At 41.8% G+C, this 144179-nt stretch overlaps 1 protein-coding gene across 1 annotated transcript; it reads right to left on the reverse strand.

Moving 5' to 3' along the window:
• Window positions 1-412: 412 nt before the first annotated feature.
• On the reverse strand, window positions 413-88455 carry LOC124802762 (protein obstructor-E-like). Its single transcript, XM_047263757.1, has 5 exons — window positions 88337-88455; window positions 22833-23051; window positions 16603-16797; window positions 7865-8054; window positions 413-666 (listed from the first exon to the last, which is right to left on the reverse strand). The coding sequence occupies exons 1-5, from the start codon at window positions 88383-88385 to the stop codon at window positions 582-584; spliced, it is 738 nt and encodes a 245-aa protein (XP_047119713.1). The 5' UTR covers window positions 88386-88455; the 3' UTR covers window positions 413-581.
• Window positions 88456-144179: the final 55724 nt, after the last annotated feature.

Here is a 144179-nt window from a genome sequence, read left to right on the forward strand (position 1 = left end):
TGTATATAAATGCAGGACAGCAGTACAATAAATGTAGCAGTTAAAGGAGCATGCAAATCAAACACTGTTATAGAAAATGCCATATATAATGATGTACTTAGTTTATGTGAAGGAGATGTGTCCATTATCACTTGGAAAATGCTGTTTTATTGTGGACATCAAATAACATTTCTTATAGTACATAGTCTTAATATTGTGTGATACTATACAACCATAGAAATAATGTTTATATTCATCATTCAATAAATTATGATATCACCATACATGTTACAGTTTAATTTTGACATATGTACAGGATGTCCAGTTTTAGTTTGGGCCACAGATTTATGTTCAGTTGCTTTGCAGAACATACATGCTCATGAATTTCAAGATAAAAATCAGCACTAATTATATATAAAAAATTGAAATACCATTTATATTTTGTTAAATTTATTCAATATGTAGAGATCTTGATACACAATGTTTACATATTGATGATTAATCAGTAATGTTTGTACTGATGCCCAATTCAAGAGGATGTTTATAATGGCTCATTGTGCTATGTTGATGAATGCTTGATGGAAGATTTGTCACATAGAAATTTAGCCCTGCTTGTATTGATACTGTGTTGGCAGTCCTATTGGTTTTGCTGTCGTTGTTGCGAGACGAAGATTTTGCTGATTGTTGCTGTGGAAAAATGTACTGTTATTTTATTTTGTAGCTTTACAGAATCTAAGTTTTCTATAAATCTCTTATAACTGCAGATATTCGTAAGGATTGATGTTCAAAACACAGGAAACAAAAGTGCTTGAAATTCTATACAAATTCTTAATATGCATTTTGACTGCTGAGAAATGTGTTTCAGATTAATAATAAGAAATGGCAACTGATGACACTGACATAGGAGGAAGGGAATCATTCAGTCGACACAAAAGTCATCATTAAAAGTGACCAACAAGAGAAATAAGATGTAAAAATATTGGAGAAAATTATGTTTTGTGAAAGAAATAAAGAAAAATAAATTGTACAATGAGAGGCAGAAAGATTGCCCAGCCCAAATAATTAGAGAGTCCAAGAATAGAGCATTGCACATACGCAAGTTCAGAAGTGCCAGTGTTCACGACTAGCGGTCTGTGGAGCTTGAGCTTGGTGTTTACATCATCAAATACGAACAAAGTAATAGGATAAGTATATGTCAAGATTAATTGCAAATTAACTCTCATATCATATCTTTTGAAAATCTTATTTGAGCACATAGAAATGATTGAAATATAAGAACTCCACTTCAGTAGAATTACTACGATGATGAGCATTTCGCATCTTTTATGATGGCTCAGTGGGTAGGGGGGCATTTTACAAACGTAAAGGATGAGTGTTAGAATCTAACTGGAGTCAATTGCCATTTTTTTTAATTATTATTTATTTAGACCTGTGCAGGTAATATTTTAAACTTGAATTACTACAAATTGTGCATTCTTTCAAAAGATTTCATTTTATAATAGTCTAATCTTTAAACAAACATATAAATGATCACAGTAAAAATATTGAAAATGGATGTATTTATTTGTAATTACTTCAACAACCATCTGGTGGTGTGTGTAGTTTCAGCTAAGAGAATGTATCAGCTGATTGGCTTTTCTTTTTAAAAGTCATTATGCACAGTTTAAATGAGCGACACATGTGCGTTCCAGTATCTGTTATTTCCATTTTAATGTGTGTTCAACTACAGTATGCTTATTTGACTGTTACGCTAAAATGCAGAGCTTGGCAGCTATTTGGTAATGTGTCAGCTTACTGAACTGATAGCTACAGTATGTGTCAGATTGAATCTCATCACAGCCCTTTTTTTTGTATATATAATTGCATCGCAAATGTCTCATGCTTTATTTACTTTTTGTTATTAAATTATATTTTCTTTTTTCTTTACTTTTTTTATCATTCTCTTCAGTGAATAAATAGCTAGGTATGGTTTGTGAATTTGATATCTAAAAATAATCTTCCTAGGAATGTATTATTTATCTGACCTCCCATAAAAATACAAATATTGTAGTAGCAAGTAGATTTGTATTTTGAAATTAATATTGTAGGTCTAGTAACTATTTAGGCCTTTTACAGAAAAATGAAGTAAAATAAAATGAAGAGTAGGCTATGTACAGCTTCAGTATTTTGTCCACATGCCATTGGCATCAAGAACTGCTTGGATCCTTTGATTCATAGAATTGACAAGTCTAAGGGAAAAGTCCTCATCCCTAGCAATTCTCACACACGAAGAAGGAACCAAATGCCATAGGGCATTCACATTTACAGCTCCCAGAGGAGGGTCTGGCAATTGTCCCACAGAGTCTTCTTAAGCTGAGCCCATACGTGCTCTTTGGGATTGAGGTCAGATGACTTTGGAGGTATCAAATAATATTCTCCCTCCTTTGGAGCCGGCTCTGAATTCTAATGGTAGTGTGTGATGGATGATTGTCATGTTGGTAAGTGAGACATCATGCAAGGTACCAAAGTTGAGCTCCAGGGATGATTACATTTTTGAGGAAAGTTCATAGCATGCTGATTTGAACGTGCCAGATATGTTCTAAAGTTCCTACACCCATCACAAAGTGCACGTCATATCATTGCCCACATGTGTGATAAACGAGAGTAAGACCTCTGCATATGGACTCAGTTGTGCGCTCATAGGAGAAAATGACTTTCCTCCAATCGTCATCTTCCCAGAAAATCACAATTGCTCGTCAGTATAGGGCTTGTTCGTCAGACAATGGTTATTTGATGAGAGCATGACAGGACCTGATTCTGTGGTCCTTTAATCTTCTGAGAGCAGCTCTCGACAAGCTCTCCGCTTTGTTCTCGGATGAGTGACAAAGAAGCATTCTGGGCCACCTTGACCAATTTTCCATCATGTCCTCGTATGGGTATTGGATGTCTCACAACCTCACCTTTATCTCTAAATTGTGTAATAGTTTTCCTTGCTGTGGAAGCATCAACACCATAACGACGTCCTGCCCAACACTTGTTTTCAAAGAGAGCAATTGTTCACTCAAGAACATTCACATCAGTCCTTTTGAAGCAGACCTATGACATATAGCAATTGGCTGGTATGTTTCCCTTAACTGAAAACTATAGACACACTAGGCAGCAGTCAAAGCAGTTACAAATAAATACATCCATTTTCAATATTTTAATATGACCATTTGCCTGTCTGTTTAAAGATTAGACTATTATAAAATGGAATCGTTTGAAAGAAATGGAACCTAGAAAAGCCTGTAGCTGCACAATTTGTAGCAATTAAAGTTTAAAATACTACTTGCATAGATCTTAATTTAAAAAAAAAGACAATTAACTCCAGTTTGATTCAAATGCTCACCCTTGTTTGTAAAACTCACTCAGCCGTCGAAACAGATGTGAAGTCCTCTTCGTCGTAGCAATCTACTGACGTGTAGTTCTTATATTTCAGTAATTTCTATGTGCCTCAAATAAGATTTTCAAAAGAAATGATATACGAGTTAAATTGCAGTGAATCTCGACATATACTGACTGCATCATGACTATTATATTGTTTCTATTTGATGATGTAAACACCTCTAGAGTTGTGAACACTGGCACTTTTGAACTTGGGCATGTGCAATGCTCTGTTCTTGGACACTATATTATACAGGCTGGGCAATTTTTTTGCTTCTCATTGTACATAGTTAACTTCGTAAAGAGAGAAATGGGCTGGCCAGTGCTTAGGAGTTCAGTAGGTGCAACTCCAAACATAGCTGGTGGAAACATGAAACAATACTCATAGCTTTCAGCACCACTCATTCCTTCTTCATGGAGGAAAATTAGACCTGGAAGAGGGGGAGGTGCCAGAACCTCCCTTTTTAGCTACATTCAGGTGTTAGTATTCGCTGTTCTGGGATCTGTCCTTCCTGAAAGTTAAGTACTGGCTGGCCCATCTAAACATTCTGGAATTAAAAATTTACTGAAAGAAATTACCTTTCTTTCACAATTAAGTCATAAATTGAACAATGGGAAATCAAGGATGGAATGGCAATATGGAAAGTATAGATTGCTGCTCAGTACATAAAGGTGGTGTTGGGTAACAGACAAACACAATGAAAAAGAACTTTTGAAGTATTCAGTTATCAGACTAAGTCCTTCAAAGAATATAATTTGGGCAGTTAAAAAAAATCATCTCACCATGTGGCTGCAGGAGACAAGAGAAAACACATGAAAGATTTGGAAACGTGTGAGCTTTTAGAGACAGTGGCTCCTCTTCCTTGCAGAAGGGATGAAGGTAAAGGAAGAATGATGAAGGAAAAAGACTGGAACGGTTTGGGTACACGTAAGAGTTAACGAGAGCAGAAAACTAAATCCATTGTCCCTGAAAGACGGTTGAGGGGAACAATACACAGGTCAGAAAATAAAAATTAAAACAGAGTGCAGAAAAGGAATAATTACTGAGAAGAAATTCTCAAGCCACAGAAATTAATGTAAATTTAGGTGTGTGGTGAGAACCAAGCACATGAAGCCAGTTCCCACCTTTGAAGTTTGAAAACTGGTATTGGGAAGGAGACACCAAATGTCATGCGTGGTGAAAAAGACACCGAGATAAAGACTGTCATGTTGTAGACCATGCTTTCTAACAGATTAGTGTGTGTTGCCGATATAAACCCTCTGTCCTATGAGCATTCACCCATGGATAACTTGGTGGTAGCCATACCAATGTACTACTCAACCACATTGTTATTGCACTTGGCCATTATCAGAAACACTCAATGATGCTACAATAAACAAATACAGTGGTGAGTAAGGGAAAAGCGTGCTATTGTCAATGCTTTCAGATCAGTTGTGCATATGCTATCAGCCCTAATTATGCGCTGACTCATGATAAGGCGACCAAAACGTCCTGACTCCTAGGTACGACAATACGTGGTCTGGTAACGGAAGCCCGAATAGTGTTTACATAACAGTGACATGTACCAGCTGGTACATGACATTGTTATTTAAACACTGTTCAGCTGGTACATTACATCATTACCTCACCTGTCTTATCATGTATAATGCACTTAGCTTTCTGTTCTTATTAAAACCTGAATGCTGTTTTATCAGTAATACCTGTCTTTTTTGTTACTCTATGTTCCACCTTTAAGTTCTCTGGTTTTCAAATCTTGTCCATTGTGGGTATCAACAAGCAATATTTCTTTCTCATCCAGTCCAGGAAGTCCCCTGTCTCATGGTTCACACCAGTTGTTTTCCTTTATCCCTCTTCGTTTTCCTTCAATCCTTCTGCCAGAAGAAGGAGCCACTGCCTCCAAAATTGGACATTTCCTTTTCTGTTATGTATTTTCTCCTGCCGCTACTTGGTGAGTGGATTCTTTATCTGTCCATATTATATTTTTTTTCTTCATCTGATTAAGGATTTGGTTTTTATATTTTGAATATTTCTAGCATTCATTTTCATTGTGCCTGTCTGCAACCTGACACCTTCTCCATGGGGTGAGTAGCAATCTGTCCTTTCCATATTGTTGTTAAGTAATAAATCGATTAGATAAAAGGATGTGGAAAAGAAAGGAAGCAGTTGCAGTACGTATTTGAATGTAAACATCAGCTGATGAATGGTAAAAATTGGAAAGTAGCTGTTTTTTTTTTTCTCCTCCTCATAGTGGTATCCTGTTTTAGTAGTTTCCTGTATTTTGTGTAGAAACAGAATATATGTTTTTGATGTCTATTACAAGAACAAACTATCATTAATTATACATGGTAGCCAGCATAGTACACACAGGGTGAACCTGAACTTCATTGGCACAACTTCAGAAGTTGTGTAGGTATGTTTTCCAAGTATTTTGGTATAAGGAATCCATGGTCTCCAGTGGTCATTACTGAGTAATATAAATCACGATTTATTCGGTTTGTTAGTTACCTTTGTTCTTGTGAAAAGCACTTCACAGCGATGAAAATGCAATCCATTACAACATGGAAGCAACTGTTTTCTCATAGGCATAGGCATAGGCATAGAATATATGTTTTTGATGTCTATTACAAGAACAAACTATCATTAATTATACATGGTAGCCAGCATAGTACACACAGGGTGAACCTGAACTTCATTGGCACAACTTCAGAAGTTGTGTAGGTATGTTTTCCAAGTATTTTGGTATAAGGAATCCATGGTCTCCAGTGGTCATTACTGAGTAATATAAATCACGATTTATTCGGTTTGTTAGTTACCTTTGTTCTTGTGAAAAGCACTTCACAGCGATGAAAATGCAATCCATTACAACATGGAAGCAACTGTTTTCTCATAGGCACCTATGTATAGGTGCAAAATTATTGTGATGTAGATACTGCTGTGTATCACAGTTAATGTACACCTAACACCAGAAAAATAAACCATAAACAGAATTGAGCTGTGCAGGAAGCAAGCTTTAAAGTGATCTTTAATGTGCACATTACTCTTGTTAACAGCAATTACCATGAGTGAAAGGAACAAGTTTGTTTCCAAACAAGACACAGAGCATACCATCGCCATTTGCATAGTTGTGTGGATATTTTCAGTGCAATACAGATACAGAGATAAGGTAAGATATTAAATGAGATGAAAATACTCAGTAACAAGCCAATGGAGTCCACGGATTCCTTATATCAGAATACTCAGCAAATTTTCCCAAAAAACCTCTGAAATTTTGTTAATGGAGTTTGGGTACATCCTGTAGAACCAATTTAAAGTGGCCAGTCTTCTCCACTAATATAGTCCTTTGCACATATGCAATTTATGGGATTCTTTTTATGTGAATCTGTTTAACACAGTGCATTGATAAATGAATGTCGATACCGGGAAGCTGTGTGTTTATTGTGATTTGTTGTGCATCTATAAAACATATCATCTATATTTTTGACTGTAGGAGATGGCTGAAATATTTGACTGAATATTTGTTGTTCACTTCAGCAATGGCACAATATTTGAATTCTTAAATGCTTGAAGCTATTAAACTACTGTTACGTGAAATGTCTGCAAAGAGGAAAGGAATTCTGGATGTATTTCATTCATTTGGCCTTACTTAGATGAAATATGGAAGACTTGGACAGGATCCTTGAATGATCAGTTAAAAAGCTTACAGATAAGTATTGGACAGTCTTAACAAGTTGACTGTCTTGAGGCTGCTGGAGGTGCAACAGTCACCTGCTATGGCCACCAGAGACCACATGCTAGTCAATATGCTGCACGTAGCAGAGACTGCAATTCTGCAAGGGATAAGCATTTTGGAAGCTATTCAACAATAAACAATGAGTTTTAATGTAGGAACATTATGTGGATATTATGTTCTGTTGTGGGAGGTCAGCTGTGCGGCATGGGACTGAGCACTGCAGGTACATAGTATCTAATAGTATATGGGTCATCTAATATCTAATAATAATGCACAGTTGAGTTGGGCAAACAGGACTGATGCTCCACAGAAGGTATAGTGGTTCAGATGTCACTCTTAAACTCCTGTGTTTCTTCCAATAACAGATGTACATACCAGTTATGTAATAATAATTCCCAAGTTAAAACATCTTCTAATGCTAAAGGCAGTGATTAAAACAAAGATTAAATTTAATTTACCTGTTGATTAAAAAAATAGGAACATGATACTGTAATCAATAACTAAGGTATTCCTTTGTTGAAAATTAGTCAGTGGGAAGGAAATGACTGCAGAAAATAATAATAATAATAATAATAATAATAATAATAATCAAATTATATACTTATAAATCTATGAATGAATGAATGAACAAACTTAAATACATTCTTTGAAAATCATTGTAAAAAAGAGTGCACCTACTATGAAGAACTACCATCAAAAGAAGAATGTTTATTACAGTTAAATGTAAGATTTGAATAAAAACAGAAACATACCATGCTGTGACATTCTCTATACCATCACAGCCTCCAAACTCTTCATTAAATGCATCTCCGTCACCACAGCTGTACAGACGAGGTCGACCATTGACACATATGAAATACTTCTGGCAATCTGCTGGACTTCTAAAGAACTGGAAGTCATCATATCTCCCATTTGGTTCAGGACACCGAAAACCAAGGAAGGCTGTGAGGATCAATAAAAACTGTAGTTTTGTGCTTCTGTGCATGTCATCAATACAACAACATATAAATTATGTAAGCAGCAACAAAATTATTTCAGTCAGAGATGTACAGGGTGACCCAAAAGTCTTAACATTTGAAAATGCACTAATTCAAGGAGTAATGTAGGTAGAGAGGTAACCCTTGACACACATGCCTGAAATGACATGAAATTTTACTGAAATCAAAAATGGAGTGTAAAAACTAGCCAACAGATGGCACCGGACAGCAACATGTCAGTGATGCTACAAGATGCTGCAAAGTATGCCAAAACATTACAGAACCACATCATCTGTAGCCTGACTGATAAACACCTGCTGGCAGGTATAGGTATGACTTCCATGCTGGTCAGCACTCCACCCCATATGGCTACATGTGTGAGGTATCTTGCACACATTGTTTGATGACGATTGCTTGCCGAGCTATCACTTCCGTCGTGCTTGGCATCATACATCCCCATACCTCAATTTGTGTGATTACTGGTTGTGGGTGTTACCTGAAGTTGCAAGTCCAACTGTGTACATTAAAAACTCTTATGTTGCATGAATTCTCTGTGCTTGACACCAGATTCAGAACTGAGATGGAAAAAAGAGTTCAGATTCTTGTCCTATATCTTCTTAAGTTTCTGTCTTCATACTAACGCATTTCAGGTGATAATCCAGATTGTCCATTTAGTAGTGTCATGATAAATTCCTTCCTCTGTTTTAGCTAGAGTACTGTATGTAAAGGTCTCACTGTCAGTGAAAATGTTAAATTTTGTGAAAGAATACAGTTTTTGGGTTCCTGGAATATGCACCACTATAAATTATGCTATGTTTTGTTGAAAACAGCTTATTAGACACTGTTTCTGTGTAATATTTTTGAAGCTGAGGCACTGAGAACATAAGGGCCTGAAGCACACCATCATAAATTTTAGATTTTAGCATATATGCATGCTCTGACATCTGTTGAGCTGATGGTGAACCAGCTTTATATTTGTAAGCTCACATACTATGTATGACAATCATAAAAATGTATCTCATCACTTTCTTGGATATTCATTTCCATTTAGGTGCAAAGCATATTGTTGTTGCTCTACACAGCTCAGTTGTTATCTAGGTTGCCAACATAATTTAGTGTTTACATTACATTACATTACATACTTAGTAGTAGTACCTTGTAACTGAACTTCTAGCTACAGGGTGTGCTTAATGAAAATAATGTGTTGGAATAGGTCATAATATATGTGTGTGTGTGTGTGTGTGTGTGTGTGTGTGTTTATGGATCTATCTTTCCCAAAAATGTGTCTGTGCTTTGGGCCCCTGTGGTCCAGACTCTCAATTATAAAGTGTGCTATCATATGCTCATGTGTTGTCTTCATTGGTGCATATTTACTTGAACTAGTTGCATGACCAGTATTTCACATTCTGGAGTTAAAAGGTGTATCCGTCTTTTTGCTGATACTCTGTTCAGTAATGTATGCATCACATTCTCTCATGCCAATAACATACCCTCTTTCAGACTCCATTATTTGACTGTATGTTTCATGTGTACATCTACAAGGCATCCTGCATGTTTGTTCAAGTCACATTGATCCATTACCTTCGGTTTATAGTGACAACGAGAGCCGAAGGGCATTTTACCATTAGGTCGTGTTGCGCTGCAATATCGATGTTGACCTTGGACCAGCAGGCCGACGTGCTTCAAATGCTAATCATTTCTGCATATAATACTAATGTACGTGTCCTTTGAATACAAATGTCCTGTCTAGGCATTCAGGGTGTTCTGTTTTTTTCTGAACATGAGTGTAGTTTGCTGCTGGTGTTTGATGCATACACTTCTTGCATGGCATTTTCTTCATTGTAGATACTGTAAGGAAATTACTGGCAGAGTGTAAATAATTTTTGAGGAAAGGATACAACTTATATATAGCAGAAGGGTTGAGTCGTCGACACACACACAAAAAGTATAAAAACTTATTTCTGTGGAAAGTGATGTACTTCTGCCATGCCAAAGAGAGATTTTTCACTTTTACTAAGAACAACTGCTCTTTCTCTCTCATTTGTTCAAAATTTTATGATGATACGCGTCTTGTATAGTCATTAATATTTGAATCTGCTTATGAGTATGTTCATACTGGTAAGCCATAATGTTACATGCAGGGTGGTTTAAAATAACCCAAATTTGCAATTTTCATGTTACTGTCACTGTTTAATAGGTACCAAATAAACCAAGACATTTGGGGAATTTACAGCACTGTGACATATTGTATTCAAAATTGGAAGCATTTTGATTTAAATGCAATTCTAGTGTATAACTCCTGTAAATCATTCACTGAGGATCCAGTGCGGTACATTTAAAAAGGCCGTGACAACTTATTTCATAAAATGAAATGAAATAAACATTCATGTTACCGATCATAAGAGCAACTGAACAGTCATCTGCATAGTCAGTCAGATACATTTTCGCATACTACAATTTTGCCATTCCATAAGTTTTTCAAACTGTATATATCTTCTTCTCTTTTCCATCCGTATATTCTCTTGCCCCCCCCCCCCTTCTCACTCCCCCTTCCCCCCCCCCCCCCTCTCTCTCTCTCTCTTCAGCCCCCCCCCCTCTCTCTCTCTCTCTCTCTCTCTCTCTCCTCTCTCTCTCTCTCACACACACACACACACACATCCCTTCTCACTTCTGTCTTTATGTTTAGCATAATATGAGGAAGTACTGTAGGGATTTTGATCCAGATTTGACTAATGTATAAACTCATAAGGAAGATTTGTGTGTAATTTATAAATATTTTGTTGATATTGGTTGAACTATGATGAATTAAAGTCTGCTGCTACTGCTGCTGCTGTAAAAATGATGGCATTGCCAAATAGCAGTACAGCAACCAGAGAACTGTGTAGCTTGAGTGGAATCTAAGTCGATCCTTATATTGCATTGGTAAAGCAGCTGCCTGAAAACTGAAAGGTCACGGGATCAAATCACAGTCAGACCAAAAATTTTTCCCTCTGTAATTTATCCTAGTATTCATCTCGTAACCATCTAGACATTCGATAGAAGCGAGTCATGGTTCGGATTCCATGCTGAACTATAGTCTGTGTTGCCACAGATCCATATTGAAGTTGGATGTGGTAGTCTAACGGCAAAGTGCTTGCCAGGTAAGCCGAACCGCACAATAACCCTGGGTTCGGTGTGGGGTGGCGGAGGGGTGAAGTGGACTGCGGTAGTCGTCGTGGGGTTGTGGACCACTGTGGCTGCGGCGGGGACGGAGCCTCTCCGTCGTTTCTAGGTCCCCAGTTAACATACAATACATACAATAGTGCTAATCGTACAAAGCTGGAGTGGGTCACTGGTATTTAATATTTCTTAATCTCTCTTATGCCAAATCATTCATTATTGTATCTTTAAGAAATTCATACAATTAGCTTCGTATATCCTCCTCCTGCCACTGCTTCAGTTAGCTGTACCTTCAGCCTGCCATTATTCGGGCTTAAGCAGGTTTCTGTTATCTCCACATCTGTAGAATCTCTTCTAATTTCTGTTGTATATCTATCTTTCTGATCTTGAATAGTGGACTGTTTCATAATTTTTATTTCAGTCTGTCTCGCCAACGTTATCATCATTTTACATTTGATGTAAGAGATTATTATAGTTCATCCTTTAATTCATTAATTTTTTGGCTGCCTGCTGACAAAACACTAGAGAAATTTTATGGAAACTTGAAATTTGGATCTTTAGCACCTGTGGTGCTACAAACTACTGCATCTGGGAAATACATTATATTACTAATCTCTTGTATCTCAGTTTGTGTTACTCTTTACATAGAGTTTTTTGTTTTGTTTATAAATTCCATATGTTTGTCATACATAATTTTCCTAATCTTTCTAAAATTCAAGAGGAAATTGTAATGGGCCTTTAGTACACTACTGGCCATTAAAATTGCTACACCACAAAGATGACGCGAAATTTACCCAACAGGAAGAAGATACTGTGATATGCAAATGATTAGCTTTTCAGAGCATTCACACAAGGTTGGCGCCGGTGGCGACACCTACAACGTGCTGACATGAGGAAAGTTTCCAACCGATTTCTCATACACAAACAGCAGTTGACCAGCGTTGCCTGGTGATACGTTGTTGTGATGCGTCGTGTAAGGAGGAGAAAGGCGTACCATCCTGTTTCTGACTTTGATAAAAGGCGGATTGTAGCCTATTGCGATTGCGGTGTATTGTATCGCGACATTGCTGCTCGCGTTAGTAGAGATCCAAATTACTGTTGGCAGAATATGGAATCGGTGAGTTCAGGAGGATAATACAGAACGCCGTGCTGGATCCCAACGGCCTCGTATCACTAGCAGTTGAGATGACAGGCATCTTATCCCCATGGCTGTAACGGATCGTGCAGCCATGTCTCAATCCCTGAGTCAACAGATAGGGACATTTGCAAAACTACAACCATCTGCACGAACAGTTCGATGAAGTTTACAGCCGCATGGACTATCAGCTTTGAGACCATGGCTGCGGTTACCCTTGATGCTGCATCACAGACAGGAGCGCCTGCGATGGTGTACTCAACGACGAATGGCAAAACATAATTTTTTCGGATGAATCCAGGTTCTGTTTACAGCATTATGATGGTCACATCCGTGTTTGGCGACATCGCGGTGAACGCACATTGGAAGTGTGTATTTGTCATCGCCATACAGGCGTATCACATGGCGTGATGGTATGGGGTGCCATTCGTTACACGTCTCGGTCACCTCTTGTTCGCATTGACGGCACTTTGAACAGTGGACGTTACATTTCAGATGCGTTACGACCCGTGGCTCTACCATTCATTCGATCCCTGCGAAACCCTACATTTCAGCAGGATAATGCACGACCGCATGTTGCAAGTCCTGTACGGGCCTTTCTGGATACAGTGAATGTTCGACTGCTGCCCTGGCCAGCACATTCTCCAGATCTCTCACCAATTGAAAACCTCTGGTCAGTGGTGGCCGAGCAAATGACTCATCACAATACACCAGTCACTACTCTTGATGAACTGTGGTATTATGTTGAAGCTGCATGGGCAGCTGTACCTGTACACGCCGTCCTAGCTCTGTTTGACTCAATGCCCAGGCGTATCAAGGCCGATATTACGGCCAGAGGTGGTTGTTTTGGGTACTGATTTCTCAGGATCTGTGCACCCAAATTGCGTGAAAATGTAATCACATGTCAGTTCTAGAAAAATATATTTGTCCAATGAATACCCGTTATTATCTGCATTTCTTCTTGGTGTAGCAATTTTAATGGCCAGTAGTGTAATTTACATTCTTTCCCACCTTTTTTATAAATTGAAACTAAAGTTTTCAATACATCTGTCCCAGCTACACACAGGTAGAACTAAGTAGCTGCAGCTGGACAACTTGTCTGGTATAGCAGTACTAAGTCTTATAGCAAAACCTTCCTCCTGAATGGAGGTCTTTAATTGTGAAAACTGTATAAAATTCTCAAGGTAGTTCCTGAGATTTGGTTTCACGCACAGACATAAAACATGAGGGACTTCAGTTAATCATAGTTCAGCCAGTTTGCATATGATAAGTCTTATATGTTTACAACCAATGTAAATATTCTGTGTTAATTAGTGTGTGTGTGGGTGTTGTTTTTCTTTTAAAAAAAAAAGGCATATCATTTATCAGAGATGGCCTTAGTACTCCTGTTGTGAGAGGCACACTTGATCACTCATGACAGCACTCCTCGTGCATACCTTAGTATGCACTGATTCATTGTTGAGATTCATTGCTGCAATTTTATCTTACTGGCAAACTTTTTCACCCTGACAAAGATTCATGTTCACACCTTGGTCTGAATGAAGGAAAACAGAAAGCTGAAAGTTTAGTCACCTGCTGCTGCACTGCTGGAAAGAAACTGTCTATGTAAACAAATGAAAGTTGCATCCCTTGCTGATACAGTTCCTCAGAAAATGAGTTACTTTGTCAATAAAAAAGTAAAAACCACAGATGGTTTTTTTCCATGCAGTTGTTCTCGAAGGTTTTCCTTTGACATTTCACTGCCCTTTTTTTTTCTAAAAATAGTAGTCTTTTTTCAAAATGTGTCCCCAATCACATGTAGAAATCTTTCATAATGATCTGTAGTCATCTGCAATGAATTTCTGAATCCCATTCCATCCTACATATTTAAGGTGTCAAGAACACTGTGCCCAAGTTTATTTCCTTGTTGAATTTATTAATATTTATGAGCACGTAAAAGTGAAGTTTGTTAACCAGTCTTCATTATAATTTTGGTGTCCATAGACTTAATATGTGAATATGTTAAGTCTCATTGACACAGACCACACCAAGCCAAACAGATGCTACCTGTTATCGGTACATCAAAGGAAGCAGTGTGTTCTTGTGTAGTCAGTTTGGCCATGGCTGCATCATACTGCACAGAACTGTGGTTCCAAGTGCTGTCATTCCCCCTAGAAGCCAGTGGCATCATTTTCACAATGGTAGGAGTCTAATTTATTATAGTTCTGCAAATTTATGTGTAATATTTACAAATTACAAGCATGAACTCTCCTTGTGAATTAGTCTATCTATCAGTGGAAACCAGATCAAAAGCCCAACAGTAAGTCCTGAGATAGCCCAAAAATACAGACAGAAGAGAGCAGGCAACTTCAGTTTGCATACAGGGTGATCAGAAACAGTCTGAAAAGCTTGGAAGGTTGTTGCAGAGTAGGTTGTGCTGAGAAATAACTGTCAAGAAGAAAAATCGATGTTTGCATGATTTCAGAGATAATTAGCATTGAAGTTAGCCAATGAGCCTGCTGTGTGTGCAAATTCAAGCAGCTCGCTAGAGACCCCATTCAATTTCCTAAAACTGAACAAGAGAGCGATACAAATATTGGACATAGGACAGTAGTAAGAATCACACCTGTGCCAAATGCTGAGCAGTCTTATGGGCTATCATCTATGCCATGAGAACAAAGGACACTAATTGTATCTGGCAGGCACTTGAATTTGCGTGCACCACAGCCTGAATAGCTAACTTCAATGCTAATTGACTCTGAAATGGCACAATGTATCAAATTTTTTTCTTAACTAGTATTTCTCAGTACAACCTACCCTGGAACACCCTTACAAACTTTTCAGAGTGTTTCTGACTATCCTGTATAGAGAGAGGAGGAGAAGATTTATCATTACGCATTCTTTTTTCTACTCGTGTTACTTTATATTTGTAATAACATTGGTGTAATTCAGGTGAGTAAACTATGCAAGTCACACATTTTATAGAATAGTCTCTTCTCTAGGCATGAAACCCATATTCTCCTTATTATCCAGCTGTTTGTTCTAAAATTGCTCCTTATGGTTACAATTTTCTATAGAAATGCAGCGTGTGAAACTTATGGTTTAATACAGTTATGAAGGTGTAACATTTTCATTTAGGTCATTAATATTATAAATGTGTGACAATTTTTAGTTGTTTAGTAATCTGTTGAAGTAGTTTGTTTCCTTACTGTGTCATCTATGTGTGGTTCGTAGAGAAATGTTCGTTCCAGTACAGCAGTTTACTTATAGCATTGTCTTTGAGCTAGATGATCATTTAAGCCTGCAATGAAAATTTTTGCTGAAATATTGTTTAAACTCGTCTTGACTAGAAACTGATCTAATGTTGTTTTGCAAATATTTGTTATATTTGGTAGTGCATTTAAATTGCAGGATATAGCACGATCGAAAAGGCCCTCTTTGTTTATACTCTTTGTTAGGAAGTCAATGTTAAAGTCTCCACAAATTGTCAAATCATATTCTATTTATACATTTATTTGTAGCAGTGATCGTAGTTTATTTAAGATGATTATAGCCAACTGTAGCAGTACGTAAATTGAACTTGATAATTTTTATAGCTGAAGTATCACAGTTTTTTCATTCAAATTAAGTCAGATTAACAGTAAAATCTATATTTTCATTGAAATAAATTGCTATCATACCCTGTCTGTTACTTTTTTGGCAATAGTAGAAACAGAAAATGAAATACATTATTGTGTATGTTGAGTTAATTCAGGGTTAGAGCAGTGCTCTGAAATACTTGTTACTGATATATTCTTTATCTCAGCTCCTTCATTTGGGAAAACATATTTTTAAAGTACAAATATCACATTACTCAACCACACTACAAATAAAATATTCATAATTTAGAATGTTTATTAGTACTCCAGTGTGTATTACCAAATTTGGCTTTTTCCCTCTGATTCTTGAGGTGTCTAATCCAGCCAGTTATATGGAGATCTATGATTTAAATGTGCAGTTTGCAGCGCGAAACAAACACTATATTTCAGTAACAGCTTTCATAAACACAAATTCCATATAAACTTTGTTTTACATGGTACAGTTGCTTAAATGTAGTCACATAATCTAAAATCTGTCTTGGGAAAGTTCTTACTCAGAACTCAAACAAAGTGAAATTCTATTGCAGTGAGCAATATTCTGTCATATTTCTAATTTATTACTAAATATATCATTCAGCAGAAGTTTTATGTGCAATACTGACCTTCTGCATCACAGGTTGGCACTTGGTCGGGCCAATCACAAAGAAGGGTATCTGCATTAAATGCTAGGCCTTCCGGGCAGTCAAATTCATATCCAACACCAGCGGCACAGTTAACAAACTTGCCACAATTTGAAGTATCACCGCGAAGGAAGTAGCCGTACTGCCTTGGGCAGTCCTCAGTTGGTTGTGGTGGCTCTGTATGAGAACATTAGTTTAAAAACCTTGGAGATGATTATTGACATGAAACATGGTCTCTACAATAATTTTGTTAAAAATCAAACTATTCCTTAGTGTTTTATGAAGTCATTATTCTACAATAATTCCACATTGCATATTGATTTCATTTTTTTTATAAAAGTCAATGAAAATTGTATACTTTTGCTACTGAACAAAACTACAATGCTGAGAAAGCATTTAATTTATTCAGTGTAAACAGTATATTTTGCATATCATTAAGCAGGCCTACTGTCAGATGGGGTGCTTTGACTCCGTGTTTTACTTTGACCAAAAATTATGAAAAAGTTTCAGTAGCTCACTGAAATTTCTGAACGTAGTCAAGCACAGTCTTGTTGCTGTCTTTCTACATGTATTCACTTGATGGCAGCACAAAATACATCCACCAAAAGCATTCATGTCCAGTCTTAGCTGGCAGATTTATTGGATGTTACATTCTCTTTACTTTCGTTGTCTAGCTAAATCTAACTGTATCAATAACATAAGATGTGATTTCCCTGGCTGTTATAGTGGGTTAATATAACTAATGATAATATTTATGTAGTATTTTGTTTAAAAATTGATGCATAAAATGTTAAAATTACATTTTATTGAGCACTGCATGTTTGTTAGGTTTTGTGGATGACGCCTTGACTAGTAGTCAGTGTATCCCTGTCACACAAAAAGAACCATTTCAGTGGCATTTCTTGTGTTATGCAATATTTTTGTGCTCTCAAGGTGTACGCATTAAGAGCATACAAAAAGATTGTCTTCAGCAAGAAGATATAACAGTGCCTCTCCAGAAAACATTCAATTAGCAGTAAAAGAAGGTAAAACAGGTACCATATCAATAACTGCAGCTGCTAAAACACATAATAAAGTCAAAGGAGCATTAATTAATAGGCTTCCCAACAGACATGGAAAACATTTCGGCAAGCTCACTATATTTTCAACTAAGGGGAGATAGCTTTGGTGTGGCATGCTGTCGTTGTGGCATGCTGTCGTTGTTGGTGAATGGCATTTCCCTTTTGATAGCTTTGATTAAAGATATCTTGCAGTGGCTTAGTTAAACGGTTTGGTAAGAATAATTTGCTAGAAATTGATTGAGCACACACATTTCTAAGCAGACATGAAGAGCCTCTCACATTTCATAAAATGTCAGAATATCAGGCATGAAAAGCAGGAATTATGCTAGAGGTAATCTAGGAATATTTCATTAATCTAGAATAGCCCCTTCAAGATGAAAATGAAGACATTGTTGTTCCCACAGAGAGAATTATTAACTTTGAGGCAACCAACTTCTGTGATGATCTGATCTGAGTGTGAGGAAGTGAGTTTTCAAGTGAGAGGTGAAATACGCAGTACAGCCAAAAGACCAGTAAAATTAGTATTTTTTTTTTAATGTTTTGTGGCTCTGCAGCAGGAGAGGTTCTTCTTTCACTAGTAGTTTATAAGTCTCAACATTCGTGCCAAACCTGGATGTAAGGGAGTCTAGCATAACCGAGTACAATCAAGAGTCAGTTTGGCTGGTTTGATCACAACATTTTTGCTAATTGATTAATGAAATCATTTCTTCCACATGTTATAAAGCTTGAGGGCAAAATTGTGTTTATTGGAGATAATCTCTCATATGACATTACTCCTAAAGTGAGACAAGCAGCTGTCAACAATATCATTGCTTTGGGCACATCCCAGAATAATATATATATATATAACAGAGGGAAACATTCCACGTGGGAAAAATATATCTAAAAACAAAGATGATGAGACTTACCAAACAAAAGCGCTGGCAGGTCGATAGACACACAAACATACACACAAAATTCAAGCTTTCGCAACAAACAGTTGCTTCATCAGGAAAGAGGGAAAGAGAGGGAAAGACGAAAAGATATGGGTTTTAGGGGAGAGGGTAAGGAGTCATTCCAATCCCGGGAGTGGAAAGACTTACCTTAGGGGGAAAAAAAGGACAGGTATACACTCACACACACACACACATATCCATCCGCACATACACAGACACAAGCAGACATTTTCAAATGTCTGCTTGTGTCTGTGTATGTGTATGTGCGGATGGATATGTGTGTGTGTGCGAGTGTACACCTGTCCTTTTTTTCCCCCCAAGGTAAGTCTTTCCACTCCCGGGATTGGAATGACTCCTTACCCTCTCCCTTAAAACCCACATCCTTTCGTCTTTCCCTCTCCTTCCCTCTTTCCCGATGAAGCAACCATTTGTTGCGAAAGCTTGAATTTTGTGTGTATGTTTGTGTTTGTTTGTGTGTCTATCGACCTGCCAGCGCTTTTGTTTGGTAAGTCTCATCATCTTTGTTGTGTGTGTGTGTGTGTGTGTGTGTGTGTGTGTGTGTGTGAGCGCGCGCGCGCGCGTGCCAATCTTTGGATGTAGCATTTTATGGCATCATAAAGAAATATTAGAGACTGGTTTTGAATGACTGGAAAAGTGGCTTCATGAACAGCTCGCAAATTTTGCCAAAAGATGGCTGCCAAACATTATCATCAACCCTGTATGATAAAATCAAAAGTATACAATAAAATGAAACTGTAAGTCAGAATCTTATTCGAGGAAAATGTGATATCTGGACTTTTAAGCAAGATCAAGCACTGAGCCATCAACCTGGACAAAGCAACTTTGACATGGATGAAAGTAGTCCAACAGTATCCATTTTTAAAGCCATGAGAGATGGAGTGAAACACCCTGCCTCGCAAAGTAAATGTCACAGCAGGAAAGAGTTTGTGTGTGGAGGATCTTGCAGAGAATCCAGATTACCCTTCCAGTGAGAACAATATTCCAGGTTTTCATCCATTAACTACAGGTAAAATAGTGTATGATTGTGTAATATCTCATTCACATATTTTGTTCTTTTTCTCGGTTTTTACTATTGCTCTTTTGAACCAGTTAGGTTATTTTACTTTATTCTTTTCTCACAGCTGATAGTAATGTAGAAGGAACAGCTAAAGACACTGCTAAAGTTCTGGGGAATTCAAGAAAGACTCAATGAAGTGTAAAATCCAATGATGGTTATCGTTAATGTGTCAACAACACACAGTAGACACAAGTACTTTGTGGTTGAAATTCAAGAGACAAGTGGCTCACAATTTCTTTTTAGGTTTCTAAGGAAACAGCAAAATAAGATTGTGTGGCCAGAATTGAGCATATAACTTTTTTTCTTAGTAAACCAGATATTTTGGAGTGTGATTTACATTTCACAGAAAAAAAAACTTGAAGGCTTTTCTCTACATTAAATGATAGGGAGGTTATTGCTAGTTCAGGTTGCATTAAGTTCAAAGTTAGTTCAATACCTATGTGTTATATTTTTACCATAAATAGTACATGGCTAAGAATAACTGTGCTGTGGCTTTATTGTGGTTGGTTAAATTATTTTTTGAAATATAAATTCATATTTATATATCATAGTCTTGATTAATTTGCACTCCAGCTGGGGATATTTTGACCAGGTAAGTACTTTTCATTAACAGTGTGGATGCCGACAAAGCTACCCCAACCATGGGTTAACTTTGACTGGTGACAAAAAATTATTTTCCTGGAAGTATTTGCATTTAAATGAAGTTAGGGATATCTTTTAATAGGTAGATGGCTTACCCATAAACTACCTTATTCAGTTTGAGGGAATTGTATATTTTATGTTCTCTGTGAATTTGTGTAATTAGATTGTTGTATCATGTCCAGAACACATCTCATGAAGCTATCCTCTATATACATGGAAATTTACTTTCACCTTCTCATACTGGTGATGCTTGTAGCAAGGAACAGAAATCAGGAGTATCGTTGTTGTTGTTGTTGTTGTTGTTGTTGTGGTCTTCAGTTCTGAGACTGGTTTGATGCAGCTTTCCATGTTACTCTATCCTGTGCAAGTTTCATCATCTCCCAGTACCTACTGCAACCTACATCCTTCTGAATCTGCTTAGTGTCTTCATCTCTTGGTCTCCCTCTACGATTTTTACCCTCCACGCTGCCCTCCAATGCTAAATTTGTGATCCCTTGATGCTTCAGAACATGTCCTACCAACCGGTCCCTTCTTCTTGTCAAGTTGTGCCACAAACTCCGCCCCAATTCTATTCAATGCCTCCTCATTAGTTATGTGATCTACCCGTCTAATTTTCAGCATTCTTCTGTAGCACCACATTTCGAAAGCTTCTATTCTCTGCTTGCCCGAACTATTTATCATCCATGTTTCACTACCATACATGGCTACACTCTATACAAATACTTTCAGAAATGACTTCCTGACACTTAAATCTATACTCGATGTTAACAAATTTCTCTTCTTCAGAAACGCTTTCCTTGCCATTGCCAGTCTACATTTTATATCCTCTCTAGTTTGACCACCATCAGTTATTTTGCTCCCCAAATAGCAAAAGTGTCTCATTTCATAATCTAATTCCCTCAGCATCATCTGACTTAATTTGACTACATTCCATTATCCTTGTTTTGCTTTTGTTGATGTTCATCTTACATCCTCCTTTCAAGACACTGTCCATTCCGTTCAGCTGCTCTTCCAAGTCCTTTGCTGTCTCTGACATAATTACAATGTCATTGGTGAACCTCAAAGTTTTTATTTCTTCTCCATGGATTTTAATAACTACTCTGAATTTTTCTTTAGTTTTCTTTACTGCTTGCTCAAGATACAGATTGAAAAACATCAGGGAGAGGCTACAACCCTGTCTCACGCCCTTCCCAACCATCCAGTGTCATATGACATGCATAAATATAAGATGCCTGTAGTATACAGAACTGGAAATTGTTTTGCAAATATTATTTTAAAATATCGTGAAACTTTAGCAAGTTGTTCAAAATTACTTAGATCATTCTGCATTCTCTTGTCCCTTTGGTTCACCTATTTGTGCACATTTTACTTAGCCAGTGTAATGTAATTTATTCTTTTTTGAAAATTTTACTATGGTGTATTTTCTTTCCTCATAATTTAAGAGTAAACAATGTGACACAAAATTTAGTGCACTTATTCCATATTTCTGAAACTACATTTTCAGCTTAATATTTACATTTTGTTTGTGTAAGTGTTTTTGCACTAAGGAAATATATTTTAACAGCAAAAGTATGAAACAGTCAAACCCGAAAGCTTAAAACTAACAAAAAAAAAAAAAAAAAAAAAAAAAAATAGATATATCTAAAAACAAAGATGATGTGACTTACCAAACGAAAGCGGTGGCACGTCGATAGACACACAAACAAACACAAACATACACACAAAATTCAAGATTTCGCAACAAACTGTTGCCTCATCAGGCAAGAGGGAAGGAGAGGGAAAGACAAAAGGATGTGGGTTTTAAGGGAGAGGGTAAGGAGTCATTCCAATCCCGGGAGCGGAAAGACTTACCTTAGGGGGAAAAAAGGACGGGTATACACTCGCGCGCACACACACACACACACATCCATCCACACATATACAGACACAAGCAGACACATCCTTTCGTCTTTCCCTCTCCTTCCCTCTTTCCTGATGAGGCAACAGTTTGTTGCGAAAGCTTGAATTTTGTGTGTATGTTTGTGTTTGTTTGTGTGTCTATCGATGTGCCAACGCTTTCGTTTGGTAAGTCTCATCATGATATGTCTGCTTGTGTCTGTATATGTGTGGATGGATACGTGTGTGTGTGCAAGTGTATACCCGTCCTTTTTTCCCCCTAAGGTAAGTCTTTCCGCTCCCGGGATTGGAATGACTCCTTACCCTCTCCCATAAAACCCACATCCTTTCGTCTTTCCCTCTCCTTCCCTCTTTCCTGATGAGGCAACAGTTTGTTGCGAAAGCTTGAATTTTGTGTGTATGTTTGTGTTTGTTTGTGTGTCTATCGATGTGCCAGCACTTTCTTTTGGTAAGTCACATCATCTTTGTTTTTAGATATATTTTTCCCACGTTGAATGTTTCCCTCTATTAATTCATATAAAAAAAAATAGATAGATAGATAGATAGATAGATAGATAGAGAGAGAGAGAGAGAGAGAGAGAGAGAGAGAGAGATACTCACGTAGAGCTGATCTTCCTTCACAGTCAACATTTACAGGATACTGACAGGGATATGCGAAGAATCGTGCCTTTGGATTAAAAAGGAGTCCATCTGGACATAGTTTTTCTGTTGCAACACCTTCTTCACACTCAATATATGCATCACACTGTTGTGGACTTGGAAATCGTCCATTCTTTTCTGGGCACGTGAACCCACCACCTCCACGCAGTTGTCCTAAAACTGTGGAAGAGAGAGGAACTGAGATCAGTGAAAGATAATAACTAACATGTAAACTGTACAGGGTGGTTCACGAAGATACACAGGTAATTTAGTATGTTATTCTACAAGTAAAACTAAAGAAAGTAGTTCATATAAACATAGGTCCACAAATGTTTAGTTGTGGAGTTATCAACTTTGGTAATATGATGACATGATTTTTTATGTATGGGGATGGATGAAAGACATAGTTTATAAGGACAAAGTCAATACACGTGAGGCATTACTTGCTCGCATTATGAATGCAATACACGAAATTAAGAACAACCCTGTGAAACTGAAATGAGCAACAAAATCTGTTCACATGTGCAGCTAAATGCATTGAACTTGATGGAGACATGTTTGAACATTTATTGTGAATGTATCATAAAATTGTATGTACACTGTATAACTTCCATAACACTGAGCTTTGTTTTTACCTGTTTAACATGAATTCGTGTGTGCTATGGTATTAATAAAAGCAGATTATCTGACACATTCATACAGTTTCAGTTAACATTATTACCATCATTTTTCCAAAATTAAAATCTCTACAATTTCTCTTTCAAACTTTGTGCAGTTGTCTGTAATTAAAAAAAAAAAAAAAAAAAAAAAAACAAATTGGGCCAAGTAGTTAATAAATTAAAAATTTTATGAACTTACATCTGTGTTTCTCTGGATGTTCTGGCAAACTACTGCAGATACACTTCTGAGACATGTTTTATTAGATTATCCAGATCAATAACAACAAGATAAATGGAAATTGTGCCTTACTTTAATCTCGTACAGTTTTGCGATGGCTTCATATTAGTGAAGTTGCTAAATTTCAGGCAAAATCTTTTATTAGCCGTAACTCCGTAACTAAATATTGGTGGACCTATGTTTACATGAATTTTTCTCTTTACTTTTACTAATAGAATAACATAAAATATTTGCATATCTTCATGAATCACCCTGTATATCAAAACGAATATCTTTGTGAAATACATTTATAAACAATTTATAAATATACTCTTAGAAAAGAAATAAAAACATCTTATCAGGCACTGTAGCAATGAATTGAGATTTCTACTTAGCATGAGCTTCCCTACGATTTTTCCCATCATACCGTAAGGAAGAGTGCTACTGCATGCCATATTACATTTATTATACATTTCCAGGCAAAACTGAAGACTGTAGAGATACATGGAGGGGAATAAAGTCTACTTGTGTCCAAAGTAACATGCAGTATTGCATGCCTTCCTTGAAAATGGTGAAAACAGATTGTAAATTTTCCTGTACAATTCAATTTTGCCAGTCATAAATTGTTCCCAGGACAGAATGACTGGCCACTGTTGACCTCATCTTACTGGGTAGTTCTTTTTTAATGAACACAGTATTTGTAATTAAAACTTACAAGAGCTTCTAATATACTTTGAAACTATTCAGTTGCAGCTCATCCCGTCTTGAACAGTTGGAATCTTGGGCATGTATATGAGATTGTAATGTCAAAGGAATAGGGAAAATAGAACTTCAATATTGTGGGAAGCAAAAATGGAAGGAAAACAATTATAGGTTTTTGATTGGAAGCTGAAAGTTGATTTTGAAAAATTTCCAGCAAAAGTTGGAATTTCATTTAAATAATTCCACCTTGAAATTCAATTCGGATGAAGTATCTGAGATGTTTATTTTATGCTGAAGGCAGAATTAAAACTATTCGAATCAATGAATATATGAAAATCAAAAATAGTGTAATTGCATTTCAGTGGTGAAAATTGTTAATTGTAATATTTTCAGAAGTTGAGTTGTGTTGCATGAACTTGAGCCAAATAAGTAATGAGAATTTGATCTAGTTAACACTAAAACATTACTGAAGGTATCCACAGCATGGACAAATAAAGGTATGTGAGTGCCAAAGAAGTGGAACAAAATGACTGCCAGGTAAGATCGAACCATTACAAGGTTGCAGAATGTCTTGAGGTAGCTATGTACAACTGGGCATTGTCTAGCGAAAACCTCCTTGCAAGTAATGAGGCCAACAGTGTGGAAAGTGTCTGACCTAATTTATAAACACAGTATTCTTTTAAGGTATCTGGAATCATTGTTGACATAGTACCATCTCTTCAAGCCATGTGTGAAAAATTATACACAGTGGTAAGATTACCCAGGCATATAAATTTGCTGGTCATCTATCCCTAGACAGAAATGGATGATTTGGTATTTGTAGTAGGATAGACTGATGATGGTATCTATGCTGTGATACAGGGTGACAATTATTGAACTAAATGATATAAAATCATCACAACTTCTGAACAGTTTGCGTTAGGACATTCAAACTGCAGGGTTGGATATGGGGCATGATAGGAATTAGTGTGCGCATGCGCACGTGCCTTGTCGTCAGCCATTTCCACGTGAAAACATCACGGTACAGTGTGCTTTTGCCTCTAGCAGCTATGAAGGCCTACTATGCGAGCAATAACAGCCCAGCTACAGCTCAAAGGAGGTTTGCGACCAAGTTCAAGCTGAAGACAACCAGTCCAAGTGTGCTAACAATCAAGAATGTCAAGAAGAGGTGCCGTGTTTCAAACCAGTCCCAGAAAATCGATCAGATGAGCTGCAAAACAGGTGGGAATGAACCAGGAGACACTGCGACAGATTGTTTTGAAGACCTTCCCATACAAAAATTCAAACCCATCAGGCACTAAGCCCCAGGGCCATGGAATAGCAGTTGTGTTTCGCCAACACTATTGTCCAAAAATTGACAAACAGAACTTTGATGTGAATATGGTTTGGTTTAGTGCCAAAGCTCATTTTCAAATGGATGTGTTCATCAGTAAGTAAAATGAGCAAATCCGGAGGGGGGGCTGAGAATCCGCATTTCATGGTCAAGAAGTCTCTTCATCTTCAACAGATGACTGTGGTGTGCAATGTCCAGTCACAGAAGAATTGGTGCAATATTCCTTGATGGCACAATGACTACCAAACGTTACATGAAGGTTTTGGAAGATGATTTCATCCCCATTATCTAAAGTGACCCTGATTTGGACAAGCAGGAGAATGTTTGGTGTCCTGGAGGAACACTTTGTGGACCGCATTCTGGCTCTGGGGTATCCAGAGATCACTGACATGGGCCTCAGTTGGCTGCCATATTCTCCAGATCTGAACACATGTGACTCCTTTTTGTGGAGCTAAAGAAAAGATGTGCAGCAATAACCCCAAAACCATTGCTGAGCTGAAAAAAGCCAGTCATGAAGTCATCGACAGCACCTGTGTTTTGACACTTAAGCAAGTCATGCAGAATTTCGCTATTTGTCTGCACCATATCATCGTCAATGATGGCAGGCTCGAACATGTCAAAACCTAAATTCGAACATCCGTAGTGACATTTACATGTTGAATAAAGTGTGTGCATGCTGTAGTTTGTAACTAATTTACTTTTTTTCTGTATAGTTCAATAATTGTCACCCTGTACACTATCATCCAGTTTGACACTTCAGAAAGTAAAGAGAAGTATTGCTGCCATGTAAAAAAACATGACAATTTTTTTAAAACTCAAGATAGTGTCATAGTAACAAAAAAGTCCAGTTGTCATCACCCTACATGTGTCTGACATGTACATATATCTTTTACAGCAGGTTGTGTAAACTTTTCAACACACATTTTGGAAAAATGAACTCGCAAATTGTGATTATGTTCCTGCATGAGCTGCAGAATATTTCAGAAGAAATGAAGATTTGTGCTGGATTCGGACTGGATCCCAGATTTGCCAAGCGTCACGAGCTGTCCACTTCATCATTTTAGCTATCCAACACATACTTCCAGGAATGGCTCAAATCTCCAATTTTCTTGGTTCCTGCACAGGGTGACACTGTTTTCTGTTGTCATTGCTGTGCTAGGGCATGAAATGTTACAGCTGTTACAAAACCATGATTGCAGTTTGCGAGTTCATTCTCAGTGCAGCTGTTGATCGTTGATGCAGTGTCTCAGACACTGCACTGCAAAAGTTTTGAAGTTTTGGTGCTGGACAAACATCTGTGATGATGATGACCCAGTTGGGGTGTATTGCTATGACTTATGAGTTGTCTCAACAATCACCACTTGTTGGGGGAAGTTGTAAGTCCTAGTGTCAAATGTTAACTGATTCTTCCATTACTTCAGGGTGGAACAACTAATAAATGAAAAGCACTGAATTGAGGATGTTCTAATGTACTGATTTATTTTGTTAACTGGTTTTTTACTTACAAGACCATCCTCAGACTTTTAACAGTTGAAGTCTGATAACGGTCTTATAAGCCAAAACCGAATTAATGAAATAAATTAATACTGTAGAACACCAAAAATTAAGTGATTATTGTTTATAACTAATGTAAAATCCAATAGTGGAAAGTCCAGGTCAGAATATCAACAATTATGAAAAGGATAAATTGCTATTTACAGTAAAGCTGACACAATGAGCAGCAGACAGGCACTATGAAAAAGACTGTTACATGCTAATCTATTGGCCGATGTTTTCTTCAGCAGGGAAAGGAAAAGACACACACATTCATACCCTGCAGGCACACATATGCATCCATGGCCACTATCTCCAGACTGCAACTGTTGCATTGAAACAAAAAAAAAAAAAAAAAAAAAAAGGCAATCAGGAGTCGAGCAGGGAAGAGGGAGGAATAACAGAGGGCAGTTGGGGGAGAGAAAAGAGTTATCTGGCAGGGCATGCAAGGACTACTGTAGAAGGCTGTGGAAGAGAGGAGATGGGGGGGCGGGGGGGGGGGGGGGGATAGATAAGTAGGAAGGAAAAGATTGGTGGGCGCATTGGCAGAGAGGTGACGCAATGAAGATGAGGGGACATGAATTTGCAGGAGGTTACAGGACAGAGGGGGCAGAAGCTGTTGGGTGGAGGGTGTGGGGACAGTAGGTTGAGATTGTGATAATCTTGGGAGCACAGAATATATTGTAAGGGTAACTCCTGTCTGTGCAGTTCAGAAAAGCTGATGATGGAGGGGAGGATCTAGAGGATCCAGTATGTAAAGCAGCTATTACTCCTCGAGTGGGTGCTCCTATGTATAAAGTGTGCCAACCACAAATAACATTGTTTTGTACTATTGCATTGTTATTTTACAATTGCAAGCCCATACCTGTTGCTTCATCATTGCTTCAGCTAACACAGTGATAATTTGTTTTGCCATACGTCCAAGTGAGCAGCAATAATATGAAATAAAAAGCAAGCTGTCTGCCTACACACCCACCGGTCTTTTCCTCTTCTCTGCACCTTTCCTTTTCCGCTCCCCTTTCCTCCCCATCCCACCCTCACAGTCTCCTGATGTTGCGCTTGGCAACTTTGTCCTGCCACCATCAAGTGCCTGCACACTCTGCCAGGTAGTGCTAATTTCTCTCCCCCTGCTATCCATCGTACATCCCCACCCAACTTCATATTGCTGTTTGTGTTTGACATGACACAGTTGCATTCTAGCCGAAGTGGCTGGAGATAGTATAGCAGTCACGTATGCATGAGGTGTGCTTGCTTATGTGAACGTGAGTGAGGGTTTTTTTTTCCCCTCTCTCTCTGAAGAAGGCTTTGGCTGGAACCTCAATTGTGTAATGTTCTTTTCATCATTTCTGTGTGCTTCTCAACATGTCATCTTTATGATAAGTAGCAGTCTATCCTTTTCATAACCTTGTTGATATTCCAACCTGAACTTTCCATTGTTTCAATGTTATTTTTGATATTTACAACAGATTGGTGGATATGCTCACATGGTGTAGTTAATATCACCAGTGTTTTAAACATACCTTTACAATGAGCTCAGCTACTGTTTTTGGTTATGGCTCTTTTATGTTGTTTGGAAGCCATGTTAATATTTTGTGTATCTATTCCCCAAAAAAGAATTCCATAGCTAAGATTTAGTGTACATGTGAATAGTCTGGAACTGAAAGACACTGCTGTTGCACACTGATGAGAAAGGACTCTTAAGGGCATAACATGCTGTTAGCAAGTATCCTTGTGCCATTTCCGGATACTTTGAGTTTGTTATGCACTCTGTATAGGTGCCGTGTACATTTAATTTACCAGTGTTGTTCTTCCTTGTCAAACTAAAATTCATTTCATTTGTTTAATTTACTTTCAGTGTCATTTTATTGCATATTTACTAATTGTAAACTTCACTGAAGGTTTCATTTTCTTTTTCCGGAAGGAGTTCTCTTTTTTTCCTCAGTGGCTATAATACAGTATTACTGTCATCAGCAAAGAGAATATTTTCCCTGTGACTAGCACTATTGGGAAAGTCATTGATAGTTTAGATTTATTTAAGGTTTGTGTTATCTCTACTTACTGTACTCTGTCTGCTAGGTTTGATCACAGTCAGTCATTAGCTATGTGTATAATACAGTTGAAATTAAAATTAAATTTATTTTTCAGTATGAATAAAGGTTTTATTGGTATATAAAAACAGATCAGATTGATCATGTTCTCATACATAGCAAACACAGAAAAACAATTAGTGACGTATGATTCTTCTAAGGAGCTGAAATGGGGTCAGATCATAATCTAGTAATAAGAACAATGAAAGTCAAGCTGAAGGCAGCATCAAAAGTGAAATCCAGACCTGAAAACATGAACAGATTTGATTTGCAAAATGTGATAGGGACAGAAGGAATGATGAAGTACAAAACTGAAGTTTCAAACCGGTTTGAGGCCTTAAGTAATATGGAAGAAAGCCTTGAAATGACCATTGATGAATACTGGAACACTGTAAAAGAAGTCATCCTCACAGCTGCTAATAATAACCTGCAGAGAGCTAAGAAAGTCAGGAAGAAATGGTTTGATGATGAGTGTGAAGAAGCTGAAGACAAGGTTATGAAACAACAGAAAAAATGGTTGCAAACAAATAAGAATCCTGAAATAGAACTTGCTTATCGGCACTCTCAAATGCAGGCAAACAAAATTAACTGAAAGAAAAAGAAACAATTCCTAAAACAACAGACTGAATCTATTCATGAATATAATTGCTATAACATCATCTTGAAAATGTATGATACAATGAACAAAATTAGAAAAGGTTTTAATTACAAGGCCAATGGCCTCCTTAGGGCATCAAGATAGCCTATGTTCTTGGGTTGAGAAATAATCACTAAAGGCAGAAGATCCAAAGATGGACAACGGCATAGGAAACCAAGGGTAGGTGGGACACTTTGAGCCGTAGTGAAGGCAACTCACCTAGGAGAAAGCTACTCTGATCACATAGTGGGTGGCTCAGAACCATGGATGGCAGCACCATCATAGCTCAGGCTCGGAAAGCTGATAACCTGCCAGCCTTAAATTATGAGATCAAAGAAAAAGGAAAAAGAAAGTACCGGACTGATCAAAATGTTGTTGACAATGGAATGATTAATGGAATGCTTGGTTTGTGTGTTGGAACTTGAAATATTAGATCATGACAGGAGGAATGAAACAATTGGACACAGTACTAGACAACTATAAGTGCCTCATAACAACTAAATAAGACACAAGAATCCCCCAAGGAATCATGAAGGTTCGAGATCACTACACATTATTCAACAGCAATGAGGATTGGCAAGATTGGTCCTCTGGAGTGGGATTTGCTGTTCACAACAATATGTTCTCAGCAGTTAGTAAATGACCAACGATAATGGTATTAGGCTGATAAATTTTGCTGACCTTAGAAGAATGATCATTAGTAGCACCTACTGCCCACGGAAAGAGATGCATAAAGCTACATGGATATCACCAAATGGTAAGACGAAAAACCAGATTGATGATGTGTTGGTGGATGGAAGGATTGTGGATGCATTGAGCAAGTATGAACATACCACAGCACTGATATGAATTCAAACCACTTTTTAGTAGTTTTGAATATCTCTCTAAAACACTCTACAAAATGGCAAAGGAAAAGAGAAGGAATAGTTCATCATGATAAGGACAAACTTTCAAATGAGCAAGTAAGACAGCAATACTAAGATAGTCACTGGCTCGCTTTTGTCAACAGAGGCCCCGGATAATGTAGAAGGAATATGGACACAATTGATGGAAGTGGTTATTCAGAGTGCAAAAAGAAAGAACTGGGACGACAACCTAAACCTAAAAACAAACCATGGTTTGATGATGAATGCCAATTGGCTGTTAAAGATAGACTGGAGAAGAAATTAGAGTGGTTAAACCACCCATCAGAAGATACACAAGCAACATAGCCTACTCAGAAGTGAGCTGACTGACAGACAGGTTCATTAGAAGGAGGAAAAGAGAATATGAGAAGAAACTATTGGTGGCAGTTGAGGAATCGAAGGAAACACCGCACTCCTTTTTCAAGTTGACATGTTTTGTTTGAGGCAATTATAAACAGCAGACTTTAATCCTAACAGATGAAGGGAATGTGGTACCGTCTATGGATCAAGCAGATCAGTTTGGAAAGCATTTCAGAAAATTGCTAAATGTAGAAACTCCAGAAGGACATAAAGAACAAGATTGGAAGTTAAGTGCAGAAGAAGAGGAAGTACCTGAATCTGAACCTGGAAGAGATAAGAACAACTGTAGTCACTCAAAAACAATAAAGTGCCAGGTGGTAGTGGTATTAGTGCAGAACTGGTTAGAAACAGAGAGGAAGTTTTATTGGAGACACTAAGACAGCCTATTGTGAAAATCTGGTCATCAGAGGATATCCCAGTTGAATGGAAGAGAGCAATTGCATGCCCAATTTTTAAAAAAGGAGATGCCACCAAAGTAGACAATTATCGACGAATCTCGCTACTTGAGATAGGTTATAAAGTCTTAACCTCCCTGTTACTTAGTCACCTGAAACCTGTTGTACAAGAGGTCATAGGACCATATCAATGTGGACTCATGGCAAGATGCACAACCATAGATCACATCTTTACACTACGACAGCCAATGGAAAAGTACTATGAATTTTATAGAGAATTACACCTCATATTTGTAGATTTCTGACAGGCCTATGACAGCATTAATCGGACTGTATTACGGAGGATAATGCAGGAGCTGGGCATCATAAGAAAATACATCAAAGTGATTGAAGCATGTTATGCAGATACAAGCTGCCAAGTATGGTTTGGAAACAAAATGTCAGAGCCTTTCACTGTTTAACACAGTTTGAGGCAAGGAGATTCTTTGTCCCCACTAAAATATGGCGGAGATGCATTGCACAGACGTTCAACACTGCATTGGATGAGGTACGACGTGAAATTGGTAATGATAGGGAGATGGATATGATGGAACTGACACAACCTTGGCCTTTGCCAATGATGTGGTGATAATGGGAGACTTACTTAATCAGATAGTGTCTGACACCACCAGGTTCATGAAAGAGGCAAGCAAAGTCAGATTAGTTGTCAATGATGGGGAAACCCAATATATGATCATCTCCAACTGACAGGATTTCCCTACCACTATCAATATAGATGGACACTATTTTGAACAAGCAGAGAAATTTAAGTACCTGGGATTGATACTATCTAATAAAAGTGAGACTGAGAAAAAGATTCAACAGAGAATAATTAATGCTAATTGTGCCTTCTTTAGTCTCAATAACTTATTCGAGTCGTGCTTGGTCTCACAAAACAGCAAGATCAAACTTTACATGGCACTGGTAAAACCGGCTGTGTTAGTGAGACATGGGCGACTTCACAAACACTTGAAGAGCACATTTGCACATTTGAAAGGAGAGTGCTCAGAAAGATCTATAGCCCTACATTCAACAGAGAAAATGGAAGATTGGGAAGGAGGCAAAAAGAAGACTTGTACCAACGTTTTGGGAAAACTGGCGTTGGTAGGACAATCAATGGACGATGACTCCAGTGGTTTGGACATGTCATAAGAGCTTGAGAATCTATTCCCGGCTGACTGAAAGATGTCAAAGAGGTCATCCAAGGACTAGGTGAAAAGATAGGGTGACAAGGATGTTGCAGAAGGTAGGACCATCTCCGGAAGATGCAGTGAACAGAAGAAAGTGGACCAACATTTGCCGGAAATACCTGCAACTGTGATCATGACAATGCTCCTTCCTGTGTCACTGATTGTGTTATTGATCTTTGTATAGTGTATTATTCTGTTTTGTAATATTTATTTTGCTTTCTGTCATGGGCCTTTATGGCCTGTTATGTACAATAAATGATGATGATGATAATGATGATGAAACAAAAGTAATGAAGGCTTTAACTGGCAATATGATGATTGAAGCAACAAAAATTTTAGCAACAAGCAATGAGTATTTTGACAACATACTGAATTGTTCTGATCCAGAAGCACCAATTACTAGTTCCAGAAACAGTAACAATTGCGAGGAAATTCCAGAACCCAAATATGAGCAGGTAGTAGAGTGTATCAAATGCCTAAAAATGGTAAAGCAACTGGCAGTGACAGCATCCCAGCTGAGATACTAAAATATGGAGGAGATGCATTGCACAGACGTTTATTTCATCTTATACAGACAATCTGGAAAACATAGAACATTCCAACAGAGTGGAGAAGAGTCATTAATAGCCCCTATACATAAAAAAGGAGACAGGGAAGATCGTGAAACTGTAGAGGAATATTATTAGTCAATATAGGTTATAAGATCTTATCTTGTTTATTGCTATGCCGCTTAAAACCATATGCAGAAAATATAATTGGGGATTATCAAAATGTCTTCTGCAAAAACAGGTCCACCACTGACAATATATGTGCAACAAATCAGTATATGAAAAAGTTTGGGAATTTAAACAAAATATACATTATCTGTTCATCGATTTCATGAAAGCTTATGACTCCATCCATAGACAAATCTTGTGGAATGTAATGACTGAATTTGGTTTCCCAATTAAATTGATAAATCTCTGCAATGTATGCATGGATGAAAATACAAGCAGGGTTTTACTAAATGTATTAAAGTCTGGCCATTTTAAAAATAAAACTGGATTAAGCCAAGAAGACGCTTTGTCCCCTCTTCTCTTCAATATAGCTTTAGAAAGAGTTGTGTGGAAACTCAAACTGGTACCTGCTGCCAAGAAAGCAAAATTAACGTGTTAGCATATGCAGATGACATAGTGCTCATTGGAAGCAGTGAAATAGAGATTAGGCAATTATTTGTGGAGCTTGCAACAGAAGCATCAAGACTGAAAGTAAATGACAAGAAAACAAAATACATGATAGTTCAAAGATTTAGAGATCAATGGGATAACCAATTGCATCGTAATAGTTGGTGAACAAAAATTTGAGCATGTTGAACATTTCATATTTCTGGGATCAGTGATACATGAACAAAATCAGAGACAGGTAGAAGTAAAAACGAGACTGCAAAATGCTAACCGAGCCTATTATACAATACAGAATCTCTTAGGATCCAAACTGCTGACTAGGGAAACTAAAATAAAGTTATATGATACAGCCATCAGACCAGTTCTAATCTATGGGGCAGAAACATGGAGCCTAACGAAAACAGAACACCACCATTTACAAGTGTTTGAGAATAAAGTTTGTAGAAAAATCTTTGGTCCATATTATGACAATGAATCACAATGATGGAAGAGAAGACACAGTATAGAAATCAATGAGCTATCACAACAACCAATGATAGTAAACATAATAAATGCTAGAAGACTGCAATGGGCTGGACATCTCGTGAGAATGAAAGAAGATCAAATTGCATTAAGAATATTCAGGGAGAAGTCATATGGCAAAAGACCAAGGGGGAGACCAGGAGTACTTGGCGCAATGAAATTGATTGTATATGCGAGAGATTAGGAATAAATAACTGACAAGAGGCAGCACAAGACAGGAGCATCTGGAGGAATCATGTGAGTCCCTTAGAAGCCTACTACTACTACTACTACTACTACTACTATTACTACTACATAAAAATGACAACACTTTTCTATTATGTGGGAACTGTGTGTCCACTGGTTTATATTTCTTTTATCTCCTTAAAAGCAACTAATGTAGCTTTTTCTCTTATGAATTGCCTGTTGCATGTCTTGATGAGTGACCAACAGTGGTCCTGATGTTGTCTTTCTACCACACTGATATAAGAGCACAGTCCATGTTTCTCACCGAATTTACCAGCATTTTCTGGAAAAAATCATGGTGATCGTTCAAAAATTGAATCTCGAGACTCATCTAATAGCCAAGTTCTTGAACTTTTCCAGTGTATTGATTACAGCAGAAATATAATGCAGATCCTTTTTGTTACCTAAGAATTTAGTTACAACCTCTTTTAATTACTTCCAGATCTCCATCTCACTCAGTGAATCCAAATGTCCAAAATATGTAGAGCAGTAATATTACATATAGACTCAGTGGCATATTCTCTTGTGTGACAAGACATGTTAATATTATATGAATTTCAGCCAGTGATAAGCCAAAAGTTGAAACTGAAGTGTTAAATTAATTGTCAGTATGCATCCTTGCAATCAGAGGTGACAGGATGTTCATCTGAGTAAGTTTAAGCAGAGCATAGTGGTTAATCTCCTTAAAATAGGTTTATCATACCGTGGCATTTTAGTTTGCACAGGAAAGTGTCTATGGAACCACTGGATGGAAGCAGGTCACATGCAATGGTGAGTGGGTATAGCGTCATACAATGTGACTACAAGACAGAATGACCATCCTATTGCCCTCATGTCCCTGACAGATCAAACAAGCCTAATTCACAGAGGTAACTCTGTGTTGGAGCACTGTAACAGGTGTGGACCTATCTACAACAATAGTTCAACCTAATCTGACGCAAGTTCAACTGGTTACATGCACACATGTTCACCATTATTGAGAAGTCACAACAAACACCATAAAGTCATACTTTTGTGCTCCAGTCAATATAGTGTGTGATTTTGACTCATGCATTGAGGGTAATCAGAATAACTACATATTAGAAAATTTTAAAGTCCATGGTATTGATTGCTTTCAAGGCAATTCCATGTGGCATATTTCAGTACAATAATGCACAGTAACCAATGCAGAGAAATTCTGAACATGTTTAGCTGGCAACGTGTGTGTCATAGTCCTGCAGTAACCTTTGTTGATGCTGTGCAGATTCTCATGCTATGGAGAGAGATTCTGCAAGAATATGCTGGAACCCTCATTCTTTCCCCATTTAGAGACTTTAAATGTAGACTAGGTTTTCACACTATACCAGAATGTATTCTCAGAATTGTAGATCATATGCCTTTCAATAACCCTAGCGCTATCAATTTGTGCCACATTAATGTTTTGCTACGTAATATATGATGTGAAAGTTGAGTTCATTCACATGTAACCACCTTGGTTTTGCAGTTTTCACTACGTTAGTGTATTTCATAACTGCTTCTGTGGTAAAAGTCAATTGGTATAAAAGTGAACAGAATGAAAAGGACTGAGGTCCTAAAATATTGAAATGGGAATTGGAGAAAGCATTTCTGCAGCTCCAAGAGGAGACAGCATTGGGCTGTGACAGAATACCATCTGAGACAATGAAAGTGGTGGGTCCAAATTCAATAGCTAGAGTGTGACTGAGACAATGAATGGAATTTTTTACACTGGAATTTTTGCCTCAAGATCTACTTAAGACCATTCTAATCCTCTTAACCTAAAAAGTGAAACTCAAAAGAATGCAAAGACTGGAAGACAATTAGATTTATCAGTCATGTTACAAAGGCTGTAACAGGAGAAATGATGAAAATATTGGGGAAGACCAGTTTGGATTTAGAAAGGATCAAGTATGGTGCTAAAAATTTTATAAATATTATAATAGACTGGAAAGGTACAGGGTGTTTCAAAAATGACCGGTATATTTGAAACGGCAATAAAAACTAAACGAGCAGCGATAGAAATACACCGTTTGTTGCAATATGCTTGGGACAACAGTACATTTTCAGGCGGACAAACTTTCGAAATTACAGTAGTTACAATTTTCAACAACAGATGGCGCTGCAAGTGATGTGAAAGATATAGAAGACAACGCTGTCTGTGGGTGCGCCATTCTGTACGTCGTCTTTCTGCTGTAAGCGTGTGCTGTTCACAACGTGCAATTGTGCTGTAGACAACATGGTTTATTCCTTAGAACAGAGGATTTTTCTGGTGTTGGAATTCCACCGCCTAGAACACAGTGTTGTTGCAACAAGACGAAGTTTTCAACAGAGGTTTAATGTAACCAGAGGACTGAAAAGCGATACAATAAAGGATCTGTTTGAAAAATTTCAACGGACTGGGAACGTGACGGATGAACGTGCTGGAAAGGTAGGGCAACCGCGTACGGCAACCACAGAGGGCAACGCGCAGCTAGTGCAGCAGGTGATCCAACAGCGGCCTCGGGTTTCCATTCGCCGTGTTGCAGCTGCGGTCCAAATGACGCCAACGTCCACGTATCGTCTCATGCGCCAGAGTTTACACCTCTATCCATACAAAATTCAAATGCGGCAACCCCTCAGCGCCGCTACCATTGCTGCACGAGAGACATTCGCTAACGATATAGTGCACAGGATTGATGACGGCGATATGCATGTGGGCAGCATTTGGTTTACTGACGAAGCTTATTTTTACCTGGACGGCTTCGTCAATAAACAGAACTGGCGCATATGGGGAACGCAGATGAATTAATAAGACAAAATAAAACAAATGTAGTAAGTAAATTGTTAAACCCCCCACATGCAAATCATACTATGGTTTTCATACCTACAACAGATACAGAAGCGTCAGACCTAATAAAACAACTTAAAATTAAACCTTCATCTGACTTGGATGGTGTCACACCACATCTCATAAAGGAATGCAGAAAATGTATATTAAAACTATTGACACACATGCTGAATGCTGCGATAGAAGAAGGTATATTTCCAGAGTCACTGAAAGTAAGTAAAGTGAAGCCAATATTTAAGAAAGGGAACAGGGGTGAATTAGGAAATTATAGGCAAATATCATTGATGTCAACATTTGCTAAAATCTATGAAATGACAATAAAGAATAGAATTGTAAGTTTTATAATAAAGTACAGTATACTGCATTCATCACAACATGGTTTCAGAGAAGGGAAGTCAACAAAAACAGCATCAACAGATATAATTGAGCACATTCTTAATTTACTTGACAGGCAACAAAAGACTTGTGGGATTTTTATGGACCTATCTAAGGCATTTGATTGTGTGAACCACTCAAAATTAATGATGAAATTATATCAGTATGGAATTAGAGGAAAATGCTATGACATACTTAAATCATACATTACAAATAGTAAACAATGCACAGAAATCAGACATACTAGTGGGGGAAATATAACAAACTACAGATCAGAATTATAAACAGTTAAGCATGGTGTGCCGCAAGGGTCTGTGCTTGGGCCAATACTATTTATACTCTACGTAAATGACTGCCCTAGCTATATAAATCAGAAACTTATAATGTATGCTGATGACACAACATTCATTTACGCAGCTGACACAAAGGAGGAGCTTGAGAAGGAAGCACTCTTGACTATCGAAAATGCAAATAAATATTTAACACAAAACAACCTGTTTATGAATGAGTCTAAAACAATGAATGTAGTATTTCAGACCAGGCATAGTGAAAATTATTATATAAATGTTAATATAAATTGAAAGACTATTAAAGAAGTAACCAGCACAAATTTTCTAGGAACTATATTAGACAAACATTTGGCATGGGGCGAGCACATAGACGCACTGTGTAAAAAGACAAACAAACAGATCTTCATCATGCATAAACAGCTAAGACCGTGGATGATAAAGTCCTCAGATCAATATATTATGGACTTGTCTTCCCACATTTGTCTTATTCAGTTCATATATGGGGAAGTGCACAAGCTGGCTACCTAAAAAGAAATTTCACAATTCAGAAAAGGGCAGTGAGATGCATTGCAAAAATACCACCAAGACAGACCTGTAGGCAAGCTTTTGTACACTATAATATTATGACAGTATATTCACTGTACATATACCAAAGCATAATGGCGGTAAGGTCAAGCGATAAACACCTCCTAAATAAAGATGTACACAAACACGGTACAAGAGGAAATGAAAGTTACTACATGATAAACAGAAATCTAAAACTGTCTATGACTGCCCCAGAAGAAACTCCCCAAAATCATTAAAAAAGAAACAGACCTAAAATATTTTAAAAATCATTTGAAACTATACCTCACAGAGAAATGTATATACAGTTTGAATGAATACTAAGATGGTGTTTAAATATGTTATATCATTACTGAAATGTACCTTTAAAAATTATCATTTCTGTTTGTTGTTTGGATTTGTGTGTACATATAATGTGAAACATGAAATACCTTTGTATGATTATGGACTATTTCTGTTTAATTATTTGTTTCATTTATATATAATGAAACCAAGTTTGATGTTAATAGCCTATTGTATGACACACCGAATACTCTCAGCTGGAGTCCATGGTCAAAGAATAAATAAATAAATAAAAATAAATTGAACACAGCGTTCTTGCGCGGTTCGGTATATCTGCCCGATATGAGATTTCCCGCAGACGTGGGGGTCATATATATGCCACGTTTCCTAAGGCCAAGATCAGCTTCGTCTGAACACAACAAATTCCTCAGTTTTGCTAGTGGCCGAAAAACACACTTGATGTCGTGCCTCTTGGTGATTCTTTTTATTCTTGAACACATGCCGTCAAAATACGGCAAGAATGCAGTTGCAAAGCGTGACGCCGCATCTTCGTTTACATCTCTGCTCTCAAGTTGCTTAGAACGGAATGCGTGGCGTATCTGTCTATCACCTCCACCCCCTCCGGCAGGGATCGCTATGAGCGCCGCTTTCCTCCAACTGCAAGCGTTTTCCTGCTCAAGTGTATCAACAAAATATTGTGGGATTTGCGCAACTGATCCGGCGGAAAACTCGAGAACTGTAGTTCAAAATGGCTCTGAGCACTATAGGACTTAACATCTAAGGTCATCAGTCCCCTAGAACTTAGAACTACTTAAACCTAACTAACCTAAGGACGTCACACACATCCACGCCCGGGGCAGGATTCGAACCTGCAGTCGCGCGGTTCCTGACTGAAATGCCTAGAACCGCTCGGCCACACTGGCCGGCAACTGTAGTTAAATTTTACAAAAGACATTGGTTATAATTTTCTCACTTGAAGCTTCTTTGCTTGGTTTGAGAAAAGTACTTACATCATTTACAAATAAGGACCAATTGTGCCTCCTTATTTAAGTAAAACGATCGATCATTAAGATTAGTAAGAATAGTGGTCTCACACTGGAACGCTGTGGAATGCCCATTGCAGTTTCTCTCCCTGCAGATGATGTGCCATTCTTTTGTGAATTACTTGAACGGTCCATAGTTTTTCATCATCCTTTTCCTAAACAGTAACGAAGCCACGCATATGCTGAACCATGTATTATGTGAAAATGTAACTCCTCTAACACAGACTGTAATCATCGACACAATAAAATGCTTAAAGAAGGCAGGTGCCTTGATCATGATGCCTGCACCGCATATGGGAGTAAAATGAGTAGTCATGCACGGATTACGCCCACTTTCAGCGTGTGAAGCTCGAAAAATCGTGGGAGATCTGTTATATCTGAAGCCGCATCTTGGCGTTGTTTCCGACGGCTAGCATTGCTAGAGTCATGGTTGGGCTCTCCAATTTAATTTTTTTGGGTGCTTTCCCTGCTCATCATTCTTCGATTGTTCTATATACTGATTTTGTATTTATGAATTTTCTTTTACATTATCCCCGGTCAACCCTAAAAATTCCGTTGCACTATTGCATTATTCGAGAATCAGGTTCGGGCTTGGACTCTTTATCAGGCTTCATCTGCCATAACAAAATTTCCCACCTCTGCATAGACGACGTGAAACGATAGAGGACGAGAGATTTTTCCGCTGTCCATAAAAAAAAGCCTTCTCTGGGATTGGTTTCAACGGCTATTTCCGACGCAGTGGACAGGTCAAGGATTGCGGGTTCCTCTCACTTACTGGTCACGGATACAGCCACTCATCTGCCTCGGCAGCATTCTTACTTCCCAAGGACAGCGGACCTTCCGTTTCTGGAGACGTATTTAATTGTTACGTGCAGAAGCTCCAGCTACAGAAGACAGCAACAGTTAGGATTACCATTGTCTCTGTATGCACCTGTTATCCATGTACATCTCTATTCCCAACCTGATATTCGCCATTTCCCAGTATTCTTACCTGGTGCATTCTCTTTAAATTTCCTTATCCCAGGACTCGCTATATCAGAAAACGTCTGTTTTGCACATCTGCAAATTCTTCTATCTGCCACTATTATTATTGTTATTAATGTCACAATTATTGTCATTACTACTACTACTACTACTACTACTACTATCACTATTCCAGAATGAGATTTTCACTCTGCAGCGGAGTGTGCGCTGATATGAAACTTCCTGGCAGATTAAAACTGTGTGCCCGACCGAGACTCGAACTCGGGACCTTGGCCTACTATCACTATTAGTGGCAGAAGCTGTAGCAGTACAAGTAATGCCAGTATCAACTTCATCAGTTCATAGTATAATTTACTCACACTGCCACTTCAGACATTCAATTCATTTTCATACTAACTGTCATATTAAAATTGTTATTTATTAGGTAACTATGATGTAATAGATACTGTACGTGTGAAATCCTGGTCTGAAGGAAGAGAGATCCGGATGGCCCTAATCAGATCATTAAATAAAAAATAGAAGGAGCAGGCAGATGCTCATTATCTGCTGAATACTGAATTCAGCGGAAATCGAATGTTTTGTTACACTGAAAGGTATTTGGAATAAACGCCGTTATTTCGATTTGAAACTATAGTTTAGTATAACGAGGATCGCGGCTAGACTAACTTGAATGAAACTTACAATTTGAAACATATTGTCCTATCTATATGTTTCAGAACATTGTCGAAATATGATTTTGTGAAAACTGCCATTCCAAATACACACGTGACTAGAATGAACTTCGACTTGCAAATTAGGAACATGAGAGACTGTGGTCTCTACATCATCTGGACGTCGAACTTGTGCTGTATCAACGAGCCAGCCAAGGATCACCGGACTAGGTTGCCGCCATGTTGTAGCTAGGCAAAAACTGAAGTCGTCAGAATACGAAAGGAAATACTTTTCGAGTCCGCACTCTATTGAATCTATTAAATAAGATGTTCGAGATTTCTAGAGATAGCAAAAGAACTAAACAGTGACAGTTCTGCTATGTCATTTCAAGCATCCAATATGATATAAACATTAACAGGCTGGTCAGAAATTCTGCTTCATTTTCAATTATCATTTACCCTTTCATTCCATTGCTGAGCAAAAATTCCATGATACGCAGTAGAAATCGATAAATTGGATGTGATGTTAACTAAACCTTTGAATGCATGTAATTCCAAAATAAAGTGTGCCAAGAATGCAGTCACCTCTTGAACAAAGTTGACGTCGTTTGCTAAGACATGTCACTACTCGTGATAAAAGTTACGAATGAATATGCAGGTACTCTTTAAGTAGATGTCAGCCTGTGCAATGACATCTAATTCCCTCTCACAATGGATGGGCATAAAGGATAATCCTTTCTGCGACTGACAGAAAAAAAGAAAAAGGAGATGCAAATCACTTGCTATTTTCCTGCAGTTTCTTCGAAGTACAGCGAAATCTTGTAAAATTGAAGTTGTCCATTCCAACAAAATTAAAGGATCGCTTTTTCGGAACCCCGTAATTGTCTTTCATTACAATACTTAAGTTTGCAATTTGGCTCAAAGTTGCCTACATCCTTCTTCTGTAAAGGTGCACAAGTACAGCGCCGTGTGAAGTCACCCTCGGGCTCAGCGACTCCTTAAACTGTAAGGTATCGATCGATACATGCCACGAAAAGACTACAGCTCAGAAGTTCATGTGACGTATAAGGGCGGCCGGAGTGCCCGAGCGGTTCTAGGCGCTAGTCTGGAGCTGCGCGACCGCTACGGTCGCAGGTTCGAATCCTGCCTCGGGCATGGATGTGTGTGATGTCCTTAGGTTAGTTAGGTTTAAGTAGTTCTAAGTTCTAGGGGACTGCTGACCTCAGCAGTTAAGTCCCATAGTGCTCAGAGCCATTTGAACCATTTTTTTGACGTATAAGGGAGGTTGATGATGTCATATTGCCACAGAATTTCACCACTATTCTGCCCAAAGCCATCGTGGACGTGGGGAGTTCGTCAAACCCCCTCTTACCAACATTTCGTCCCTAACTTTGACGCCTCTGCGATGGAGGTCAGAGCCGCGACATACAGAATTGAAATCACACCGTTTTCTTGTAGGTGACCGGTTCAAATGGCTCTGAGCACTATGGGACTCAACTTCTGAAGTCATCAGTCCCCTAGAACTTAGAACTACTTACACCTAACTAACCTAGGGACATCTAACCTAGGGACATCACACACATCCATGCCCGAGGCAGGATTCGAACCTGCGACCGTAGCGGTCTCGCGGCTCCAGACTTTCGCACTCCGGCCGGCTTAGGTGACCGGGAAAGACATTTCAGACACACCGCCGCTCAAAGGTCGATACAAAAAGCCCTCAAGAGGTGGCATAAAAGGCGTCAATGCAAACTACCCCTTCCCTTGGGGTACTGATTCTCACACATATCGCGGTCGAAAACGACATTTTGCAGTGCGGTGAGCAACAGAACGACGTTCTTGATACCTTCATACACTGTTGCCACTCGTTGGAGTATTCAGCCCTACTCTAAGCATATCGCCGGCCGGAGTGGCCGAGCGGTTCTAGGCGCTACAGTCTGGAACCGCGCGACCGCTACGGTCGCAGGTTCGAATCCTGCCTCGGGCATGGATGTGTGTGATGTTCTTAGGTTAGTTAGGTTTACGTAGTTCTAAGTTCTGGGGGACTGATGACCTCAGATGTTAAGTCCCATAGTGCTCAGAGCCATCTGAACCATCTAAGGATATCGTTGTGTTGGAGCCCCATCGGACGTGGTCACGTCCCTTTGAAGTGTAGCACGATTCCAATTTTCGCTCCGGTATAGAGTGGAACCAATAGGGTGCAGTCAACGCCATTCGATGAAATTTGAACGTCATCCGATCAGCAAAGTATGTTTATGCTTTCTCAGCTGTCCCCGCACCCCCGTTTCGCGTTCTCCTGCTGCGTGATCGCGGTCTAGCGCCTGAAGGCAGGCAAACCCACCTAAGAGTGATAGAGGTGGTATGACAATCTTCCCATCGTGTTACACATTCACAATGGTGTTGGGGAGACTTGTGATGAAATTTGGTGCCAACGTGACATCATTAACCTACTTTACAACTCAGATGAACATTTGAGCTGTAGGCTTTTTTTTCGCGTATGTCGATACCTTGCAGTTTGAAGCGTCACCGAGCCCAAGGGTGATGTCGCAGGACGCCACAATTTTGCACTATTACGGAGGCAGGGCTCCTTCGAGACAACTTTCAAACTTATACGAGACAATTGTGGAGTTTCAAAAAAGTAATCCTTTAGTTTTGTTGTGAAGTGTATACTGAAGTTCCTCTCTTCAGATACAGTGGTATTACAGACATGGCCTGCGAGCAGGCATTGATTAAATCAATGAGGAAAGTTGAAAATCTGTGTCAGATCAGGATTCGAACCTGGGTCTCCTGCGTGCTGTGCATATGCTATGACCACTTCTTTTTTATTTATTTTTTTTATTTTGTTCGCTTTCGTTCGTTGAATCTGCTCGGGGTGGACGCCGTAAGACACCCGTTTAAGTTCGTTGTTGATCGATTAACTCAGTTTTTTTATTACAGAGGGCTGCTAACCCTCTGAACGAACACGCTGAGCTACCGTGCCGGCTGTACCACTAAGCTATCCGGACGCTGTGGTCACTGCACCTGCACGGGCTACTCTAGCGTAGTCCGTCAGACTCAAATTCTAAACTTATCCACACACTACTAATGTAGTTCCCCTTGCCCATTATCCTTGTTACTCGTGGCATTTCACAGATTCCCGTAACAACAGTTCGAGTCCGGTGTGTGTCGGCACTGAAGAGTTGTTCGGCCATCTCGCCTTAATTGTATATGTTCTTTCGAACATCCAGCAGCCAATCTCAATTTCTGGCATGATATACACAGCGTATACAACTTCACACTTTTAATTTTAAATTCAATTTTCTGTTGCTATTTATTTGAACAAAACCGCAACACAAACTGTAAAATTCGTAGCTTATGTGAAGAAGAGAATTATTTTGGTTATGTGTAGGTTATATAATGAAGTATTGCAGTTTTGTGTTGATCCAATAATTTTCATCTTCGGATACTGTTGTAGTCAATGAAGTAAAGTTTGCAACCAGAGATAGGTAAATAGTGCTTGATCACATACAGATTGATCGAAAATTTTTTGCTAACTACAGAAGAAGACGACAGCAATGTGCAGGCACGTCTGAGTTCTACGTTCCGAGGACAATGTTCTCAATCTTGATAGAATGAATATCAGTGATAACAGCACACACAAGATAAGAATGAAATTTTCACTCTGCATTGGAGTGTGCACTGATATGAAACTTCCTGGCAGGTTAAAACTGTGTGCCGGACCGAGACTCGAACTCGGGACCTTTGCCTTTCACGGGTACGACCTCTTTACACGCGAGATTGTCTTTGACTCTGAGAATTTCGGATAGTGTGAAACCCTCACACACTGTAATAAAACAGTACGACATCAAATGAAAACTGGATATGTTTGTGGGGAATATCCCTCCAGTTGCTTTTGTATGCAAGTCCATAAAGCTTCAACAGTGGTTGCTTTTCGACTAATCAGATCCCAGATCATTCAACGGGAAACACGTCAAGTACCAGGGAAGCAATGACATCCATCGTGCTTCGAAGAAAGCTCGCTCATTCATCTCCACACGTGGTTGTACATTGTTGTATCTGCAAAATTCCGAAACTGTAGTTTTCTTTTGGACTGTCCGTTCTTCGAGTTTAAATTCTCGCTGATGTCGCAGAAGAGATAGCACGTTGTATCCAATGCCATCCCAAACCACAGCTCTTGAAATTTGCCCACTATGCTACTCATCAATACAAGCTGCCTGCCTGCTATCACCTCTGTAGCAGCCAACATACGTGTCATGCAGTCATAGCAGGATAGGTTGAAGACAGACTCATTTTGTACTCCAGCACAGGAACAGTACGCACGTTTCAATTGTTGTCCAAGGTGTTCGTGGTTAAACAAGCTGATGCAAATGGCATGTGCACCACTAATCCAGTTGTCAACAGACTGCTTAGAATTAACTTTAATTTCATCATTGGTGTTGTACCTTTAAATGTCCAGAACCGCATATACTGCGTTTTATATTTATTAAGACTAACTGTAGAAAATTGGTCGTATAATTATTTTAAATAGATTATTTACGATTTTCTTTACTGGTGCATGTCTATTGGAATCGATTATAATATTTAAATGGGAGATCGTTATACAAGTATGAGAACCAATGATCAACCTAATATTGAACGTTGTGGAAATCCATTAATTATGTCTCCTAGGTCAAGGATACGTTCCCTCTCTACTTTTTATAATAGAACGTTCCGGATACTTTTTATTAAGCATAACGTCAGATTTATCGTTAATTCCATAAAAACTCAATTTTTCTAACAAAATATTGCGATTTATACTGACAAATACCCTTAGAAAATATTAGCTGGTGAGGTTTTGTTATTTAATGTTACACATTTTTCCCTTCAAAGTAGTTCCCTTTGGCATCTATACACGGGCAGAGTCATTGTTCCCATTCTTCGTAGCAGTGCTGAAAGGCTTCAACTGGTAGGGTTTTTAACATGTCAGTCAAAATCATTTGCATGTCGGTCAAGTTCTTTTGAATTTTCTCCACAGCTCCAAATTGACGTCCTTTTAAGACATTTTTCAGTTCCAGGAAAAGAAAAAAGTTGCAAGGGTTCAGATCAGGTGACTAGGGGAGAGGGGGGGGGGGGGGGGAGGGGGCTCTGGAACAACAGGAATGCCATTTGAGGCCGAAGATTCCATAAAGGTAGTGGCTGTGACATTGCGCATTGTCATGCTGCAGCATCCACTTGTCTGCAATGTTCAGTCTCTCTCAGTTCACCCTTTTCCTGAGCCTTTCAGTGACATCTTTGTAAAACACGTTGCTGACAGTTTGTCCTGGAGGAACAAATTCTTAGCTGCGCGGGGTAGACGCGCGGTCCTGCCACGGTTCGCGCCCCCCCCCCCCTCCCCCTTTGCAGGTTCGAATCCTCCGTCGGGCATGGGTGTATGTGTTGTCCTTACCGTAAGTTAGTTAAGTTAGATTAAGTTGTGTGTAAGCTTAGGGACCGATGACCTCAGCAGTTTGGTCCCATAAGATCTTACCACAAATTTACAACAAATTCTTTACGCACGATATTCGTACTGTCAAAAAAGCAAGTCAACATTGTTTTGATTACTGATTTGATCAATCGAGCTTTTTTCAGTCGAGGAAATGTCTCAGTATGCCACTCCTCACTTTGCCGCATTGTTTCATGATAGTACTCAAAAATCGAGGATTCATTACCTGTGATCACGGACTGAGCCATTCATGGTCATTGGCAATCCTCTCAAGGTCAACAGTCACGTTTCTTCGATTGTCCTTCTGCTCAGTTGTGAAATTTTTTGGCACAATTTTGGAAGAAACATTTGCATCAGCAAATCATTGATCAAAATTTGATGTACGGTGAAAGTGCTCAAGTTTAACAGGTCACCCACCATCATTGTTAAACGTTGGTTTGATCTCACAAGGGCATGCATACATCCGACGTTTTCAGCGATTTTAGAAGTTGAAGATCTACCTGAGCGAGGTTTGTCTTCAAAGTGTTCTCAGCTTTTCAAAATGATTCGTGCTAGCGAAAAACTGTTGAAAAGGAATGTTCCCCATAGTCCCGCTTCAGATTTTCACATGTCACTCTCATGGATTCCCCAAGTTTAATACAAAACTTGACGGCGTAACGTTGCTTTAAATTGCACTGTTCCATTTTCATAACACACAACAAAAACACAATTTCACTGATGGCGGTCTCAAAAATCACGTGATGGCTGTACAGAGCTGAAACTCGGACTGAGCATCCGGAAGGGATGAACACACCGGTTTTCACTGGGAGAAGAGCACAACATTGCCAGATTGCTTGCAAGGTTGGCAGACTACTTTTCTCTCACAGCTCGTAGCATGATCAGTAGTGGAAGCACTCTGAAACTAATTCGAAATGGGTTTTAATAAAATGAATCATTAGGAGTTATGTGGATGCGACATGCACTCTTATAAATATTTTCGAACAGAACTGCCGACAGTCGTCTAATAATTACCAGATGTTAACTACGTGACAGTGCTCCAATACCAGAGACCACGCTGTTGTTGTCTCTTTCTCTGTATTTCTCGCTGAAAACCTGGCGCGCTACTGTTGGTACTAGTTAACCTACACTCTGCACTGTAACAGTGGCTTACGGAGCATAAATGGAAATGTGCTCGTAGATGCAGATGCAAATGTAAGTGTAGACAGTTCTGCCACTATGACTGGGACAGCAGTTCGCCTTGCCGGGCAATAATTCGTCCCATTTGGATGAATGTAGTGAGTGCATATAGTGTTTAATGTTGTATTTGTTTTCTTAATAATGGCAATTTAACAGAGAGACTGCTGGCAAACAGACAAGTTTGAAAAGTTGCGTGCAGCCTTTGCTAGAGCGGGTCCAGCGGAGACACAAGAAAATTAAACTGTAACGAGATAGCAATCAACCTTTTAACAGCGTTTCTTTCCGTTCAGAGGTACGATGGCATGTTGTGGAACAAAGCAAAATCTGTGAATTTGCAAGTGAGGCACATAACAGTGGTGATACTGTCAGAATCTAAAGACTAAATCGTGTTCTGAGGAAACTGCTTATTTTCGGGGGAGTCCAACGAAAAACCTCATTGATTTGGACAGAAGCGGAAGTAAAGGGCATGTCGATCGCAGGCCTGTTTATTGTGCCTCCTTGACGCAGAACGTCCGTAATGGAAGAACCTACAGCAATTAAGTAACCTCAACAACAGAGGTTTCTCAGAATGAAGAGAAGTGAAACATATGACTCTTGAACTTCAGTTTCCGCGCCAACGTCTGGTTTAAAACCCACATATGTCATCACTGATAATACATTGTGGAATAGAGCACTTGACGAGACTCGAAGTAGGCAGAGGCCGTAAGAAGTGGGGACCTCAATTGGTGTTTCTTCAGAGAATGACTGGAACGACAGTACTAAGCTTTCTGAACATACTTGTACTACCACGAATCCGAATTGTTACAGTTAAGTCATAATCTCTCACATAATTCATCAGCAGAGGTACACAATACATATAGTGTGTAAACCCTCTTAGTTACACGGCAAAAATCCCATTTACAGTCTCTCACAATGACTACCATTAATGGGTGAAAGCAAACCGCTAACTTACGTTGTTTTGTTAAGACACAACAACTAATCTTATTGGTTAAGAAGATAGTAGTCCAGTACATGACAGATTAAGATGAAGCACTTTACAGAATGAAAGTGCTATCTTGCCTCTTAGTTACTCACAGACTATCTTGCAGTGCGTAAGTTCCAGTTTGGGGATCAAATTACCCTTGGTCGTCATTTTTCTAAGTGCAGGGAAGGGATGGCGCTGCGGTAATCTTATGTTATTGAGGTGCAGTGAGAAAATATTTTCGGAGAGCTTCTGCTCTCGACGAAAACATGCTGTCCGCGGTTGCTTCATGTTGTCTCCGTTACATTGCTTTGTTCACGCTGCCTCCCAGTATATCATGGGACAATCTTCGTAACTACAACCACGAATCCCTGAAGAGGATTTGGATTTGGATTTGAAGTTCCATGACAGCGAGGTCATTAGAGACGGGGCACAAACTTAAACCCGACAAGAACGTACCAGAACATCCAGCAGGATCTTTCAAAAGGATTCATGCCAACATTCGCTTGGCTAACGAAAGTTTGTGCTAAACCGTAACGTTGTTGTTGTTGTTGTTGTTGTGGTTTTCAGTCGTGAGACTGATTTGATGCAGCTCTCCACGCTACTCTATCCTGTGCAAGCTTCTTTATCTCCCAGTACCTACTGCAACCTATATTCTTCTGAATCTGCTTAGTGTATTCATCTCTTGGTCTCCCACTGCGATTTTTATCCTCCACGCTGCCCTCCAATACCAAATTGGTGATCCCTTGATGCATCAGAACATGTCCTACCAAACGATCCCTTCTTCTAGTCAAGTTGTGCCACAAATTCCTCTTCTCTCCAATTCTATTCAATACCTCCTCATTATTTATGTGATCTACCTGTCTAATTTTCAGCATTCTTCTGTAGCACCACATTTCGAAAGCTTGTATTCTCTTCTTGTTCAGACTATTTGTCGTCCGTGCCTCACTTCCATACATGGCTACACTCCATACAAATACTTTCAGAAACGACTTCCTGACACTTAAATCTGTACTCGATGTTAATAAATTTCTCTTCTTCAGAAACGCTATCCTTGCCATTACCAGTCTACATTTTATATCCTCTCTACTTCGACCATCATCAGTTATTTTGCTCCCCAAATAGCAAAACTCCTTTACTACTTTAAGTGTCTCATTTCCTAATCTAATTCCCTCAGCATCACCCGACTTAATTCGACTACATTCCGTTATCATCGTTTTGCTTTTGTTGATGTTCATCTTATATCCTCCTTTCAAGACACTGTCCATTCCGTTCAACTGCTCTTCCAAGTCCTTTGCTGTCTCTGACATAATTACAATGTCATCGGCGAACCTCGAAGTTTTTATTTCTTCTCCATGGATCTTAATACCTACTCTGAATTTCTTTTTTGTTTCCTTTACTGCTTGCTCAATATACAGATTGAATAACACCGGGTGCAGGCCACAACCCTGCCTCACTCCCTTCCCAACCACTGCTTCCCTTTCATGCCCCTCGACTCTTCTAACTGCCATCTGGTTTCTGTACAAACTGTAAATAGCCTTTCGCTCCCTGTAATTTACCCCTGCCACCTTCAGAACCATTAGGTTATCTGAGCAGAAGTCAGTGAAGTTGCAATGATGCGAAATATCAGCGAAATCTGTTCAGAAATGCCCAACCTGCGACCTAATGAATACGTTATGTCAAAAGAATTTAATCCAGTTAAAATGCAGCCCTCTGATATAGTAATACACCATTCTCCACAAGCTCAATTTTGCGTCGCTCTGTCGCCACGTATCCCGTGGGAGAACACCTTGTCTTACTATTCGCAAGTCATAGGAGCAAATATCAGGGAAAATGAAAGTTTTAGTCAGTCTTGCAGGCGTGTCCAGTAACGTATTGGCGGAGGCAACTGCTCACGAAAAGCAGAAAATTCTGGGTCGATTCCCGGTGTCATACTCTTGACATATTCATTACAGTGCATGTTCACTGATATAATTTCGTGACATTTAGGTTTTATTGTTTACATACCCATGCATTTATTCACTACCTTTCGGTGGGTCTAATTCAACTGCTGGACACTGTCTGAAGACAAATATCGGGGCATCCCTCTGCAACGCGTAACTGACCACTAGATGTCACGAGAAGCGGGCCCCGCCATTATGAAAGGATTTGTGTTGACAATAGAGATTCAGTAACAGCGGATTGGGTCGGTCAGGAGAGCAGCGCAGTGACTTCGAACGCGGACTAGTCCCTGGATGTCACCTGACGACGGAGACTTCCCATCGCACCCCCTCAGATTTAGTGATGAAATGGCCCAGCGGATAGCCCGCTAAGAACTGAGCACAGATCAAGCATATAAACAGGAAGAAGGTGTACTGAACTGTGAATAAAGAAGAAAAATACTTTGGTGTCCAAAATTAAAGCAACAAGCGGAAATTTTGCAAGGTTGTGGTTATTTTGCCACAAAATGGCATAAACAAGTGATAATAAAGTAGAAACAATGCAAAGAATACACAACGTATACAACTGCCATATGCTTAACGGTAGACAAAAATGTTTTTTGTTTTTTCAACTTAACGGATTTGCACACACGTTCCGACAGCTGGTTAATGTGCTCTGTATGGGGTGCGACCGCCTCTGGCAGCAATAAAGGCCTGACAACAGTAGAGCTTGCTGTGAATGATATCATCAATCACATATTGAGGCAATAACGTCCATTCTTCCTGGAGAGCTTCTCACAAGCCATGGAGAGTGGTTGGTGGACGCTTAAGTAGTGCAATCCATCTTCCTAGTGCACCGCAGACATGATCTATGGGATTCAAATCGGAAGAGTGAGCATACCACGTAATGCGTGCAATAACTTCCGTTTACAAGAAAACATCGACAGCTCTTGCTCTATGAGGTCGATCATTATTGTCCATCAGTACGAGGTCTGGGCCTTCACCACCTCGCAATAACCGCACGTGAGGTCCCAAGATCTCGTCACGATACCTGACAGCAGTTAATCCTTGCCGATTCACCTATACACTTACGTGAATAGGTGTTCATGTGGTCAACATAATCAAAATGGTTCAAATGGCTCTGAGCACTATGGGACTTAACAACTAAAGCCATGAGTCCCCTAGAACTTAGAACTACTTAAACCTAACTAACTTGAGGACATCACACACATCCATGCCCGAGGCAGGATTCGAACCTGCGAGCGTAGCGGTCATGCGGATCCAGACTGAAGCGCCTAGAACCGCACGGCCACACCGGCCGGCTCAACATAATCCCTGACCGCAACATTAGGGCCACATCGGTCTCTTTCCGGTCCCGAAATCGCGTTCCACGTTCCCTCCAGAAGCGAACTCGTCGAGAATCACTCTCCAGACCAAATCGGGACTCATCTGTGAAAAGAACAATGGCCCACTGTTCTACCGCCTAGGTGGCATGTTGACGACTCCACTCTTGACCTTCCCCAAGCCACTGGGCCTCATCAGCTTGCGACTGTCCTGCTCTCATTCTTCTTATGGCCCTCCGCCGCAGAGAGTCTGGTAGGCGTCCTCTTTGTGCCGTTCTGCACCTTGGTGAGTGTATACACAGCGATTGTGGTTGTGGGACTATACGGCAAACACAACCCCGTTTGATAGGTGCCCTGACGTCATCGTTGATGTTCCCAGAATGAGATGTTCACTCTGCAGCGGAGTGTGCGCTGATATGAAACTTCCTGGCAGATTTAAACTGTGTGCCGGACCGAGACTCGAACTCGGGACCTTTGCGTTTCGTGGGCAAGTGCTCTACCATCTGAGCTACCCAAGCACGACTCACGCCCCGTCCTCACAGCTTTACTTCCGCCAGTACCTCGTCTCCTACTTTCCAAACTTCACAGAAGCTCTCCTGCGAACCTTGCAGAACTAGCACTCCTGGAAGAAAGGATATTGCGGAGACATGGCTTAGCCACAGCCTGGGGGATGTTTCCAGAATGAGATTTTCACTCTGCAGCGGAGTGTGCGCTGATATGAAACTTCCTGGCAGGTTAAAACTGTGTGCCGGACCGAGACTCAAACTCGGGACATTTGCCTTTTGTGGGCAAGTGATCTACCATCTGAGCTACCCAAGCACGACTCACGTCCCATCCTAACCGCTTTCGTTTAGATGTTATGATAATGAAGTTTTAAAAAGCGAATGTATAGGTCACGTCCAGAAGAGAATGGGGACTCGGCTCTGAACATTCGAAAAACTAAAAAACTTGGTGGAAAAGGCAAACTCACAGAGTCATTACTGAAAAAGCTCATCACTGATTATGAACCAGCGATTCGAAGACATATAGATAGTGTGCAAGACATGAAAAAAGTAATTATGGCAACATACTATCATGTGATTTCCACGGATGAAAATCCTCGACACGAGTATTGCACGGAGGGAGAAGACAGCTGGTGCGAGTGGCAGAAACGAACAACCCTTGGAATGCAACATGAACCGCACCCTACATCATTAAACCCCGACGTACAGAAGGAAATTCTTCCAATATATGAAGATTCATCAAGTGATGAATTACTAGGGAGATGTTTAGGTGGCCACACGCAAAATGCGAATGAAAAGTTTTAATTCCATTATTTGGTGGTTAGCTCCTAAACACTTGCACTCAGGACTAAAAGTCGTTGAATTGGCATCGTATTTAGCAGAGGGCTTATTCAATGAATGAAATTCGTCCCTATTGATGGTTATGAACGAGGAAGGAATTGTACTAGGCACGCAAAGCTTCAGTCATGCCGAACAAATGGACAACCAGCGCGTGAACCGGCAGAATCGACGTAGTTCATTGGAATCGAGGGAATGTCGGAAAGCTCAGAAAGCACTGTTGCAAGTGCAAAACGAAGCCTATGAGGAAGAAGAAGGATTGCTATATGGTGCTGGAATCGCAGATTAATCGGTAAGTATTTTACGGTATTGTTAACTCCCTTGAAGTTCTAGTTTCCAAGAATTTATTTTTCAAACGCGTTTATTTCGAAATGATTTTTTTCACATTTGCGTGCAGTGTAAATAAAAAAAGTATAGAACCCATAATTATGAAAACTGATAGTATGATTCTTTATAAAATTACGAATTATATGAACCAGCTTATGAGATGATATCATGATTTAAAGTGTATTTTTCTTGGTACAATTAGAGAAAACATGGTGAAAATCGAAGTAAATTGTTTCAACACCTGCAAAATTTCTAATTTTCATTATTTTCACCTGCTTTGAGGTTCATATTCTTAGAAAATAATTTATTAATGTAAAATCAAAACCTGTTTGATTTCAGATGAAAATCGGAATGACTACACTGCACGCAATAGGAGAACTATACTCACAATCTTCAGCGGACATCACTGCATAACTTTGTTATTTTTGGCTGAAATTATTCAAAAAATTTCACAAAAACTGTCCGAAATATGAATGAAATAATGTCAAAATTTGATTAAATTCGAAGTAATTCTTCCCATAAACAAATCCCAAAAAATCAGTATTAAACAGCCGCCTAATGTGGTTTCTCCCCTCAACTCAGCTTGTGCAGCTAAGAATACCACAATACCATTTCTCGGTAAAAAATTCACCCACTGGGGTACACACAGTTGGGCATAACTTATACAATACTGTTCGTGAGGCCCCACGTATGACCGACAAAACGCAGTAAATAGAGTAAATCAAGATACAAAGGAGAAGACCGTCCAATAACTGAAAAAAGAGGAAAAAATTAGAAAGACTGACTTCCTTGAACGGAAGTGGAGATGCCTCAAAGAAACCGAATGCCCCACATTTACACACTTGCATAGCTGCAGACTATAGTCTTCAGACGTTTCTTCACAGTCACTCTGTGAAATAACCGCAGAAATCAATGTGGGACGTACGACGAACGTATCCGTTAGGGCAGTGCGGCGAAATTTGGCGTTGTTGGGCCATGGCAGCGAGTGCCTTTGCTAACAGCACGACATCGCCTGCAGTGCCTCTCCTGGGCTCGTGACCATATCGGTTGGATCCTAGACGACTGGAAACCCGTAGCCTGTTTGGATGAGTTCAGTCGCGAGTAAAGAAGGTGGTATACATCGGTTTATGGATATAATACTGGGGAAGTGCATCAGTCTACAAAAGAGATTGCTTACAAATCACACGTGCGACCGGTTCTAGGATATTGCTCAAATGTGTAGGACCCGTACCAGATGTGACTAGCAGGGGATATTGAACGTATACAGAGAAGGGCAGCACAAATGGTCACAGGTTTGTTTAATCCGTGGGAGAGTGTCATAGAGATACTGAAGGAACTGAACTGTCGGAATAAAGGGAGAAATAATATAAAAATAAATATATTTAAGCCATATCAACAAATAGATGTATACAGCACGTGTCTTCCAGTGTTTTATAAATTTAAAAAATGTTTTTAAAAATTAAAAAAGTTTTACCCACCTGACGTAATTTAAATGTTTTAATAACAATAACGGATTCACAAGGAGTGGCCATGGAAATTTTTTTTACTTGATGATAAATATTAAATAAGTCGGACGACAATGTAAGAATTTTACTTATGTTCCATTTTATGTAATTGAATTTGAAGCGGTTTACTTCCATTGACGTTTATACAGTATGTAGCTCACATAGATGGCGCCATCTAAGAAACCGATGTGTTCTCCACACAGTCCGCCTTTCGCAAACATTAGTATTCAATGAACTGTGGATGAAGTCCGACCAACAGGCATTACATGCATTGATCAAAAATGATAGTGGCGTGTAATATACAAACCATATGAGTTAAGCCATTAATTGTAACTTTTTTATGACATCATCTAACTATGTACCTGTTGTATTCTTAGTATTGAGAATGGCTAGTTTCTAGCTGAAATCTAGATCTGCCAATAAAATTTCAAAAGGACGACTGATAGCTGAAATCTATTATTTACAAGTGAACTGTCGGACTCTTGAAGACAGTCTATTAACAGACTTTCAAGAACTGGGTTTAGATGGTTGCTCTAGAGATATAGTACAACTCCATATGTATCGTTCACTTTGGGATTGTGAGGATAAGATTGCAATGCAAAGAGGCATTCAAACAATCATTCTTCCCGCGCTCCATACTTGAATGGAACAGGAAGAAACCCTAATAACTGCTACAATGGGATGTACCCTTTGCCATGCACCTGCCAGTGGTTTTCAGATTATAGATGTATACGTAGATGTAGATTTCAGTTGGTAACAGCTGATGATAGAGTTCGCGTGTGGCGCAGACCGCACAAGGCCATGGACTCAAGTTATCAATAAGGCACTGTGCAAGCTGGAGGTGGCTCCATAATGGTGTTGGCTGTGTTTACATGGAATGGATTAGGTCATTTCGTCCAACTGAATGGATAGCCAACTTCGGCTTCTTGAAGACCATTTGCAGAATTCATGGACTTCATGACCGAAAACAACGATGAAATTTTTATGGAAGACCGTGCGCCATGTCACCGGGCCACAGTTTATTCACGATTGGTTTGAAGAACATTCTGGAGAATTCGAGCGACTGATTTGGCCACCCAGATCGCCAGCATAAATCAATCGAACATTTATGGGACATAATGGAGAGGTCAGTTTGAGCACAAAATACTGCACCGCAATACTTTCTCTAATATGGACGGCTCAGAGGCAGCAAGGCCCAATATATCTGCAGGAACGGCTTCTTGAGTCCATGCCAAATCGAGATGCTGCACTACGCCGGGTAAATTGAAGTCAGACACGATATTAGGAGGTATCCCACGACTTTCAAATCACCCCAGCGTGACGCACAACACAGTTATTGGAACGTTCTTTTTTGCTAAGCTCACCATTACAGTAACAGGTTAGCTGGACGTGTTGGAAGTTTACATTGCACCTCAGTTACAGGAATTTCAACCATTGGTATTATTTCAACAAGACGGTGTACCGCCACACTGTTTTTTTTCTTTTTTTTCGCCAGTTCTTGGATGAAATCATTCCGGATAGATGGATCGGCGGGGACTGTCGAACGACGTGGCCACCACGTCCACCAAACATAATCGCTATTTACCTTTTCTGTGAGATTGCTTTTAGGAAAAAGTGTTCAGTTCACCAGTTCCTGGTGTGCAGATTCTTACGGCACGAATACGGGACTCTGTAGTGGCGTTGACGGAAGAGATGTTAACAAAGACATGAGGAGAAACTGATTATCGCCTAGACGTTGTACGGGCAACAAACGGAACACATGTAGAAAGGGCATACACAAATATGACTTTAGCTGCCATTGGCAACAAAGCGCTTAGCTATATCTACTATAGTTCTTTAGAAATAAATTTTTGTAGTTAGAGAAACATTTCATGCTCACATTTTAGTTCTTACAGCAATTGCTAACACACAAACTTCTCAGGCTTTCGGACTTTTTAAAGTATCATATTTTTTATGAGTTGTAATTATTTGCAAGCCAAGCAAAAACACTAACCTAAACAAGTTACTACTGCATGAAGATGCACAAATTATTATTTTATTGCAAAATTTTATGTATTTTACTGCTAGAGTCCCAGGCATGCGTAGAACATTAAAGGGAATAGCGACAGCAAATTACATTAGGAGGTGGGGAGGAGATGAGAGTTAAGGAAGTGTGACCCCAGTGACCCCCCCCCCCCCCCCCTCGCCACGCAAACACAACCCTGGATCTGCCTGCGCCTGCTTTCCCAATGCTCGTTCAGAATATCGTGCATTGTACTTTAATCAAATGTGCATTTGTGAACTTAAACAGATAGAAGAGCACTTGGTGTTACAATTTGTGAAAATCAGTGGTAAGGGATATTTTTTTACGTATTGCTAGAATTTAACGTGTCGTCTACAGCAAGTTTATTGGAGTCGAAAAGGTGCCTAGTTTATCAAAGTCAGCCGATGCTGGTGACTGGAAGCCAGGCACCATTTCCCCGTTATTGAAGAGTGATGTTCTACTAATATATAACAGCTACCGCAGAATAGCCTCGATGGATATGAGGTATTAAGTACTACCGTTAAATCTACTGAATCGGATACTGCCAGCAGCTTAGAGTACCCCTTCGAAATGAGAAGCAGTTCTATCTTCAACCACCTCTTTACACTCTAATAACATGTTGGAATAAAATGGGTATTTTCTACTGACGCACATCTCCTCTTTATAGATTTATGAAAAGCATATGACTGTGTGTAAAGGCAGAGTGTACTGAAAATGTTAAGGGTATAGCAAATATAGGCTGGCTTGTTAATAATAATATGTTTACCACAAACATTCTGCACTGCAGCAAATTCAGAGCTGCTCGAGGTTAAAAATAGCCGGAGATAAGGAGACGTCTTGTCCCCAACAATTACTCATCACAAACCAGAACTAGAAAATTTTCACCGGAATTTCAAAACTGACAACCAAGGGAAATAAATGTGTGTGCAGAGTTTCTCCAAAGTAACGGGACACAGAGAAAACTTCTGAGACGGGTAACTCACATTACTGCGTCCAAGATTACGTGGTCAGTGAACGGAATATGGATAACATACAGAGCAGAAAGGTGTACAATGAAAGGCTGCTTCTATAGCGGATAATCTGATATTCCGAAGAACAGACAACTTTAATCACGTGGGAATAGTTCTTTGTGTCGAAATTAAAGCAAGGAAATCAACAGCTAATGGGGCACATTTTAGTTTCACATACGTACTGACAAATAGATCATTTGGATTTTTTTCTTAGTTTTGACTATCAGTTTTCTACAAAAATCGAGCGGATTGACGAATTAGAGAAAAGTGGGACTGAAATCCCTGTCCAGCAATCTGGATTTAGGTTTACCGTAGTTTAACCTGAAATCAATCAAGGCGAGTGCCAATGTCGTTTCTTTGCCAAGGGCACGGCCGATTTCCTTCGCCGCCCTTGTAGCCTGTCTCAGTTTGTTGAACAGTCTGTAAGGATATCGTCGCCGACTGGATGTTAAACCGCAAGCTTTCCTTCTTCCGCAAAAGCAGTAATCTGCTTGGTATTGATGCGAAACGCTAAATGTCAGTGGGGCAAATGAACAAAAGTTGCCTGTTTTTGAATGGGAACTTCTGAGAAGAGGGTTGACATTGTACCAGACCTCGGAGGTCAAGAGTGAATGACGTTAGGTGATGTGAATAAAATGAACCAGGCAAAAGTAAGATGAGTAGGCGTTGTGACAGGAATGTCAACAGGCAGAACTATATTAAATACATCAAGCGGATGGCAGTAGGTAGCGAGAGAGGCGCTGAAGATGATGCAAGTACAACTATTATAACAAAGACAGTGACGAGATGGGACTAACGAAAACATTTGAATAGAGGCTGTCATTGATGGAAAACTATGGAAAGGGTCTATAGACTCGTAACGAGGAACATGTGTTGCACTATGTGATCAAAAGTATCCGGACAATTGGCTGAAAATTACTTACAAGTTAGTGGCGCCCTCCATCGGTAATGATGGAATTCAGTTTTCAATGAATTGTGGATGAAGTCCGATCAACAGGCATTACATGCATTGATCAAAAATGATAGAGCATTGAGAATGGCTAGTTTCTAGCTGAAATCTGGATCTTCCAATAAAATTTAAAAAGGACGACTGATAGCTGAAATCTATATTTTTCAAGTCAATATAACAGTCGCTGAATGCAACAGCCTTTTGAATGGAAGGCCCACCCTTAGCCTTGATGACAGCTTCCACTCTCGCAGGCATACGTCCAATCAGGTGCTGAAAGATTTCTTGGGGAATGGCAGCCCATTCTTCACGGAGTGCTGCACTGAGGAGAGGTATCGATGTCGGTCGGTGAGGCCTGGCATGAAATCGGCGTTCCAAAATCATCCCAGAGGTGTACTATAGGATTCAAGATCAGGAGCGAAATGCGGTTGGCATCCTCGCACACGCCTTTGTTTAGTGAGTAACTGCCGTAAGTTTCATTGCTGTATATCGTTAGTTATTGTTCTGCGCTGTACTGAGTAGGATGTTGGCGTCCCACAGTTTGCGAATCTCGAGAGAGCAGAGTTTTCAGAGCATCAACACGTTTGCATTAAATTTTGCGTGAAATTCAAGAAGTCTGCAGTGATAAGTGCTTAAGCGGTGCTCGGTGTTACGAATGGTTCACACGGTATAAAAATGGCCAGACGGAAGTTAAAGATGACCCTCGTTCAGGATGCCCTTCGACACCTACCGACAATGCTAATATCAGGAACGTCAACGGAATTGTGCGTGATACTCGAAGACTGACTGGCCGGCCGGGGGGCCAAGCGGTTAAAGGCGCTACAGTCTGGAACCGCGCGACCGCTACGGTAGCAGGTTCGAATCCTGCCTCGGGCATGGATGTGTGTGATGTCCTTAGGTTAGTTAGGTTTAAGTAGTTCTAGGCGACTGATGACCTTCGAAGTTAAGTCCCATAGTGCTCAGAGCCATTTTTTTTCGAACACTGACTGTCCAAGAGACTGCAGAAGAATGTAACATTTCAATTGGATCATGTCATGAAACATTGACACGGCATCTTAGAATGTATCGTTTTGCCGCCAAGATCGTTCCACGACTCATGCGTCAAGACCAGAAAGACCTTCGCCTCGCAGTCTGTAAAGATCTTTTGCATCGCGCAAATGAGAACGAGATGCTGCTTAAGAGAATCATACATTTTAACTGGTGATGAAACTTCACAGTGGGTCGGGGTAGGTTCTCCTAGACCAAATAAAGCTCTTCAGGTCAGGTCAATGTCAAAACCACACTGTTTTCTTCGACTTTGAAGGATGAGTTCATCATGAGTTTTTGCCGCAGGGGCAAACTTAATCGATGGTACTATCAGGACGTTTTGCGTCGCCTGCGTGAAAATGTGAGTAGGAAACGGCCTGAAATGTAGCGAGATAAGACATAGCTCTTGCATCACGATAACACACCTGCACACACATCCCCGTTGGTGCATGACCATTGCACAAAAAAACGAAATCACCGCGCTGCCTCAAGCTCCGTACTCTCCAGACCTTGTCCCTGAGAACTTTTTTTTTTTACTTCTAATGTTGAAAACCCCGTTGAAAGGACGAAGATTTGCAACGAGAGACGAGATGAAAGAAAATTCGCTGACGGCGCTTCGTGCGATCCAGCAAGAGGCGTACCAAGACTGCTTCCGGAAGTGGAAACGGCGTTGGGAACGGTGTATCAACTGTGGAGGAGAGTATTACGAAGGAGACTGAAACACCTCCGTTTTTATCCTGACCTGATCTGATCGAATAGCAGCCCAATATTTATTATTAACATGACCGTGAACCTAATGGGGCTGTAACCGGAATTGTTACTTTCCATTTCGTCCTTTTCAATACTATAATACTGAATGTATGGTAATAAGGAACACCAACACAGTTTTACTAATTACGAACTTATATTCTTCTCAAAACACAAAAAGGAGACAGCCACTGCCTTCGTCATACATATCTAATTACGGCTAATCTCATCACAGGCTTTCTTCATTTGCCATTGTCAAATGGCTGGTTCAAATGTCTCTGAGTACTATGGGACTTAACATCTGAGGTCATCAGTCCCCTAGAACTTAGAACTACGTAAACCTAACTAACCTAAGGACATCACACAACACCCAGTCATCACGAGGCAGATTGACATTATCGTCACACGCTAATCCATCACTGCATCCAGCACTGCAATCCAAGGTTAGGCCGGCGCGGTAGACGCGAAACTAAATATCGGCACTAGTAACTTCACTGCTCACTTTTATAAAGATACTTCATCACTTTCCCGGTATTCATTTATTATTTGGGGATCTCACCACGGCGATGGTGACACCCTTCTCGGTTAAAAACCCTGTACTCCAATAATGGCCTCCACACACACACCATTCCCGCCAACCACTCTGGCGCATCTCCGCACTCGCTCTCGCAACACGTCACAATCGATTGTTCGCCCTATCGACCTGTGCCGAGTGCAAAGTTATAGTAAGGGCCTACGGACCCCTTACAAGACCATGCACAATAAATAAAAGATAAGCGAAGAAAAATTTTGTAGACAAAGTTCCATAATTTTTTGAACAGACCTCGCAGATGTGCATGCAGGCAAAGAAAAGGAAAAATGTTTAATTTTTTCGATGTGACAATTTGTGACTATTCACCGTACAATGGCTGAGACACGGAAAATAAACTGTGTGTGTATTTGTCTGACGTTCCGTAACTCTGAAAGTGAAAGCTGCGAGTCGTGACAGAGGATGCGGTAACGCACGCTAAGAGTGCACCGCCTTGCTGCTGTTATTAGCGCCGTAAGGAGAGAGTGCTAAAGCGATGCGCGAGCGTGAAGGCCGTACCTCGCGGCGTACACACTGGCCGAAGTCAGTCATCGGCATTAGCAGCTTCCCCACACCTGCTTGAGGATGCCGCCGCTGGTGCTTCCTTGGCATACTCGCAGAGTTACGCATCTTTCGAAGAGTCGCACTTGCGACCCTCGCAACTGCTTTGAGGAAAATACTGTAGTTGCCATTACATCTCTTGACCGAGCGAGATGGCGCAGTGGTTAGCACACTGGACTCGCATTCGGGAGGACGACGGTTCAATCCCGTCTCCGGCCATCCTGATTTAGGTTTTCCGTGATTTCCCTAAATCGTTTCAGGCAAATGCCGGGATGGTTCCTTTGAAAGGGCACGGCCGATTTTCTTCCCAATCCTTCCCTAACCCGAGCTTGCGCTCCGTCTCTAATGACCTCGTTGTCGACGGGACGTTAAACACTAACCACCACCACCACCACCACCACATCTCTTGATTAACAGAGCGCATTCGCAAAAAGGGAGACGTAGAACCAAGAAGATTAAGAAGCAATTAGAGACTGAAAGAGCCCTAAAACAGCTTTAATTTATTATTCTCGAGTCAGAAACACAGAAGCATATTACATGTGCCCAGTACTTTGCAACCTCCAAGGCGCTTGGAGTGGCTTGCAGATCAATCTTCGTGCAGGATGTAGGGCACAAAAGGCACTGGAGCATGTGGCTTGTGGTTTGTTCTTGTCCACAATCCAACTCCTGATCGTAATCTGTTTAAAGATTTCCACACCAGCCAGCTCTCGTTGTGTCCAGGTGGTAGTTCTTCAGCTTCTGGCGTCTGCAGGTGAGGCGTCGACTTCTTCAATAACTCCAGCCTTGGCTTCTCTGGTGAAATGGTGAGCTTCTCGGATGTTCTCAGGAAGCTCTTTCGCGATTTCAGCCGTTGCTGTGGTGGATTATGTCCGTGCAGTGGATGGGCACTATCCTGTTCCACTTTCAGTCTCTCCTTGTTGGCAGCCACTGTTCTGCGTACCCATGGTGGCGCTGTTCCAGCCAGGCAGTAGAGCTTATCAGTTGGGGTAGGTCTTAAGCAACCTGTGATCAACTTGCAGGTTTCGTTGAGAGCAATGTCTACTTGTCTGGCGGCTGATCCTTTCACACCAGAAACATCATCTTGGTCCTTTTCAGAACCACAGTTGACCACCATATCAATGAACAGCTTTAATCCTTCTTCGTGAATAACTCATCTAATTCACTCCAAGTATGAGCCCCCCAGCGGTAGGAAAGGAATTACGTTCCTCCGGGCTTTCATCCAAATCGCTTCAACTGAACAATGGAATGACTCATCTGACAAGAAAACGGCTGATGAAAGTCTCAAAAAGCTGATTTATTTGACCAATTCCATACTGCATTATACTTTAGGGTTAACTCGACGTTGAGAAAAAAAGTGTTTGTTGCTCAGAAGAGTGATATAAGAACAATATGTGGAACCCACACTACAAACTCTCCCAGACAAGTCTTTAATCATTTGGGCATACTGAAAACACCCTCAAAGCACGTTTACTCTTATATGAAGTTTGTTGTCGACAATCAATCAGAATTCGAAAACAACTGTAACATTCATAACATCCACAAGGACTGTTTTCGGTGGCACCAGGGTATAACTTGCGCACACTGATAAGGGAAGCAAGCGTGAACTATGTTACAATAAAGAAAGTCAAGAGTCAAAACTTCTAAAACGGAACATAAGGATCATGACATGTGGTACTCATGTAGAACATACAGAAGGTGCGTACGTCCGGGGATCTCTTCGATATACCCCGCTATTGCAACGGACGTTACACCACGACATAGACACAAATGGCGAACAGACACGCTAATGACCGCATGGACAGCTTATAATTTTGCGAGAAAAAAAGGAGTCCGAGGGAGATTCGAACACGGATCTCCCCCTCCGGAGTCCAACAGCTTGTCCACACAACCACGACAGCGCTGCCATTTCAGTGCGTTCGATGTCACGCATCCTGATGATGATGTTTGGTTTGTGGGGCGCTCAACTGCGCAGTCATTAGCGCCCGTACAAAGTCCTTATGTTTTATACAGTCTATCTTCTTTTCACAATCCACTCTCACAAATGATGATGATGAAATGGTGAGGAGAACACAAACACCCAGTCCCCGGGCAGAGAAAATCCTCAACCCGGCCGGGAATCGAACCCGGGACCCCGTGATCGGGAGGCAGCAACGCTAGCCCCTAGACCACGATCTGCGGACGTTACACATCTTGAGCTTAGACCTTCACTATATGTATTTTTCTTCTTTTTTCACAGTTCAGTACACGTTCTTCCTGTTTTCATGCTTGATCAGTGCACATTTTTTGACGGGCTATCCACAGGGTCATCTTACCTCTAAATCTGAGGGATATGTGACGGGGAGTTTCCCTTGTGAGAGGCTGTTGTGCTAGTGATTCATTTTGTCCCGCTCTTCGGCGATCAGATGACGCTCAGTACGATTACAGTGATATATGTTTGGTGAGAACCTTGCATTTAATAATTTATTGAGTGTGGAGTTTAAAACAAATATACATCACTGCACTTGTGCCAATACAGAACACGTTTATGTTCATTATGTTCAGACAGACTCTTAGGACAAAATGGTTCAAATGGCTCTAAGCACTAGGGGACTTAACATCTGAGGTCGAGGTGTACCAGTTGTTCCCTGAAGATATTCGAAAACAAATTGCTTTCAGTCAGTGGTTCTCGTCATTTATAGTGCTAGACGAGAAAGAATACTACGATTCGTTTTGATGTGACGAGATATGATTCCACCTCTATGGATAAGCGGAAGCACAGACGTCACGCCGGCCAGTGTGTCCGAGTAGTTCTAGGCGCTTCAGTCTGGAACCGCGCGACCGCTACGGTCGCAGGTTCGAATCCTGCCTCGGGAATGGATGTGTGTGATGTCCTTAGGTTAGTTAGGTTTAAGTAGTTCTAAATTCTAGGGGACTGATGACCTCAGATGTTAAGTCCCATAGTGCTCAGAGCCATTTGAACAGAACTCAACGCCGGCCTCTGTGGCCGAGCGGTTCTAGGCGCCTCAGTCTGGAACTGCCATGCTGCTACGGTCGCAGGTTTGAATCCTGCCTCGGGCGTGGATGTGTGTGATGTCCTTAGGTTAGTATTTAAGACGACGATGCCATTAACAGCACTTCACTTATTTGGAACGAGCAAGTATAATAGGGCTACGAGAAGCTGTATGTTCTTTCTCCAATACTGCAGAAGGGCTTGGCAGGAATGTAGCCACTGTTCATGGTGGCAAGAAGACTGGACTCTGAACGGCAGCTTTGTCCTTACCGCCAGGGAAGACCGTCGTGTTCGGCGTATGGCTGTGGCACACTGTACTGCATCTGCAGCAGCAGTTTCAGCCGTATTTGGCACCACAGTGATACAGTGAACTGTTGCAAATCGGTTACTTTAAGGACAGCTCAGAGACATGCGCCCTGCAGCTTGCATTCCACCGACCCCAAACCACCGGCAATTGCAACTTTAGTAGTTTCAAGCAAGTGCTCACTGGAGGGTGGAGTGGAAGTCTGCTGTGTTTTTTGATGAAAGCTGATTCTGCCTTCTTGCCATTGATGGCCGTGTGTTGGTTAGAACGACGCCAGGTGAGTATCTGCAACCAGCCTGTCTGCGTGCTATACACACCTATACCTGGGGTTATGAGCCGAGGCGCAATTTCGTTTGACAGCAGAAGCACTGTCGTAGTTATCTCACGCAACCTGACTGTAAATTAATACGTCAGTCAGGTGGTTCGACCTGTTTTGCTACCATTCATGAACAGAATTCCAGGGGATGTTTTCCAACAGGATAACGCTCGCCTACATACCGCTGTTGTAACCCAACACGTTCTACAGAGCATCGTCATGTTCCGTTGAACTGCTGGATCACCAGATATGTCTCCAATCGAGCACATCATCGGACATCAACTCCCGCGTCACTCACAATCAGCATTAACCATCCCTCTATTGCCCGACCATGTGGAACAGGCATTGAACTCCATCCCACAAACTGATATCCGGCACCTATACGACACAATGTATGTACGTTTGCATTCTTGCATTCAACATTTTAGCAGCTACACCGGTTAATAATATACCAACATTTCATATTTGTAATGGCTTTTCTCGCGGTTACATTAACCTGTGATCTTGAAACCTTAACCACTTAAATATGTTACCTAGAAAAATGTATTCCTGAAATATCATTACTCTACATGACACTCTTCTTGGTGTTGCGATTTCCTTTCCGTCAGGACAGCGTACAAAATTCACCCTCACACTATTCCCAAATTGCAGAAAGATGTGTAGCTGCAATACGTTAATAACCGTTACAACATGCGTTTACAAACGTTCAACCTAGTATTCAATCACGTGAATCGCGCAACAGAGGCCATTTTCAGTAACTTTTATAACTTAAGCATTTTCACGATAAGATTGCATTATTTTTCAACGCTATTTACAAGTATATTTATCACTTATTTAGGAAGAAGCATACCTACAGCGTACTACGACTAACTGAAGAGCCAAAGAAACTGGTACACCTGCCTAATATCGTGTAGGGTCCTCGCGAGCACGGAGAAGTGCCGCAACACGACGTGGCATAGACTCGACTAATGTCTAAAGTAGTACTGGAAGGAACTGACTTCATGAATCCTGCAGGACAGTCCATAAATCCATAAGAGTACGAGGGAGTCGAGGTAACTTCTGAACAGTACGTTGCAAAGCATCCTAGATATGCTCAATAATGCTCATGTCTGGGGAGTTTGGTTCCCAGTGGAAGTGTTTAAACTAAGAAGAGTGTTCCTGAAGCTACTCTGTAGCAATTCTGGACGTGTGGGGCGTCGCATTGTCCTGCTGGAATTGCCCAAGTCCGTCGGAATGCACAATAGACATGAATGGGTTCAAATGGTTCAAATGGCTCTGAGCACTATGGGACTCAACTGCTGAGGTCATTAGTCCCCTAGAACTTAGAACTAGTTAAACCTAACTAACCTAAGGACATCACAAACATCCATGCCCGAGGCAGGATTCGAACCTGCGACCGTAGCGGTCTTGCGGTTCCAGACTGCAGCGCCTTTAACCGCATGGCCACTTCGGCCGGCAGACATGAATGGGTGCAGGTGACCAGACAGGATATTTAAGTACGTGGCACCTGTCAGAGTCGTATCTAGACGTATCAGGGGTCCCATATCATCCCAACTGCATACGTCCCACACCATTACAGAGCCTCCGCCAGCTTGAACAGTTCCCCGCTGACATCAGGGTCCCTGGACTGATGAGGGTGTCTCATACCCGTACACGTCCATCCACACGATACAATTTGAAACGAGATTCGTCCGACCAGACAACATGTTTCCAGACATCAACAGACCAACGTCGGTGTTGACGAGCCCAGGCGAGGCGTAAAGCTTTGTGTCGTGCACTCATCAAGGGTAAACGAGTGGGCCTTCGGCTCCGAAAGCCCATATCGATGATGTTTCGTTGAATGGTTCGCACGCTGATACTTGTTGAACTCACTTAAATCTTGATAACGTGCCATTATAGCAGCAATAACCGAACTGCGTCAGACACTTATTGTTTTATACAGGAGTTGCCGATCGCAGCGCTGTATTCTGCCTGTCTACATATTTGTATTGGAATACGCAGGTCTATACCAGGTTCTTTGGCGCTTCAGTGTAATACCACATTACTCAAAAAGCAGCACAGAAATACTGCTGCTCCATGGAACGGCTACGCGTAAGTTGCATCTCAAATGCTCAAAGATTCAAGGAAGAATTTGCATGAAATCACTTTTCCTGGCGGGAAAAGCGTGACCAAGGTTGCTGTCATCCAGTAGCGGTGACTCAGGCCTGATTCAGCACCGTCGTTACAGGCGTGAATGAGATGTCGCCTTTAGTCTCAAACGCGCGAAATCGGATTTTCCGCTCGTTCAGGGACGCTGCTCGAGGACGAAAGTGTCTCGCAGTGTGCTGAGGGACGCTCTGCGCGGCATGCTAAGGAGTTCGTGACCTGCCTGTAACGCGGGGTTCTAGAGCGGGCTGCTTAGGGCGAACGGGCGACCGTTCTGGGACATCTTCCAGCCACCCAGAATGTAAGACTAGGAACAGTTACGTCAATATTTAACGGCCAAGATGTACCTTTAGTTGATCTATACATATACTGAAACATCTACGTCAAGAGAATTTTCTTAATTTTGGGAGCCACAGTTCATGTAGAATTGTCTAAATGATAACATGAGTTCCATTTGACTTTTCTGTGGTTGCCTTTAGGACGCAACGAAGTTGAAAAACAATTATATGGCTAAGGTATTATCATTTAGATTATTTTACATAAATATTACAGAAATAATGAAAAATGTCACGTTACTATAAGAATATATTGACATGCAAGCTGCGAACTAGAGAATACTATTTATTTATTTTTATTTTTATTTTATTGCCCATCTCCAGCGACACTCTGCATTAAAGCGTGCATAATACCTTTCACAATTATGTCTAGCAAATGTTTTGTAGCAACTAATGTAAAGGCTATTTTTTGAAGTGTCATAATTTTACTTTTCCCTTTCTATATTCGGTTTTTGTCAAATGCCAACGACACTGGAGACAACATTCGAGTAATTATTCAATAATATGTGCGTTGGTAATCAATAGACAGGGTGATTATAATTAAAGTAATACTTGCAAACCGCTGTAGAAATAACACCACTGGTCAGAATGACATCAAATTGCAACGGAATATTATCGGTGGAGGAGGAAAACGTATGGCACAAGAAAAATAATTAGCTACAAAATATAGCTGTATACGGCGCTGTACGCATCATAATTTAATAGTGGTCGACTACAAATGACAAATGAATCATACAACAATGCCTAAGGTGTACGTTTGACGTTAAACAAACTGTACTACTCAGTGTGCATGGGTGAACAGGTGTGATACTATTAGTTACGTAAGCCCATCCACCATGGCAAAGTCTTACCACACCAGATGGGAAAAATCAGTTTTTAATTGTCCTGAGGCCAAAAACCGCATAAAAGGCATCACTCGCATTGGTTTTTAATTGTCTCGGGGCCAAAACCCGCATAAAAAGCATCAATCACATCAGTTTTTAATTGTCCTGAGGCCAAAACTCGCATAAAGAGCATCAATCAAAATCAAATCGGATTATTAATTTCCGTGTGACAGGCGCAAAACATGTTCAATATGCTGTCCACCGGTTTCTGCAACAAGTTGAGATCAAGAAACAGCATGTTCCACAACTGATCGGAGTGTTCCTGGGATCACGTTCAGAATGTATTGCGCAATGTGTGTCTTCAATGCAGCTAAGTTTGCAATCGGAACACTGAACACAACATCTTTCAGGTAGCCCCACAACACGAAGTAACATGGATTAAGATCAGGTGATCGGGACGGCCAGGCTGTAGGGAAATGGCGGCTGATACTTCTAGCATTTCCGTAATGCCGCTTCAGCAGCTGCTTAACAGGATTTGCAATGTGCGGAGGTGCGCCATCTTGCATATAAATGATCCTATCCACACATCCACGCTGTTGGAGAGCTGGAATGATGCGATAGCGCTTACCAGTGACGGTACAGGTAACAGGACCGGAAGCACCTGTCTTCGAAAAAATATGGCCCTATAAAAAATGATGCCGTAAACCCGCAATGCACGATGACCGTTTCAGGATGAAGTGGTACTGGTTGATTTGCGTGTGGATTTTCCGTTGTCCATATTCGGCAATTTTATGTATTTACATATCCTGTCAGATGGAAGTGGGCTTCGCCTGTCCACAAAATCTTCCGCAGCCAGCCATGCCCACTTCAATGCGAGCAAGAAATTCTAAAACAAAGGTCTCTCTTGATGGCAACACAACAGGAAGAAACTCGTGCACATGGGTAATTTTGATGGATAGCAAAGAAGGAAGTTTCGTAGGATTTCATGCACCGTGCTCATGGTTATGTCCAATGTTCGGGCGTTTCTCCGTGCACTACACGTTTGCACACCATCACTCGTCTCCTCCTGAATTTCTGGGGCCACTGCTTCTACTGACGTTGAATCATTCGTTTCTTACCTCCACCATGTTGCACACCAAAAGAACCCGTCTTTTCGGATTTCCGAATCATTTTCTCCAGACCCACGGCAATCATCGGGCCAACGCCTTTTTTCAAATCTTTCAGTGTCCGGAACTTCTGCAGAGCAACCTGTGCACAGTCATCATTCTTGTAATACAGCTTTATAAGCAGAGCGCGATCCTGCGTTGAGACAGTCATGGCGAACGTCGCAGACGCTTACCCAGCGTGTTTATACCAACTTCCATGGGTCGTGCGCATGGTAGGTGTTTTCATTTACGTATTCTGACACATCAGCGCCATCTATGGATCAATTTTCGCACTACGTTTTTCCTTTTGCCATATGTTTTCCCCCTTCTCCGATAATAATCCGTTGCAACTTGACGACATTGTGACTAGTGATGTTATTTCTACAGCGTTTCGAAAGTTTAACTTGAATTGTAATCGACCTGTATATTATAAAAGTAACTAAACAATGTGCGTGCCGCTCAAACTCAGAAACGAGTCCCAGTAGGACAAAGGTAGTTATACAGGGTGAGTCACTAACTATTGCCACCAAGAATAACTCCGAAAGTATGATAGGAGCTAAAACGTTTGTGGGACAAAAGTTGCATGGGACATAGTGCAATAGAATCCATTGTGTATCTCTTTATTTCGATGACTCTAGACCTCAGATTACAATTAATGATAGCTTGACTTTGGCAGGGATTTGATTGTAGCAGTCAGAGAACAATCGCTTAATTACATCTCTGATTTTAATACTTGCTATAAATTTCATTACCTTCCGATGCGTCCGTCATTGGTCTACAATTTTTCCTCAAGCGTTGTACACAAAGAAATGTCAATGAGATGTTTTTAATGGCAGACTAGTGGAAATACATGCGAAGATGTCATGAGAGATACGGCTGTGGTCCACGTGGCCATCAGTAAACCAGTTTAAATCTTCCTCGGCACCAGAGCATTGCAGAAATTATCACGGGAAACTAACAACGAATAAGATAGTTCTCACACTTAGTGCATTGCGGCCGGAAAATATTCGCTCTCAGTGAATTAATGTGGTTGCCTTTCGGTTTTGCAAGCTTCCGTGTACGTGCAACATTCAATGGTCCACTAACTGGAGGAGGAATTTCGTGAACGTAAAGCGTATTTAAATAAGCGACCTAGCTACTTTGCTATTTTTATTTAAAGTTGTCAGCAGTCTGGAGATTGGTTTCGCTACTACAGTGCTTTACTAGCCAGGGTCCGATTAAAGGGGGTATGCCGTTGCCTTCCTCCGACCTTCGATCTGACTACCCAGGAAACAATAGGAGGAACTACTGTCTGACGTTGACTCCGAAGCGTTGCGAAACGTGTAATTTTTCACAGTGACAGTTGCTCGGCAGAGGTGGAAGAAGTGGGTAGTAACAGAAACAATCCCTAATACTCGTACACTGGAGTCCGAGCCCCGCATGTTTGTATTTACCTTATAAATGAGTTAACGTTTGGAATATTCGACTTTAAGCAATGTAACCGAGAAAAAGTTTATCAGAAGTAGGAAGTTATGCTTAAAGTTGTTGGAAGTCGCTAAATGCACTCATTATGAAACACTGGATAAATATGGCTTAGATACTTTGTCTGCATTTTAAGCAAAAGCAAGTTTTTCACGCATCTCAATGTTTATGACGTCATATCTCTTGAACTATGTGTCGTATAGTGATATACTTTCGGAGGTTCATTTAGTGATATGTGAAGATGCCTTCTGCAAAGTGATTGTTAAAGAAGTGATAAATTAAAACATCTTGCGTGATTTTAAATTTTTACCGCGCGCCGTTTTAAGCAACAGCAAGTTCTTCATGTATCTAAATTTTGATGACGTTATATTTCCTTAACTATGTGTCGTACAATAATATAATGTTGCAGGTACATTCAGTGATATATGTGGATACTGTCTGCAAACAGTGTTGCGACTAGAATAAATAAGGAATAAATTCAAACATGATTTATCCTGAAGCTTGACTGCGTGACAGCGAAAATGTAGTAAGCGATAAACTTTCTTCCTTTCATCATATTGTGGGGGATGTCAGCGAGAAGAAGTATCAAAAATGGTTCAAATGGCTCTGAGCACTATGGGACTTAGCATCTGAGGTCATCGGTCCACTAGAACGTAGATCTACTTAAACCTAACTAACCTAAGGACATCACACACATCCATGCCCCAGGCAAGACTCGAACCTGCGACCGTAGCGGTCACGCGGTTCCGAACCAAAGCGCCTAGAATCGCTCGGCCACAACGGCCGGCGAGAAGAAGAATTACAAAGGTTTGATATTATGTGTAAAGGTTGTTGGAAGTGCTCTCAGTTTCAAATACAGCATAAATAAAATCCGTGTATATGCGCGCCGTCAGTTATGCTGCCGCAAGACAATTACACAGTTTCTAACAGTAATACTTGTCTCATTATGTTAAACTTTGAACACAGGATTATACCTCTTAATGAGTAGATTATGACAGCATTTTAAATTTTAAATTCTATCAATAATTACGAAAAATACTGAAAATCAGTTATTCGCCTATGTTTGCCATAGATAGGCAACCTGCAACTGGAGTGGGGTTCCAGGATAGCGGTTGAGTATTAAAAATTCTTCATTGGTCCATAAAATGGGGCGTGCTCAAAAGAGGACTTTTATATGATACAAGGTGCAGATGGAGAGACTGCCAATTGACCCTGAACGTAAATAAATGTAACTTCCTGGCAGATAATCTGTAAATAAGTGTAACTTAACTGCGCTTAAATTGCCGCTGTGACCCATTACTGTTCAGGTACACTCTTAGAGATAAATCACTGAAAACAGTAACTACCGAAAAACATTAAGAAGTAACCGCCCGAAGTGAATTAAAGAGGTATGACTACATGAAACTAAATGTGGGAAAACGGGTACCAGACTGAGATTCATTGGAAGAATAACTGAATGGAAATAATTTGCTGGTCGTTGTGGCCGAGCGGTTCTAGGCGCTTCAGTCTGGAACCGCGCGACCGCTACGGTCGCAGGTTCGAATCCTGCCTAGGGCATAGATGTGTGTGATGTCCTTAGGTTAGTCAGGCTTAAGTAGCTCTAAGTTCTAGGGGACTGATGACTTCAGAAGTTAAGTCCCATAGTGCTCAGAGCCATTTGAACCATTTTTAGAAATAATTCATTAACGAAAGACATGGTCTGCTAAATATTTGATAGAGCGATTCTTGAGTATTGTTCATCAGTCTGAGATCCTTAGCACGTTTAATGGAAGAATCAGTGGATATGTAACGAAGAGCGGCGTGTTTTATCAAGGGTTCGTTTAGTAAGCGAGGGAGCGTTACGGTGTTTGCCAACAAACTCCAGTGGTGTGGAGTTGTGTACCACGGAGAGGTGAATTCCGATAGCGTACGTTAAAGCCGGCCGCTGTGGCGGAGCGGTTCTAGGCACTTCAGTCCGGAACCGCGCTGCTGCTACGGTCACAGGTTCGAATCCTGCCTCGGGCACGGATGTGTGTGATGTCCGAAGGTTAGTTAGGTTTAAGTAGTTCTAAGTGTAGGGGACTGATGACCTCAGATGTTAAGTCCCATAGCGTTTGGAGCCATTTGAACGTACGTCGAAGAAGAATTGGGCAGCATATTACTTCCTCCCACATAGATCTCACGAAATCGCCACAACGAGAAAATCAGAGAAACTGGAGCTCATAGGGAGGTTTATCGACAACTGTTCTTCCCACGCGTTATCCCCGAACGGAACAGGAAAGTGGGGGACATATAGCGTTACCAGAAGTTCTCTCCGATACACTCCGTAAGGTGGCTTGTGGAGTATATATGAAGGTGAAGAGGAGGCCTTTCTACAAGTTATTTTACGCAGTTGTTCATTTCTGTATGGACCAACGATCTGAAAATGGAGTAGCTGCACGCCGTGTTTGAAATACTAAAAGTTACGGAAGCCTAGATTATTACGCCAGGAAGACTATACAAAACGACGTGGATGGTGCTATAAGTACTGACCTCGTATGAGAAAGATGTCCATGGTGGCTCTTAATCACTCTAATTCAGTTTTTAAAGCCATGAATGAAGTAGGACTTGAACCGTAGCAATAAAAAGGAAGACCGAATAGAAGATTCGGATCTGTGTTGATTTTCCAGGAAGCAGACAAGTGTGACAGCGACAGGCGCGACAGGGGAGGCTGGTGCAAGGCAGATGTATGTAAATGAAGACGAGCCGAGTGTCGAAACAGCCGGGTGAAAGTCGTGTGGGCGAGGGCGCGGGTCGTAACTGCTGATTTCTCCCGTACGGCCGTCTCTTGACCTGTCCTTGACGTTAAGCCGACACGGAACCCGTTATGGAAGACTCTGGACGCGTCCAGGAGCTGACCGCCAAAGCCCGCACGTGCTTCCACCACTCCGTGGGCCCTAAAGGCGCGAGGTCCCAGGCAGGTCACCAGTAACTCGGACAAAATTTCGGCGGCTTACGGGCTGAAATGGTAAACGTTGCTTTAAGCGCCACGCTTAAAGTGCACATTACATACCTTCGTCACTTTTATACAAATATATTGCAATTAAAATTATTTGGCATCTGACGTTTAAGGGTGAGAATAGTGACGTTGTCTGCAGCCAACCACAACAGCGATGTGGTCTCCGGTGAAATACGAAATCACTTTAGAATTTCTATTTCCTACAATTATCCCGTAATAAATTTGTAATTCGTGCATGATATAGACTTCTATAACGTCGCTAAGCGTATAAAAATTGCTTTTAATTGTAATTAGAAGCAGAGTTAATTTAACATTTTTGAAGCAGGTGAAATTTTCCCATACGATGATCACACATCTCTGTTGCATCTGTTACTGATTTTGACTCAGGTAAAGATTTAGATGTAGAAATTATGTCTAAATACTGCCACCAGTGTGCAGCAAAAAAGTTCAACAATGAAGACAGTGGGAAACTGTGGCAAGGGAAGCATACAGTAGCGTGCTCTAAAAATTATAGTTGCTCAAGTGGGGGCATGGAGGCTGCTGGAGGATGTTCATCCAGATCTGAGGACCAATACGGTGTTAGATACACTAAATACCTTAGTGAGGGGGACTCCTCTTGGTTCAAAGCTGTAACAGATACAAAACCGTACAATACAACAATAGAAAAGTTGGAATGTGTTGGACACATCCAAAAGAGGCTTGGTAGTAGGCTTCGTCGCTTACTGAAAGAGAAGAAAGGTGAAGTACTTCAGGATGGAAAACCACTAGAAGGAAAAGGCAGACTTACTCTGAAAGAAACTGAATCTCTTCAGTTATTTTATGGGATAGCTATCAGGAAAAACACACACACAGAGGCAATGACGTGTGCTATGCGGGCAATTTTTTCCCACCAACTGTCCTTTGACCAAACACTAATGAACACTCTGTGTCCGAAAAACGATTGGTGTAATTTCAACAAGCGAAATGAGACGTATTCACATAAACACTGATTACCAGAACCTGTTATGAATACAATTGTCCACATTCAGGTTTCCTGCAAACCCTGATTTATTGAGGAAGTGTCTTCACGGAAAGACACAAAATGCAAATGAAAGCCTCAGTAATTTAATTTGGATTAGATGCTCAAAAAGGACATTCTGTGGGCCTGAAGTACTCAGAATAGGTGCCTATGATGCAGTTTTATGTTACAATAACGGAAATAATGGCAGAATTGAAGTGCTGAAGAGAGATGGTATAGATCCTGATGTGTTTACAACAGGAGTATTTTACACCATCGACGAGACTAGAGTCAAGAAAGCTAACAGATCGGCGTCTTACCTGCAAATACAGGCCAGGCAGATTCGAGGAGGAGAGAAGAGAAACCTGGAAGATGTGGAGTATCATATGGAAGATTTTAAAACTGAGGTAAGCTTATTACATGTAGAAGTATGAGAAGAAAATCTTTGAATCTCATTTTCCCTGTTTCACGTATTTTACGTTATTGATAGCATTTTCTCAGTGTATATGCGCTAATCCTATGAAATTTTCAGGAATTGTTCGCAACGTGTAGCTTTATCCCTGGAAATAAAAGATACGAGATCCTGCAATTACATTCTGTTTTTTAGATGATTGTACGTAGAAAGAAAAGTTGATTTTGGATGTGCAAAATTAAAGACTGTGTTAATGCTACAATTTTTACCACAAAATAATAACTGTAGTTCAGAGATCTTACAACCTTCTGAGGACACTACAATAAAATTTTCAGATTAATTGCATAATTAGAATTTGAGTTATGGCTTTTTTATAAAAAAGACAATAAAATAATTAAAAATTCAGATTTCTGGCAAAATTTTAATTCTGCATGTTTTATTATATTATTCCTTAAAACGCAGCTCTTTTGCTTTACTCATGCAATATTTTAGATTTGTACATTATTCAATCTACACTCCTGGAAATGGAAAAAGGAACACATTGACACCGGTGTGTCAGACCCACCATACTTGCTCCGGACACTGCGAGAGGGCTGTACAAGCAATGATCACACGCACGGCACAGCGGACACACCAGGAACCGCGGTGTTGGCCGTCGAATGGCGCTAGCTGCGCAGCATTTGTGCACCGCCGCCATCAGTTCAAAATGGTTCAAATGGCTCTGAGCACTATGGGACTTAACTTCTGAGGTCATCAGTCCCCTAGAACTTAGAACTACTTAAACCTAACTGACCTAAGGACATCACACACATCCATGCCCGAGGCAGGATTCGAACCTGCGACCGTAGCAGTCGCGCGGTTCCGGACTGAGCGCCTCAACCGCGAGACCACCGCGGCCGGCGCCGCCGTCAGTGTCAGCCAGTTTGCCGTGGCATACGGAGCTCCATCGCAGTCTTTAACACTGGTAGCATGCCGCGACAGCGTGTACGTGAACCGTATGTGCAGTTGACGGACTTTGAGCGAGGGCGTATAGTGGGCATGCGGGAGGCCGGGTGGACGTACCGCCGAATTGCTCAACACGTGGGGCGTGAGGTCTCCACAGTACATCGATGTTGTCGCCAGTGGTCGGCGGAAGGTGCACGTGCCCGTCGACCTGGGACCGGACCGCAGCGACGCACGGATGCACGCCAAGACCGTAGGATCCTACGCAGTGCCGTAGGGGACCGCACCGCCACTTCCCAGCAAATTAGGGACACTGTTGCTCCTGGGGTATCGGCGAGGACCATTCGCAACCGTCTCCATGAAGCTGGGCTACGGTCCCGCACACCGTTAGGCCGTCTTCCGCTCACGCCCCAACATCGTACAGCCCGCCTCCAGTGGTGTCGCGACAGGCGTGAATGGAGGGACAAATGGAGACGTGTCGTCTTCAGCGATGAGAGTCGCTTCTGCCTTGGTGCCAATGATGGTCGTATGCGTGTTTGGCGCCGTGCAGGTGAGCGCCACAATCAGGACTGCATACGACCGAGGCACACAGGGCCAACACCCGGCATCATGGTGTGGGGAGCGATCTCCTACACTGGCCGTACACCACTGGTGATCGTCGAGGGGACACTGAATAGTGCACGGTACATCCAAACCGTCATCGAACCCATCGTTCTACCATTCCTAGACCGGCAAGGGAACTTGCTGTTCCAACAGGACAATGCACGTCCGCATGTATCCCGTGCCACCCAACGTGCTCTAGAAGGTGTAAGTCAACTACCCTGGCCAGCAAGATCTCCGGATCTGTCCCCCATTGAGCATGTTTGGGACTGGATGAAGCGTCGTCTCACGCGGTCTGCACGTCCAGCACGAACGCTGGTCCAGCTGAGGCGCCAGGTGGAAATGGCATGGCAAGCCGTTCCACAGGACTACATCCAGCATCTCTACGATCGTCTCCATGGGAGAATAGCAGCCTGCATTGCTGCGAAAGGTGGATATACACTGTACTAGTGCCGACATTGTGCATGCTCTGTTGCCTGTGTCTATGTGCCTGTGGTTCTGTCAGTGTGATCATGTGATGTATCTGACCCCAGGAATGTGTCAATAAAGTTTCCCCTTCCTGGGACAATGAATTCACGGTGTTCTTATTTCAATTTCCAGGAGTGTATATATTGAGCAAGCAGTAAAGGAAACAAGAAATATTCGGCGTAGGTATTAAAGTCCTTGGAGAAGAAATAAAAACGTTGAGGTTCGCCGATGACATTATAATTCTGTCAGAGACAGCAAAGGACTTGGAAGAGCGGTTGAACGGAATGGACAGTGTCTTGAAAGGAGGATATAAGATGAACATCAACAAAAGCAAAACGAGGATAATGAAATGTAGTCGAATTAAGTCGGGTGATGCTGAAGGAATTAGATTAGGAAATGAGACACTTAAAGTAGTAAAGGAGTTTTGCTATTTGGGGAGCAAAATAACTGATGATGGTCGAAGTAGAGAGGATATAAAATGTGGACTGGCAATGGCAAGGAATGCGTTTCTGAAGAAGAGAAATTTGTTAACATCGAGTATAGATTTAAGTGTCAGGAAGTCGTTTCTGAAAGTATTTGTATGGAGTGTAGCCATGTATGGAAGTGAAACATGGACGATAAATAGTTTGAACAAGAAGAGAATAGAAGCTTTCGAAATGTGGTGCTACAGAAGAATGCTGAAGATTAGATGGGTAGATCACATAACTAATGAGAAGGTTTTGAACAGAATTGGGGAGAAGAGGAGTTTGTGGCACAACTTGACAAGAAGGAGGGACCGGTTGGTAGGATATGTTCTGAGGCATCAAGGGATCATAAATTTAGCATTGGAGGGCAGCGTGGAGGGTAAAAATCGTAGAGGGAGACCAAGAATGAATACACTAAGCAGATTCAAAAGGATGTAGGTAGCAGTAGGTACTGGGAGATGAAGAAGCTTGCACAGGATAGAGTAGCATGGAGAGCTGCATCAAACCAGTCTCAGGACTGAAGACAACAACAACAACATTAATAAATATGGCTGTAATGATTTTTTAAGTAAATGTTTACATTTTCCGTTACATCCCGCCTTAAGTATTACTCATCAGTCTAAAACGCTTGCCATTTTGGATTAACTGAAGAACTAGATAAGATCCAACGAAAAGCAAAGCGCTTCATCACACGATCGCTTAGTCCGCGCCAGAGCGATACGGAGATGATCAACAAACCGCAGTGGCGGACGCTGCAAGACAGACGCTGTGCATCACAAAACGGTTTACTACCGGAATTACAAGAGAGTTCTTTCCGGGATCAATCGGGAAACATAATACTTCTTCGCACAAAGGCTTCGTAAAATGACCACAACGAGAAAAGCCACAGAAACTCGGAGGTTTATCGACAACCATTCTTCGCACGTGCCGTTTGCGAATGAAACAGGAAAGGAGGGCAAAGTAATTGGTACTGGAAGAACCCTCAGCCGCACATCATAAGGTGGTTTGTGGAGTACAGACGTAAATGTGTGGTCAGCTTTTGGTCGTCAGGTACCCCTTCAGTTTCAAAAACCCATACGTCTTGTCTAAGGTGAGGCGAGAATATTCTACTGAGCCACACTTAGTCAAGTTTAAGAAATCAATCGTGATATGGCGGTTTGGGTGCTTGAGTCTGATAGTGAATAGAAGTGCTTGGCTTTTGTTGTGGTTTATTTCACCTTCCTGGAAGATTTTGTCCACATGTCTTTGGAGGTCCCTGACTATATACACTACTGGCCATTAAATTTGCTACACCAAGAAAAAATGCAGATGATAAACGGGTATTCATTGGACATATGTATTATACTAGAACTGACATATGATTACATTTTCACGCAATTTGGGCGCCTAGACCCTGAGAAATCAGTACCCAGAACAACCACCTCTGGCCGTAATAACGGCCTTGATACGCCTGGGCATTGAGCCAAACCGAGCTTGGATGGCGTGTACAGGTACAGCTGCCCATGCAGCTTCAACATGATACTACAGTTCATCAAGAGTAGTGACTGGCGTATTGTGACGAGGCAGTTGCTCCGCCACCATTGACCAGACGTTTTCAGTTGGTGAGAGATCTGGACAATGTACTGGTCTGGGCAGCAGTCGAACATTTTCTGTATCCAGAAACGCTCGTACAGGACCTGCAACATGCGGTCGTACATTATCCTGTAGGGTTTTGCAGGGATCGAATGAAGGGTAGAGCCACAGGTCGTAACACATCTGAAATGTAACGTCCACTGTTCAAAGTGCCGTCAATGCGAACAAGAGGTGACCGAGACGTGTAACCAATGGCACTCAAATATCATCACGCCGGGTGATACGCCAGTATGGCGATGACGAATACACGCTTCCAACGTGCGTTCACCGCGATGTCGCCAAACACGGATGCGACCATCATGATGCTGTAAACAGAACCTGGATTCATCCGATAAAATGACGTTTTGCCATTCGTAGACCCAGGTTCGTCGTTGAGTACACCATCGCAGGCGCTCCTATCTGTGATGCAGCGTCAGGGGTAACCGCAGCCATGGTCTCCGAGTTGATAGTCCTGGCTGCTGCCAACGTCGTCGAACTGTTCGTGCAGATGGTCGTTGTCTTGGAAACGTCCCCATCTGTTGACTCAGGGATCGAGACGTTGCTGCACGACCCTTTACAGCCATGCGGATAAGATGTCAGTCATCTCGACTGCTAGTGATACGAGGCCGTTGGGATCTAGCACGGAGTTCCGTATTACCCTTCTGAACCCACCTTTTCCATATTCTGCTAACAGTCATTGGATCTCGACCAACGCGAGCAGCGATGTCGCGATACGATAACCCGCAATCGCCATAGGCTATAACCCGATCTTTATCAAAGTCGAAAACGTGATGGTACGCATTTCTCCTCCTTACACGAGGAATCAGAACAACGTTTCACCAGGCAACGCCGGTCAACTGCTGTTTGTGTATGCGAAATCGGTTGGAAACTTTCCTCATGACAGCATGTTGTAGGTGTCGCCACCGGCGCCAACCTTGTGTGAATGCTCTGAAAAGCTAATCATTTGCATATCACAGCATCTTCTTCTTGTCGGTTACATTTCGCGTCTGTAGCACGTCATCTTCGTGGTGTAGCAATTTTAATGGCCAGTAGTGTAATTTGTGTTGCGGTAGTGCTTGAAAAAAGCAACATCATTGGCATACAGACAAATTTCGCACCTTGCTTTTCTTGGGTATGTCGTTGTGTATAGAGTAGAGCGCAAGTCGTAGCACAGAACCCTGAGGCACTCCGCGACTCGGAGCCTATGTTACGGGAAAGATTTCATGCCCACAGGCGAAAGCGCTGAATCCGATAATTTCAAGAAGCCAGAGTTACAACAAGTGAACTAGTGTTACTAGCAACTTCCAGAAAAGGGGTACCAAATTATCGCCTGACACTTGACCACTGAAAAAATGGGATTGGTTCTGTATAATGGTAATAGCGATAGCCTTTTTGTTAAAATTGAATCATTTATATGGCATTAATGTTTCGTAAATTCCTATAATTTTACGTTGAAAGTGTGATGTAATATTCTTTAATCTTCGCCACGTGCTGTTGAAGTTCAATGAACAAGATTTCAAGTAAGTATCACATTTTAGCTGCCCTTAGTTTATATAAATACGTTCACAAAATCACGCCCTTCCCAGTGAAAGCTGTCAAATGTGACCCGATCATATTTTCTAATACTGCAAATTACATCTGTCTTTTTAAACCGTGTCCATAGTTATTAGGATCGAATTTATAATTTTGTATTAAAAGTCGAAAATTTCAAGCCGATTTTCGTACTCATTGTAACGTTAACTTTACCAGAAGCCGAGGACAACAAGAGAAACGTAATACTGATTTCGTATAGGAATGCTTAAACTTCGCAGCGAATGTCTAAGGTTCCAGAAGTAGCACATCATAGCTCTGAAGCCAGAGGTAATGTCGGGAATTCGTATCTCAGGGATATTTAACTCCGCGCCTGCCCCTTATGCTACTTGCAAACTTCATTCCTGAAGATTCTCTCACGTCCTAGTCGTTTTATTTGCAGCACACAATAGCTTGCTGACACTGATGAGACAGGGAGAAAGATGGTCGGCACATCCTATGCGCTAAGCTATAGTCTATTTAGTAACATGCTCTTACGAACCATTGAAAAGGGGATTTCATCGCGAGCGAAAGTTTATGTTTCATGTCCATGGTTTATGCTAGGAGCTCTGTAATAGATGAACGCTTGATAACTAATTTTAAGCTTCACTAGAAGGAAGAAGGAAGGTTGTGGTTTAACATCCTGTCAACACCAGCGTTATTGGAGACAGGACACGTATTCCTATTGACACGAAGAAACGATGCCTGGAATGATTAGGAAAACTGTGGAAAATCTTAATCGGGCTGGACGAACGGGTATTGAACAAAACGCACTCCCCAACGAGCGAGGTGATGCAGTGATAAGGCGCTGGATTCGTGGTCCGAAGTATCGGTGGCTCAAACACCCATCCTACCATCCAGATTTTTCTGTGAGTTCCCTAAGTCTTTTAAGGCAAAATGTGGAGATGGTAGATGTGAATGGACACGACTGACTTCGTTTCCATCCTTACTCAAATAGACTTGTGCTTCATTTCTAATTACTTCACCATCCACGGAACTTTAAAACCTTTATCCTCCTTCCATCCTTACTAGCTTTCCAAATACGTGTCCATCTTCTTGACCAGTATATACCACCATCGACAAGTGAAACTGCCGTCGATAAATGACACTACTACTTACGGTACGGAATGAAAGACAACCACTTAGGTACACTGACCAGTCAAGATATGGACTTTGGATGGCTTTTCGCGTTAGTTTTGCCCAGTGTTGTACGTTTATTCTTCTACATGTAATTTAAATAATATGGCAAGAGAGTCCAACTAAGTTGACATATTATTCCCGTCGTGTTTAAGACAATGGCTTGCAGCATAGCCAAAATCACGGGTCGTCTAAATAATTTCGAGAAGAATGAAATTGGCAATACGACTGAAATGACTGAAACATTTCCTTTTAGCAGCAAACACTTTGACTAGGAACTAAAATAAATCACATACCGATCAGGGTGGCGCGTTTGTTAACCCAATGGACTAGAATTAGGAGCTTTGGAGGATTCCGATTCTCATATGTCTCCCTGAATTCCTCGAGGCAAATGGTTGAAAGAACGCTGGAACTACACCACTGATTCCCTCCAGTGATCCTCATATTGTCGACGACGAAACTGTAAAGTCTACTTCGAATTATTCTTTCTGACTCGCATGCACTTGCCCCCCGCGCAGGAGGAAAAGCGAAGTTTGGCGCCCCGCGGGTACTGAGGTCATTGCAGGCGGAGCTCACAGTGATGACGACTCAGAGGCAGGAAACCGACAAGGAAGCATACCGTCATCCACCCGAAGCGACTTTGGGAGCCACAGAAAACGCAAATCTGAATGAACAGACAAGGATTTGAGCCCTGTTTCTCCCAGCATCCCATTCACCATGCCCATCACTGTTAGGGTGCAAATGAGTACGATAACGTGCCCTAGGCGGTCAAGTTAGTATCACCATGTGTGTGGAATCTATGAGAATCAGTCAGTGACAAGTAGAACCATACACATTTTGGTGGAAAGTGGGAACTATAGTACAAAATGCTCTATTGTTCAACAGATTTTCTTCGTTGAAATCCACGTTAGTGGATCTGCTGGCGTCGTATTGAATAGTGCTTCAAGTTATGGTTCAAATGGCTCTAAGCGCTATGGGACTTAACATCTGAGGTCATCAGTCCCCTAGACTAAGAACTGCTTAAACCTAACTAACCTAAGGACATCACACACATCCATGCCCGAGGCAGGATTCGAACCTGTGACCGTAGCAGCCACGTGGTTCTGGACTGCACCGCCTAGAACCACTCGGCCACAGCAGCCGACACTGAAAGTTATGAGCACGTTGAGAGTAGCGAAGACAGATGAAGCAAGAGCAAGCTTCCAGTGTCCTGACTTTATGTCCTCCAACTCGGACCAACAAGCTTAAAATTTCCTGAATCGATAGGACATACCTAAACCACACAAACAAAAAAGAATTACAGCCACGATCTCAGCTTTATGCTTTTGGAAGTTTTGGGCTTAAATTTCCTGCATTTCAAATGTGTGCCAGACCCGAGCTTACACCTGGACTGTTTACTTTTAGTGAGCAATGCTCTTGCCTTCTGAACCCTTCCATCAGGCCTCACGGCCTGCTTTGAAATTTGCACCAGCTTATATCTCTCCCTGATCCACCAAGTCAGGCAGAAACTCTTATGCTTACATTATTGGGCTGGCAGTCCCCGGAGAAAATACATGGCAGAGGATAAAGCCCAGTCTAGAGACTGTTTTCAAAATGAATCTTTTACACTCTAACGGAATGTACGCTGTAATATAACTATCTTCCGGGTTCAGATGGTGGCACACACCACTTATTACATACGAAAGTATGTGTTTTACTATCAAAACGTCACACTTCTCTCCACGAGGTATCTGAACACGTCTGTAGACCACACTAGACACTGACATAACGCAGACCTCTGGGGTCATGTCCACAGATATTTAAAAAATGGATCAATCATGTGTATTATTTGCATTGACATTACCCCACAGAATTTTTACAGATTTCTTACATCGGATGAGAAAGACTGTGTACTAAAGAAAACAAGTCACACTATTAAGGCTTTTTTTAAATTTCCTATGGAAAAAATATTATCCGAAAAACGGATGGCACGTCCTTTACATAGAACTATTTTTAAAACGCGCAGCAGATGGCATGAAATGCCACATGGACGTAGGAACACTACGTACACATCAGAGATCGAGAAGTTTACTGCTGCTGCCGACAAATGCTTGACTGAAGCATACGGTACTCCTATCAGCTAGGGCAGGGGCGGGCAATAGCTTTGGCTCGGGGACAACTCTGTGAAAGGAGAGCTTGGCTGACGGCTGCACCTTTTAAAATAATTGCAAGCATTAGTTAACCTCGTATTTCAGAAAAGATATAAATTGTACATAAAAATTCTGACTGTCCCGGCGTATCGCACAAAAACGATTAGCGGGCCGTTGTTTACCACACCTGAGCTAAGCTGTTCGTGTAAGAGCTCTGGGTTTTCGGGCGTGTGTTTGATTTCTTTTAGCTCTCGAAAACAGAGCTCTCTTGTAGTTCTAGACTCTTCCCATCCCTGTCTGAGAGGAACAGAATAGATTACGAAAACTATGCACTCGGCCTAGTCGGCTACCAAAAAATGTGGGGAAGGGAACAGTATAATGGCTAAACGAATTCTTTATTCCTGGTCATTGACGATAGATCCAATCAGAGTAACAAATTGGAACCAAATACTGCGTGGGAAGAAAATATGCGAGTAACAAAACGTACTAATGGCCCCACATATGAACAATTAATTGATGCCAGTCGGTCGCTCTCTTGGACGCCACCACATACGAACGATTTACCAATTAACTTCAACTATTAGTATTATTTTGAACGACTATGTGCCGTGAAGTCCTGCCGTGGTAAACGTACTGCTATGTTCAGCAGCGGTGATAGCTAATCACATTATGTCACTGATTAAGAAACTGGAGTTGAGATACATTAAAGTTATGTTGGAACGCTTTTCTTTGGGACAGTACGCATTTTTACAGAAAACGTATTTTTCTTTAACGACAATCCGTTGAGTACATCCTTCCAGTTTGTCTTGAGTTTCTCAGTTTCTTCTCAATTTATTAGTCTTACAACTTAACAACGAGTATTTAAGCTATGATGGCTGACACGTGGAGGACCCGGGTTCGATTCCCGGTGCTGCCAAGAGTTTTCCTTGTTCGATGGACTGTTAGGGGTGCACTCAGCCTCGTGATGCCAATTGAGGAGCTACTTGACGGAACATTGGCGGCTTCACGGCCTGAAAGGTCGACAAAACGGCCGGGAGAGCGATGTGCTCACCACATGCCCTACCATACCGCATCCCCATGATACCGCAAGTCAGAGGATGACACGGCGGCCGGTAGGCATCCCTTGGGCCTCCACGGTCTGTGAAGGAGCTCATAGACAAAGAAGCTGGCTGGCTTCGGTTCATTCATACAACACTGGGAAATCAATCTAGAAAGGAGACTGGTTACAAAACACACGTGTTACCCATCCTAGAACATTGCTCAAGTGACTGGAACCCATACGAAATAAGACTGATAGAGGATGTTGAAGCTGTACGCGGAAGGATAGCACGAATGGCCACAGGTTTGTTTCACCCATGGGAAGACGTCATGAAGATACTGAAATGGCAGTCGCAAACTACCCCGCAAAAGCCTACTTAACAAGTTTTAAGAACCAGTTTCAAATGACGAATGTGGAAATATAAAGTTCCTACGGATCGCGAAAACTATAGTTAGACGCACTAACAGCGCGCGCCAAGGAGTTTAAACGATCATTCTTCCCGGGTTTCGTGTGTGAATGCATCGGGAAGATGACCTTACAAGTGATACATCGAAAGTACGCTTTTTCATCCGTTTCTAGTGGTTTTCAGAATGTAGATGTATATATATTTGTATCCCTTCTTAACGTTACGACTCCTTCTTTGACTTTCACTCTTGAGAGTTGTCGTGTCCCCTGAATAGCTCTACAAGCTCTAACGTAAAGTCCTTACTGCATGAGGCCATAGATAAACTTAACACACGTACGCAACCTCACTTAATAGACAAACGGGTCGCTGCAAGCTAGCTATATAGCCAGACAGACGATACGTCGCCTGAGATTCATCGATCTGCAATCTGCACACACACGAGTGCGATTTACGGACAGATTGCTGCGATCCGTTGCTCATATGAGGGGAGGGGCTTTCAATAGGGTGACCAACATTTGATCATGGTTTTAGGCAGATGACAAACATCTGGCCATGATTTCAAGGGACCTTAAGGGAGATTCAGTTGCAATAAATGACAACTGTACAATTACATCGCATTTTTATCTGAATGGGTAAAAAAAACGGGCATGATTGGTTTTTACATATCAGTTTTCACTGCGCGAGCACATTATGTGATGAAAACTGATTCATTTTAGACGCAAATGAAAACGTACGTGAGAAATAAATAATGTAACGAGTGAACGTCTCTATAATCCACTTTAGCGACTCCTTGTTACTTCCTTGTGTTATTTATACCGCAGCTGCAGATCGGTACGATGTGAGCGCATCCGTGAGTCGCCAGTACTGGCCGAAAAGCAAGTAAATATCCCCCCTACCATGGCTCTTCTAGACGCGTAGGCTATGTCAGTTTTCCTCCGCTCCTAGCATTCCCTTAAGCCAAACCGTATTTTTTCCGTAGAAACACGAACAGGAAGATGACTAAACGTCGACAATCGTATCGATTATCATACGAAAAACTTTTCGAGATCTCTCGGTCAGGGAATTTCAACTATCGATAGGCCTAGTAATTCACGGGATTCATATTTATAATAGTGAACACTGGCGAAATATATGTAAGGATCAAGCGGTCAGTAACGGAGCCGGGAGAATTAAAAAAAAAGTAGTGTAATATACGATAGCTGGTCGCGCTAGCCTTTAGGGAGTACGGAATAGTGCTTGTGCTCTAAGCGTCGCAGAATGGCCGTTAGTCGCAGCAGCGCTACTGCAGGGGGCCGTGACATCTTACCCTGGGCGGCGAGCGCCACGGCTACGATCGCGACCGTCCGCCTGAACATCTCGCCGGCGACTGTCACCCGTCTTTCCCGCGCGCGCCGGCGGTTACTTAACGCAGCTTCCCCCAGGGGCGCTGGCTGCGTTATCCAACCGCGGCCGGGAAGGCTAACAGGTACCGCACGTGCGTTTCTCTTCTCATCCCGTGATTCATGGACGTCTCCGCACTCCACGTGTTTTATTTTCTTCCCGCAACCTCAGCTCGTGGAACCGTCTGGTGACCACAGGGCTCCTTCAGACAGTAGAGGGGCTTTCTTTATGACTACGCCTACAAGTCAGCTCCTACGCCTGTTACAAAATACAGTCGTATTGCCGAAGACGAGTCGTTTCTATTACCTATCTTTCATACTAATGAAGACGATAAAAAAGTATGTCGAAGGAAGGCTGTGGCTTCACATTCCATCCGCTGGCTGGTGACATTTGTGTTAACATTTTAAATGTCAACTACTTCTTTCGAAGAGACTGCGGCTCTAGAGACAGTAAAAAAACAAAAAACCAGCATTCTGATCTTGGTGAAGGAATGTTAAGCAAAATTTGCACAGGACTGGTATTCGCGTGGTAGATAGAAAGCTTATGTCTAATATTTCTGTGGGAAGTACCAATGTATTAGTTTTGCCTAAAAAGTGGAGTTTGTGACCTCCATGAACGACAGGGAGACAAAATAGATAGTCGGGACTATGGAGTTTGGCAGTTCGCGACCTATCAGAGATTGCACTTCCTCGGCAGATTGAAACTGTGTTCTGGGCTGGGACTTGAACTCTACATTGTTCGTGCAAAAAGATCCAGCACTGATTTTATTCCTGGCACATAAGCGATGTCAGGCCGTAGTATGTTAACTTTGGTTCAAATGGCTCTGAGCACTATTAGACTTAACATCTGAGGTCATCAGTCCCCTAGAACTTAGAACTACTTAAACCTAACTAACCTAAGGACATCACACATATCCATGCCCGAGGTAGGATTCGAACCTGCGACCGTAGCGGTTGCGCGGTTCCAGACTGAAGCGCCTAGAACCGCTCGGCCACAACGGCCGGCTATGTTAACTTTGTTGTGTCGTAAATCGCAAAGAAGCTACATCTCTAGATCAGGTGTTCAAGACAATTTCCAGAATGTTTTCAAACGAGAAAAATGTGTACAAAATTTGTCTCGCATATTTTGACTTCTGAACAAATATGACGTGTGGACGCCTGCTGTGACTCGATTGAAAGGCAAAATGCGGACAATTCTTTTCTAGAAAAAAATCATCACAGTTTGGTATTATCAACACGAACCTGCTACGAAACTATATACTGCAGAAATACACATACAGGTTCAACGCGTCGACGACACCACCGCCATTCAAGCCAATGTGACGCGCGAGTTGAACAACATCCCAAAGACAGACCTTCCTGACGGTTTCGGCCGGCTGGGGTGGCCAAGAGTTTCTAGGCGCTACAGTCTGGAACCGCGCGACCGCTACGGTCGCAGGTTCGAATCCTGCCTCGAGCATGGATGTTTGTGATGTCCTTAGGTTAGTTAGGTTTAAGTAGTTCTAAGCTCTAGGGGAATGATGACCTCAGAAGTTAAGTCCCATGGTGCTCAGAGCCATTTGAACCATTTGACAGTTTCGCATCTTTGTATGAATACTCTGTGCCTTGTACTCAAGTCAGGGAGACTATGGCAGTATGGATCTTCGTATATTTGTGAATTCAAAAGATGTGACTCTCGTCGGTATTCGTGGGACATATGGAGACAGTGACGTAAGGTCTCTGTTCTTCAGTCACTGTTGTGTGATGAATGTTTCGGCAGATTGGTGTCATGCTTGTATTGCTAAGGATTGTGTAGAAAACTGGAGAGAGTGAGTGAATGTGTCGGCATGCACACACACCTCTCGAGTAACGACAAGGCAATGCCCCACTTGACAGACGAGGTCTATCAACAAAGTCATACTTCATGCTTTCCATAGAGAGCCAATATTTTGATAATCTTGTCACCTAAGCTTTCTACGGCTACAGTTAAATTTATTTCCTCACGAAGTTTTGTTTCTGAAATATGTCATGGACGAGGAATACACTCAAAGGGGAGAAAAAACGATGAACCACGAAGGAATTATCTAAATGGGACGGAAATAGGTGGTTGTAATGTAGAAGAACAGACAAACAAATGATTACAATTTCAGAAAAAATGGGTGATTTGTTAAAGTCAAATTACTTCACAAATTGAGCAAATCAATAACGCGTTATGGATATCGTTCCAAATTGAAGTGTTGCGAGTGGGGACCCAAAAGTAACCGGAATCGTAATGCTGCACATCGTGTACTTGTAGTAGCAGGTTGCGCAGCTAGGAGGTTGTCGTAGGAGCTCTACTGAGTCATTCTGAGACGCGGCGTCACCCAACAGTGAGAAGTGTGGTTTCTTTGGCAGTTCTTTGAGTGTGCGTACCATGCAGATGTGACACGAGGAAATGGCTAGTTCTTACGCAAAACGTGTAGCAGTGAAGTTTTGTTTCTTGCTCGGCAAGAACGCAGCAGAAACTGTTGCGATGATTCAGACAGCCTACAAAGACTATGTTCTTAGTAAAACGCAAGTGTACGAATGGTTTTCTCGGTTTAAAAAGGAAGAAATGGTGGTTGAAGATCAGCCCTGTTCCGGTCGACCTTCAACTGCTCGACGCGAAGACAACATCGACAAAATCCGTGATCTCATCAGTGAAGATCGACGCAGGACAGTCGACCAACTCTAGAACTTGTCCGGGTTGTCCTGGAGCTCAATTCAGCGCATCTTGACCATCGATTTGGGGATGCGAAGAGTGGCAGCAAAATTCGTGCCGAAGCTTCTTACCGGAGATCAAAAGGATCGTCGCGTTCAAGCCTGTCTCGAAATGAAGGACGCGTTCAAAGATGATCCACATTTTTTCAACAAAATCATTACAGGTGATGAGTCATGGTGCTATGGGTACGATCCAGAAAGTAAACAACAGTTATCACAATGGAAGTCACCTGGCTGACGTCGACCAAAAAAGCTTGACAAGTGAAATCGAATGTGAAAACGATGTTGATCTGTTTTTTTGACATCAAAGGGATCGTACACTCTGAATTTGTCCCTGACAACCAGACAGTAAACCAACAATTCTATTTGGAGGTTATGAAACAGCTTCGCAGAAGTTTGTCGCGAAATTGTCCGGCTTTGTGGGATTCTGGCGCGTGGTTCCTGCATCACGACAACGACCCCGCCCACATGGTTCTCAACGTTCGCCTGTTTTTGGCCTCAACGAAGACGACTACCTTGACCCACACGCCCTATTCGCCGGATTTAGCACCCTCGGACTTTTTCCTATTCCCCAGGATGGAAAGAGACTTGAAAGGAAAGCGTTTTATGGATGTGGAAGACGTAAAACGCAGTGTCATGAAAGTGCTAGCAAGTATAAAAAAGGATCAATTTAAAAGGTGTTTCGAACATTGGAATGAACGTTGGGACAAGTGTATTAATGCTAATGGAGAGTACTTCGAAGGAGATTAAGGTCGTATTTGAAAACAATAAAGTATATGCTTTCTAGAAAGAAATTCCGTTATTTTTGGGTCCCCACTCGTACATCGTGAAAATCCCGAGATGGTTGGAGAGACCTGCCTAAAATGCTCCAAACGTTCTAAGTTTCGGTGACCTTGCTAGCCAAGGTAGGGTTTGGCAAGCACAAAGACAAGCAGTAGGAACTCTCTACGTGTTCGGGTGGGCATTACCTTGCTGAAATGTAAGCCAAACATGCCTTGTCTTTGGTAACAAAACGGGAAGTAGAATACCGTCGACGTACCGCTGTGCTGCAAGGGTACAGAATGACAACCAAAGTGGTCCTGCTACGAAAAGAAATGGCGCTGCAGACCATCACTCCTGGTTATCAAGCCGTATGGCGAGCAACAGTCAGTTTGGTAAGCCACGGTTGTCCGGGGCGTCTCCAGATACGTTCTCGGCCTGGAATCTCGTTGAATGAATTGTCTTCAGTGATGAGCCCCGCTTCTAATTGAGTACCATTAATCAGCGAAGACATGTCTGGAGGCGTCCCCGTTGTCAGTGGGATGCCAGACTGACTATCGCCTATCGAACGGCCTGACAGCCACCACTGACGGTCTGGGGTGCCATTTCTTTCCATAGCAGGATTCCTTTGATTGTCATCCGCCCCAAATTTGAGCAAAGTGGCACTTTTGCAGTCAGTTGTTCCAAGCAACGTTGAAAAAATGGTGAGTTCGGAAGCACTGCCGAAGGGCAAACACAAATACCTGAACAGTCCTAAGCGTGTATTTACAACAAACGCTTTCTGTGATTCTTCATCCAATGGAATTTGCAAGCAAGCATCATGCAAATCTATCTGAAAAAAGTAACGTCCTGCACCAAGCCTGTCCATAAGTTCCTCAGGGCGAGGTAACCGGTAAGTGTCAATAACCTTCTGTCGATGACTGCAGACTTGAAGTCAATACAAATGCGAATGCACCAGAAGGCTTAGGCAACAAAACGAGAGGACTTGCATATTGATTAGCTTGAATGGGAGCAATTAAACCATTATCTTGCAATTCTTTCAGTTCACTGGCTACTTTGTCTCTTAAAGCAATTGGAACGGGGCAGGCCCAGAAAAACGTAGGCTGTGCATTGTCTTTCAGTGTAAAATGCGCTACGAAGTTATTAGCTTTTCTCATTCCTTCTGAAGATAGCCTAGGAAATTCTATAAGCAAGCTAGCGACACAGTCTTTTGCTGCAAAAGCCGATATGGAAAGTACGTTCTCGTGGATGTTAAGGCCAAACAAATCAAAGACATCTAACACGAAATTGCTCTCACTGTCTCTTGATTTCAACGCAGTGAAATTCATTGTCCTAGTGTGAGATTTGTAAGTGTCAGGCAAACTACACTGTCCAAGCACTAGAATTGTCCTTTGTAAGCAGTTGGTGGTTGTTAGATTTAGAAAGGCGTGGGGAGCCTAACTGTTCGTACGTGGCACGATTAAGCAAAGTGACTGATGCACCTATATCTAACTGGAAGTTCACAAGCCGGCCAGCAATTCATAATGAGACAAATAGTTTGTTAGAATGTCGTTGCACAGCTCTAGGGCGAGAAGGAGGCACAACCTTAACATTACTGTTGTCAGAACCTGTTATAGGTTTGGAAAACCCAACGTTCACTGCATGTGCACGAGCCTGTTTTCTTCTGGGAGCGGACAAAACTGGCGTTTTTGTGTCGTTGGAAGCAAACTGCTAGGACATGACCTTTTTTCCCACAAGTGTAACACGTGGCATTACATGATGGGCAATACTGTCTTTCATGGTGAGCAAAACATCTAGGGTTGGACTTCACTAAATTCACAGGTCTGTTTACCTGTCTACGTGGCTGCCGGCGCAGCTGTGTACGCGCTCGTTGTGGGTGCTTGGGGCGGTCGCGAGCAAGGGGTGACTCGACTCGACAAATCGGGACGGATCAAACTTATCGGCCACTATTGCACCCGAAAGTGAGAAACCAGAGTACATTAAGATCTGTTCCCGTATTCTACTATCTGGGACAATGAATGTTATTGCATCCCTTACCATTAAATCACTGTAAAAGTTGCCACAACTATACTTAAATTTACACTTCCTAGTCATGCCCGTTAATTCTGTGTACCACTGGCGGTACGCCTGTTCCGGATTTTTCTGCAAAAGGAAGAATTGATATCTGGCTGCAGCTGCTTGGACTTGCTGGTATTGAGTTAATGTTGCGATTGCTTGGTCATAGCTGTGTTAGTCGGGAGACGCAGTTGGCAATAATTTTTGAATTAACCTAAACACTGGGGACCCCGCAATCGAAAGATAGTATTGTAGCTTTACAGTACCTTCGACACAATGAACTTGGCAATGTGCTTGGAACTGTGTCAGGTATTCGAGCCATTCCTCTTCTGTGTCGTTAAATTGCTGGAACGGTGGTATGCTGGTCGGCAGCACTTGTTGGGCTGATTTCGTGGTCTGTAGTCCGGCCGACGCGGCTTAGGCAGTCGATAGTTGTTGTACAGTCGTCAGAAAGGTAGCAATTTGTTGGTTCTGAAACTCGAAAATGTGTGTTAGATCCTCACATTGGCGGAGGCGCGGGGATGGGGCTGGAGGGAGTGGGGTAGGCATGGTTTATACAAATACGTCGTAGCAAAAAACGTAAGCAAAGCATCTGAACAGAGAAATTTGATTAGTTCTGCGGCTCCCCTCCTGGAGTACATGCAAGAACAAACAACAACAAATTAGCAAAATAATCATCCCTGCAAGCTAAAACACAAAAGAGGCAAGACAATCTTCTTCCTCACTGAATTATCCTCATCGCCACCTTTGTGTCGTCCCGTTGCCACTGTCGAATCTTGTACCATGGGAAGCAAGCAACTACAGGATATTGTTTGGTGGCTGGTATTTTCCATCAGTTTTTGTAATGTTGCCAGGTTTTCCGTAATTTCAACGCATTTTACTCAATTCTCAAGGTCCAGACCACCACTCTCAACGAGCTGTAACATCAACAAAACATCCCATAGCGTCGGTCTAGTGTTGCTATCAGCCAATGACACTGCAGTATGGTTCTCAGTTTCTGTATCATTGCTAAACCACCCTCTCTATTAGTTTGGGTAGGTCATATACATGAGGAAATATTGTGAACACTGTTATGCAGCCTACATCATATGACACAAAATATTGTTTTTTAGCGTAGGAAACAGCCATCAGCAGAGAGGAGGTGTAAAAACTACATTTCTTAGACAAAACACTTTATGAATTCTCTAAGATCTTATTACGATTTGCCATCTCCCTGTATGAGGATAGAGTCACAAAGTATTCTTGCATCTGTGGGATAAAGTCAGAGATTCAAAGCTGTAGCACTCAGGCCTTTATTTCAAAACGAGCTAACCCTTCGTTGAACCTATAGACTAAAGACCATGAGAAAACATCTATATGACCGCTTTCTATGCTTCTTGTAACACTTCCTCTGTCTTTAAACAACCGTCCCTGCAAACACTGTCTCTGATTTGATTTGAATCTGACCAGAAGTAGGACGATACTATACCCGCTACATCCAGCGCCTCGTGAAGGAACAGAATGAGCTGAGTTCCATTTAATCAATACACTTCGATAGTTTGCTGTCCCATAGAGTATAATACCTATTCCAAACCTGTACTGACCGGCACTATTGATATAGACTGGTTTTCTCATTCCAATACTGTAACTGTAGTTCCGCAAAGACTGTTCCATACCAATCTTACACACGTGAACCGTCTGGTTACACATGAACTCTCTACATGCTTGCATGCTGTGGAGATTAGAACTCCTTATTGGTGTATAGTAAATATGAGCGAAAAACATTTGAGAGTGTTGTGGTGATATAACAGACGATCAAGGAGAAGAAGAAGAAGAAGAAGCGTTTGTGTTATACTTGATGGAGCTCCACGTGGAGAGAGTTTGAAACATTTTGCAAAAATCACTCGTGCTATTATTTCTGCAGAATTGTTGTAGTGCGTGGATTCCATACCAAGAAGGTGTTAGAAAGAGAGAAATAATTGTAGAACATGAACATAAACACATAGCAGGAGTGTTTGACATGTTAAATTACATGCCATACAGCATTAACTCCATGAGCAGAACACAATCTCTTATAAACACACACACACACACACACACACACACACACACACACACACATATATATATATATATATATATATATATATATATATATATATATATATATATATATATACAACATGTGTCAAGCAAATGTATACACAGAGATAGCAGTACAACCATACAAGTGCCACTAACTTACAATCTCTGCAGTTATGAAATTGAAGGCTCGATTTATGTCAGACATGTGACAGAGAAATGGAGTGCTTCACATACATCTTCATTCATCTAGAGGAGGGTGTTGAAAAAGGTTTTCCATCGATGGACATGATTCATCACACAAGCATTGGAAGTTCTCTGATGACTGTGATATAGAGAGGGTGGATGGATGGATGGAGATGATGGTATGGGTTGACGATGGCAAGATCTTCAGCGCCTCCACAAAAACAGATTAAGACGCTTGTCAGTAAACTACCCAGTACAGCAAGACAAAACAGCAAGTAAGACACATGTAACAACCATGTGTGGATTCACATCGAAGCAGGGGACGAAGCATTGGGTCACTAGCAAAACATGAACGACACAGGAAGAAAGCGGTAGAAGTTGCTAAAACAATATAGCAGATGGATGTGACTAGCTGACCCCAAGGAAAAAAAGGAGGAGACAGCCACTCCGCAACACACCAAAACCTCCAACCTAAAAGTTTAGACCAGAGTCCAGACACATTGCAAAACTTTAAAATCCTAGTAACACTCATTTTTTGCTGTGGACGATTGCAGGTAGATAGTGCTCAAGTCACACACGGAAAATGCAGTTGTATACAAGTCGAACGCAAGTTATACCACTCAACTGATTCATCCTGAGAGAACAACAGAAAAAAGTGGTTCAATGCATGGTCATAAATGACCTGCAGCAACATCTGTCTCTAGAACGCATCATCAGTCTATCATTAAATCATTCCTCGTTGCAGCCACTCTCAACCGATCACTCCATATGCTTTCTATCCACCTTTAACGCAGATCCATGTCAATTTAGAAGCAGATGGTTCTCTTTTCTAGAAAAGCATCAAAGACAGTAGTCAGCTTGCGTACATCCCTCTTACATCAATAGACATAAATCAGTGTGTTGTTAAAAACCATGAAGCAACTGTTCTGTAAAGTGTTTGTTAGCTAACACCGCATGGTTGTGATTTGTAGAGAGTACAGACAAGCACATTTCAAATACTCTTTGTTAGGGTGTAAAACACCTAAACAGTTTTGCACAGGGTCAAACACGCAATCCATTCTGTAGTTGTATATTGCAGTCAACGCTCTTTGGCTAAGGAGATAGCTAATAACTTTAGGGTGACACCAGATCTTATAGTCCAACATATATGAATTTAATACTCTACATTTGGTGATCATAAAAGTTAAATAATCTATTCCAGCCATTTTAACGGTGTAGACAAAAAATGACTGCCTGGTTCCCGGTGCTTCCATGTCAACTTTTTCTCATATTCTTTCTCATATTCCTCTTCTTGTCACATACTCCTTCCCAAGTACAATACTTTTCCTGTACCATGCAGAAGTCATGCAAGTACTCCCTCATTTCCCCCCCCCCCCCCCCATTTCCCCGCCTTTTGTCGTATTTTCGCTTAATTTATACGTGTTTTACGTCAATGTACACACACATACATGCACTAGGTGTTGACAACTGTACTACATTTATAAGCAATTATAGAATACGTGGCAAGAAGTGATGTCATGATCACATGAGCAGAAGTGGGATCAAATCGATAAAATTAAGAAAATTGACGGAAAATATGTATAAATTGAGAGAAAATACGAGAAAATGTGGGGAAATTGAGGAGAAACGAGGGAGTATTTACATGTCTTTTGTTTGGTGCAGGAAAAATCTAGTACAGGAGAATAAGTATGTGACATTAAGGGGAATATGAGAAAAAGTGGGCATGAAAGCACCGGGAGCCAGGCAAAGTGTCATTTATCATCGACAGTGATAAGACGGCTGGAATACATTGTTTAACGTGGCTAATCGCCAAATGTAGAGTAATAAATTTATATACCAGGGTTGGAACTTTAATAGTGGCAACTATTTATTTACAGTTCGTACAAAATAGATACGTCTTTCTAAGTTTTACTGACCTTCAAAGTAGTCACCAGCATTGTGTGTAGCCCGTTGCCAGCGATGTGGAAGTCGTAGGATACGCTTAGCAGTGCGCCGGCCGCTGTGACCGAACGGTTCTGGGCGCTTCAGACCATACCCGTGCTGCTGCTACGGTCGCAGGTTCGAATCCTGCCTCGGGCATGGATATGTGTAATGTCCTTAAGTTAGTTGCGTTTAAGTAGTTCTACGTTCTAGGGGACTGATGACCTCAGATGTTAAGTCCCATAGTGCTTAGAGCCATTTGAACCATCTTAGCAGTGCCAGTTGTGTTGACAGTTCGAGTGGCACCGACGAATTTGTAGCAGTTCTGAAGCGAATGCTGTGAAGTGTTACCTTCAGTTTAGAAATCGAGTTGAGCTTATGAGGGCTTAAGTCAGGGGAGTCCAAAAGGTAGTATAGCACTTAGCAGCCCCATTAGTCAAACAAATCAGCAACAGCTTGCACTGTATGTGCTGTCCTGCAAAATGATGGTCAGGTCCTGCAGAAAGTGTCATCACTTCTGTCTCTATGCTGTTCATTTTTGGAACACAACCTACGACCAGCTTAGAGACAGAAGTGATGACACTTTCTGCAGGACCTGACCATCATTTTGCAGAACAATGCTCAAACACGTACAGTGCAAGTTCTCTCTTCCTAAGACACACTGGTATCAATCGCAAGAAATACAAATGAATCATTTCAATCGATCCCGGATTTTCTTTCAATATTGTTTGGTGCCACGAGCATTCAGTTACTGGCGAAGTATTACACTTGGTAGGAAATGTGTGATAGATTCGCTGTGATTGGCAGGTTTATAAAGTATGTGTATCGGTGTAAAGTTACTGTGGTCAGTGTTCTGACATGTCAAAGAAAATGACTATGTTCGGTTATAAGGGAGGTGTGGATTCCATTTGGAAAGTTGCGATTTCAGCCGATCGCTAGCTGGGAGGGCGATGGAAGATTTTACGTGGAAAACTATGTTCTGCCATGAGTAGGCTACAGATATTGATATTTCGTCGTAGAGCAAGTCACTCAAATGGAGGTATTTGCAATACTTCCTTCATTTCGAATGTCACCAAATAGGGGCTGCAATCTTAATATTTAACTGAATTACCGTGATAAATATATGGCTGTCTCTTTCATCATGTGTTGCATGTATTCTCTGTGGAAAACTAAGCGATCCAATATCAAATGGTTCAAATGGCTCTGAGCACTATGGGAGTAAACATCTTAGGTCATCAGTCCCCTAGACCGTAGAACTACTTAAACCTAACTAACCTAAGGACATCACACACATCCATGCCCGAGGCAGGATTCGAATCTGCGACCGTAGCAGTCCCGCGGCTCCGGACTGCAGCGCCTAGAACCGCACGGCCACCGCGGCCGGCGATCCAATATCGATCACTGCCAAATGTTGGTGCTGGATATATAGATATCATCCGAATTCCTGTCACTCCAAATAGGCCCGGACGCCCTCCATGGACGGGGTGGTGCACTGTGGCAGACATGTGCGACCACGACTGTAGCTGCGGTCATGGCATCAGTTTTATCCAGCCTCTGAGCGTTGGTTCTGGAAGTGTACAAGGGGACGGGATTGCTGTGTGTGGACATATGGGAAGTGAGTGGGCTGTATCTATGAGTATTTTCAGCAATCTCTAGTATCCATCCGTGACAACTACTAGGATTGTGGTTTAGTGGTTCTCAGTTCAATGCAGTGCACTTTGTCTTGCAATGGTATTTATTGTTATTGCTATCCTATCTTACTGTAGATCCTCTCCTCCTCCTTCTTTGTCATGGTGTCGTTGAGAGAACAATCTTAGGAATTCTATAGTGCTTTATAAAATACACTTTGCAGACACGGAGTGGTCAGAAATTCCGCAACAGTGACAGTATAAATTCACGCTGAAATTCGATATTCCAACTGTTATTTAATTCACGACGACTTCCAATCGAGACATCAAATTCCTGAATGGTCAATTTATCGTTTCCAGTAGCGGTACTGCGACTACACAGATCACTCCAAACCTCCTGCAGGTTGTTTAAGGACATAACATGCAGTTGAGCTGAAATTTGAAACTGTCAGCTATTACCAAACAATGTAACTGTGCCAATATCCAGCAGGAAGAGGCAAGGGTAAAAATCTAGAGAGGTTTGGCAAATGAGCAGTTGCGGGATCGAATCCAGCCAATAAACCAGTCCTAGTATCCATCAACAGGATGCAAGGGGAAACTGCCTCACATAGAAGGTATTGGTTTAATTAATTAGTCAAGCAGTTTGATAGAGTAAGGGAATATTTCCAAGACATCCACAACTAGTGATTTACTAGGTATCAATTACTTTGTTCAGGACTAAAGAGGGATTAGTGTGGCACAGGACAGACGCCTGCTTGCTGGGCAGGAAGTAGTGACCTGACAGAGAGAAAGAGAGAAATCAAAGAGTTGCTGCCACCTGTTGCTTTGGTCTCGGTTGCAAGATCAAAGGAGGACGACATCCATCTGTGGATGGCGGTATTTAATATTGTGAACTGTAACTAGGACTTTGAGTGGTTTTTGATCTCCATGGTGATGCCTGGACGACAGACACATGTGTAGGAACCCCAAGCAAAGGCTACTATGCTGCACTTCGTTCTTTTCTAGGTGCTTCTAGTTATTACATCGTGGGAAGCGGGATTTGGAGGTGCAGACATGAACTCTGACCAACTGGGGAAGCCCCATCGCTTGAAAACTGATTAAATAAAGAATATCCATCAATATATTATTGATATTGACTTGAATTTCGTGCTGCGAGATTCTTCCTCTCTAGCACAGAGTGAGTCTTTTTCCTGCCAGTTTTTTCTGGGAGGGATGGGGCGAGAGGTGGGGGAGTGGACGTCCTCTCTTGGTGGCATTGTGCGCTAGCTAAGTCGTGCCCTGCATGTCAAGGTGAGCACACTGACAAAGGTTTCTGTCAAGACCACACCTCCAACCTGTAACAGTGTAATTTCATAATTAGGACATTAGTTACTGGATGTAAGCTTTTCCATCATATAAAGAGACCCAACTGTGGAAACTGAATTTTATAAATCAACAATATATCCACCACTATGTAATTGATACTGACTTCAATTTCGTATCATGAGATACCTCCTCTCCAGCACTGAATGAGCCCCTTTTCCACCAGTTTCCAAATGGATGAGGGGAGGGGAGTGGGCAATGGGAGGAGATAGCTAGGGTATTTCGAGAGAGGGAGGGGTTAATTAATTGATCAATTTAATTAAGTATTCAATTAATCTGGCATCAAAAGTGGGCTTGTGTTGGAGGGGAGAGGGGTTGGGGATTTGCCAGAGGGCTGGGGGAGGAGGAAGGGGAGCAGAAGTGGTAGGGGGTTTCTCAGAAGGATGGATTGTCCACAGTGGGTCATAAATCAACCCTCAGGATGTTATAAACGTCCTAGAAAAACAATAGGTTAATGGGAAGTGAAGGAGCTCTTAAATCAATCAAGTTTGCCCCTGAACAGAAACAACCAGCACTAACAAAACGCCCCAGAGTTGATTGTGCCTTACTACTGAAGGATAATGGAATGTAGTCAATTAAATCAAGTGATGCTGAGAGAATTAGATTAGAAAACGAGACACTTAAAAAAGTAAATGAGTTTTGATATTTGGTTTCTATAATAACTGATGATAACCGAGACAGAGAGGATATAAAACGTAGGCTGGCAATGGCAAGAATAGCATTAATGAAGATGAGACATTTGTTAACATCAGATATAGACTTACGTGTTAGGAAATCTTTTTTGAAAGTATTTGTCTGGAGTGTAGCCACGTAGTATGGAAGTGAAACATGGACAATAAGAAAATAATAGATTTCGAAATGTGGTACCACAGAAGAATGCTGAAGCTTAAATGGGTAGATCACATCACTAATGATGAGGCAGAGAATACAATTGGGGAAAAAAGAAATTTGTGGAACAACTTGACTAAAAGAAGGCTCGAGTGATTGAACGCATTTGAGACACCAAACGTTCACCTAGTGGGGGGGCGGGGGAGGGGAAGGAGGTAAAAATTATAGAGGGAGACTAAGAGAGGAATATAGTAAGCATATTCAGAAGGACGTAGGTTGCAGTAAGTATTTGGAGTTGAAGAGACTTCATAGAGTAGCATGGTCTGCATCAAACCAGTCTTCAGACTGAAGATCCAACGTGCGAGGTGGACCCGCATTCGGAAGGACGGCGGTTCAAACCCGCATCTGGCCATCCTGATTTAGGTGTAATGCTCCGTGCCGATTAGACTGACACCTCGTGTCGCAGTGGGCAGATTAGAAAAAATCCACCTTTTCAATCCTGGTATAGCCAGTCCAATTGACAACGAACAATGGATGGTACACCGCACTACATATGATGGAACTAGTCGGAAGATCAGCTACGATTTGATATACAAGCCACTTTTTAATATCCTGGCCAAACGTGAACTGAGGTTATTTCGTTTACAACGTAGAAGTCACCAACGACGTAACTAATGGCTGATCACCGAAGGAAGAGTGCCGCTGACAAACACAATACCAATCTGAACCTTGACACAATACTAATTTCGGGCTAGATGGCCGATGTTAGATATCCAACTTTCACTGTGGCTGATTCCACCACAATGCAGTCGTCTGCTTAAACTTACGTTTAGCACACGCACTCGCACAAATAAAACAACGACGTCCTTCTAGTACTAAACCAAATTGACAGTCACCAATATAGTACTATTCCGGTTCAATGTGAGCATACACAACCTTGTTTAATAATCCTACAGACGTATTATATTTTCATGAAATAATATATATTTGTATGCCGTTAGTTTCTGATGAAGCACGATATTATTATTACCTCTTATTTACATTCCGTTGCGAACCAGCGACTGTATTATTCGCAGTCTGAGAATTCATCATTTTATTCCAATGGTCCAAATCCATTGCGAACCTATTCTTTCGTAATGTTGCTTCTCTTTAACTATTTGTACTCTCTTTCGCTTTCCAACGATTCCTTCTTTTCCCAAGCCCGACCGGATCCCGTTATTATCATATATTTCTCAAATAACTTAAAGCTAAATCTTTGGTTTTCTACGTTTAGTTAATATTATGTTCTTGGCTCTTGCCAAGTCCAATAAATGGGATTAACTTTACTTTAATTAACTTTACCTAAAGCAACTAAAAAAATCACATTTTCTCTCTCTTTCTTTTTTTATCTTAGTCTCTTTGCCTCGTTCTTTCTCTTTGCTAAAAGAATGAAAACTTTCTTTCGTACTTTCTCTGTACTACAAATGACGTATGCAGAACACAGTTTTAAACTTTCACATAATCAAACAACTTTATTTTTATCTTGAAGATCTCAATGGTCACAGTTTATAGTGGTTGGTTCAAGTGCTGTTCATAAACTATTCCCCTTCGAATCGGAAACCGAACTAAAAAAAAAAAAAAAAACAAACAAAAAACTTAAGCGTCACCGCCACTTAGTATTCTATTTCAAGATTTTAGCAAAATTCAGACCCCGTCAGGCGTTGACATTCACGTACCCACTACACCTTGAATTTACTAAATCAGTTACAGCACTTGAATCGTAAAATATAATCACCGTTCGTCCCTCCTTTAAATGGTTCTTGATTGGATCGTTTTCTGCCTTGACTCTATCAAAATATAGGAAGATAGTCTGTTTCCAAAGATAATCGCGATATATGGTACAGAATATTAACGTACAATGACGCAAAGTTGCGCCGTCCGGACCTCAAAACTGGAAATCTCACCTCAGTATGTGGTCGTGGCGTTCTCAAGCATTGTTCGAATGCCTTAGGAAACGCAATAATAATAATTCTAATTGGCCGATACCCACTCCGTATTCCTTTAGACCCACTATTACCTCAGTTGTGTCACCCTGTATGGTGCACGCGACGAATACTCCAAACTATCCAAAATATTGGATAGTTAACGGATGAGTTCTCCAACACTCACATAAATCCCTAACCAAAGAAAACAAACTTCCACAACATCTAATAGCTGGTACAAGCAACTATTCCTCAAAATTCAACAGATCTACAATATAATCGCGTACGGTATTTCCGTACTTATAGTCAACAGTGCATACTGTTACATGGATGCCCACCTAGCTATCTTCCGAATCTAAATTATTATGCGCTCATATAGCAATCACGTTGGGCTGCCACGCAGACACCAACACTTCTCAGTACGAATCCAATCGATTAAATTCCCGATTTCTAGACTGGCTGCCGAATCTTGAACAAATTAATTTAATTAACTTGTCGGAGTATATTATTACTGATGACGAACGAGAATTCAGAATCAAACTATGACGCGTCAGTGTCCTGTTATGCATCACTGCGACCGACCGTTACTCGTCTGCGTCATAACAGCGACTATTCGCGCTTCCTTCCTCGAGGATCGAACTAAGAACCAATTTTCGAACAATCGTAGAACGGTGATTATATAGCGTCGCTGACTCGCGCTGCTACCAACTCGCTCTGGTGATGGAATATCTCTGACTGCGACCTAGTTTTTGTCAGCGTTTTCTCTCGGTCTTTAGATACTATAACATGTCAAACGAATATACACTAAAACATCTTTTACAAAGTCTAAGCATCCATTTTCTTGTCGAGACTAAGTTGAGTCGGCTCTATTTCGTAATGCGCAACGAAAAAATCGTAACAAAAGTGTTTGGCGCATTACATAGGCTTCCCGTGATTTGTCTATATTGCTTCAGGCAAATCCCGGGATGGATCCTTTCAAAGGGCACGGCCGATTTCCTTCTCATCCTTCCCTAATCCAATGAGACCGATGATTTGCTGCTTGGTTCCCTCCCCTTAATCAACCAAACCAACTGAAGACCATAACAACAACAATCATTATTCAAACTTTTCCATTCTCATTTCGACATTGGCTACGCTAGCTCAAACAAAACACTGAATGGGGCTTTACGAAATTCTAAAATACTAACAAGGGCAGTACAAAGACTTCAAGGTGAATTCTACTGGTTAGATCGTGATATAGACCTCGGTAGTGGCATTACAGCCACCGTACGACGCGATGCACTCATCCACGGATACAGACGAGGCTTAGTCACGTGGACTTCACGCTGGAGAAGATACGCGCTCTGCGTGCCAGAAAAGACCATCACATCCGCCGTGCTGCCACAAGGAGGCGCAACGTCCATACAGATGCTGCGGCCTTGGAGGCTTTCACTCCTTGTGCAGCGGTAAACCACGAGCGCCGATTGCCGTTTGAATGAGTCCCAATTGCCAGCATTGCTTTCCCTGAGTAACACTACAGTAATCCTTGGCATTGTTTGGCACATCAACAACTCTGCAGCTGACCTCACAACTGGACGCGGAAGCGACAACACATGGTGTTTTGAGACATCTACATGACTTCTCTGCAATTCATAATTAAATGGCTGGCTGCGGTTTCATCGCACAATCTATTTCTCTAACGTTCCACTCTCGAACAGCGAGCGGGAAAAACGGACGTTTCAGTTTTTCCGTGCGAGTTCTTATTTCTCTTATTTTATTACGATTATCATTTCTCCCTATGTACGAGGGTAGTTTCATAAGTGTGGTAAGTTTCCATGAAAGAATGGAACATTTTTGTTGCGTCTTCATGGCTGGTAAGCTTGATTATTCCAAGAATCGTATAAAGGGTTGGGTTGTTTTGGGCCGCGCGGGATTAGCCGAGCAGTCTCAGGCGCTGCAGTCATGGCCTGTGCGGCTGATCCCGGCGGAGGTTCGAGTCCTCCCTCGGGCATGGGTGTGTGTCTTTGTCCTTAGGGTAATTTAGGTTAGGTAGTGTGTAAGCTTAGGGGCTGATGACCTTAGCAGTTAAGTCCCATAAGATTTCACACACATTTGAACATTTTGGTTGTTTTGGGGGAGGAGACTAAACAATGAGGTCGTCAGTCTCATCGGATTAGGGAAGAATGGGGAAGGAAGTCGGCCGTGCCCTTTTCGAAGGAACCATCCCGGCATTTGCCTGAAGAGATTTAGGGAAATCACGGAAAACATAAATCAGGATGGCCGGACACGGGATTGAACCGTCGTCCTTCCGAATGCGAGTACAGTGTGCTAACCACTGCGACATCTCGCTCGGTGATCGTAAAAGAATTTCGACCTTTTACAGCATACAGTTCGTTGTTGGCAGCCGTCTGAACTGGGCAGTGTGCCGACTGCGACTGAAAATGGAGAAAACCGAGTTTCGTGCTCTTATTAAACACTTTCATATGAAGAACCAAAACAGACCTGGATGAAGTTTACGCTGACTGTGCAGCATCAGTGAAGACCATTTACGTTTTGATTAATGAATTTAAGCATGGTCGGATGAGCACCGAAGATGAAGCGCACTCCGGCCGTCCAGTTGAGATCACCACAGAGGTAACCGTTAGTAAAATTCAAGACCGCTGAACAAAAACTCGTGAGATAGCGTGGGTGTCGCGATTGCTCACAGTTGACCAGATGCGCATCCGGCATAATATTTCAACACTATATCCAGAGACGTTTAATCGCAATCCGCAAGACATTTTGCGTCCATTTGTGATTGTTGATGAATCCTAAATTCATCATTACAGACCAGAGTCAAGCGACCATCAAAATAATGGCCAAACGCTGGTGAATGAGCAACGAAGAAGGCAAAGACCATATTGTCAGATGGTAAGGTGATGGCTACTATTCTTTTGGCTTCCCGAGGAATAATCCTCATAGATTACTTAGTAAAAGGCAGAACCATAACTGGATCCTATTTCGTTTCATTTTTGGATCGTTTGAAAACTGCGTTGGCTGAAAAAAGACCAAAGTTGACACGCAAACAGCCACGTTAACGCACCATCTCACACATGAGCGATAACAATGTCGAATATTCAGAATTGGGCTCCTCATTCACCCTATTCACCAGCCCCAAGTGACTCCTTCCTGTTCCCTAATTGGAAACTTTGGTTTGCTGGGAAGAAATGTTCATCAAACAAGGAGGTGATAGCTGCAGTCAACCTATTTTTTGTGATGGCATGAAAAAGCTGCAGGATCGCTAGACCAAGTGTATATCCCTCACAGTAGACTATGTCGAGAGGTAAGGTGAGTTGTTTACGAAACAAATATTTTTCTTGCTGTTTTACTAGACTTATCAAACCACTCTCTTTGGTGGGCACCAACAATTAATTTCGCGCCCAGAGCAGAAAGTTGGTGATTGAAATTTAGTGAAATGATCCTGTAGTAGCGAAAAACGCCTTTGTTTCAATGACTGCTATCCCAACTCGCGTATCATATCCGTGACACAGTCTCTCCTATTTCGCGATGATACAAAACGAAGTGTCCTTCTTTGATGTCCTGTGCCAGCCCTATTTGATGCGGATCCTATACAGCAATGCAATAGTTCAGATGAATACGGACAGGTGTAGTGTAGGTAGTCTCTTGCGAAGACCTGCTGCATCTTCGAAGTGTTCTGCCAATAAAACGCAGCCTCTGGTTCGCTTCCCCCACAATATTATCTATGTGATCGTTCCAGTTTAAATTCCTCGTAATTGTAAACCTTGAGTGTTTAGTTAGGATGACAGCCTTTATGCTTGTGTGATTTATCGTGTAGTCGAAATTTAGCGGATTAGCTTTATCACTCATATGGATGACTTCATAGTTTTCATTATTTAGACTCAATTCTATTTTCCTCAGCGTACATGTACCTTGTCTAAATCATTTTGCAATTGGCTTTGATCTTCTGATAACTTTACGAAATGGTAAATGACAGCATCATCTGTAAACAATCCAAGAGAGCTGCTCTGTTTGTCTCCTAAATCATTTTATATAGATCAGGAACAGCAGAGAACCTATAACACTTCGTTTGGGAACGCCAGATATCTCTTCCTTGGGGAACGCTGGACATATCACTTCCTTTGCCGATTGTGGAGAGCACCACAATTTGATATGGTTTTGGGAATTTCATTCATACCTGGCGTTAGGGTATAAACTGCTATCAGTTATGTTGTACACATTCCGATTTTTTTTTTAATCGACGAGACATGGAAATGTCAGGAAGGTGCTGTGTCTTCCACTTGCGACATAACCGGGCGTGGTGGCGCAGTGGCTAACTCTTGGAGGACAGGGGCTTAAACACCTGTCCGGACATCCACATTTATGTTTTATGTGGTTTTCCTACATCGTGTAACGTATCCGTTAGGATGTTCCTCTGAAATGAGGACAGTCTACTTCGTTGCCCACGCACAAGCAATCTGGACTTGAGCTCCATCACTAATGATCTCATCATCGACGGAACGTAAAACTCATGCCGGCCGTTGTGGCCGAGCGGTTCTAGGCACTTCAGTTCGGAACCGAGCTACTGCTACGGTCGCAGGTTCGCATCCTGCCTCGGGCATGGATGTGTGTAATGTCCTTAGGTTAGTTAGGTTTAAGTAGTTCTATGTCTAGGGGACTGATGACCTCAGATGTTAAGTCCCATAGTGCTCAGACCCATTTGAACCATTTGGACTTAAAACCTAACCTGCGTCCCTTGTTGTAACAAATGCAAAGGAGAAAGATTAAAATTAAGGACCTGTCGACGTCGAGGTTATCAGAGGCGGAACAGAGGTTAGAACAGGGTGGGAGGGAACGCTGAGATGGTCTCTTCTCAAGAGACAATCCTATCTCCTCTCTGAGTTGACATAGGGAAACCACAGAAAACCCACATCATACGAACCGGTGGCATTTGAACCCCGTACTCCCGAATCCGAGTCAAATGTGCCAAACCACTGCGAAAGTTCGCTCTGTATACCCAAAGTTGTTTCGCGGCAGGACACAGATGTGCCTGTTCAGTCAACGTCACGCAGCTGACGTGTTGACACTATCCATTGGCACGCAAGGTCATCTGACTGGTCTTCCACTAAGCACACAGGCCGATGTTATTTCCAGTACAAACGGCCCTCACAAATACTGTGAGATATGGAGAAATGTGCTTTATGATTCAGTTCACTGTCTGTACTGTGTGGGACGTTCCTTTATAGTCATCAAAAGATGCTACAGCTTATACTAAACGTGTTCTTCGAGATACTAAGCAAGGTTCACTTTATACTTCAAAGATAAACCTCACAACGATTGTAAAACGGCTTACCGACTTGCAATACATTAATGAATCCACCCACCAGGTTAGCCGAGAGCGCTAATGCGCTGCTTCCTAGACTGGGTAGGCGCGCTGGCCCCTGGTCGAATCCGTCCAGCGGATTAACAACGAGGACCGGTGTGCCAGCCAGCCTCGATGTGGTTTTTTGGCGGTTTTTCACATCCCACTAGGTGAATACCGGGATGGTCCCCACGTCCCGCCTCAGTTACAGGTCTCGGAGACATTTGAAAAACGTTCGCACTATTTCATGTTTTAAACTAGTTACAGGCATCTGGGGTACACTCATGCCATCCCAGGGGTATGGGTTGGCGACAGGAAGGTTATCTGGCCACCTCTTAAAATTAACCATGCCAAATCCGACCTTCACCATACAGACCCTGCGCAAAATGTGGGACAACGGCACTAGCGAAAGAAGAAGAAGAATACTTTGATGAATCCCTAGCGACTGAAACAACTGTCATTGTCAGAATTATTGCAGTGTGAAGAAAACCACGAAATAATCCATTTGTTTTGTTGATAAAGGAACTCAATTTCTGAAATATGCCCTATACCATTATGAATTTAATAACAAGTAAAAAAACCAGTTAGCGGCCCAGACAATATTTTTCACTAAAGTGCATTTGATATTAAAGTTGCGGCTACATTGTCAAACCTTCTTCATATCTAAATTATCAATTAGTATATAATAGGCATTGTAATTTAAACCTCAAATAGTATACTTGACACCTGTAGTAGAGCATCCTTCACTTTCTAAACGACTGCTTTGTACCTGGCACTTTTCGGTTTCATTAAGAGAACCATTTTCAGTTCTTTATCTTTTCTTCAGCATAATCATTTCCTTTTTTCTTTTTCCTCTTCAGCTTCGTCTTATAAATTTTGCGTTATATTTCCTTTCTATTGCACGCTATAATTGATCATCTTTGTCAGGGCACCTTTCTTTCCATTAAAAACGTCGTTACGTACAGGTGTCTGTGTTTTTACAGCTTTACAAGTAAAAGTCTTCTAGACGTCAGTCTGATACTCTGTCACAGTTACTACAGAACCATGTTATATCTCGAGAAAATCATTTCACATTATAATCTCACTCATACATAGTAGCGTCATATTTTAATTAGTTGTCGTTGAAATTGCATTAAAAATCGTTATTAAATGTGAGATTGATCTAAAGAAATCCATGAGGAACTATTATATAGGAATGAAAACATCGGTTATCTGAGTTCATAAGCGAATAACTTTCTTGGAATACACTTCATTTTCTTACGATCTAGACCTCGGGGTCATTTTACTCCTTTCTAAATCGAAATGATACTAGAAAGTGGGCTTATAACATTAAAACTATGTTATGTGAAAATAAGATCTATTTGGAATAAAAGCTGAAGATATGTAATTTATGTTTCGTTGTAATAGTTAGAATATTTTATCCAGAATCCACACATCAATAAACAGAAACGGGTAACTTACCATCATTCATATCCAATATTCGTTACTTCTTATTCCCTAGATGAATGTCAAGATATATTTAAGTTCTTTTGATCAATAAAAATGATATGAGAAATAAAAATATTAATAATTAGATAAGATTACTTATATACTTGAGTATTTGTTATTGAATATTCAGAAAAGAGGAAATATTTTCTATTCAGTGGCATTACACACGAACTTCAGGGCAGTGCTTGGACCTCTTCAGACAGAGTCCCCATTCATTTAACCAATCAGTGGGCTTGGCAGTACTACTGCAGCCACGTATTCGATGGGTTGGAAGTGACCTCGACTCCTCCACTTACTGCACTGACTTAGCACTCTCGACCGTAACGTTTATTTTGCCTCCCGCAGTGTGTCATGGCCGTGACACATGCACACAGCGACTCATTACATTTATTTGCTTGTAAAAATTAAAGTCACAAGCACTAAATCCAAACAATTGTTTTTTATTTTGGACGTATTTACAACGAAACACAGAAACCTATAGATCAACACAAATACGCTCCTGGAAAATGAAAAACGGTCAGTCTACAGTAGCAGTCCCTTGTGATTGAAGTTTTACCCACATATTGTCAATGTGATACACTCTTTACGATCACAGGGTCATTCCTCTAGCGACATATTCTCAGGTACAACCATTTGTATGACCTCCTCAAGGTATTCTACAATCGTTCATCGAGATGATTGTAGAACTGTTGCATGTCTCCTCCCGCACAGTCTTCTCCGTTATTTCTACCTGGTACAGTATTGGTGGAGTGATATAGCCAGAAATGCATATGGTTCAGTCACCGTCCCGTAGATATTCAGCGGAAGATCTGTGTTTCAGCGTGCTGGTCAGGCGAGTCAACAAACTTCTGGGAAAGTACATTGGGTTAAACGGAAGTGTGTGTACAGTTGTAAAACGATCGTAGACTATCGTAAGTAAGTGTAGACTACGGTATTTTTCCTAGTAGCTTTTGTCAGTTAAGATCGTCACCGTGTTACCTGTGCGTTAGGTGTGTTGCATAGTTATCCGCATTACCTCATTTCAGTCTCTTTGTTTGCGTATGCGACCAGTCTCGTACTGGATTCCCCTAGAAACCGGAAGCAGTGAACTGTTTAGAAATTGAGTGAGGATATATAAAGGATCGTTTAACCTAGGAAACATTTCTGTTCTATTTAGTTATCCTCCTGTCTGGTACCTAAAAAACAATATTTATAGCAAAATTGCAATTATCAATGTTGAACTCTGGTTTTATTCGAAAATTGTTAATTTGCAACGTGAAACAGAGGGCTGTAGTAGTAGTAAAATTTTTTAAAAAACAGGTTTACCAATTAGCACTAGAAAACACAATTTCCTAAAGAAAAGGTAAAAATTAAAAAAAAAACGCAGAACAAAAACATAGACTATCATACATAGCTTCAATACTTTGTCGAGCTTATATTAAACCTGTTTGTATTATTCATAAACAACTTTTGCACTTATCAGTAATAACAGGAAATTTTGCATTTGATCATGATGAAGAACTTTCTGATGAGTACAAAATAACAACAGCAATTATAAAGATTTTTTATGTTTGTGCGTGAGAACTATACTTGCATCAAAAGCAATCTCTTCAGTTACATAAAAGTGCAGAAGTTGCGTGATCAACTAATTTTTGTTACTTGTAAAATGCAGTTTATGTTTCGTAGGAGCATAAAATACTCATTGGACTAACACTGACCGGTAGGCGGTTCTAATAATGTGCAAAACAAACAAACAAACACACACAAAACATGTTGTCGGCTCCCAGTTTCGCTTTGAAACATTCATTTGCTTCTTTCCCTACCAATGCTACCAATACTATCGGTAATCCTACAATTTACTTCGTCAGTTACGTACTGTTCCAAAATTACGAGACGGTACTTTTGGTAGAGCGCAACTCAGTGTGTGATCCTGCTGGGAGTTCAAATTATCCTGATGGTACTGGATGTAGCCTATATATCTCAGTATCCTCTCAACAAACACTACAGATTTACTTTCATTGTAGTCTATGGTTTGTGATGAGTATGTCCAAGAGTACCCCGAGCTACCCACATTCCGTATACATGGAGAAAGCAACGCGGACAATTTCGCCACAGGAAGGACTCCCCAAAACATTATACTCGTATGTGAGCTAGAGACGCATTACTTGTTTTGCCTGTGGGTCAGGACGTTAATTCGCGATGGAGGATGATGGAATGAGGTCACTTGGGCCTTTGGAGGAGACAGATGACACTGATATACAAAAAGACTAAAGACTGCAAAAAATGGCTCTGAGCACTATGGGGCTCAACATCTGAGGTCATCAGTCCCCTAGACTTAGAACTACTTAAACCTAACTAACCTAAGGACATCACACACATCCATGTCCGAGTCAGGATTCGAACCTATGACCGTAGCAGTGGCCCGGTTCCAGACTGAAGTGCCTAGAACTGCTCGGCCACACCGGCCGGCGAAGACTTCATAAGCTTGACCACACTGACGTATTTAAAATGATCACTGGCTTTCGGCTTACAGCCGTCGTTAGATATTAAAAAGAAGAGCGACGCTCGGAATGCGTGGTCATATTCTGAACTCGAGAGAGAGAGAGAGAGAGAGAGAGAGAGAGAGTTGTTTGTATGGTGAAGGAGGGCGTTACGCAACAGCAATGGAAGCCACTTCCGTGAAGGTGACAGCGGGGTCAAGCTGTGTAAGGTGTCTTTAAGCTGTGACTCTTAACAGCCACCGCTTACGCTCAGAACCAAAGTCTTCCTGAAAAGCCTCCCATGACCCCTAGTACGTGCCACGATGTACGCGATTGTTTCTGTCCTCAGTGCCTAGTCTGCACTGGTAGATACCACTCTCCTGCTTGACGTTGCTCTCGCAGACTCCGAGGAAGGATATACTCTCATCGATAAACACACCTGTGCAGTTTTTAACCCCATGTTGCAACTTTTGTGCACAATCGAGGCGACTTATGACCTCAGAAGTTAAGTCGCATAGTGCTCAGAGCCATTTGAACCATTTTAAACTTTCACGAATGTGTGCCTGAGAAACCGAGTAAATTTGACCATACTTGTAATGTTATAGGTAATGAGAGTAAGGAAAAAACTTCGTGTGATTATTCTTAAACGTGCAGTCATACGCGGGGAGATTTTGTTTCAGCCGAAGGAGACAGATGCAAGTGCTATATTGTCGCCAGGATCTACTACCATTACTGCGTATGGCATGGCTAAGAGTCGACGCACGTGGTGAAGTGCCAAAGACTACAAGGAAGTTGATTGTGAAAAGAACCGCTATAAGATAGCACGGTATTGCAAGATACAGTCAGTCTCTGAGTAGTCGTAAAATGACTAATGAACAGTATGATGGATGCGGTGATATTGTAAGTATTCTTGTGTAAGTTAAGTTCTAAGGATGAGACGTAAGGGAAACTTCTGTTTCGAAGACAAAGTTCCAGATGACGCACCGAAACAGCGAGTCAAGGAGCCACCTGAGACCGAAGGAAGATGCCAAAGGTAAGATAAAGTTAAATGGAACTATTTCCTGTGGAATGATTTGCTGAAGAGTAAGAATTTTGTAATTTTATTGTAATGGTTTTTGACATGTTGCTTTGACGGTGTCATATCTACCTACAGATGGAAATGAGAGAAGTTAATTAGTTTATCAGTAGCGCCTTAGGAGTAATTAACAGAAAGAAAGAGTAATGGATTACTTATGTCCTCCCCGATAGCTGAGTGGCCAGCGCGACGGATTGCCGTCCTACGAGCCCGGGTTCGATTCCCGGCTGGATCGGGGATTTTGTCCGCTCAGGGACTGGGTGTTGTGTTGTCTTCATCATCATTTCATCCCCATCCGGCACGCAGGTCGCCAAATGTGGCGTCGAATGTAATAGGACCTGCACCAAGGCGGCCGGACCTGCCCCGCCAGGGGCCTCCCGGCCAATGATGCCAAACGCTCATTTCCATGGATTACTTATTAACTGAGTGAGGAATGAGTGAGATTGTAAAGTAGTGTGTTTGATTATGCTAATAAGTAAGTAATGACTTAGAAAACGTACCATTTAAGAGGAATCGTCCTGGCATTTGCCTGGAGCAGTTTAGGGAAATTACGGATGACCGGACGCTGGTTTGAAGCGTCGTCCTTCCGAATGCGAGTCCAGTGTGCTAGCCATTGCGCCACCTTGCTCGGTTAGCCAAAACCAGAGAATGTAGTGATGTTGACGGTGGTATCTGGAGCAATGTCGACTTTCTAATGCCTCCCAAAGAAGTTCCATTGGGTTCAAGCCGGTTCTCTTGGCAGGCCAGTACATTTCGGGACTGCTACTGTCCACAAACCATTGCCTCACAGATGCTGCCTTACGACAGTGTGCATGGTCGTGCTGATACAAACAGTCATCATATCTGAACTGTTCATTTACAGTACGCAGTACAAAATGCTGTGAAAGAATGGCTTCATATCGTTCCGCATTTAGCGTTTTTTTAAGCGTAATAAGTGGACTACACCAAACCACGAAAAACAACCCCATGCCGTGAACCATCTCTGTTGCCAGTCATCCACTATCGAGTGATTTCGCTCTTTACAGCGCCTCAAACGTCGCTTAGCACTGACTACTGAAATGTGCGGCGTTTGAGGAGTTGCTCGCTCATTGTGTGCCATTGTTTTTAACTTCCTACGCACAACCAACGTGTTAGCTGGATTGCTGGGAGCACTTTGGAACTCACGAATGATTCCTCCTGTGATTTCATGTGATTCTTGCAGCCACCCTCCGCATTGCTCGACAGTCTCTGTCCGTCAGTGTATGACACAGGTGTGGTCTCGGTTTAGCGGTGGCTGTTCCTTCGCTTTTCCATTTCGTAAACACATTACCAATAGTCGACTTGGCCAGCCGTAGAAGGGTTGGAATATCCCTGATGGATTTGTTAATCAGATGATATCCATCGATTCGTCCATGTTCGAAGCTCTCCCGACCGACACGTTCTTTTATACTGTTAAGTCCACTTCTCGTGACATCTAGTGGTCACTCCCGCATTACGTAGGGTGTCCGGATACTTTTGATCACATAGCGTATCATTGTTGGATACGGTAGACTAAGGATGGCGCACGTGGTCCTCACCATAGTCTTAGAGAGAAACCGAGTGAGGTGGCGCTGTAGTAAGGCAGGCTCTTATTCAGGAGAATGCAGTTTCAAATCCCCACCTCACCATTCTGATTTAAGTTTTCAGTTATTTCCCTAAATCTAATAAGACATATATCGGTTTCTCTGAAAGGGCATGTGGTATTTACTTCCCCAAACCGAGCTTTTACTTTATTTTGAATGACCTCATCGTCGACGTGAAGTTGAATCCTAATCTTCCTTCCATCTTCTGGACGGAAGCAGCTCACGGAAAATAGGCATGGACTGTCGCTCCGGATAAGTATCCGTTGCTAACTGCATAACGACCGTAGCACAGCCTAGGATCCATGTTGCACACACACTGCTAGGATTGTCGGGTATCGTATGAAGGAAGTTGGGATATGAGGAAATTCGCTCCTCGTTCAAATTTCTCTGGCGTCTCCCCACCGTGTAGCTCGTCCTCGATTGTGCACAAAAGTTGCAACATGGGGTTAAAAACTGCACAGGTGTGTTTATCGATGAGAGTATATCCTTCCTCGGAGTCTGCGAGAGCAACGTCAAGCAGGAGAGTGGTATCTACCAGTGCAGACTAGGCACTGAGGACAGAAACAATCGCGTACATCGTGGCACGTACTAGGGGTCATGGGAGGCTTTTCAGGAAGACTTTGGTTCTGAGCGTAAGCGGTGGCTGTTAAGAGTCACAGCTTAAAGACACCTTACACAGCTTGACCCCGCTGTCACCTTCACGGAAGTGGCTTCCATTGCTGTTGCGTAACGCCCTCCTTCACCATACAAACAACTCTCTCTCTCTCTCTCTCTCTCTCTCTCTCGAGTTCAGAATATGACCACGCATTCCGAGCGTCGCTCTTCTTTTTAATATCTAACGACGGCTGTAAGCCGAAAGCCAGTGATCATTTTAAATACGTCAGTGTGGTCAAGCTTATGAAGTCTTCGCCGGCCGGTGTGGCCGAGCAGTTCTAGGCACTTCAGTCTGGAACCGGGCCACTGCTACGGTCATAGGTTCGAATCCTGACTCGGACATGGATGTGTGTGATGTCCTTAGGTTAGTTAGGTTTAAGTAGTTCTAAGTCTAGGGGACTGATGACCTCAGATGTTGAGCCCCATAGTGCTCAGAGCCATTTTTTGCAGTCTTTAGTCTTTTTGTATATCAGTGTCATCTGTCTCCTCCAAAGGCCCAAGTGACCTCATTCCATCATCCTCCATCGCGAATTAACGTCCTGACCCACAGGCAAAACAAGTAATGCGTCTCTAGCTCACATACGAGTATAATGTTTTGGGGAGTCCTTCCTGTGGCGAAATTGTCCGCGTTGCTTTCTCCATGTATACGGAATGTGGGTAGCTCGGGGTACTCTTGGACATACTCATCACAAACCATAGACTACAATGAAAGTAAATCTGTAGTGTTTGTTGAGAGGATACTGAGATATATAGGCTACATCCAGTACCATCAGGATAATTTGAACTCCCAGCAGGATCACACACTGAGTTGCGCTCTACCAAAAGTACCGTCTCGTAATTTTGGAACAGTACGTAACTGACGAAGTAAATTGTAGGATTACCGATAGTATTGGTAGCATTGGTAGGGAAAGAAGCAAATGAATGTTTCAAAGCGAAACTGGGAGCCGACAACATGTTTTGTGTGTGTTTGTTTGTTTGTTTTGCACATTATTAGAACCGCCTACCGGTCAGTGTTAGTCCAATGAGTATTTTATGCTCCTACGAAACATAAACTGCATTTTACAAGTAACAAAAATTAGTTGATCACGCAACTTCTGCACTTTTATGTAACTGAAGAGATTGCTTTTGATGCAAGTATAGTTCTCACGCACAAACATAAAAAATCTTTATAATTGCTGTTGTTATTTTGTACTCATCAGAAAGTTCTTCATCATGATCAAATGCAAAATTTCCTGTTATTACTGATAAGTGCAAAAGTTGTTTATGAATAATACAAACAGGTTTAATATAAGCTCGACAAAGTATTGAAGCTATGTATGATAGTCTATGTTTTTGTTCTGCGTTTTTTTTTTAATTTTTACCTTTTCTTTAGGAAATTGTGTTTTCTAGTGCTAATTGGTAAACCTGTTTTTTAAAAAATTTTACTACTACTACAGCCCTCTGTTTCACGTTGCAAATTAACAATTTTCGAATAAAACCAGAGTTCAACATTGATAATTGCAATTTTGCTATAAATATTGTTTTTTAGGTACCAGACAGGAGGATAACTAAATAGAACAGAAATGTTTCCTAGGTTAAACGATCCTTTATATATCCTCACTCAATTTCTAAACAGTTCACTGCTTCCGGTTTCTAGGGGAATCCAGTACGAGACTGGTCGCATACGCAAACAAAGAGACTGAAATGAGGTAATGCGGATAACTATGCAACACACCTAACGCACAGGTAACACGGTGACGATCTTAACTGACAAAAGCTACTAGGAAAAATACCGTAGTCTACACTTACTTACGATAGTCTACGATCGTTTTACAACTGTACACACACTTCCGTTTAACCCAATGTACTTTCCCAGAAGTTTGTTGACTCGCCTGACCAGCACGCTGAAACACAGATCTTCCGCTGAATATCTACGGGACGGTGACTGTACCATATGCATTTCTGGCTATATCACTCCACCAATACTGTACCAGGTAGAAATAACGGAGAAGACTGTGCGGGAGGAGACATGCAACAGTTCTACAATCATCTCGATGAACGATTGTAGAATACCTTGAGGAGGTCATACAAATGGTTGTACCTGAGAATATGTCGCTAGAGGAATGACCCTGTGATCGTAAAGAGTGTATCACATTGACAATATGTGGGTAAAACTTCAATCACAAGGGACTGCTACTGTAGACTGACCGTTTTTCATTTTCCAGGAGCGTATTTGTGTTGATCTATAGGTTTCTGTGTTTCGTTGTAAATACGTCCAAAATAAAAAACAATTGTTTGGATTTAGTGCTTGTGACTTTAATTTTTACAAGCAAATAAATGTAATGAGTCGCTGTGTGCATGTGTCACGGCCATGACACACTGCGGGAGGCAAAATAAACGTTACGGTCGAGAGTGCTAAGTCAGTGCAGTAAGTGGAGGAGTCGAGGTCACTTCCAACCCATCGAATACGTGGCTGCAGTAGTACTGCCAAGCCCACTGATTGGTTAAATGAATGGGGACTCTGTCTGAAGAGGTCCAAGCACTGCCCTGAAGTTCGTGTGTAATGCCACTGAATAGAAAATATTTCCTCTTTTCTGAATATTCAATAACAAATACTCAAGTATATAAGTAATCTTATCTAATTATTAATATTTTTATTTCTCATATCATTTTTATTGATCAAAAGAACTTAAATATATCTTGACATTCATCTAGGGAATAAGAAGTAACGAATATTGGATATGAATGATGGTAAGTTACCCGTTTCTGTTTATTGATGTGTGGATTCTGGATAAAATATTCTAACTATTACAACGAAACATAAATTACATATCTTCAGCTTTTATTCCAAATAGATCTTATTTTCACATAACATAGTTTTAATGTTATAAGCCCACTTTCTAGTATCATTTCGATTTAGAAAGGAGTAAAATGACCCCGAGGTCTAGATCGTAAGAAAATGAAGTGTATTCCAAGAAAGTTATTCGCTTATGAACTCAGATAACCGATGTTTTCATTCCTATATAATAGTTCCTCATGGATTTCTTTAGATCAATCTCACATTTAATAACGATTTTTAATGCAATTTCAACGACAACTAATTAAAATATGACGCTACTATGTATGAGTGAGATTATAATGTGAAATGATTTTCTCGAGATATAACATGGTTCTGTAGTAACTGTGACAGAGTATCAGACTGACGTCTAGAAGACTTTTACTTGTAAAGCTGTAAAAACACAGACACCTGTACGTAACGACGTTTTTAATGGAAAGAAAGGTGCCCTGACAAAGATGATCAATTATAGCGTGCAATAGAAAGGAAATATAACGCAAAATTTATAAGACGAAGCTGAAGAGGAAAAAGAAAAAAGGAAATGATTATGCTGAAGAAAAGATAAAGAACTGAAAATGGTTCTCTTAATGAAACCGAAAAGTGCCAGGTACAAAGCAGTCGTTTAGAAAGTGAAGGATGCTCTACTACAGGTGTCAAGTATACTATTTGAGGTTTAAATTACAATGCCTATTATATACTAATTGATAATTTAGATATGAAGAAGGTTTGACAATGTAGCCGCAACTTTAATATCAAATGCACTTTAGTGAAAAATATTGTCTGGGCCGCTAACTGGTTTTTTTACTTGTTATTAAATTCATAATGGTATAGGGCATATTTCAGAAATTGAGTTCCTTTATCAACAAAACAAATGGATTATTTCGTGGTTTTCTTCACACTGCAATAATTCTGACAATGACAGTTGTTTCAGTCGCTAGGGATTCATCAAAGTATTCTTCTTCTTCTTTCGCTAGTGCCGTTGTCCCACATTTTGCGCAGGGTCTGTATGGTGAAGGTCGGATTTGGCATGGTTAATTTTAAGAGGTGGCCAGATAACCTTCCTGTCGCCAACCCATACCCCTGGGATGGCATGAGTGTACCCCAGATGCCTGTAACTAGTTTAAAACATGAAATAGTGCGAACGTTTTTCAAATGTCTCCGAGACCTGTAACTGAGGCGGGACGTGGGGACCATCCCGGTATTCACCTAGTGGGATGTGAAAAACCGCCAAAAAACCACATCGAGGCTGGCTGGCACACCGGTCCTCGTTGTTAATCCGCTGGACGGATTCGACCAGGGGCCAGCGCGCCTACCCAGTCTAGGAAGCAGCGCATTAGCGCTCTCGGCTAACCTGGTGGGTGGATTCATTAATGTATTGCAAGTCGGTAAGCCGTTTTACAATCGTTGTGAGGTTTATCTTTGAAGTATAAAGTGAACCTTGCTTAGTATCTCGAAGAACACGTTTAGTATAAGCTGTAGCATCTTTTGATGACTATAAAGGAACGTCCCACACAGTACAGACAGTGAACTGAATCATAAAGCACATTTCTCCATATCTCACAGTATTTGTGAGGGCCGTTTGTACTGGAAATAACATCGGCCTGTGTGCTTAGTGGAAGACCAGTCAGATGACCTTGCGTGCCAATGGATAGTGTCAACACGTCAGCTGCGTGACGTTGACTGAACAGGCACATCTGTGTCCTGCCGCGAAACAACTTTGGGTATACAGAGCGAACTTTCGCAGTGGTTTGGCACATTTGACTCGGATTCGGGAGTACGGGGTTCAAATGCCACCGGTTCGTATGATGTGGGTTTTCTGTGGTTTCCCTATGTCAACTCAGAGAGGAGATAGGATTGTCTCTTGAGAAGAGACCATCTCAGCGTTCCCTCCCACCCTGTTCTAACCTCTGTTCCGCCTCTGATAACCTCGACGTCGACAGGTCCTTAATTTTAATCTTTCTCCTTTGCATTTGTTACAACAAGGGACGCAGGTTAGGTTTTAAGTCCAAATGGTTCAAATGGGTCTGAGCACTATGGGACTTAACATCTGAGGTCATCAGTCCCCTAGACATAGAACTACTTAAACCTAACTAACCTAAGGACATTACACACATCCATGCCCGAGGCAGGATGCGAACCTGCGACCGTAGCAGTAGCTCGGTTCCGAACTGAAGTGCCTAGAACCGCTCGGCCACAACGGCCGGCATGAGTTTTACGTTCCGTCGATGATGAGATCATTAGTGATGGAGCTCAAGTCCAGATTGCTTGTGCGTGGGCAACGAAGTAGACTGTCCTCATTTCAGAGGAACATCCTAACGGATACGTTACACGATGTAGGAAAACCACATAAAACATAAATGTGGATGTCCGGACAGGTGTTTAAGCCCCTGTCCTCCAAGAGTTAGCCACTGCGCCACCACGCCCGGTTATGTCGCAAGTGGAAGACACAGCACCTTCCTGACATTTCCATGTCTCGTCGATTAAAAAAAAAATCGGAATGTGTACAACATAACTGATAGCAGTTTATACCCTAACGCCAGGTATGAATGAAATTCCCAAAACCATATCAAATTGTGGTGCTCTCCACAATCGGCAAAGGAAGTGATATGTCCAGCGTTCCCCAAGGAAGAGATATCTGGCGTTCCCAAACGAAGTGTTATAGGTTCTCTGCTGTTCCTGATCTATATAAAATGATTTAGGAGACAAACAGAGCAGCTCTCTTGGATTGTTTACAGATGATGCTGTCATTTACCATTTCGTAAAGTTATCAGAAGATCAAAGCCAATTGCAAAATGATTTAGACAAGGTACATGTACGCTGAGGAAAATAGAATTGAGTCTAAATAATGAAAACTATGAAGTCATCCATATGAGTGATAAAGCTAATCCGCTAAATTTCGACTACACGATAAATCACACAAGCATAAAGGCTGTCATCCTAACTAAACACTCAAGGTTTACAATTACGAGGAATTTAAACTGGAACGATCACATAGATAATATTGTGGGGGAAGCGAACCAGAGGCTGCGTTTTATTGGCAGAACACTTCGAAGATGCAGCAGGTCTTCGCAAGAGACTACCTACACTACACCTGTCCGTATTCATCTGAACTATTGCATTGCTGTATAGGATCCGCATCAAATAGGGCTGGCACAGGACATCAAAGAAGGACACTTCGTTTTGTATCATCGCGAAATAGGAGAGACTGTGTCACGGATATGATACGCGAGTTGGGATAGCAGTCATTGAAACAAAGGCGTTTTTCGCTACTACAGGATCATTTCACTAAATTTCAATCACCAACTTTCTGCTCTGGGCGCGAAATTAATTGTTGGTGCCCACCAAAGAGAGTGGTTTGATAAGTCTAGTAAAACAGCAAGAAAAATATTTGTTTCGTAAACAACTCACCTTACCTCTCGACATAGTCTACTGTGAGGGATATACACTTGGTCTAGCGATCCTGCAGCTTTTTCATGCCATCACAAAAAATAGGTTGACTGCAGCTATCACCTCCTTGTTTGATGAACATTTCTTCCCAGCAAACCAAAGTTTCCAATTAGGGAACAGGAAGGAGTCACTTGGGGCTGGTGAATAGGGTGAATGAGGAGCCCAATTCTGAATATTCGACATTGTTATCGCTCATGTGTGAGATGGTGCGTTAACGTGGCTGTTTGCGTGTCAACTTTGGTCTTTTTTCAGCCAACGCAGTTTTCAAACGATCCAAAAATGAAACGAAATAGGATCCAGTTATGGTTCTGCCTTTTACTAAGTAATCTATGAGGATTATTCCTCGGGAAGCCAAAAGAATAGTAGCCATCACCTTACCATCTGACAATATGGTCTTTGCCTTCTTCGTTGCTCATTCACCAGCGTTTGGCCATTATTTTGATGGTCGCTTGACTCTGGTCTGTAATGATGAATTTAGGATTCATCAACAATCACAAATGGACGCAAAATGTCTTGCGGATTGCGATTAAACGTCTCTGGATATAGTGTTGAAATATTATGCCGGATGCGCATCTGGTCAACTGTGAGCAATCGCGACACCCACGCTATCTCACGAGTTTTTGTTCAGCGGTCTTGAATTTTACTAACGGTTACCTCTGTGGTGATCTCAACTGGACGGCCGGAGTGCGCTTCATCTTCGGTGCTCATCCGACCATGCTTAAATTCATTAATCAAAACGTAAATGGTCTTCACTGATGCTGCACAGTCAGCGTAAACTTCATCCAGGTCTGTTTTGGTTCTTCATATGAAAGTGTTTAATAAGAGCACGAAACTCGGTTTTCTCCATTTTCAGTCGCAGTCGGCACACTGCCCAGTTCAGACGGCTGCCAACAACGAACTGTATGCTGTAAAAGGTCGAAATTCTTTTACGATCACCGAGCGAGATGTCGCAGTGGTTAGCACACTGTACTCGCATTCGGAAGGACGACGGTTCAATCCCGTGTCCGGCCATCCTGATTTATGTTTTCCGTGATTTCCCTAAATCTCTTCAGGCAAATGCCGGGATGGTTCCTTCGAAAAGGGCACGGCCGACTTCCTTCCCCATTCTTCCCTAATCCGATGAGACTGACGACCTCATTGTTTAGTCTCCTCCCCCAAAACAACCAAAATGTTCAAATGTGTGTGAAATCTTATGGGACTTAACTGCTAAGGTCATCAGCCCCTAAGCTTACACACTACCTAACCTAAATTACCCTAAGGACAAAGACACACACCCATGCCCGAGGGAGGACTCGAACCTCCGCCGGGATCAGCCGCACAGGCCATGACTGCAGCGCCTGAGACTGCTCGGCTAATCCCGCGCGGCCCAAAACAACCCAACCCTTTATACGATTCTTGGAATAATCAAGCTTACCAGCCATGAAGACGCAACAAAAATGTTCCATTCTTTCATGGAAACTTACCACACTTATGAAACTACCCTCGTACATAGGGAGAAATGATAATCGTAATAAAATAAGAGAAATAAGAACTCGCACGGAAAAACTGAAACGTCCGTTTTTCCCGCTCGCTGTTCGAGAGTGGAACGTTAGAGAAATAGATTGTGCGATGAAACCGCAGCCAGCCATTTAATTATGAATTGCAGAGAAGTCATGTAGATGTCTCAAAACACCATGTGTTGTCGCTTCCGCGTCCAGTTGTGAGGTCAGCTGCAGAGTTGTTGATGTGCCAAACAATGCCAAGGATTACTGTAGTGTTACTCAGGGAAAGCAATGCTGGCAATTGGGACTCATTCAAACGGCAATCGGCGCTCGTGGTTTACCGCTGCACAAGGAGTGAAAGCCTCCAAGGCCGCAGCATCTGTATGGACGTTGCGCCTCCTTGTGGCAGCACGGCGGATGTGATGGTCTTTTCTGGCACGCAGAGCGCGTATCTTCTCCAGCGTGAAGTCCACGTGACTAAGCCTCGTCTGTATCCGTGGATGAGTGCATCGCGTCGTACGGTGGCTGTAATGCCACTACCGAGGTCTATATCACGATCTAACCAGTAGAATTCACCTTGAAGTCTTTGTACTGCCCTTGTTAGTATTTTAGAATTTCGTAAAGCCCCATTCAGTGTTTTGTTTGAGCTAGCGTAGCCAATGTCGAAATGAGAATGGAAAAGTTTGAATAATGATTGTTGTTGTTATGGTCTTCAGTTGGTTTGGTTGATTAAGGGGAGGGAACCAAGCAGCAAATCATCGGTCTCATTGGATTAGGGAAGGATGAGAAGGAAATCGGCCGTGCCCTTTGAAAGGATCCATCCCGGGATTTGCCTGAAGCAATATAGACAAATCACGGGAAGCCTATGTAATGCGCCAAACACTTTTGTTACGATTTTTTCGTTGCGCATTACGAAATAGAGCCGACTCAACTTAGTCTCGACAAGAAAATGGATGCTTAGACTTTGTAAAAGATGTTTTAGTGTATATTCGTTTGACATGTTATAGTATCTAAAGACCGAGAGAAAACGCTGACAAAAACTAGGTCGCAGTCAGAGATATTCCATCACCAGAGCGAGTTGGTAGCAGCGCGAGTCAGCGACGCTATATAATCACCGTTCTACGATTGTTCGAAAATTGGTTCTTAGTTCGATCCTCGAGGAAGGAAGCGCGAATAGTCGCTGTTATGACGCAGACGAGTAACGGTCGGTCGCAGTGATGCATAACAGGACACTGACGCGTCATAGTTTGATTCTGAATTCTCGTTCGTCATCAGTAATAATATACTCCGACAAGTTAATTAAATTAATTTGTTCAAGATTCGGCAGCCAGTCTAGAAATCGGGAATTTAATCGATTGGATTCGTACTGAGAAGTGTTGGTGTCTGCGTGGCAGCCCAACGTGATTGCTATATGAGCGCATAATAATTTAGATTCGGAAGATAGCTAGGTGGGCATCCATGTAACAGTATGCACTGTTGACTATAAGTACGGAAATACCGTACGCGATTATATTGTAGATCTGTTGAATTTTGAGGAATAGTTGCTTGTACCAGCTATTAGATGTTGTGGAAGTTTGTTTTCTTTGGTTAGGGATTTATGTGAGTGTTGGAGAACTCATCCGTTAACTATCCAATATTTTGGATAGTTTGGAGTATTCGTCGCGTGCACCATACAGGGTGACACAACTGAGGTAATAGTGGGTCTAAAGGAATACGGAGTGGGTATCGGCCAATTAGAATTATTATTATTGCGTTTCCTAAGGCATTCGAACAATGCTTGAGAACGCCACGACCACATACTGAGGTGAGATTTCCAGTTTTGAGGTCCGGACGGCGCAACTTTGCGTCATTGTACGTTAATATTCTGTACCATATATCGCGATTATCTTTGGAAACAGACTATCTTCCTATATTTTGATAGAGTCAAGGCAGAAAACGATCCAATCAAGAACCATTTAAAGGAGGGACGAACGGTGATTATATTTTACGATTCAAGTGCTGTAACTGATTTAGTAAATTCAAGGTGTAGTGGGTACGTGAATGTCAACGCCTGACGGGGTCTGAATTTTGCTAAAATCTTGAAATAGAATACTAAGTGGCGGTGACGCTTAAGTTTTTTGTTTGTTTTTTTTTTTTTTTTTAGTTCGGTTTCCGATTCGAAGGGGAATAGTTTATGAACAGCACTTGAACCAACCACTATAAACTGTGACCATTGAGATCTTCAAGATAAAAATAAAGTTGTTTGATTATGTGAAAGTTTAAAACTGTGTTCTGCATACGTCATTTGTAGTACAGAGAAAGTACGAAAGAAAGTTTTCATTCTTTTAGCAAAGAGAAAGAACGAGGCAAAGAGACTAAGATAAAAAAAGAAAGAGAGAGAAAATGTGATTTTTTTAGTTGCTTTAGGTAAAGTTAATTAAAGTAAAGTTAATCCCATTTATTGGACTTGGCAAGAGCCAAGAACATAATATTAACTAAACGTAGAAAACCAAAGATTTAGCTTTAAGTTATTTGAGAAATATATGATAATAACGGGATCCGGTCGGGCTTGGGAAAAGAAGGAATCGTTGGAAAGCGAAAGAGAGTACAAATAGTTAAAGAGAAGCAACATTACGAAAGAATAGGTTCGCAATGGATTTGGACCATTGGAATAAAATGATGAATTCTCAGACTGCGAATAATACAGTCGCTGGTTCGCAACGGAATGTAAATAAGAGGTAATAATAATATCGTGCTTCATCAGAAACTAACGGCATACAAATATATATTATTTCATGAAAATATAATACGTCTGTAGGATTATTAAACAAGGTTGTGTATGCTCACATTGAACCGGAATAGTACTATATTGGTGACTGTCAATTTGGTTTAGTACTAGAAGGACGTCGTTGTTTTATTTGTGCGAGTGCGTGTGCTAAACGTAAGTTTAAGCAGACGACTGCATTGTGGTGGAATCAGCCACAGTGAAAGTTGGATATCTAACATCGGCCATCTAGCCCGAAATTAGTATTGTGTCAAGGTTCAGATTGGTATTGTGTTTGTCAGCGGCACTCTTCCTTCGGTGATCAGCCATTAGTTACGTCGTTGGTGACTTCTACGTTGTAAACGAAATAACCTCAGTTCACGTTTGGCCAGGATATTAAAAAGTGGCTTGTATATCAAATCGTAGCTGATCTTCCGACTAGTTCCATCATATGTAGTGCGGTGTACCATCCATTGTTCGTTGTCAATTGGACTGGCTATACCAGGATTGAAAAGGTGGATTTTTTCTAATCTGCCCACTGCGACACGAGGTGTCAGTCTAATCGGCACGGAGCATTACACCTAAATCAGGATGGCCAGATGCGGGTTTGAACCGCCGTCCTTCCGAATGCGGGTCCACCTCGCACGTTGGATCTTCAGTCTGAAGACTGGTTTGATGCAGACCATGCTACTCTATGAAGTCTCTTCAACTCCAAATACTTACTGCAACCTACGTCCTTCTGAATATGCTTACTATATTCCTCTCTTAGTCTCCCTCTATAATTTTTACCTCCTTCCCCTCCCCCCCCCCCCCCCACTAGGTGAACGTTTGGTGTCTCAAATGCGTTCAATCACTCGAGCCTTCTTTTAGTCAAGTTGTTCCACAAATTTCTTTTTTCCCCAATTGTATTCTCTGCCTCATCATTAGTGATGTGATCTACCCATTTAAGCTTCAGCATTCTTCTGTGGTACCACATTTCGAAATCTATTATTTTCTTATTGTCCATGTTTCACTTCCATACTACGTGGCTACACTCCAGACAAATACTTTCAAAAAAGATTTCCTAACACGTAAGTCTATATCTGATGTTAACAAATGTCTCATCTTCATTAATGCTATTCTTGCCATTGCCAGCCTACGTTTTATATCCTCTCTGTCTCGGTTATCATCAGTTATTATAGAAACCAAATATCAAAACTCATTTACTTTTTTAAGTGTCTCGTTTTCTAATCTAATTCTCTCAGCATCACTTGATTTAATTGACTACATTCCATTATCCTTCAGTAGTAAGGCACAATCAACTCTGGGGCGTTTTGTTAGTGCTGGTTGTTTCTGTTCAGGGGCAAACTTGATTGATTTAAGAGCTCCTTCACTTCCCATTAACCTATTGTTTTTCTAGGACGTTTATAACATCCTGAGGGTTGATTTATGACCCACTGTGGACAATCCATCCTTCTGAGAAACCCCCTACCACTTCTGCTCCCCTTCCTCCTCCCCCAGCCCTCTGGCAAATCCCCAACCCCTCTCCCCTCCAACACAAGCCCACTTTTGATGCCAGATTAATTGAATACTTAATTAAATTGATCAATTAATTAACCCCTCCCTCTCTCGAAATACCCTAGCTATCTCCTCCCATTGCCCACTCCCCTCCCCTCATCCATTTGGAAACTGGTGGAAAAGGGGCTCATTCAGTGCTGGAGAGGAGGTATCTCATGATACGAAATTGAAGTCAGTATCAATTACATAGTGGTGGATATATTGTTGATTTATAAAATTCAGTTTCCACAGTTGGGTCTCTTTATATGATGGAAAAGCTTACATCCAGTAACTAATGTCCTAATTATGAAATTACACTGTTACAGGTTGGAGGTGTGGTCTTGACAGAAACCTTTGTCAGTGTGCTCACCTTGACATGCAGGGCACGACTTAGCTAGCGCACAATGCCACCAAGAGAGGACGTCCACTCCCCCACCTCTCGCCCCATCCCTCCCAGAAAAAACTGGCAGGAAAAAGACTCACTCTGTGCTAGAGAGGAAGAATCTCGCAGCACGAAATTCAAGTCAATATCAATAATATATTGATGGATATTCTTTATTTAATCAGTTTTCAAGCGATGGGGCTTCCCCAGTTGGTCAGAGTTCATGTCTGCACCTCCAAATCCCGCTTCCCACGATGTAATAACTAGAAGCACCTAGAAAAGAACGAAGTGCAGCATAGTAGCCTTTGCTTGGGGTTCCTACACATGTGTCTGTCGTCCAGGCATCACCATGGAGATCAAAAACCACTCAAAGTCCTAGTTACAGTTCACAATATTAAATACCGCCATCCACAGATGGATGTCGTCCTCCTTTGATCTTGCAACCGAGACCAAAGCAACAGGTGGCAGCAACTCTTTGATTTCTCTCTTTCTCTCTGTCAGGTCACTACTTCCTGCCCAGCAAGCAGGCGTCTGTCCTGTGCCACACTAATCCCTCTTTAGTCCTGAACAAAGTAATTGATACCTAGTAAATCACTAGTTGTGGATGTCTTGGAAATATTCCCTTACTCTATCAAACTGCTTGACTAATTAATTAAACCAATACCTTCTATGTGAGGCAGTTTCCCCTTGCATCCTGTTGATGGATACTAGGACTGGTTTATTGGCTGGATTCGATCCCGCAACTGCTCATTTGCCAAACCTCTCTAGATTTTTACCCTTGCCTCTTCCTGCTGGATATTGGCACAGTTACATTGTTTGGTAATAGCTGACAGTTTCAAATTTCAGCTCAACTGCATGTTATGTCCTTAAACAACCTGCAGGAGGTTTGGAGTGATCTGTGTAGTCGCAGTACCGCTACTGGAAACGATAAATTGACCATTCAGGAATTTGATGTCTCGATTGGAAGTCGTCGTGAATTAAATAACAGTTGGAATATCGAATTTCAGCGTGAATTTATACTGTCACTGTTGCGGAATTTCTGACCACTCCGTGTCTGCAAAGTGTATTTTATAAAGCACTATAGAATTCCTAAGATTGTTCTCTCAACGACACCATGACAAAGAAGGAGGAGGAGAGGATCTACAGTAAGATAGGATAGCAATAACAATAAATACCATTGCAAGACAAAGTGCACTGCATTGAACTGAGAACCACTAAACCACAATCCTAGTAGTTGTCACGGATGGATACTAGAGATTGCTGAAAATACTCATAGATACAGCCCACTCACTTCCCATATGTCCACACACAGCAATCCCGTCCCCTTGTACACTTCCAGAACCAACGCTCAGAGGCTGGATAAAACTGATGCCATGACCGCAGCTACAGTCGTGGTCGCACATGTCTGCCACAGTGCACCACCCCGTCCATGGAGGGCGTCCGGGCCTATTTGGAGTGACAGGAATTCGGATGATATCTATATATCCAGCACCAACATTTGGCAGTGATCGATATTGGATCGCCGGCCGCGGTGGCCGTGCGGTTCTAGGCGCTGCAGTCCGGAGCCGCGGGACTGCTACGGTCGCAGATTCGAATCCTGCCTCGGGCATGGATGTGTGTGATGTCCTTAGGTTAGTTAGGTTTAAGTAGTTCTACGGTCTAGGGGACTGATGACCTAAGATGTTTACTCCCATAGTGCTCAGAGCCATTTGAACCATTTGATATTGGATCGCTTAGTTTTCCACAGAGAATACATGCAACACATGATGAAAGAGACAGCCATATATTTATCACGGTAATTCAGTTAAATATTAAGATTGCAGCCCCTATTTGGTGACATTCGAAATGAAGGAAGTATTGCAAATACCTCCATTTGAGTGACTTGCTCTACGACGAAATATCAATATCTGTAGCCTACTCATGGCAGAACATAGTTTTCCACGTAAAATCTTCCATCGCCCTCCCAGCTAGCGATCGGCTGAAATCGCAACTTTCCAAATGGAATCCACACCTCCCTTATAACCGAACATAGTCATTTTCTTTGACATGTCAGAACACTGACCACAGTAACTTTACACCGATACACATACTTTATAAACCTGCCAATCACAGCGAATCTATCACACATTTCCTACCAAGTGTAATACTTCGCCAGTAACTGAATGCTCGTGGCACCAAACAATATTGAAAGAAAATCCGGGATCGATTGAAATGATTCATTTGTATTTCTTGCGATTGATACCAGTGTGTCTTAGGAAGAGAGAACTTGCACTGTACGTGTTTGAGCATTGTTCTGCAAAATGATGGTCAGGTCCTGCAGAAAGTGTCATCACTTCTGTCTCTAAGCTGGTCGTAGGTTGTGTTCCAAAAATGAACAGCATAGAGACAGAAGTGATGACACTTTCTGCAGGACCTGACCATCATTTTGCAGGACAGCACATACAGTGCAAGCTGTTGCTGATTTGTTTGACTAATGGGGCTGCTAAGTGCTATACTACCTTTTGGACTCCCCTGACTTAAGCCCTCATAAGCTCAACTCGATTTCTAAACTGAAGGTAACACTTCACAGCATTCGCTTCAGAACTGCTACAAATTCGTCGGTGCCACTCGAACTGTCAACACAACTGGCACTGCTAAGATGGTTCAAATGGCTCTAAGCACTATGGGACTTAACATCTGAGGTCATCAGTCCCCTAGAACGTAGAACTACTTAAACGCAACTAACTTAAGGACATTACACATATCCATGCCCGAGGCAGGATTCGAACCTGCGACCGTAGCAGCAGCACGGGTATGGTCTGAAGCGCCCAGAACCGTTCGGTCACAGCGGCCGGCGCACTGCTAAGCGTATCCTACGACTTCCACATCGCTGGCAACGGGCTACACACAATGCTGGTGACTACTTTGAAGGTCAGTAAAACTTAGAAAGACGTATCTATTTTGTACGAACTGTAAATAAATAGTTGCCACTATTAAAGTTCCAACCCTGGTATATAAATTTATTACTCTACATTTGGCGATTAGCCACGTTAAACAATGTATTCCAGCCGTCTTATCACTGTCGATGATAAATGACACTTTGCCTGGCTCCCGGTGCTTTCATGCCCACTTTTTCTCATATTCCCCTTAATGTCACATACTTATTCTCCTGTACTAGATTTTTCCTGCACCAAACAAAAGACATGTAAATACTCCCTCGTTTCTCCTCAATTTCCCCACATTTTCTCGTATTTTCTCTCAATTTATACATATTTTCCGTCAATTTTCTTAATTTTATCGATTTGATCCCACTTCTGCTCATGTGATCATGACATCACTTCTTGCCACGTATTCTATAATTGCTTATAAATGTAGTACAGTTGTCAACACCTAGTGCATGTATGTGTGTGTACATTGACGTAAAACACGTATAAATTAAGCGAAAATACGACAAAAGGCGGGGAAATGGGGGGGGGGGGGGGAAATGAGGGAGTACTTGCATGACTTCTGCATGGTACAGGAAAAGTATTGTACTTGGGAAGGAGTATGTGACAAGAAGAGGAATATGAGAAAGAATATGAGAAAAAGTTGACATGGAAGCACCGGGAACCAGGCAGTCATTTTTTGTCTACACCGTTAAAATGGCTGGAATAGATTATTTAACTTTTATGATCACCAAATGTAGAGTATTAAATTCATATATGTTGGACTATAAGATCTGGTGTCACCCTAAAGTTATTAGCTATCTCCTTAGCCAAAGAGCGTTGACTGCAATATACAACTACAGAATGGATTGCGTGTTTGACCCTGTGCAAAACTGTTTAGGTGTTTTACACCCTAACAAAGAGTATTTGAAATGTGCTTGTCTGTACTCTCTACAAATCACAACCATGCGGTGTTAGCTAACAAACACTTTACAGAACAGTTGCTTCATGGTTTTTAACAACACACTGATTTATGTCTATTGATGTAAGAGGGATGTACGCAAGCTGACTACTGTCTTTGATGCTTTTCTAGAAAAGAGAACCATCTGCTTCTAAATTGACATGGATCTGCGTTAAAGGTGGATAGAAAGCATATGGAGTGATCGGTTGAGAGTGGCTGCAACGAGGAATGATTTAATGATAGACTGATGATGCGTTCTAGAGACAGATGTTGCTGCAGGTCATTTATGACCATGCATTGAACCACTTTTTTCTGTTGTTCTCTCAGGATGAATCAGTTGAGTGGTATAACTTGCGTTCGACTTGTATACAACTGCATTTTCCGTGTGTGACTTGAGCACTATCTACCTGCAATCGTCCACAGCAAAAAATGAGTGTTACTAGGATTTTAAAGTTTTGCAATGTGTCTGGACTCTGGTCTAAACTTTTAGGTTGGAGGTTTTGGTGTGTTGCGGAGTGGCTGTCTCCTCCTTTTTTTCCTTGGGGTCAGCTAGTCACATCCATCTGCTATATTGTTTTAGCAACTTCTACCGCTTTCTTCCTGTGTCGTTCATGTTTTGCTAGTGACCCAATGCTTCGTCCCCTGCTTCGATGTGAATCCACACATGGTTGTTACATGTGTCTTACTTGCTGTTTTGTCTTGCTGTACTGGGTAGTTTACTGACAAGCGTCTTAATCTGTTTTTGTGGAGGCGCTGAAGATCTTGCCATCGTCAACCCATACCATCATCTCCATCCATCCATCCACCCTCTCTATATCACAGTCATCAGAGAACTTCCAATGCTTGTGTGATGAATCATGTCCATCGATGGAAAACCTTTTTCAACACCCTCCTCTAGATGAATGAAGATGTATGTGAAGCACTCCATTTCTCTGTCACATGTCTGACATAAATCGAGCCTTCAATTTCATAACTGCAGAGATTGTAAGTTAGTGGCACTTGTATGGTTGTACTGCTATCTCTGTGTATACATTTGCTTGACACATGTTGTATATATATATATATATATATATATATATATATATATATATATATGTGTGTGTGTGTGTGTGTGTGTGTGTGTGTGTGTGTGTGTTTATAAGAGATTGTGTTCTGCTCATGGAGTTAATGCTGTATGGCATGTAATTTAACATGTCAAACACTCCTGCTATGTGTTTATGTTCATGTTCTACAATTATTTCTCTCTTTCTAACACCTTCTTGGTATGGAATCCACGCACTACAACAATTCTGCAGAAATAATAGCACGAGTGATTTTTGCAAAATGTTTCAAACTCTCTCCACGTGGAGCTCCATCAAGTATAACACAAACGCTTCTTCTTCTTCTTCTTCTCCTTGATCGTCTGTTATATCACCACAACACTCTCAAATGTTTTTCGCTCATATTTACTATACACCAATAAGGAGTTCTAATCTCCACAGCATGCAAGCATGTAGAGAGTTCATGTGTAACCAGACGGTTCACGTGTGTAAGATTGGTATGGAACAGTCTTTGCGGAACTACAGTTACAGTATTGGAATGAGAAAACCAGTCTATATCAATAGTGCCGGTCAGTACAGGTTTGGAATAGGTATTATACTCTATGGGACAGCAAACTATCGAAGTGTATTGATTAAATGGAACTCAGCTCATTCTGTTCCTTCACGAGGCGCTGGATGTAGCGGGTATAGTATCGTCCTACTTCTGGTCAGATTCAAATCAAATCAGAGACAGTGTTTGCAGGGACGGTTGTTTAAAGACAGAGGAAGTGTTACAAGAAGCATAGAAAGCGGTCATATAGATGTTTTCTCATGGTCTTTAGTCTATAGGTTCAACGAAGGGTTAGCTCGTTTTGAAATAAAGGCCTGAGTGCTACAGCTTTGAATCTCTGACTTTATCCCACAGATGCAAGAATACTTTGTGACTCTATCCTCATACAGGGAGATGGCAAATCGTAATAAGATCTTAGAGAATTCATAAAGTGTTTTGTCTAAGAAATGTAGTTTTTACACCTCCTCTCTGCTGATGGCTGTTTCCTACGCTAAAAAACAATATTTTGTGTCATATGATGTAGGCTGCATAACAGTGTTCACAATATTTCCTCATGTATATGACCTACCCAAACTAATAGAGAGGGTGGTTTAGCAATGATACAGAAACTGAGAACCATACTGCAGTGTCATTGGCTGATAGCAACACTAGACCGACGCTATGGGATGTTTTGTTGATGTTACAGCTCGTTGAGAGTGGTGGTCTGGACCTTGAGAATTGAGTAAAATGCGTTGAAATTACGGAAAACCTGGCAACATTACAAAAACTGATGGAAAATACCAGCCACCAAACAATATCCTGTAGTTGCTTGCTTCCCATGGTACAAGATTCGACAGTGGCAACGGGACGACACAAAGGTGGCGATGAGGATAATTCAGTGAGGAAGAAGATTGTCTTGCCTCTTTTGTGTTTTAGCTTGCAGGGATGATTATTTTGCTAATTTGTTGTTGTTTGTTCTTGCATGTACTCCAGGAGGGGAGCCGCAGAACTAATCAAATTTCTCTGTTCAGATGCTTTGCTTACGTTTTTTGCTACGACGTATTTGTATAAACCATGCCTACCCCACTCCCTCCAGCCCCATCCCCGCGCCTCCGCCAATGTGAGGATCTAACACACATTTTCGAGTTTCAGAACCAACAAATTGCTACCTTTCTGACGACTGTACAACAACTATCGACTGCCTAAGCCGCGTCGGCCGGACTACAGACCACGAAATCAGCCCAACAAGTGCTGCCGACCAGCATACCACCGTTCCAGCAATTTAACGACACAGAAGAGGAATGGCTCGAATACCTGACACAGTTCCAAGCACATTGCCAAGTTCATTGTGTCGAAGGTACTGTAAAGCTACAATACTATCTTTCGATTGCGGGGTCCCCAGTGTTTAGGTTAATTCAAAAATTATTGCCAACTGCGTCTCCCGACTAACACAGCTATGACCAAGCAATCGCAACATTAACTCAATACCAGCAAGTCCAAGCAGCTGCAGCCAGATATCAATTCTTCCTTTTGCAGAAAAATCCGGAACAGGCGTACCGCCAGTGGTACACAGAATTAACGGGCATGACTAGGAAGTGTAAATTTAAGTATAGTTGTGGCAACTTTTACAGTGATTTAATGGTAAGGGATGCAATAACATTCATTGTCCCAGATAGTAGAATACGGGAACAGATCTTAATGTACTCTGGTTTCTCACTTTCGGGTGCAATAGTGGCCGATAAGTTTGATCCGTCCCGATTTGTCGAGTCGAGTCACCCCTTGCTCGCGACCGCCCCAAGCACCCACAACGAGCGCGTACACAGCTGCGCCGGCAGCCACGTAGACAGGTAAACAGACCTGTGAATTTAGTGAAGTCCAACCCTAGATGTTTTGCTCACCATGAAAGACAGTATTGCCCATCATGTAATGCCACGTGTTACACTTGTGGGAAAAAAGGTCATGTCCTAGCAGTTTGCTTCCAACGACACAAAAACGCCAGTTTTGTCCGCTCCCAGAAGAAAACAGGCTCGTGCACATGCAGTGAACGTTGGGTTTTCCAAACCTATAACAGGTTCTGACAACAGTAATGTTAAGGTTGTGCCTCCTTCTCGCCCTAGAGCTGTGCAACGACATTCTAACAAACTATTTGTCTCATTATGAATTGCTGGCCGGCTTGTGAACTTCCAGTTAGATATAGGTGCATCAGTCACTTTGCTTAATCGTGCCACGTACGAACAGTTAGGCTCCCCACGCCTTTCTAAATCTAACAACCACCAACTGCTTACAAAGGACAATTCTAGTGCTTGGACAGTGTAGTTTGCCTGACACTTACAAATCTCACACTAGGACAATGAATTTCACTGCGTTGAAATCAAGAGACAGTGAGAGCAATTTCGTGTTAGATGTCTTTGATTTGTTTGGCCTTAACATCCACGAGAACGTACTTTCCATATCGGCTTTTGCAGCAAAAGACTGTGTCGCTAGCTTGCTTATAGAATTTCCTAGGCTACCTTCAGAAGGAATGAGAAAAGCTAATAACTTCGTAGCGCATTTTACACTGAAAGACAATGCACAGCCTACGTTTTTCTGGGCCTGCCCCGTTCCAATTGCTTTAAGAGACAAAGTAGCCAGTGAACTGAAAGAATTGCAAGATAATGGTTTAATTGCTCCCATTCAAGCTAATCAATATGCAAGTCCTCTCGTTTTGTTGCCTAAGCCTTCTGGTGCATTCGCATTTGTATTGACTTCAAGTCTGCAGTCATCGACAGAAGGTTATTGACACTTACCGGTTACCTCGCCCTGAGGAACTTATGGACAGGCTTGGTGCAGGACGTTACTTTTTTCAGATAGATTTGCATGATGCTTGCTTGCAAATTCCATTGGATGAAGAATCACAGAAAGCGTTTGTTGTAAATACACGCTTAGGACTGTTCAGGTATTTGTGTTTGCCCTTCGGCAGTGCTTCCGAACTCACCATTTTTTCAACGTTGCTTGGAACAACTGACTGCAAAAGTGCCACTTTGCTCAAATTTCCTTGACGACATTGTCGCCTCAGGTTGTACACCAGAGGAACACACTGCCAATTTGCGTACTCTTTTTCACAGTGTTGTTAGAAGCAGGACTCAAGTGTCGTCTCGAAAAGTGTGACTTTTTCCAAACTGAATTACAGTGCTTAAGTCATAAGATAAACAGTCAGGGTGTGCACCCCCTCCAATCTCATTTGCTTGCCATCCATGGTCTACCTGTTCCTCACAATGTGCCTGAACTGCAGTCATTACTAGGCAAGATGATATACTACACTCCTTTCATACCGAATGACGCTCAGATCGCGGCTCCATTGCATCGTTTGCGTCGCCAAAATGTACCTTTTGAGTGGACTAAAGACTGTCAAGGCGCATTTCAGAAATTCAAAAATGATTTTCTTAGCGACAGATGTTTAGTACATTTTGATATTTCCAAGCCACTAGTTTTGCAAAGTCGACGCTTCCTCCCTCGGAATCTGCGCTGTGCTTTCGCACAGAACTGGTGCACAAGACAGACCTATTGCTTTTGTCTCAAAGTTGTTAACGCAAACTCAGTGCAATTATTCTCAAATAGGAAAAGAGGCTCTCGCTATTGTGTATGGTGTAACAAATTCTATCACTATCTGTATGATCGCAAGTTCTATTTAGTGACAGATGACAAGCCTTTTCAGTGCTTGTTTCATCCGTCAAAGTTGGTTCCTAGATGCACTACTCAAAAATTGCTATGCTGGTTCAAAATGGCTCTGAGCACTATGGGACTTAACTTCTGAGGTCATCAGTCCCCTAGAACTTAGAACTAATTAAACCTAACTAACCTAAGGACATCACACACATCCATGCCCGCGGCAGGATTCGAACCTGCGACCGTAGAGGTCGCACGGTTCCAGACTGCAGTGCCTAGAACCGCTCGGCCATTTCGGCCGGCCTGCAATGCTGGGATTCTTTGCTTTCGCAGTATCAGTATGAAATAGTGTACAGACCTACGACAGAAAATGGTACAAATGGCTCTGAGCGCTATGGGACTTAACTTCTAAGGTCATCAGTCTCCTAGAACTTAGAACTACTGCATGGGGGCTTAATTATTTAGTTTGAAAATATATTTTTTGGTAGCTGTTTGTCCGATTACGCTGTTTCGTAAACGGTTGGCCCTGACTAGTATTATTACGCTATCTGACTGCAAAGAACAACAACAAAGAATGAAATGAAAATTTTCGTCAACACAATTAATTAATTAAGTCCCCAGCAACTATGAAACCTACGAAACCAAGCACAAGTATAACTGTTCTGTATGTGGAAGTATGACTCAACGCACATCTGGCACGGTTCTTCTTCAACAAGACAAGAATTTTTAAATACCAATTTTACTGACGTGATAAAAGAAAATTAGAAATACTATAATTGCGTAAGGAAAGCAGAATTAAACTCTAATACAAGAACACAAGCCAGATGCTTTGTTGACTGAACCTGTAATGACGCATTATTCAGGACATTGAAATAATGAAAAAAAAGAAACGGAGTTTGTTACCTCATTTATATTGATGAAAATCACTCTAATCCTTACAATATATCTCCACACCGACTCTCTACTACCACATCTCAACAAGACTCTTCAGTATCACATCTCAGCAAGCACTGCCTACTAGCACATCTCAACAAACACTCTCTGCTACGAGTTCTTAACAGGCACTGACTATTACGAGTCCTCGACAGGCACTGACTACTACGAGCTCTCCCCAAGCACTGTGTAGGCGGCTTAGTAATACTCTTTGGCGCAATCTCTGGCGCAGTGGCTCAGTGTAGCCACCTTTCACTACTTAAACCTAACTAACCTAAGGACATCACACACATTCATGCCCGAGGCAGGATTCGAACCTGCGACCGTAGCGGTCGCGCGGTTCCCGACTGTAGCTCCTAGAACCGCTCGGCCACTCCGACCGGCCCTACGACAGAGCATGGCAATGCAGACGCCCTCTCTTACCTTCCAATTGGCCCAGACTCTGATTTTGATACATCTGCCGCATCTTGTTGCGCAGGACTCAGAATTTATGGTATCTTTTCCCTTGCACTACAGAAAAATTTCACAGGCCACGGAAGCAGACCCAGGTCTCACGATTTTGTGACATTACATTCGCACGTCTTGGCCTCGCTCATTGATCAGTATCCAGAATTCAGAAATGCGCCGATATTTTGCACGTCGGCATAGCCTTTCGGTACAACAACGTGTGATTCTGGTTCAAAATGACAGTAGACAGTCGCGTGTGGCAATTTCCCAAAGTATTGCGAAAGGATGTGTTGCGATTACTCCACCAAGGACATTAGGGAATTGTTCGCACTAAAGTGTTGGAGCGCCGGCACTGTACCTGGCAGCGTATGGAAACAACATTGAACATATGACGTCACAGCCTCGCGCATGCGCGAAAGCCAGTCCGTTCCGCTACAGACATTCTCAGCTTGGCCTAACACTCAATCGCCATGGCAATGAGTGTGCATAGACGTTCCCAGACACAGTTCACGTGACTTTGGACAGTTTTGTGAACGAAATGGCATTCCTCATCTAACAAGTACTCCGTTTCACGCGCAGCCCAGCGGAGAAGCAGAATGCTTCGTAAGCTCTTTCAAACAGATGGCCAAGCTTCGCACCACCCTCACACAGGAACAGGCGCTGCAACTCTATCTCGTTTCCTATCGATCTCACAGACGAGACCGGCGGAACTTCTGCATGGTTGCGCCATCGGACGCTGCTACACTTGCTACACCCGCCGCAGTATCCGGCGCTGCCAATGGTCCCCAAGTATCACTTTGGGTCGCGCGACCTTGTTCTTTTCAGGGTTTACGGCAACCGTGGGCGCTGGGAAGGAGGCGTGATTCAGGAACGCGTTGGCTCTTCTGTGTCTTTGATTGCAGATCCCGATGGTTTGGAGCGCCGCCACCTGCACGAACTTCACGCATGTCATTTTTCCCGTGATTCTGCTGTTTTTCTTCCCCCCAGATTCACGGCCTCGCGGGACCGCGCGGCCTTCCCAGCCGCCTGCTGGTACCACCAGGCACCCCTCCTAGGAGCGGATGGACGATGCGAACTCGCCCCCGCCGCCCCCGGGGGGCTCCAGAGTATGTCTCTGTTGCCTCGCAAGCCAGATGGCGAGGTACGGTCAGGAGTATGCTAGTATGCCGTCCTCCACAGTCACGGCTTCCAGCTCATCTCGATGTCCAGCGTCCTGCCTCCCTTCCCATTGTCATTTACAGCCTCCCTTCACGACAACGGTGCAGCATTGGTGGGCGGGGGGGGGGGGGGGGGGTGAGGGGGGGGGGCAGCGAGGAATGTGCTGGCGTAAGCTGTCGCCTTAACAGCGAACGGCAAAGAGGTTGCAGGAAATCGATAATAGGCGCTGAAACAAGCGCTCCTATCAGGAGAGAGGCCAAAGACAGACTCGCAAACAATGATCTACCAACGCTCTCTCGACCGCCAGTATTCAGATCGCCGCCACAGTCACAGACAGTCAGCCCAGTTGCAGACAGTCAGTCACATTGCAGTCAGCTCAGTTACTAGCTCAGTCATTATTCTAGTTGGCATCAGTCAGTTTACATTACTGGCTACGATAGTGTAGTGTTTATAGCAGAACTTGTACTTCACCAGCAGCGGGGGTAATGAGGACTATTACGGAAGAGCTTGTACTACAAGCTTAAAGATAAGTAGCTTCTTGTTCCTTTGAGTAAAGAACCCTGTTAATAGAAGTGTGCAGTTGTGTTGTAGAAAGAGGATACCGGCCACCATACAACATCCTCTCCTTGCTTCCCATGGTACAGAACTCGATGGTGGCAACAGGAGCACACAAAACTTTGAGCATTTCTCTTACTGCGGCAGAAGATTGATGCTTTGCTGTTACCGTCTCCTCCTCCCCCATTGAACAGCTCCTCTCCACAACTTCCTGCTGTGAAACACACTGCAACTCCATAATCTCTTTGGCGGTCATTTTTGGCTCTGATCTTTCACTAGTTCATCGATATCATTGTTATCCTCTTCTAGTCCCACACTCTTGGCCAAAGACACAGCCGGCCGCTGGTGGCCGAGCGGTTCTGGCGCTACAGTCTGGAACCGCGCGACCGCTACGATCGCAGGTTCGAATCCTGCCTCGGGCATGGCTGTGTGTGTTGTCCTTAGGTTAGTTAGGTTTAAGTAGTTCTAAGTTCTAGGGGACTTATGACCTCAGCTGTTGCGTCCCATAGTGCTCAGAGCCATTTGAACCAAAGACACAATCTCGTTGACTACAGGCTCCACAGGTACTGACTCAAATGCCCCAGAGTCACATTTGACAATGCACTCCAGCCAAAGCTTCTTCGAAGCAGAAGTGAGAGTTCTCTTGGTAACCCTTTCCCACGCCTTTTCGATCATCTCGACGCAGGCAATAATGTTGAAGTGATAGTCCCAAAACTCGCTGAGACTGAGACTGGTAGCTTCAGTCAACTCAAAGCAATGCTCTAGGAGTGCTTTAGTGTAGAGCTTGTTTAAGTTAGAAATAATCTGCTGGTAGGTGTTGGGAGGCAGAAATTGGATCTTGGTGAATGAAATTCTTCGAGGAGGTGCCCTTGTAGGCCTAGAGAATGGGCAGGAGCGTTGTCCATAACAAGCAAGCCATGGAGTGGCAGATTCATCTCAAGTAAACATTTTTTCACTGAAGTATCAAACACTTCATTGATCCAATCACAAAAAGAATCAAGTGTGACCCAGGCCTTGTTGTTGGACCTCCAGGTCACATTTAACTTGCTCTTCTGGACTTTTCATTTCTTGAGGACTCGTGGAGTACTTGAATGGTAAATAAGCAGCGGTTTAATTTTCAAATAGCCGCTGACATTGGCACAGAGTAGCAATATGAGACAGTCTATCATTGGCTTGTGAACGGGCAATGCATTCTCCTCTGCTGTTATAAAGGTATGCTTCGGCATCTTTTCCCAGAATAGACCCGTATCGTCGCAATTAAAGACCTGTTACGGCAGATAATCCTCAGAATCTACAAGCATCTCGAAGTTGCCGATGAAGTTCTGCCTCCGTGTCGGAGCTGGCTGTTTCGCCGTGCCTCGCAACGCTATGGATGCTAGTTCTTGTCATAAACTTCTCGTACCACCCACAGCTTCCCTTAAACATTTCTTCGGCTGCTGACGATCCCTCATCCATAATGAAAAACTGTTGTTCAGCTTCTCTTGTCATTCCCTTTGAAGCATCGATTTCCTTAATCTTGCCCTCGTTCTTGAGGATAGTGCAAATAGTTGATCTAGACCGACTGTAAGTGCGTTCTAAATCAGCAACAGTCACACCACCTTCGCGTTTTTCAATGATTTTACGTTTAATTTCTAACGTAATTTTCTTTCTTTTATGGTCGTCTTCTTGCCGCTTTATCTTCGGGGGCATTTCTACGAAGGTTATTAAAATTTGCATTCAAAAAAACACTGTGTGAACACAAGTGTAGAAAAATGTGAGATCACAAGCTGTACTAAAGATAGTAGCAGAAAGAGCGCTAAACCCAGATTGCAGTACATATTAATGACATTGTTCATATGCCGCTGCCGACCTGAAAGGTGTTCATATTGTTGAACGTTTCCCCTGCCGCGCGCGAACAGCTGATGACGTCACAATAAATCGTCGTCACACGTTATGCAAAACATCACTCGTTAAGCGAATGACTCTTACATTTTGTTTTGCTCGTTATACGAATTGCAAGTCATGGGAGGTGCTCGTCAAGCGAGGGTTCATTGTATCCTCGTATCATCCTTTCAAGACACTGTCTATTCCATTCAACTACTCTTCCAAGTCCTTTGCTGTCTCTGACAGAATTACAATGTCTTCGGCGAACCTCAAAGTTTTTATTGCTTCTCCCTGAATTGTAATTCCTGCTCCAAATTTTTCTTGGGTTTTCTTTACTGCTTGCTCTGAATAACATCAGGGATAGGCTACAACCCTGTCTCACCCAGTTCTCAACCACTTCTTCCGTTTCATGCCCCTCGACTCTTATAACTGCCGTCTTATTTTCGTACAATTTGTAAATAGCCTTTCGCTCCCTGTATTTTACCCTTGCTATCGTCAGAATGTCAAAGACAGGTTTCCAGTCAACATTGTCAAAAACATTCTCTAAGTGCACAAATGCTATAAATGTTAAGTTTGCCTTTCCTTAACGCATCTTCTAAGATAAGTCGGAGGGTCAGTATTTCCTCGCGTGTTCCTACATTTCTTCGAAATTGAAACTGATCTTCCCCGAGATGGGCCTCTGCCAGTTCTTTCATTCTTCCGTAACTAATTCGTGTTAGTATTTTATAGCCATGAGTTATATTCAAATTGTTCAAATGGCCCTAATCACTATGGAACTTAACATCAGAGATCATCAGTCCCCTAGACTTAGAGCTACTTAAACCTAACTAACCTAAGAACATCACACACATCCATGCCCGAGGCGGGATTCGAACCTGCGACCGTAGCAGCCACGTGGTTCCGGACTGAAGGGCCTTGAACCGCTCGCCCACAGCGGCCGGCCATGACTTACAGTTCGGTAATTTTCACACCTGTCAACAACTGCTGTCTTATAGAAGTCTCATGGTGCTTCGCCTGTCTCATACATCTTGTTCACCAGACGGAAGAATTTTGTCATGGCTTACTATCCCAAGACTATCAGTAGTTCTGACGGAATGCCGTCTACTCCCCAGGCCTTGTTTTGATTTAGGTCTTTCAGTGCACTGTCAGATTCCTTCCGCAGTAACGTATCTCCCATCTCATCTTCATCTATGTCCTCTTCCATCTCTATAATATTGCCTTCAAGTTCATCTCCCTTGT

The sequence above is a fragment of the Schistocerca piceifrons genome, chromosome 1 (assembly GCF_021461385.2).
Source record: "Schistocerca piceifrons isolate TAMUIC-IGC-003096 chromosome 1, iqSchPice1.1, whole genome shotgun sequence".
NCBI lineage: Eukaryota > Metazoa > Arthropoda > Insecta > Orthoptera > Acrididae > Schistocerca > Schistocerca piceifrons.

Coding starts and splice junctions, on each gene's coding strand:
- LOC124802762 (XM_047263757.1), bottom strand. CDS start 88,385: ATGTTCAGGCGGACGGTCGCGATCGTAGCCGTGGCGCTCGCCGCCCAG. Junction 23,052..88,336: donor CGTGGCGCTCGCCGCCCAGG/GTAAGATGTCAC, acceptor TCTCTTCCACAG/TTTTAGGACAACTGCGTGGA. Junction 8,055..16,602: donor GCCAACCTGTGATGCAGAAG/GTCAGTATTGCA, acceptor TGATCCTCACAG/CCTTCCTTGGTTTTCGGTGT.